The 144,179-nt window shown below is 39.0% G+C and overlaps 4 protein-coding genes and 1 non-coding gene across 7 annotated transcripts in view; all 5 read left to right on the top strand.

The window, feature by feature from the left end:
- Window positions 1-2,039, top strand: part of ghdc (GH3 domain containing) — a 6,259-nt gene extending 4,220 nt beyond the window's left edge. The window contains exons 8-11 of the mRNA XM_040039073.1: window positions 912-983; window positions 1,081-1,214; window positions 1,326-1,414; window positions 1,523-2,039. Of these exons, the coding sequence (XP_039895007.1) occupies window positions 912-983; window positions 1,081-1,214; window positions 1,326-1,414; window positions 1,523-1,744 (517 nt within the window). The 3' untranslated portion in view covers window positions 1,745-2,039. The remainder of the gene's footprint in view (window positions 1-911; window positions 984-1,080; window positions 1,215-1,325; window positions 1,415-1,522) is intronic.
- Window positions 2,040-2,155: 116 nt separating this feature from the next.
- Window positions 2,156-43,153, top strand: LOC120738044 (potassium voltage-gated channel subfamily H member 4-like). Its single transcript, XM_040039072.1, has 16 exons — window positions 2,156-6,320; window positions 16,174-16,407; window positions 18,712-18,843; window positions 19,320-19,453; window positions 28,541-28,781; window positions 30,311-30,468; window positions 30,727-30,928; window positions 31,587-31,781; window positions 32,636-32,835; window positions 33,125-33,374; window positions 33,483-33,697; window positions 36,950-36,988; window positions 38,322-38,704; window positions 39,346-39,440; window positions 41,036-41,112; window positions 41,994-43,153. Exons 1-16 carry the CDS (start codon window positions 6,245-6,247, stop codon window positions 43,029-43,031), a joined length of 3,669 nt encoding a protein of 1,222 aa, XP_039895006.1. The 5' UTR covers window positions 2,156-6,244; the 3' UTR covers window positions 43,032-43,153.
- A 5,776-nt stretch (window positions 43,154-48,929) lies between these two features.
- On the top strand, window positions 48,930-49,001 carry trnaq-uug. The gene has a single exon. It is a non-coding gene; the product is annotated as a tRNA-Gln (tRNA).
- Window positions 49,002-51,501: 2,500 nt separating this feature from the next.
- On the top strand, window positions 51,502-57,733 carry LOC120738046 (ras-related protein Rab-5C-like). 2 transcript variants are annotated; one of them, XM_040039075.1, is made up of 6 exons: window positions 51,502-51,782; window positions 52,626-52,926; window positions 53,712-53,863; window positions 57,051-57,173; window positions 57,278-57,371; window positions 57,544-57,733. In XM_040039075.1, exons 2-6 carry the CDS (start codon window positions 52,755-52,757, stop codon window positions 57,669-57,671), a joined length of 669 nt encoding a protein of 222 aa, XP_039895009.1. In that variant the 5' UTR covers window positions 51,502-51,782; window positions 52,626-52,754; the 3' UTR covers window positions 57,672-57,733. The 2 variants fall into 2 exon arrangements, with proteins under 2 accessions (XP_039895009.1, XP_039895008.1); XM_040039074.1 differs by having other exon boundaries at window positions 51,502-51,811.
- Window positions 57,734-68,871: 11,138 nt separating this feature from the next.
- On the top strand, window positions 68,872-141,921 carry LOC120737874 (zinc finger protein 385B-like). Of its 2 annotated transcripts, XM_040038779.1 has the most exons (9): window positions 68,872-69,029; window positions 100,366-100,641; window positions 130,754-130,908; window positions 133,014-133,121; window positions 137,244-137,427; window positions 140,120-140,491; window positions 140,600-140,808; window positions 140,993-141,091; window positions 141,368-141,921. In XM_040038779.1, the coding sequence occupies exons 1-9, from the start codon at window positions 68,987-68,989 to the stop codon at window positions 141,596-141,598; spliced, it is 1,677 nt and encodes a 558-aa protein (XP_039894713.1). In that variant the 5' UTR covers window positions 68,872-68,986; the 3' UTR covers window positions 141,599-141,921. The 2 variants fall into 2 exon arrangements, with proteins under 2 accessions (XP_039894713.1, XP_039894714.1); XM_040038780.1 differs by lacking the exons at window positions 68,872-69,029; window positions 100,366-100,641 and adding an exon at window positions 101,393-110,702.
- Window positions 141,922-144,179: the final 2,258 nt, after the last annotated feature.

Raw genomic sequence — 144,179 nt, 5'->3', positions numbered from 1 at the left:
CTTTCATGTTGTTCATGCCAAATTCTGATCCTCTCTCCAAATGGTGGAGCAAAAAATGAAACTCTAGGCAACTTTTTCCAATCTTGTCCAAATTTGGTGACCCTATGTGAATAATAGCCTCAGTTTCCTGTTCTTCAGAATCAGATTACTTGTGGGAATAAATGTGGATTACAGTTGCTCCAAGTCGGTAACAGTAACAGACTAAACAATACAGTATGTTACTGTTTTTACAAATTTAAGAAACAGCACTAATATATACAAATCACTCAATTATAAATATCAAGAATTAACAGAGGTGATTCTAAATAAATATCAAGAATATTGCAGAGTATGAGTGGCAGCTGATGTGGTCTTCTGCTGCTGTACCCATCTGCTTCATAGTTCAATGCACTGTGATTATAGAAATGTTCTTCTTGATAATTTGGTTGCAGCAAGTCATTATCTGAGTTTCTGTTGCCTTCCTATAGGCTCAACTCAGTCTGGCCACCCTCCTTTGAGCTCTGACATCAGCAAAGCATTTCTACCAGAGATCTGCCGCTCACTGGATATTTTCTCTTTTCCGTGCCATTCTCTGGAAACCCTAGACGTGATTGTGTGGTGAAATCCCAGCAGACACCAACAACCATGCCACATTTAGTCACTTAGATCAACTTTCTGACCCATTTTAACACCTGGTATGAACTTCAGTGGGTTATCTTGACCATGGCTACATCTCTGTGTGCACCAAGTTTCTGAGTGGCTCATTAGATATTTGTGTTAATGAGCAGTTGAACAGGTGTACTTAACAAAGTTGCTAATGAGTGTAAAATCAGATTTGTCCGGTGGCTCTGTATGACCATCACTGCAATTAAAATGTGATATTACAACTACAACAAACTCTCATATTTACCTGTATATTTCCCTTGTTACAGATATCGCATCGGAGACATTGTAAAAGTTGTTGGATTTCACAACCAGTGTCCCATCGTGGAGTTTCAGTACAGGTACAGCACTGGACAGCAGTACAGTTTTTCTTATGCTGTGTGTGTGTGTATATAAAGCATGACACGATACTTTCTCCTTGCTTCCATGCTCCATTAGACGAGGTCAGATGCTGAATGTTCGAGGAGAGAAAGTGTCAGAAGCGTTGTTCCTCAGTGCTTTGAAGAAGGCCGTCGCTCAGTGGCCAGGAGCTCAGCTGGTTGACTACTGCTGTGCTGAGAGCGGCATCCTGGGTAATATTTGTTCTTGTTTATACCCTTAAATCATAGAAGAAGGTTGAATATGATGCGAAAACTATTGAACCCTTTGCAGCATATTTTATTTTATTTATTGTGGCATTGCAGGAGATACAATTGGTGGCTCAGACCCTCACTACCAGGTGTTCTTAGAGCTGAAAGGTGTGAGGAGGCTTACAGAGGAACAACGACATAAGGTAAGAGAAATCCTAATGAAGGTTCACCAACAGGCAGCATGTTTATAGTCTGTCATTAAATCACTCTACCTTGTCTTTTTGTTTGGTGTTTCCTCTCTTGCTTCACAGCTGGACATTTCTCTCCAGCAGGATTCGGCCGTCTACAAATCCTTCCGTATCAAAGGCAGCATCGGGCCAATGAGAGTGCAGCTGGTGGCAGAGGGAGCGTTTAACAAACTTCGTAAGCAGATGATGGCGTACTCGAGCACCTCACCCAATACGTTCAAAATGCAGCGGGTGCTGCGCAGGAAAGAATATGCTGAATTCCTTCTGGGCAAAACGATTTCCTGAGATCACTTACAGACTGATGATATTGGATGTTTTTTATTTATGACTGACTTAATGAAGTGTGCCTGTGGGAGATGTTAACCACGATGCATTAACTCTGATTTTTAAACAATAAAAATGCACTTTTGACTTTTGACAAAATATCCCAGAAGTCTCATCTGTACAAAACCCCCAATTTAGAAGTTTCCCGAGTATTTCCAGTGGAAATTTTCTGGTGACACCAGCACGAGAAAATCTTTGAGCTGTATTTAAATGTAAGCTTCAGTTGCCATTCCTCAATAAATTTCACTTTACTTTTCTCCAATGTTTTGTTTTTTCTGGGCAGTTAAAGGAAAAGCAAAAGAACATGCTGTTAATATCTTGCATTTTTTAATGGAGTTGCTTAAGCTTTCATTTTATACCATCTGTTACTAAATGTTGCACCATCTAATGATCCCATTTTGTGAAATTACCTGTGATGACTAAAGCAGCATTTGGCAAGATTTAAATCTAGTACGCTACTGTTATGTGGCTGAATTTTGTGTTTTTGGTCCCTTTAGTATTGTTAGACAGCAGTCACAGCATGTCCTGGTGAAGGTAATTATGCTATTTTTAGCTTAGTTAATTATCTGACATCATATGGTTGTTGGTGGAAGTCATGTTTTTTAGGTGGTTCTCTTTCAGATTGTGCAGATTTGGCCAGCTTCTAGTTTCATCTTAGAGTCAAGTGGCTCCATCAGACCAGAAGAGTTGATTACTGGTAAGCATCCTTGGCCTCTAGACTGTAACTGATGATGCTTATGAAATCAAGATAGCCTTCAGTATCTGCCTGCTCGCATTGTTCACCACCTGTACAGCTTATTTCTTCAGTTGCATCATAAACAATAGTGCAATAGGAGTGTCAGGACTTTGTTGTTACCACCAGAGGGAGCTAGTCTAATATTTAAGACATGCAGCATAATGCTATCTCCCACAGGTCCAGCATTTAACTGCTTGTCAGCCTTGACTGAAGCAGTGAATTCTTGTTGATAGCTCTGACTGTGAGGGCTCTCGTCTGAATTAATATCATCTTCTTATAAATAATCAAGGTTTTGGAAAAAAGGGGAGCAGACAAAGAAGACGGAGAAAGCGCATATTTATATGTATGTTGACTAGACTAATCCTCACATCCTTATTTGATTCTGTGAGATTTTCTTGTTGCCATCTTTAGCCTCAAAGAAAGTCTGAGTCTGAATAAGCCCCGGTCTGAGCCGACTGCTTCTCTCCTGCAGGTCGATTCGTTCACAAAGTGGGCTAATATTTTTAGAAACGCCCCATTTCAGCAGAGATTTGACATCGTTCTCGCTTTATTTTGGCTTCATAATGCCTCAACTGTATATACAAGTGTTACATTTTGGCTTAAGAAAGCTGGCAAACAGCACTGCATGGAAGAACTTAAAACAATATGGCACTAGTTTGATTTCAGGCCTTTTTCTTAAGTATCCACCTAAAAAAAAAAAAAAGGTTAGTTTGTTTGTATTTCACAGTTGTGTATATGAACAGCATTATTGGGGTGGTTTCACATTAAAATGTATTTATTGGCAGGTACTTTCATTCTTCCCTTTGCTGTTTATTCATTCCAGATTGCCTTCTATCTCTTCTTGGTTGTTTAGTTAGATGGCTTGTGTCTTCCTCTGCCTGCCGTCCTCATACGCCCAGAGGATTTACAGACACACAAACGCTCAGAGCCCGCGATCACACATCTGTTCTCTCACAAGTTAATTCATTGTAAACAGACAGATTTGAGAAAGGCAGGCTTGACTTCTCAATGGGATGCAGGGGGGAAGTGTGTTGAAGTGAGAGAAGGGATGCTGCGGGATGTGTGAATCGGCCTGGCTGCTGAGTTTATCTGGCATACAATTTAAATCAGGATTAGGGTTGTGGATTTTCATTCAAGTTTAGTAAATTACAGTCAGTTCAGTCAGCAGAATATTCAAGGAATTGATTTTCAGATGTTATTATGTGCATAATTAAGGGGCCAAAGTGAATTTTACAAGCACGCCAGCAGTTCCCTTAAAACTGAGAACTATGGGAAATGTAGTTGGGGATAATATTTCACCTGACCCTGTGTGCGTCACTCTGTCACATTAGACCGAGGAGATGATCGTGAGCATGTTTAATGTATTAGCCTCTTTATTAGTGACAAGCAGCGACGGATGAACTACAAGAAGAAGGGACAATGAGATGTCATTAAAAATAGAAAACAGTGAATGGCTGCCAAGGCTTGAATAGGATCCGAGAGAGGAAACAATCCTCTCTTAAAAGCCTCCAAGCTTCTCTTTTACTTTCACTCTTTTTTTTTCTCCACCTTTTTTGTTTCTCCTCCAAATCCAGCTCACCTCTGCTCCCAGCAATTAACATTTAATGTGTTTGTGGTTTTGTTTAATTATCCCCTAAAATACCCACCTTCGGTGGACGTAACAGCTTTCATCTCTTCTCTGATGTGGCTATTCTCAGAAGTCTGCAGCTGCTTTCAGAAATGTTAGTCAAGATAAAAACAAATGTACTTTTTTTTTTCACTGAGAAGATTAAAAATGCAATTTCTGGTGAGAGGAAACACCCACACTGCTGCTGAATCTGCTAAATCTTTCCAAGATTACCAACCCCCACAAGAAATTTCTATTATATTTCTTTCCTCATCATTTTTGTTTACTTGACTCCCAATCTGCATAGAGACACATTTGATGGATGGAACAGAAAATATGTAGGGAAGATCTCATTCTTTTTATCTTATTTTGCTATATTAGTGGGTATTATTGTGTATGTTGTACGTCTTTTGAGTCACAAAACAGCCATAATAAAACATTCTTGAGGCCTATTGACTTCTAATTGGAATATGGAGGATTGTAGGATTTATTCTAGTTCTTTCTCTTACTTCTTGACAAAACAAAGCAACTGTAGGTTTTCATTCAGCACCTCATACATATACCAGTGATTTAAAATGTACTGATGAATGTGCTAGTTAAGTAAAAATGCTGAAAACCTCCTTCTAAATTAATAACATACCGATCAAAATACAATAATACAGGCTTATAATATTAGCCGCATGACCCCCCAAATAACCCCTAATATTAGGTTTCAGGTTCAACATTTAATATTGATCACATTAATTAATAGCAATGGATCGTCTTTCCCCGATTACTACAATTTTAATGAGATTGATTTTGACAGGATTCTTCGAACACGGAGGGGAGATGATTTATCTTCCCGATGAGAACGTTCACTGTCTAGAGGTATTTCCCCTCGTTGGCTAAGCCGTATTGCTTTCTTGGGTCAAAGTGAGTTAGGTTTGGGGGTTTTGGCATCGCGTTGTCACGAAAAACATCTCCAGGCTTATCCTTTTAATCCGCTCTTAGCGGCTTTTATCCCAGAGTCTTAACTCGCTCATGGATACTCCACAGGGGGTGACAGGGCAAAGGCAACCAGCCTCATTTTTAATAGTCAAGATGGAAATTAACAAAAAAAAAAAAAAAACCCTCTAGGAACGGTGTTTTGAAGCTGTGCCTCCTTTACTCTGCAACTTGGATAAAATAAATAAATAAGAGGACTTTGACAGTCTCCCTTTAGCCAGGCTCCTTTGACAATACAGCACACAGTCCAACAGAATACAAAAGGCTTCGTTAACCGATGTGCAGGTAATCCATCTTTCCTTGCTTTGCAGACATGCCCACAAAAGCCATGTGCTGATAGTACCACTGCTGGGTGTGATGGTGCTGTCAGATGCTCCCAAAGCCTCACCCCTCCCTCTTTCCTCTACCTCTCCCTTTCTTCCCTTACTCTCTTTCTCCCCCCCTCTCTCTCTATACCCCCACCACAGATGAAAACAGGTCCTTACAGAGGATGCCTGTATCTCATTGGCTGATATATCACCGGAGCGGATGGGAGCAGGAGTGAGGGAGAGGGAGAGTAGCGAGGAGGGGAGAACGCTCAAGAAGATGCAACTACTCCCCCACAGCATCCTGACACATCACTGAGCATCACTGAAAAGAGGTGTAGACACATGCTGTTATTTTTCGTCGCACAGATTTGCGGTCCTCTTTTAAATGGAAAGCGCAGCGCACTTGGAGGATAACTTCCTCCACACTGCTGCCGGGATCAGCGCTCCGACTGAAAGGTGCAGACAAGCAACAGCTGGGCTCACTGTTTTGAAGCTCTTCGGATCTCAGAGTCAGTTGCACTTGATCCCTTCTTCAGCTGCTCGTGACCGTGACTCTTAATTTCTCCTTTTCGAGACTGCACCCAAACCTCTGCATTGTTGGAGTGAGCTATTTTAGTCCTCCCAAAGCCACGCTGTTGATTTACTGAGAAGGCATCGCTCGAGGAAGGGTGGCAGCATTTACTGTAAATGTGCATCCCTGCGGCTGGTGCCAGAGAGTCACCCTCAAAGTCTCACGCACCTGCTGAGACTCCCTGGAAGCTACCTGCTGTGCCTTTGGGATGGTGTGACCTCAAGCTAGCAGGTGACCTTCCTAAATCGGGGTCAAGATGCCGGTGATGAAGGGCCTCCTGGCCCCACAGAACACCTTTCTAGACACCATCGCCACACGCTTCGATGGCACACGTAAGTGTCCTGTGAGGCTGAGCTTCTCTGATAAATCCTCACTCAGTGAAAAAAAAAAAAACTGGTGGTTTAGGTTGCTGACTTGGACTTTGCCTCATTTAAATCTATTGTGTGGTCATTTGTCTCCTCTTTTCTTGTCAGTTTTTAAAATACAGCTAATAAACTAAAGTAATGGAAGTTTTGTGGCTGGCATCAAATCAAATACAGACTCCTGTGCTGTGTTTTCACTGTGAGAGACCCCACTGCCTGAATTAAAATTTGTTTCTCTTCATCCTCTGCTTTAAACTTGGGCAGAACTTGGATTCAGCTCTTCTCAGGTCATCACAATCAGTACAAATGTCCTGACTAAAATAGCATCTGCTGCTGGTTCCACTTGAATAAAAAAAAAAAGAAAAAGTTTTCTTGCACTCAACATCTCACATTTGTTTCACACATTTAGCCTCACAGTAGCCGAACAGCCATTAGGCAGCACTGCCATTTTTGCTTAGCTCGTGCCTCTTGTTTTGCACCTTGTGCCCCTCTCAGGGGAGGTTGCGGCTCGTTGTAAATAAATGCCACGGGGACGTCTGTGTTTTGTTTGTTTGTCGATTCAGCCTGTCCTCCCTCGCCTGGTTTCAGCAGCCAGATTGAACGGATGGCTCGCTGTGATTCTTAGAGCTCGGTCTCCGTTCCACTTGGGGAAATATAAACACAGTGAAATGGGAGACATTACCGTGTAAGTGATGTGCAGGGTATGCAATTATAGCTTCAATTTGTGAGCCGGGTATTCTAATGAGATATCTCTCAATTTCTTAAAGCACACTTGCACTCACCCCGTCGGGAATTGTTCTTGTATCTGGGCACTAAAGGAGCTGAAAATACAAAAGTGGAGTTTTGTGAGCCGAGAGGATTCGCACTCAGTCTAGAGATGATGTGACTACTGCACAGTTCAGCTGGAGGGCCAGGAGGTCAGACAGGCCCCTGTGTGCCCTTGAGCTAAACATTTCAATGTTGACAGTAATGTTGAGAAACATTCAGTGCTCTTTAGGGTGTTTCAGGGTGTCATAGGACTCTTCCACATTTACTTGTTGTATTTTGGTCGTACAGCCATTAGATCTGGAGCTGAGCCCACTTCTAAAACTTCAGAATAAAATACAAATGACAGTAAACAGGTGACAAATTAAAGAAAAAATATTGTCTTAGTAGGATGGTGGACCACTGAGTGCCCTCAGATCAACCTCATTGTTCATTAGCTTTAATTCTACAAGTCTTACAGTCTCCCTATAGATTTTTCTCATTTAATAGATATTTCCTTGCTGAGAGTACAACAACTTTGTATTGATTTGACACTTCTTTCTAAGTCAGCAGCCACATACAGCTCATTTTGATCTTAAGTGGGCTGGATCAGTGAAACTTCCCTTTCTGTGAGCGTGAAGAAGTTTAACTACAACTTTAATCCCTGAGATGTATAAAAATAAGAAAAAGAAGTGCAATTTCCACAGCACATCTCTTATTTACTTTAAAATAGTATGAATAGCCATAGGAAAGGACTTTATCAGTAGCCAGAGCTGTGAAACGTATGAAAATACGGTTAAAAGCCCAAACTTTATGCACTTCACATTTTCCAAAGCCGTTCAGTGAACCAGAATGAAGTCTGTGTTGGGCTGAATCTAATCCCCAGGCCTTATTTTTGATCACCCTTCCTCTAAGTGAACCCAAACTACACAAGAGGATACCTCCCATGGGTTAACTAACCCACCAGATGCCCTTGCTGTTAGTTAAGTGTTCAGGTTTTCCTTTAATTTGTCATTTGTTTATATATACTGTAGTGCCGGTTTTGAGTGTGTAACGTTCATTCAGAATAAAAGATAAATCAATAAAAACATGTAGCCATTAGCGAGACGTGCATCTAAATAAATTTTTCCCCCAACTCATTCTCATCCCTGCCATAAGGCTGTGGCTCCTACAGGAGTGGCAGAGTGCCCACTGCTCAAAATAGCTTCCTTCCTGTTGCCCGGGTGACAGGGTCCTGCCACTTGACATGGATGATGCTCGAACACTTTGGACTCGGAGAAAAAGATGGTCGACTAAAGAGAAAACACTTGAACTTGCTTTCTAATTAAGGACTTGTAAGCAGCTGGTCTCTTGTTCCAGAAAAGAGCATCTTAAAACAAGTGGCATTGTGGGTCGTGCACCTGCAGTCTCTCTTCTGTGTCGCCCCCAACTGCCGTCGGTCTGGTGCATGCAGCATTCATTAGAGTGTTTGTTTTTGTGGGTTTCACTTGGATGTTTGAGCTTCACTGGATAGAATTTAGACACAGGGAACCTGCATTCATATTTTCAGGATGGAAGAAAAAAATAGTCTGATTTGTGATACTCCAGTTCGCTTTGCTGGAAAATCAGTATTAGGAGTCCTAAAATATGCCTGGAGAAGATTCTTAATTATTTTTACAAGACTTATTTTAATGTTAAATTACTGCAAATTAATTGTATTAATTAAAAAAATTAAGTCAAGTCAAACTCAAGATTCAGTTAAATTTGAAAATGAATCTTCATGCACAGGAAACATGTAAAAAGTAGCAGGTCTCAGTTTAAATCAGCCAACACATCATCACTAAATGTGCAGTTACACAAAGACAACAGACCATCAATTAAACCTGCTACATCATTTACTAACTGTTCAATATTGAAAATAAAGTCAAAGAAGTTCAATTAGATCACAAAAAAAAAAAATACTCTTCATGAAAACATAACCCTTGGCTTGACTCACCAATTACAGTTTATATTAGCTCATCAGCCACTTCAATAGGTACACGTTGCTAGTTCCAGGTTGGACTCCCTGCTGCTGGAAACCTTGTTTGAATATTTTGGTCCATATTGATGTGGCAGCTGCGCATCCATGATGAGAATCTGACGTTCTACGGCATCCCAAAGGTGCTCATTTGACTGTGATCTGATGACTGTGGAGACCCTCTGAGTACAGTGAACTCATCGTCATGTTCAAGAAGCCAATTAGAGAGTTGTGAGATGGTGCGTTATCCTCTGGAAGAAGAAAGTCAGAAAATGGGTACGCTGTGGTCATAAAGAAATAGACATGGTCAGCATCAATAATCAGGTAGATTGTGGAGTTCAAATTATGCTCAGGTAGTATTAAGGGACCAAACTATGCCAAGAAAATATTCCCCACACCATTACATCACCACTGCCAGCCTGAAACATTGATACAAGGCAGGATGAATCCATGTTTTCATGTCGTTTACGTCAAAGTCTGACCCTACCATCTGAATGCTCCAGCAGAATCAGCACTCATCAGACCAGGCAGTGTTTTTCCAGTCTTATGATCCAGTTTTTGTGACCCTGTGTGAAGTGCAGCCTCAGTTTCCTGTTTTTAGCTGACAGAGGTGGCTACAGGTGTGGTCTTCTGCTGCTACAGCTCATCTGCTTCGAGGTTCATTTAGAGATGCTCTTCTGCATACCCTGGTTACAGCGAGTGGTATTTAAGTTTCTGTTGCCTTCCTATCAGCTCAAACCACTCTGGCCATTCTTCTCATTTCCTTTAGAGAACTACTGCACAATGGATACTTTCTCTTTTTCACACCATTATCTGTAAACCTGTAGAGATGAATTTCTGAACAATTCAAATCAGCCCGTCTTTCACCAGCACCATGTCACATTCAAAGTCACTTAAAAATCCCCTTTCATCCCTATTCTGATGCTCAGTTTAACCTTCAGCAGGTTGTCTTGAACATGTCTGCACAAAATGCTTTGAGTTGCTGCTAATGAATTGGCTGGCTAGATATTTGCCCTAACAAGCAGTTGAACAGTTGTGCTTAATGATGTGACTGATTGTATTATGTATTATTTATGCATTATTTACGCAAGGAAAATTATTTGTAGATTTCTATATGAAACCTGTGCAGTCTTTTACTTTTACAATTTCTATTATGTTAAATAAGTTAATAGTATCACATCATTGTACACTGAACACCAGTTTCTTCTCAAATCTAATATTTTTACAAGCAATATGCAATGCAGTTTAAAACATAAACTGATGACGAGGTAAAAGTTTCTTACAGCAAAAATGGCTAAGTCCATCAGTCTGAGTAAAGAATGTATTTAGATCAGAACCAAAAGAAGCTCCCCTGCTGAGTGAGCAGCCTCGCAGTCAAACATTGTCCAAAAATTTTATTTAATGTGCCACTCCAACTAAGCCCCTGCCTTGACTGCCATATATAATAAGAGCAGCATCTGAGACAGTTATTTCATCATTATGTTCCTGCATGTCCATATAATTATTTCCACTATGCAAAACAAGGCTACGTTGTGCTTTTGTGCATCTGTTTGCTCTGACGGACCAAATAATACATTATCTTAAAAGCCCCAAATCTTACAGTCATTATCTATTGTGCAGCTTCACGTTGAGCATTTTCCGGGTGTTTCAGGGTAATTTCTCCACCGAGAGTTTTTTTTTTGCCGTGTTTATCCTCATAAATATTGATGTGGCTGTGCTTGACCTTAAGAATAACAGTTATTAAAGCGAAAGCAATTTTAAGTTGCTTATAATTTAACGGTTCCTGGTCTGAGACAATTACCCAGCTGAACAGCCCTGCGGTAAGCAAAATGTCAGGGCAGGTTAGGTTGGATAACCTTTGACACACACAGCACAGTATTTGGCTCACAGCAATGTCAGCGTCCATGTTTCCCAAAAGGAGATGTCTCCCTGTGTGTATCTGAGTGCCTGTGCTCAAGGCAACAAAACCACATCACGCTCTTTCAAAAAAAAAAAAAATCTCTTTGTTGGTTTGAATAGTCTTTCTTTTTTTATTATTATTATTTCTGAAGGGCAATTATAAAGGATCAAAGGTCAGGGTGAAGTTACAATTGCAGTTCTGGCTGTAGATTTGTTTTGCACGTCAGCAGTCTGGATGCTCATCGTCAACACTGCCTAAAAACCAGAGTTTCCATTATACTGGTGGCACTGTGCTCTGCCTGTGTGTGTTACAGTATAGATGCCCATCCTTTATACCCAACTCCACCTCCCCGAGCTCTTGTACACGACCTCCCCAGCAGCATTTTTACACTGACAGCAGTACTCACTCTGCAGGGCAGCGTAACCACGGGGCAGCTGCCGGCAAAGATAAGAAGTGGGTTTATTTTCCCCCTAAACACTTTTCTAATAAAAGGCAGCTAAAGAACCAAAGAGGAGCCAGGAAAGAATGTCAGGCTGACGCTCACGGAGCTCATTGTTACCCAGCTGATGAGCGGGTCTTAATAGGCAGCTGCAGAAACCAACACCAAATAGAAGCCAGATAATAGCTGAGACTCTTTTGTGGCTGTATCCTTTGCTGCTCTTTTTGTTTTGTTTTTTAAAAGTCAGTGGTAACAGGTGGCAAAGTTTGATCTGTACATTTGGAATAGGCTCTGCTGTAATTGTTCAGGTTGGTGGTTGAGTCCCCAGGTGGCTTACTCCATGCATGTCGGTGTTTTCAAGCAAGACACCGAAATAAATCTGCTTCTAATGTGCAGGTCTGCACCTTACATTGCAGCTCCGCCTCCATCGGTGTGTGAATTTAGGTGTGAGTGGGTGTGAGGCTTTGTAAAGCACTTTGCACTGTTCTTGATATAAAGGCGCTACGGAGCTCCAGTCTTTTTACCTTTAACGGGAGTTAGATCACGACTGCACAGATACTTTTTTTCTGTCTTTGCGTTTAATTCAAACATCTTTATTAATCGTTGACATCAAAGTGACTGATTTTCCCACGTGCCTCTTTGTCAAACCAGTGACCCTTTCCCCCTGCAAGCCCACTCCTTCTTGTGCTCTCACCCATCTGCCCCAATAAGTAATTACATGCTACTGAGTGGTAATTAGCTTCTGAGGAAGTGGCCAGGCCTCTTGGGCTTCATCAGTCTTTTATGCACAGAAGAACTCTTATATGGACACGAGGCCGGCTGCTTGATGTTAGCAGTAGCATGTAGTGTCATCATGTCAGATTACAGTTGTAGCGAGTCAGCACAGATGTGTAATTAAGGAAGCCGGAGCAGCTGAGCGGCTACTGGAAGCAATATCCCTCAGAGGATTACAGACTAAGAATTGAGGCATTGTCACAGCCACACACACATATGCACACAAACGCATGCACAGACAAAACTGTTTACAGTGCGGTTCATGTGGTTGCTGTATAGCTTAACTTATTAATGAAGAAATAAATATGCGACTGTAGAACTGAAATAAATAAGGTGAAAGGTCTTTATTCAGGAAATAAAATGGTTATCGTTGACCAAAAGCCAGTAGGACTTATAAATAAAAGTTTATGAGACTTGCACATGTTATTCAGCAAGTTAGTCTTTTTCACCTGCAGTAACAAAATAATTTCCCAAATTTAGGATAAATAAAGCATATATTTTCTTAATGAAGGTGACAGCACCTCATTTAAAAATCATTTAAAACATCTTTGACAGCTGTAAATATTTAAAACCTTTTACCACATGACTACTCTTCAGTGGGTTATTTATGATTATTTGACATTTTAAATGACAAGAACGTCATATTTTTATTTTGTTTTGTTTGTTTTTTGCATTTGTGAAATAACTATTTTTTAAATTACAAACAAAACTGGACAATAATGAAGTGGAGGAAAAACTATCCAATAGCATGTATAGTATACAACTACTTAGCAAAGCAGCTTTGAAGCTCTGCACCTCTCAGAGCCTACTTTGATAATAAAATAAAATAATTAGCAGCCTATTAGCTTTATACAGTAAAAGTAAACAAAAAATAGGAAAGTTTCAATTTGATTTTGACAAAAGTCCAGCAGCAGATCAAACATACCAGGAAGCCAGCAGCGTTGGTGGTGAAAGCAAACAAATCTGTCCACACGCTGTTAAATTCTCCATTTTCTTCTGTGTTTTTAATTTTTAAAAATTTTGAAATCCATAACTAGATACTGTATTTTTTTTTGTTCTATATCACTGCATACCACCTTAACTGAGGTTCACAGGGAGTCAGTAGAGATGGGCAAAAGCCACAGGTTCAACACCCCTTATCTCACACCACCAGCAACAACAATTGCTTGACTTAATCATCAATTAGTTAATGAATACAAAAACCTACATGATGACTGAAAGAGTGGAACGTGAAATAAAATGCTAACTCATTTAAAAGTTTTAGTACACTTTAAGAAAACCTTTCCATTTGCCCATCCATGAAACTTTGCATACCTCCAAACACAGCATAAAAGTTTTTCCCTTCATGGCCCGTTGGTTCTAATGTTTCCTTATAAAGTGATTAATGACTACCCCTGCCCTTGACCTATTTAGAGGACCGATTTAGGGATGCTGAGTAGAGATGTACCTATTCTTAGGTAAACATTACATAAACCAGAGATGAATGCGGCTGCTCTCTGACACTTGCTGGCTCACTGAGTTAGAGTGTTAGGAATTTATAGAACATGAAAAAGAGGCCATGTTTCTGTTTTTTTCCAGCTGGATAGGCAATCACATCTTGTTCCGCCATTGTTTCTCGGGTGTTTTTTTTTTTAAGAGAAACCGGGGGGGGAGTTTTTTAGGACGCTTTCTATTCAGAGTTGTGACTTTACCTGCAGAAAAAAAAACTGAATATACAGTATCATAAAAAAATAACGGGTGTGAATCTTTGTTCACAAAGATCTGCAGCAGAATATGGAACAGAAATAGTACAATTTCTCCTTGCTGAACACCATCAAGCCATAGCATAGACTGGCATAAAACTTCCTCTGCCTGCTGATGGATCAGACTAATGCCTGTCTCCTTCTATAATTCCACAGTGACAGTTTAGTTGCTGCTCGCTGCACACCCAAGAAAGGTTGTCACCGCTCAGAAAAGACATCCCCTGTGGACTGCTTTCTGTTCAGCCCGGCCAATTAAAGTGCTAGATTGTGGAAAGTGCAGCAGCAGCTGTTTAATACTCCTTCTTAGACTTTCTCTCTGTGGAATCGTGAGCATACAGAGCAGTCTATCGGTCTGTCTGTCTGTGTGCTGCCTCTTACTCTCTGGGCACAAAATCTGCAGTCTGATGTTTTCAATTTGACAGCAGAGACAAGTCAGTTACTTTGCTGAGGCCTCAATAGTAACTTGTTCAAAGAAATAATGAGCAAATATGCATAAATACTTCCGCGATTATTACAGCAAATTCAGTATAAAGATGAATGACCTTTTCAGTAAAGCAGATTTCAAACCACAAATATTTTTACATACCCTTAAAGTCAAAGTAGTGTCTTTTCTAACATCTGAAGCATCGATTCTATGAGATCCACGCTGTATCTACTGCTTATGAACAACATAATGCAATCTAAAGTAGTAAAGCCATACTTTTTGTGCTGACAGGTTCAGCTACAGTATCTGTTAACGTTTCTAGCTTCAGGCTGTTTATTTTGTCTGCAGAAGTCATTTTCTACCAGACTATGTTTCAATCACCACATTCTGCCTGGAAGCCTGTAGGTGAGGAGTCACAAATCTAGTGTAAGCTGGTGGTTGTTTGACACTCGCTGAGCATTTGTAAGGACACAAAAACTGGAGACTGGTGATTGTTTTCTCTTCTTTGTTGCAAAGTTGTGAAAAGAGACTGGAATATGGGTTTGACTGTGTGTCCTAAAGAGGAAATGAATCAGGAAAACAAAGTAGTAATATCAGCTCAGTGACTGAAAATACCCAGCACTGTAATGCAACACACTAAAAAAAACCTAAGTCATTCTGGTATACACATAACCAAAATGTTTGCCAAACAAATGAGCCTCACTGCAGCAAGGTCACATGCTTGTAGCAAGCGAGGGAACATGTGACATCAAACTCTATCCTGTCATCAAGATTAACATATGTAGATATGCAGAAGAAATGTAGAGCCTTTGAATACTACAGCCATGAGTTACTGGGATAAGATATCAGACCGATCAACGTGCTTTGTGTCTTTATGTCCTGCAGAAATAACTAAACAAGAGCTGTCCGTGGTGCTGAAATGCAACCAAAGCAAAGCTGTTTTGTTGCAGAATTAAACAAGTGCAGAGGCAATAACCACATCATACGATCCACATGTAAACTAAAGCAAATATTCCACCACGTCAATGTCACATTTACATGCTTGGGTTTTCTGCAGCTTTCACTGAAGTACACTGTATTTTCTAATCTGCAGCTCCATAAATGTGGCATCACATCAGTCAAACATAGAACAAACAGGTGAATGAACCTGTTCAGTCAAATTAGACTGAGTCACTCACTCTGGAACCTTATGAGATGAAATTGAAAAGGTGAAATTGAGTGTGGCTTTATACTGGTCATTCTTAAAGCATTTGCTTTCTTTCTCCAGTCATACTTCATATTTATGTTTATATTCCACTGGCACATTTCCATTTTCCTCCATCTCTCTATTATCCACTCGATTTTTAAATTGAAGAGTCAAGACTCTTCTCGGTTCATATCCTCAAATTAGCAGTAAGCCTAAAGCCCAGTGGGAAAATCGGTCACTAACCTTTGTGGTGCTCATAAACCCCAGTCGACTGTTTTACGTCATACTGTCTGCAGTGCATGATGCCAGTTTCTTTCAGTATCATTCAACATTCCTAATAACCACCATCAAAGATCCGAAATGCACTGATGAAGGCTTGGGGAAATTAATTTCAGCTGAAATTGAATCCACACTAAACTCTGATTCATGTTTTCTTTGAAAAGCTTTGACGTAAATTCAAAGAACTAACTGGACTTTGATTCCCTGTGTGAAGAAGAGATAATGTATTAAACACCAGGCTAAACATGATGCATGAAGCTCGGCCTTGCTTGTTACTGACATTCATATCAAAAACCTAACTTCTAATACATCTTTACCTTCTCATGTTCCCCATCACAGACAGTAATTTCCTGCTGGGTAATGCCCAGGGTCACCGTGGGTACCCCATTGTGTACTGCTCAGATGGCTTCTGCGAATTGACGGGCTTTACAAGAACTGAGGTGATGCAGAAGAACTGCAGCTGCCGCTTCCTGTACGGGGCCGACACCAGCGAGCAAGTGGCCCAACAGATGGAGAAGGCTCTGGAGAGCCGAGAAGAGTACCAGGCTGAGGTCCACTTTTACAAGAAGAACGGTGGGTGCATACTGCAGAAGCTGTAGAAATAAAGTAGATCCCAGCTGCTCCAATATTATTAACTACATTATTTTGTTTTGATCAACCAGCAGCCTGATCAAAATGAAAAAAACATTTTTTTCAACATTTTGAAGAGTGCATTTATTTTTAGATGAGAGCTGAATGTTCTGGTTGAATTATGAATGCAGAATTTAAAAGAGCGGTTAAGCAGTGCCCTACGTGCTTTTTAGAGAGTTGGTGTTCCTCAATTTTCATTATAATTAATACAAAACAATAAGATTAGGGCAGAGTAAGAGGTTCTGAGAGGAGTTGTGTACCCTATTTCCACAGCTAAATGCGCTTTCCTAATGCAGGATAAGGTACTGTACGTAGTGTCTTGAATTACCTCCTTCCTTCTAACTTCTGGCTAATCCTTCTGACTCAGAATATGATGTCATGCATTAGGAGAGAACATACAACACTGTTTAAGCCTCCCTGATTGGCACGCAGGATTATACTCATTCGACAGAGGCTCAAACCTGCTTCCTCAGGGTGTGTGAACTGCTTATTATACAATTGGATTGTCAAATCTGGACTTTAACAAAAACACGACTGCTTTTAATCTTTTTATTTCTTATTTTTTTAGAGTAAAGCAAGTAAAAGTAAGGCACTGCTGCTAAAACTGATTTTTAATTCACCACAGTTAATAAAAAGTAGACACCAAAAAAGCAGAAGGCTAGAACAAAGACTGTGAAAGTCAAAAAGGAAAATGCCATTTTAAAGCTAGAATCTCACTTGGCAAATGTTCACGACTGGTAGAGTATATAAAGAAGTCTGTCACCGAAGGAATTCACTACACGTAAACTCCTCTAGTGTGTACAATTTGCAAGCACAAACACTCACAAATGGCTTGCTGCCTGTTGTATTTACACCGACAGGCTTGCACTAAAACACCACCATCTACAATGTTTTCTTCCCCTTTCTTTCCTCCCTGTCTGTGTTTGACACACGAACAAGCACACTAGAGACACTAAAGAAGCTGTGAAACATCTGTTTGGTGGCAGAGCACAATTTCTACAGAGTCTGCTAATGAGCATACTGGTTTCTGGTGGGGTCTTGGATCTGTGCTGTTCCTTCCCTCTCTTACTTGTTATATCCAACCCTCTAACTTTCTCTTTCACTTTGTGTTCTATCCTGCAGATCACTGTCCACAGCTAATTTGGGGCATATTTATAGAAAGGCTATGCCATATGCCAAGGATATGACAAGTAGCCACAGTTCAGCGATGGTGACATGATGTGAAATTGCACAACCTTGGCTTGAGAAACTGATGCCATTAAGGAGATACATTAACAGAGGCGGTGGGGTGCACAAGACCCCACGTGAATTTGATTGCCAATCAGGACCTCTAGACCACAAAGGTTTGGCGTAATTAAATTCAAATCAACCAGAGAATCACCACAAAACAACCAAAAGGATACAAAGGGATCACAAATATAGAAAAAAAAAAACAATGTGATGAGCCATAAAGAGATTTTAAAGAAAGACAGGAAGAATGCACACTTTCCAAAATAAATAAATAAATACCAAGGACACAGTGACTAAATAAGGCCCCAAATACACAGAAAACAATCAGTTGTGAGCCTCACTGAGACTGAAAACAAGTACAAATAGAAAGTCCACAGAGAGTCTAACCACACAAATGCCACAAAGTAAAGACAACCAGCAAAAACAACTCAACTAATCTCAGGGAATACAACATATAAAGAGTATGCCAACACCTTTCAGTTTACCAATGGGACTCAAACTGATATCTGGTCTGGATTAAAGTCATCAAAAGGTGGAAGGAGTCTGGGTCAGCTACACAATAGGCTGTACGACATTAAATCAATAAAGAGAACGAAAACTAAACAAGCAAAGCTTCAATAAACAGGACAACTATCCCCCCAAATGAAATAAATAAATAAAAGGGAAGCAGGGACCCGAGGATGCTGGAGAGTAAAGGAAGGAGAGAGGGTGGAGCAGAACAAAGAAGGAAGCAGGAAAGAGGAATTAAAGACAAACAGCCAAACAAACTCTCCAACTAAATGTTGTACCTCTTCCATCTCTTTTCTCCAGTGGGCACATTGTTTCATAAAGTTTATTTGGAGGTACAAACAGGTTTTTTCTTTAATTAATATGCCATCATATTATTCAAATCCCTTTTTATGCTACACCAGCTTTTCTTTAAAGCTCTACACGGCACAGGATGAGCATTTGTCTCCATTCTCCAAATGAGGTGAAAGGAAAACTATTAATAAATGATCATTTCTGCTTCTGTTGCAGGTGTGGCCTTCTGGTGCCTGTTGGACATTGTGCCCATAAAAAACGAGAAGGGCGAAATGGTTCTCTTTCTCTTCTCATTCAAAGACATCACTGACACCTATGAAAAGGGCCGCCTCAACAGCAAGAAGGAATGTAAGTTGAAAGGTTTGTTTTTAGGGGGGGGGAAACTGCTTTTATTTGCTTACTAAGAGCATGATTTACGAGCGGGTCATGCTCAGGCCCCTAGCTTTCATTTTCTCTGTGTGTTCTTGTTCATCATTGTCACATCCTACACAGCAGTTTTGTATGGGCTGGCAGTTGTTCATTGAACTCAGACAGTTGTTTCCAATTGGGAGTTTGATTCAAGCCGCAATGTGTCTTCAAGTGGAACCTGAACACAGTCTGCCACAAATACCAATGCCAGGGGAAATACGCTCTTGTTTTGGCAACATGAATTTGGATAAGAGTCTTAGGATAGTGGAGCTTGTGTTTTTGTGTCTTAGTTGTGTAACTACACCAGAGAAAAACTTCAGATATTGAGTTGGATGGCACTGTTTTTTTTTTTCTCATATATCACCATCTCACAACAAAGTTTACAGCCTTGCGACTTAACTGACTCTGTGTGACAGTTTCAGAGGACAAGATGCACAGGGGGAAGAGTACTTCTCACTTCAGTGAGGCCAGGAAGCGTGGACACACCATGCTGTACCAGCTGACCAGCCAATTCTCCAGTGGAGGCAAAGGAGAGGTCAACCTGGGTGGAGTGAGTATACCTCTATCACTCATATTTGACTGGATGTGATGGGGGTTTTTTTCTATTTTTCCCTGCATGTCATCTAAAAAGATAAGCAGAAGTTGCTTAGACATGCAGCACCTTCACACCTGAGCTTAAATTATTAATTCTGACATCTAAAACATGAGATTTTAAGAGGACATTATCAGGGAAGTCTTGGTCCAGATTCCAAGAGTGTGGCCTAGCTCTGTTAAAAATTAAACTTATGACTTTGCTATTTTTGGTGCTGTTTTAATCCTACTTTTTTGTATGCAAGCTGTTGTTTGGTGGATTTAAATGGACAAAGAGCAAGGTCAGTGCAACAACTGTGGTTGATTGCAAGATGGCTCTCACTGCTGGTGAGGGGCTATTGGTCATAGATTAAGCAGAATGCATCGTTCTAACAATTTTTTTAAAAACATGCCGACACCTCCCAAACCTTTGGGTTATAGGTTATTATGGCAAAGGCCTGTTCTCATAAATAACCTCTACTCTCAGCTTCAAATAAGGCTGCTCTGTGTAACACTAAAGTATCATACAGAGTCCTGGGAAAGTTATTTTCACATTTATTTAACTACCTAAAGTTGGGTAGCTGACCCTCTAATTCATTTATTAGCAGGTTCTAGCAATGCACAGTCAACTGTATTCTCACCTGTAGTCTTTTTAGTCGCTCACCTGAAAGTTTGTTGTGCGCCCCATCCTCTTCACATCACCAGCAGTTACTTCCACTCATTTTTGCTTCACGTCACCAGATATAATTCACTTTCAAAGGTTTCACGTTGCCACAAATCACTTTCAGTGTCATGATTTTTTTCCCCTTCCTTTTATTTCTCATAATATCAAGTGGACAAAATTATACAATTCTATGTGAATTTATGTTTTTTTGTTTTGTTTTTTAACTTTGGTTTCTTTATTCGAAGTAATCTGTCAGTTGAAAGCAGCATCAGGAAAGGCACTCTATACCTTCTCTGTTCTCCAAAGCATTAAATAAATGAAAAATAGCTACATAACAATTACATAAAGGTTAAGTAATCAACAGAGAATAAGCTTCATACATTTATACAATACTGGAAATAAATAATTAGTTAAAAATAGTCAAAAAATGTCTGCAGGTGGAAAATCTTTAACAGTTTAGTGGTTAGACAGCAAGCTAGCTATTATGTCTAAGATGCTAATAAGCTTAGCAAAAGCCACAACTTTTAATTTTCCTGGTTCCAGTTTGTGTCATACTTTTCACACTTACACTCCACCTACAGTAGCTGCCAGTAGTTTGTAGATTAGTCCATCACTTCCAGGAAAATACAGTTAGCAATATTATCTGCCAACATTAGCCATTAGAAATATGGCGATCACTGACTGGTCACTAGGGCTGTGTGACTAAGGCCTTATTCACTTGATTCTTTCATTGTCACCATGATTGTGACGTACAAAATGTCACTTGACTGAAAAACCTTAATGTGGGTGAGTGCTCACCAAGCTGACCAGCTAAGCTAGGTTAGAAAGCTGCATTCACAAACTATACAGGTGCACTGCACATAGCCACAAATGAAGGCTACGTATTGCACACATTTGTTGAACAACAAGCCATAATATTATCAAGTAATCCATTAAAAATGCTTCAGTATGCTCCAACAGGATCCAGAGTAAGGCCCAGCAGATCGCTGTGGGCTTCAGCTGCCTGTTCACGACACCTGTCAATCAATGTGGCACAGCCTAATTCAGCTGGATAAAAAAATCCCCCCAGTCAGAGTTTGGTTGGCCAGATCCCAGTAAACTAAATGTGGGCCAAACACTGTCTTTCCGTATGACAAAACAGGCCATGTCAACAACAGTGAGAGGCTGAATTCAAATTTTTATATGTAACTTAAAGATAAAAATACAACAAATGATTCATGTTCTCTGATTTTCATTTAGCATGTACATCCCAAATATATTACTTGTCCAATTCTCAGTCTAAACAAATAAGGATTAAAGGATGCTTAAGTTTGCTTCGTTAGCTTAATTTTTGGTGATTTCACAGTGCCTACATCCATTTTTAATTTAAAGCCTATGGAGGCTGCTATACACCAGCATGCATTCACTTAAATTGCAACTAGGCCATTAATGTAATCTATAAATTTAAATAGAATGTAAATGGATTAGAAGAGCAACCTGGCTGATATGTTAATGTAACTAAATAAATTCCCTGTTTTCTGTTTTAGGATAATTTTGGATCATTTGGATATCAAATGTTTTGCCAGGCCTTTGTAGATAGGAATACCACTATTTTGTCTTTTTTTTTTCCGTGTATGTGTGTGTTTCAAGGGCCTTTAGAGACCTTTAGCTGTGGTTATTATTTCTACATAAAAAAGGCTTTTATAGGCTTGAATAAAAAGTCATGCCTCGCTCCATGCTGTGATATTCATGAGAACAAGCTTCTGTTTTGCCCTCAGATCCAAACGGGAGCAGTTTTTCTGACAGAGCGCCATTTTGAGATAATCCCACTCCTTCCCCGCAGAGGTTCGGTTACTGACCGAGTCTGCACTCAAACCTGTCCTTCAAATATGTGTTTGATCACAAGGGACTAAAAGCAATTCAAAACTTTTCAGGGATAAAGGTTTTGGTTTTTTTCGAGTGAACCTGTGAGACATCTGCGTCTGGTTCAGGCAGAAAACATTCAAAATACATTTTTTGAATAAAAAGTGGTGCGTGTTTTTAGAGGATCATTTAGCTGTTAAGTGCCTGAAACCAAAGCACTTGTTAATTTTAGTCCAGAAATTGAGTGGCCCAGTAAAATTTTACAGCTGAATATCATTATTTTTAAAGTGTTTCTGCCATTTTTACATTATGTCGCTCACCTGACACTGAATTTTAAGCTCCCACAGCAGTGACACACGGCCAACCTTTAAAAGAAACGAGAATCTCACACAGGAATGCCCTTTTTTAATTTCACCGCACATAATTTTGCAGGTATATACTGCTCAAATATAAGAAGTTACAGTAAAAGTCAGAATAACTGACTACTGAAAGCTCATTTATATTAGAAAATAAAATAAACTGTTACTAAGAACCCAAGAGACAAGACATTTACTTCATATTGCAGGTAGTAGTGTCGACTTTTAAATAATTATGACCAGTCAGAGTGTGGATAAGACAATGCAAGCACTTTGAAAGGGTCACATTGGTATTTAATTGAGAAATCAAGCATGTTTACACTCAGTTGAAACAGCACCAAAACTGCGGGCTTTAAGAAAAATAGGAAAAAACGAAGTGATAATACTCTGCTGCATGCAGCTGACCCGCATCTTGTTAATACTTCCAAAATCAAAATCTCGACTGCTGCTTTCAAACCTGACCTGCGGGTGCCTTCATTGGAATCGGTGTGCTACACCTCCCTCCATCTGCCAAGCCTCCTGCTGCACTCCTTTTCCACCTACTTACAGATGCCAGTGCTGATACCATACGCGCACTGATCACACACATTTGAAAGTGCACACACATTTCACAAAAACATCCAAACAAAGGAAGAGAGCAACATATGACCATAAAATCAACATTCAGATTCTATGCCAGCTCTCGAGGATGTATTTTTAAGCCATTTCTCAGGGATATTAATACAAAGTCAACACATTTCTGTCTCTCATGTCCTCCCCTTCTCACACATGCACACACTTTTTACAAACCTCCGTTGTTCCCCTACTCCACCTCTACTACATGAATAATCGTTTTAAAGTGTTGAGCAAATTCCCAGAGAGATTAGATTATTCTTTTCCTATGAACACCGAGCCAAGGGCATCTTCGCTAGGGACAAAATAGTTGCAGAGAAACAATCGATAGCTCACGATCTGATATGTAACTCCTATTGCAGCGAAGGGAAGACAGGTGTGTATGAAAAGTAGCACATCAGCAGACCAGTTAATGCAACACGTTTAAAATCCACAGCAAAGCCAAAGACGGAGGCTGAATTTTAGTTTACTTTTTTTAAACTTTTGAGTTAAAATGTGATTTCAGTGCACAATAAAAGCCCACACAAGCCAGTGCTCTTGCCTAATTTATTCGTGACCTCAGGGACTGATAGTTGCATAAAAAGGCAATTTCCAGCAGCATCATATCTTTCTGAGCCAACATGTGATGATGCAGTCTTATAAACGCGGAGGCAACGAGCATGTGTTGATGCAAAGCAGAAACATCTGCTGTTTAGAATAAAAGCGACATTTTATTTCTTTAGGCTATTGTTTTGTGTTTCTCTGACAGCTCATTGGATGGTGTCTGCGCGAGTCTTTCAGTCACTTTTATCTTTCAGACATCACCAGTGTCAAAAACAAAGCAAAAAAGCAGTTTGTAAAGGGATTATTTTCAAAGCAGTAATAATGAAATGCAACAGACAAGATGAAATGTGCCTGCTTGTTTATTTGCATGAGCAGACTTTTTTCATCTCAGCATTGAGTGCATGTTCGGTTAATTTTATTTGGGTTTTGCACAGTTTGGCACATATTGTATTTGTATGTAAGTTTTATTAATTGACTGGCTTCACAAACAGACTTTATAACTACAATTTTGTAGGCACTGGGGTTCATTTTAGAGACCTGTTAATGCACCCGCCTGTACATTTACATAACACTGCTGCACATTAACTATCATTTTAATAAGTGAATGTGCTTCTCTGAATGACAAAATAAACAAATAATAAATTAAGAAGTGATTGGATGGAATATTCTAGATGCTGCTTTCTGTTTTGTTCATGCAGTTATTTTAGTGTTTGGCAATGCTTAATTTTAAAACCCAAGTGCTGTCAAATTTTTTGTTTGTTTCTTTTTTCTTTTTGTACTTTCGTACTTTTTTTTTTTTACGTACATTTGCCTGATGGTAAATGTTAGAAAAATAAATTTAAAAATGGGAGAAAAATATATGAAAAAAACAATACAGAAGATTATTTAATACACTGTACTGTATTTTCTTACAGTCCTGTTTCCTAAATAGCTAAATGTTCTATCTATCTATCTATCTATCTATCTATCTATCTATCTTAAATATATATTTTATATATATGTTTTGGAGGCAGTGTTTTTGGCCTCAGCTACATTTGAATATGTGCTAAAAGGAAAAAATGGAAAAGGTGGGAAACAAAATCCAAAACATAACCACTGATGAGTACAGTGAACTCTACATTTGTGCAGATGTTATGTGAAAATTCAGGCACCATAGCAAAAGTACTTAAGGGCAGTGAATTCACTATAAAAGAAAAAAGTAAAAAAAAAAAATGAAGACACTGAAACCAGTTTTGCTTGACTTGAAAAAGTCAACATAACATAGCCGTGTGAACTACATCGGTTCATTTATATTGAATAAGTGGATCAAATGCACGTCTTACCCCAAACCATCACCCATCCTACTCCCCCTTCTTTTTTAGCTTTAACCACCGTTCTCTGCATTTCTTCTTCCTCTCCAGCTGTCACTCTAACCCATGCTCTAACCTCATCTCGTTTTGGCTTCATCCTGCTGTCTTTCTGCATATACTCCCATTTTCTTCTACTTAAATTGTCTCGCCCTTCTTTGCTAGTGCAGCTTACATACTGAACTTTGCTTTTAAAACTTTTTTTTATGTAATGCTTACATTTTGAGTATGTACACTTAACTCAAACACTTCCATTTTCTGTGAGGTTAGCAGCAGTTTGAAGGGCAATATTCCAGAATGATACAACAGCTGAAATAACAGAAAAATGTGATTTATAATACTAATAAAGTCTAATAATAATAAGATATATTTTTTTGATATTGGCTCCTTTTTCACTAATTTTCAGCCCAGCTCTTGTACTGGACCATTTTCAGAGTAATGTTAACATTTACCTTTAGCTCATTCAAGCATCAAAAAGGCACCGAAACCAAGGGATACACCAGTGTTGTGAGTACAGCTAACAAACAACTTATCAAACAAACAATTTTAAATTGAATTCTTAGGCACTTTATTAGAAAACACATTTAAAAATTTTCATTTTAATTTGTTTAGTCAAATCTATGAAAAGGACCAAATGTAGCACAGGCATAAAACAGTTTTTCTGCTCTATCAAGATTAGCTATTAGCCAAAAGAGTTGGCGTTTTTCAGAATACATGAGGAAACCGGACAAGTGCCAGGACTTCAGTTGATCCATCTACTATTCACTAAGGCTTAATCAAAAAAGCCATTCTTAAGCAAGAGAAATGAGGAGAAAAGACTGAGGTGTGCTAAATTACACTAGAAGTAAACAACAGCTCTTATAGAGTAATGGATCCAAATGTGAAATTCTGGGTTCAAAGGACTTCAGGAAAGTAAAGGAACCATCTTTAATACACAGTGGAGACTCTGTCATGGTTTGGGTCTGCATTTCAGCCAGTGGTGTTGGGGATCTGATGAAATGATGAATGCAAAAAAACCCACATCCCAAACACACTGCCAATGCAGTAAAAGCATAGCTGGATTGAAAAACACACACAGTGGAACACAATCAGTCATGGATTGGCCTCCCCAGAGTTCAGACCTCAATAGCAGTGTGAGATCATCTTGACAGAGAACAGAACAAAAGGTCGCCAGCATCCACAGAAGAGCTTTGAATGTCCTTCAAGAAGCCTGGAGAACTAATCCTGAAGACTACTTAGAGAAATTACAAGAAAGCTTGACTAAGAGAGTTGAGTATGTGTAGAAGAATAACTAATAATAATTCCATGTGTGTTTGCACATTTCACCAAACAAAGTTTAAAGAAATGAGGAGTGGGTCAAGACTTTTGCACAGTCCTGTATTTCTGCGTATGGTACTGTTGATCCTTAAGGCATGTTGATACTTTTCATATTTTGAATGCAGGGCTTACTTATTGTGATATTGATGTTTCTCCTTAAGTAAAGAATCGATATCCTTCCTCCACTGCTTTACTCTGACTATTAATACATTTTCTTTTTTTTCCTCCTTCACTGTCTGTATCTTAGTAGCTGTTAGCTAACAATGGTGTGCTCTGCCTCCACATCAAGCCAGCCATATCTATTTTGACTAGATCTCTATTTGTAGCTCATCGACCTGTCAGGCAAGGATCCGTAGCTTTGCTCAAACACATGTAGACACACTCCAGATCTTTAAATGGGACCACAGCCAGAAAGCCGAAGCAGAGGTGGCAACTTGCTGCTTAAAGAATTGTGATTTTGAAACAGAAAGTTTACAAATCTGTTATATTTGTAGTGTGTAATAAAACTGAAGCACACTGACAAGCAAATCAGACTTGATTTCAGGCAGCTCCACGTCCCAGGGGAGAGATGTTGCCACTTTTCACATAATTGGAAAAATAGTGCCGTCTGGAGCCTCATGAAGTTGTGAAGCAAACACAAAAGCTGACCTGAGCTTTCACATCTTACTTTCTCTCTTTCTTTTTTTACTTATTATTTCTTCTCTACACTCACTCACCGTGAATGTTTATCTCCAGTCTCTTGTTGTTACACAGTTAAGTAGACGACACCTTGATTGCTGATTTTGCCAAGCTGAACATAATATTGCAAAGTGCATTACGCGCAGTTATCCAGGATTTGCACAATAAGTTCAGACTCAATCAGAATGCATAATCTAGACAGTATAATGCCCTGTTGTGACATTTGAATTATGTTTGTGGCCATTTCAACACTAAGTTTGCTATGTAGTAGTTTGTGGTTGAGGGTGAAGGGGGTTGCATATTAAGCCATGTGTATCTCCTAAGCCCAAAGACCGCTGGGAGATGTAGTTGGAACAGTAGCCCCAACGGCTACAGTTTGAGTTAATGATGTGTGAAGACCAGCTGTAGCTGTGTGACATGCACTCCCATGCGTGCCTGCAAGTGCTAGGCTTTTCTTTCCTAATCACTGCGATGTGGCTCGACTCCCTGCATCGAGAACCAAAAGTCTGGTGGGCTTTGCGACCTCTGTGATGTAAGGCAAATGAAAAAAAAGAAAAAAGGAAACAGTCAGGGTTTCGCTGACATTGCTTGAACTGTCATCAGAGTGGACACAGCTGTTGATGATAGAAAAGGATTTAGACAGAGACCAGAAAACCCACTGATAGTGTGATAATACAATCTTTTGCGCAATCTTTTAATACGTGGTTTCTGAGGGAACACTTGGATCATCCTTTTTTTCCTTGGAAACACTGGAGTATGTCATCTCTCTGATGTTTCTCCTTTTTTTTTAAGTAAACGTTGCCTGTTGTCTTCCAATTACTCAAATAGAATCTGTCATTTTCCTCTGAGGTGCCCAGGCAGCATCAGGGCCCAAACACGAAATCTCACATTAAGCCTTAATTAACCAGCTTCTTGTTTTGGGTTCACCTGTTCCCAAAGTGCTCACACTGTTTTTAGATGGGATTACTGCTCATTTATCTCGCCTTTTCTTTCCCCTCTCACCGCTGTCATAGGTAACAGCTTCTCCTCATGTCTCCCAAACACGGTTAAGGCTATTATGTGGCAAGTGCATGGCCCCATTTGGAGAGTTGCAGTCTCATTATGCTTTGAATGGCTTCCCATTTCATCTGCAATACTTTTCACCACTGGATTTTCAAAACGTGAGAAAAGATAACTGCAATGCACGGTCAATCTAGTGGTATGCCGCGTTTTTCTCATAACAACATAACTACCACGACACTTGGATACCTGAGATTTGAAGCATGAATGACATTTGGAAGTGTGAAGCCGAGCCACGTGTGAAATTATAGACACTCACTGTGTTGTTACTGCCCAGACATTGTAGAGGTCTTATCACTGGGTACAGGAGAAGAGATAACCAGCAGCATTACCATATCTGTTTCACTTGAGTTGCCTACCACAGTGAATCATCAGCGGTCAGCGCACAAGAGAGGGTGTTGACATTTATATTGTCTGTTTCTGCTAAATCTTGGCACCGTGGTGTCCATCACAATACTCCACCTCGTGACCATCTGGTTATCCAGTTATTCATTTATGCAGCTCCTCAAGTGCACTTTGTGTGTTTTGGTTATTTATCAAGTAAAGCTTCAAATTCATGAGGCTGTGGTTTCCCTTTATCGTACATGTTTGAAGGAATATTAGAGGTTGTGCTTGAAAGTTTGAAACTTTATTCACCTGTTTGTTTACAGAGCATGATGGACAAACCTGCAATACCGGAGTACAAGGTGGCAGCGGTGCAGAAGTCACGCTTCATCCTGCTCCACTACAGCGTTTCGAAAGCACTGTGGGACTGGCTCATTCTGCTGGCTACCTTCTACGTGGCTGTCACCGTGCCCTACAATGTCAGCTTCACGCCACACGATGACGCCATCACAGCTGCACGCTCCACTATTGTCAGTGACATTGCAGTGGAAATGCTTTTTATTATAGGTAAGTTTTTAAAGACGTAATTGGGAAAGATGATTAGATTAAAAACATATCAATTATGAAACTCTAGAGAGATTCCAGTGTAACAATTTGGTCAATATCTAATGACAGTATTGATTTTTTTTGTCCTTTTTGTTGTTTTGTTATTATTTACTCTCCTTTTCTTCCAGGAAAACAAATAAATATTCTTTATTAAACATAACTAACATGTTTTAAAGGCTTTTAAGTATTCTTAACACTGTTTTTCAACATTTACCCAATGCAAAATTGATGTGACACAACAAATATTGGTCCATAACACTGGTTTGTCAAAATTAGACTTTATCAGTATTCCAAAGATGTCCCCGTATCCCTGCTCAAGATAAAACATGATCACATTTCGGTGTTTTCGAAGCATTTTTCAACATGCTGACATAAGGTTTTACTCCAACATCTATCCATTTGTGCCATCTATGGCACCATGGAAACCAAAACAATCCAAGCAGCCTTTTCTTAGAAATGTCCCCTCTTATTCAGGTTACCTGGGTTTAGGAGTCCCTTCGGGATGTACTTGGTCTCTTTGAGGGACTCTTCTTAGTTCAATAAAGCACCCAAGGGATAAATTAAGGTGGCTGGCTTGCAACACGCTCCTCTGAGCATGGGTTTGGAGTTTATGTCAGATTCCTGATGCCATCAACTTGGCACAAACGGGCATGAGATTGCTTGTTTCTGAAAGCTCATTTACTTAGAGTCTACCCAGTTTCTAGTTAAATGAATAATTAATGAATTCCATATTAAAGCTGAAAGGGGCATGAAAGGGGCTCAATTCGCTCCAGGAACACGGTGTAACGAAACATCTTTTTAATGCTGATGTATTTGTATGTGTTTTTTTAAATTATTTAATTATTTATTGTGTTCCCATAAATGCTAAATATTCAATGAAAAATAAAATGTGCATCCAATGATGAGCTTTCATCTCAACTGAGGTGTTGCTAATTCAAATAGTTTGCATGTTACATGCTTGCCATGTGGTGACATCAAGGTTATATGTTTCTTGCATACAGACCCTGAAATTGTAAAGTAACTATGAAGCATCCCAGATGTTTAATAATTTTCCCACCGTTTCGTTTAGACCTGCCTTAATTCTTTGTGGCATAGATTAAACAAGGAACTTTAGACATTCCTGAAAGATTTCGCTCAACATTGACACGATAGGACCACACAGTTACTGCAGATTTGTTCCACCAGGTAGGTTCTCTGTTGGATTGAGATCTTAGGACTGTGGAGGCCATTTGAGCACATGTTCAAGAAATCAGTTTGTGATGATTCCAGTTTTGAGACATTATTGTATCAGAAGATGGGTAAATTGTGGTCATACGGGGACCGACATGGTCAGCAGCAGTGTTCACGTAGGCTGTGGTGCTTGACTTTTTACCCCTTGAAAGGTTTCTAGTGGCAATCCTTGAAGGTCTTTACGAACTGAGTGTTTTCTGTCATATTTCAGGCCTGCTTATTTGTTTTATTTTTTTTTTTTTATAATTACATATTTTCAGACATCATCATGAACTTTCGCACCACCTATGTGAGCCAGTCAGGCCAGGTGGTGTATGAGCCACGCTCTATTTGCATCCACTATGCCACCACCTGGTTCTTTGTGGATCTGGTGGCTGCCCTGCCCTTTGACCTGCTGTACGCATTCAATATCACAGTGGTGAGTACTACTGGACAATCATATGTCCAGCCTTCTTTTTTATCCCCGCATCCATCTGTGGCTGTCAGCATTACCATTAAACTGATAACTTGCTGTCCTGTTGTTGCAGTTTGGCTGCCTATGTGACAAGTAAACCATATGTACTACATTTCACAAACAATACAAAGTGTTTGAGTGTTGATATTTTGATATTTAGCTTTCTACTCTCTTTCCTTTCTCTCCTTTTCTCTGTCACCTCTCCTCCCATATTTGCCCCAGACCTCCTTAGTCCACCTGCTTAAGACAGTACGCCTCCTGCGCCTCCTTCGTCTGCTCCAGAAGCTTGACCGCTACTCCCAGTACAGCGCCATGGTGCTAACCTTGCTGATGTCTGTGTTTGCCCTGCTGGCTCACTGGATGGCCTGCATCTGGTACATGATTGGACGCAAAGAACTAGAGACCAATGATAATTGGGACATAGGTGAGTCTAGTTGTGGCCTTGCTGAAGTCCGATCTGTTGAATTTTTGGTGTTTCATCTAGCAAGGGCGAGACATTAAGACATTTCACCATTTTCTCAGAACATAAGCGAAGCCTGTTCTGATTTGATTCAGTTTTAATAGGTGTGTAAGTCGGCTGTTTCCTGCAAAAACTGAGTAGGCATTTGTTTTGTCCCTACTATGCTATAAATAGTAATTGCTTACTTATTGGGTGTCTAGCTCTGCTCTGTGGTGAGACAGTACTCCGCTGCTCTAATAAGAACAGCCTGAAACCAGATCAAAAGCTTTTACAAAAAAGTGGCTGGTAGCAAGCAGCACACTGATGTGTCAATGAATGATGCATGCTTTTGTATGTACATTTTGGCTGAAGGGAGGTGAAGTCACAGCTGCTAATTAAGGCTTAGCACTATTTATCCCTGGAGGAGTAGGTCTAATTATAGCCAACATACCTGGCTCCTGACGCTGTTGATCATCTCTTTCTAATACACAGAAAGACACCCACATGCAGGCACAAACATACATTTCTGTATTTCTCTCACATTGCACTCCAATCTTGCCACTATCATCCACATAAAAATAACAAGAGGTTAAACTTCTGGACGTTGCTCTGTCAACGCTACTCTCTAACCTTCTCTTTCAAGGGTGGCTCCATGAGCTGGGCAAACGTCTGGAGACGCCCTACGTTAACAGCACAGTGGGCGGCCCAACAGTGCACAGCTCCTACATCGCTGCCCTCTATTTTACCCTCAGCAGCCTGACCAGTGTGGGCTTTGGCAACGTCTGTGCCAACACCGATGCTGAGAAGATCTTCTCCATCTGCATCATGCTCATCGGCGGTACGTCTGACACCGGGGTACATTCTCCCTCTGGCGTCCTGGCATAACGCTGCTTCTGTTTGGCATGCGAGTACAACAAATTCAGCAGGAATCGAGTTGAATGGCTTGGCTGGCCTTTAAGACACAGCTTGCTGTCGTCTTCATAACCCAGAAACAGCTGAAATGGCAATTATTGGTGCAGCATATCAGAAGATAGATAATAAGTGTTTGTTTTACTGCTTTTCTGATCGGTGATGAAAGCAGAATTGTAACTTGTGGCATCTTTGTGGATCAAAAGTAGATCATGACTGGGCAGTGAGCCATATAATATACACTTTATGAGAAAAAAACAAAGTATTGACCACATGTTTCTATCCTTGAATTCAGTTTTTTCAGTCTCATTGCCACATGTGTATAAACTCAAGCATGTAGTAATGCAGTCTGCCTTTACAAATGTGTGAAAGAATGGGGATCATGGAATATTAGATGTGTAAAAGTCACCAATGCTCTGCAAACCTCTTCATCTGGCATTAATATCAACACAAAACTGTGCATTGGGAGCTTCATTGCATGGGTATCCATGACCAAGAAACTCATGTAGGTATAATCTGTAGGTAACCCTGTGCTTTTATCCACTTAATGTATTTCAATATGTTAAAAAACAAACATTTTATAAAGGATCAATAGACTTAAATCTTTCATTTCTTTGGTTTTTATTTAATATTGTTAACCTTTTTTGTAATCAGGAGGTAAAACTTAAGAATTTAAGAATATCTTCGGGCCCACACTTCAAAATAGGATTGGAAATTGTAATATGTTACATATTTACACATCCCACCTTTATATTTACACCTTTGTTTCTGTCCTTATTACAGCACTGATGCATGCGCTGGTCTTTGGTAATGTTACCGCCATCATCCAGCGTATGTACTCGCGCCGCTCTCTCTACCACACACGTATGAAGGACCTGAAGGACTTTATTCGTGTCCACCGTCTGTCCCAGCAGCTTAAACAGCGCATGCTGGAGTACTTCCAGACCACATGGTCTGTCAACAATGGTATAGATGCCAACGAGGTAGGAGTCCCTTTCTTGTTGCTGTCATGTAATATCTTTGTACATGCTGTTATCTGCCTTCAAGGAACTTCACAGCACTGTTTTCGATGGCAATTGAACAATGAACTCTGCTCTAAAATTCATTGCCAGCCCTTTGAAGCTGTAATTGTTTGTGCACAGCACATGGTTCCTTATACTCCATCAATTGATATCCTATTGAAATTCAAAAGAGGGTGACTGGTGGCAACACAGTCCATTCACTAATTACTTATCAGTGTCACACCTCATTACATCTGTCACAAATCCCCAGCTCCTGCATGACTTCCCTGATGAGCTGCGGGCCGATATCGCCATGCATCTGAATAAGGACATCCTCCAGCTGCCGGTCTTTAAGGGGGCCAGCCGCGGCTGCCTGCGCTCACTCTCTCTTCATATAAAAACCTCATTCTGTGTCCCGGGAGAGTACCTCATCCGTCAGGGTGATGCGCTGCATGCCAACTACTTCGTCTGCTCTGGCTCTCTAGAGGTGCTGAAGGATGGCATGGTGCTGGCTATATTAGGTCTGTATTGTTGTCAGATTGCATTTTTTGCATCATGTTTTTTGTATTTATTTGATATTTTTTGTACTTTAAAGTGTAACAGGGACTTTATCATCTTTTGGATTTTAGGGAAAGGAGACTTGATTGGCTCCGACCTGCCTGGAACAGACCAGGTAATCAAAACCAATGCTGATGTGAAGGCGCTTACCTACTGCGATCTCCAGTACATCAGTGTGCGTGGCCTGAAGGAGGTGCTGGAACTATACCCCGAGTATGGCAGCGTGTTTACCTCCGACATCCACAACAACCTCACCTATAACCTTCGTGAAGGCAGCCAGGACGAGGTACCAAATATACACAACATACTGGTGTTGATTCGGTGCCTTCAAACCTGAAAAACCAGCATGCCTAAATTGGGATGCCATGAAGAATTAAGACATTAATGAAGATAAAAGCAGCTACAAGTTGGAACTAGCAAGTAGCAAATGCTGCCATTGCCAATCCACATGGGTCCATATCTTCAGCTACTATTCTGTAATCGTTTTAACAATCCAAACTTAAGCATTGAACGATTTTAACCTTGGAGAAAAAAGTAATTGGCTTCATTGGATATTTAATTGAACTCTACAAACAAAACTGATTTAGTTTTTCATGTGTGACTGACAAAACTGACAAAGATCTCCAAGGACATCTGCAACCTCCCCCTCTCATGCATTATATTTTTTGCTTCAAGCATTCCTGTTTTTCGAATCTGGCTTTTCTCGTTGGCTTTAATAATTTCTTTTTCTCTTTTTTCTTAGGTTGATTTGTTTAGTTTGGGACGCGATAGGCATCTGTGCTGGTTGTGTTAATTAGCGGATGTCTTTTTGTCAGTCAGGCTCAGGGAAAACAACTTTAATTGTATTAATCAGCACTTCAAAGCAGACTGATTGTGTTTGGTAGACTTGTTCCATGAGGCGACATCAAAGAGCAAAATCCCACCTTTAAGTAACCATTGCATATATTGGTATATATATATATATATATATATATATATATATATATAGCAGAAGTACCTGTGACCTAAGAATGAATGTTTAGTTATGCAGAAACTGTGTTTGTGTTTAAACATAAGTTATGTTTTCTAAATTAGATAGGCTTCTCTGAAGCATGGCTGATCGTGAGTACTAGCACTTCTCTCATGCCATCTGTTCAGGGTTTTTGCTCAAACACAAAGCCAGGGGACAGCCACCCCCCTGCAAGGATGAAGGAATTATTTTGCTACCTGATTTCCAGACCACACACACACACACACTCACAGTTGTACTGGTCTCATCGGCATCCTCACAGTGGTTCTTTTTAAGATGGGAATTCCTCTAGGAAGGGAAGTCCTTTAACTCCTGAGACTAACTTGAGTATTATATACTGACAGCACAGTAATCAGTCAGTCGCAGTGAAACAGTGCCAAAGAAACAGATTGTAGGAATACTTATTACAATATAAGGTATCCACAAGGGACTACTTTATCTTCTGTAAATGGAGAAAAAGCAGAATGCCAGATGGAAAAAGACTTTTCTTTTTCTGTCAATTCTATAATTTAATTTCAGCTTTTGTTGCTGCGCTGTCAGTGAAATTATTTTTAGCAGTTTGGGGAGAAAATGTAACATTTTTTTACTCAGCAAACCAAGCTGAGTGTCTCAGCTGGAGAAACTAAAAACATCAACTGCAAGTCAGATACACTGAAATTGTAATCATCAGCCAATTATGTAAAAAACACTCTATACTGGTATTATTATAAGTTTGCTATTACATAAATCACTCCAAAGCACTCGCTGTGAACCTGCAGCTCTCACTGGCTTTATGGAGGATTACACTGCGTAGTTACTTTAGTTACTTAAAGCTCATCAGTTATTTGTCCAGCCTGGATCTTGCTTCACTTCATAGCAAATGCTGTGCACTCTACCAACTCAACACCCAATGGCAGACTTACTTTCAAAACATTAAGAGTAAAAGTAATGATGTGTCAGAGTTGTCAGGTTTAAGGTCAGGTTGAATGGTTTGTTGTAATTGGGGTCTAGCACCCAGGAGTGTTGCTTATTTCTTAAGGGAGGTGAGCTTTGAAAGATCAGGGATGACTGCGCTGTCCTGGGCAGAGTGGGAAGGTCACTCCACCACCGGGGATCCAGCAGAGTGTCAAAATTTGTTGGGCTATAATGACCGTGTCGCCACAGGGAGGGTTAAGTAGTCTGTAGTCATGGCGTGTGAAGAACAAGCCGGTCGGTCTGAGTTATGGGGATGTGGCTCCCTTTGGAGCCTCAAATTGACAAAAACAGTTTAACAAAGTTGACAAAGATACCCGCTGCTAAGCAGTGATGACAGTATACAAAAATGATATTAGTTATATATATAGCTACCACAGCTTTATTTGCCACCCGAACTTTGAGTTTTTAGCATGACGATTCTAACCTGGAGAGTGCAGCTCGCAGAGACGACTACTATCTCAGATGACCCGCCCACAGACCACATTAACGTCTCTGGAAGTGCATCTTCCACTGTGAGAGCTCATAGACAGCTCTATTTGGGATAACTCTGTTTCAACTTGTTGGACCCAGTAGATCCAGTTTGAGATTTTCTAGACTCTAGAAGTAAAAAGAAAAGCTCTCTACTATGCAAAACCCTCTCTACTTACTTGATAAACAGATACGGTGTGTAATTTTATAAGTCAGTCAGGCATAATTTGCTGCTTCCATCCCTTTTTGTGCAAGATAGCATACTTGTGACTGAAATTCCCAGAATCCCCTGTCCCTGCAAACCTACTTTGCTATGTGGGACACTTGTTGCATTAGTGCTCCTTTAATTGACTTGACATTTAATGTAAGTTGAAACCAATGTTTCTCACTGGCTGGTTAATCATCCCATAGTTAGTTTCCTTATGAGGAGTGTTTGCCCCTGTTTTCAACAGATTCATGCACGTTTTCCCTTCGCCTCCCACATAGCACCACTTTTTTTTTTTTAACCTCAGCATTGTGCTTTAACGAAAGATTCAATTTAATTCACGTCCTCGCTGGTTTCCCTCGTCAAAGTGCATCGCTGGCATGATGTTGCTAGAATGGCAGGCTGTGGCTTGTGCTGTCACATTAGCCATGTTGTCAGAAGCACATTTTTGACACACAAGGGAAGGACTCACGCTACCACAGCTTTATTTGCCACCCAGCTGGTGATTGCTAAGTTGCTAAAAATTTCTAGCCATAGACACACACACATACACACATACATACACACACACACACCAGGGAAAGACAAACTTCCCCTGGAATTCCGGCGCAATCGAGCGTAGAAAGAAGATTGAGCATGTAATTCAGCTCATGTGGCAATGGCTGCATCGCTGGCCAAGTTCATTTAATTAGTGGCACCAGTGGATGAAAGAGAGACTAACAAATTTGAATTTAGACACTTTTGCTACAGAAAAGGAACCAGTGAAATGTATTCATTTTTTGGGATTTCACTGCAACAGTTAATCTAAAATGTTCAGGGTTTGATACACAGGAGGCTGAATGAATAAATTAAGGTATTATGCCTTTCTTTCTTTCTTGTGTCTTTCTTTTTTGTCAACGCAGGGCCTCCGAAGATTTTCAAAGTCACCGAGGCTTCCACACGTGAGTTCAGTGCAAATTCAGTATCCTTCTAGTCAGGTTTCACATTTTCAGATTTCCTTAACATACTGCTGGTATTGAATTTTAATCTACAGCTGGCAGTGCCTTGGAACAGCTGTTGTCATTACGTGTGCTGTGTATTTTTGAGATTTCATCCACCATTTTTTTCTGGAACTTACTGCAATGCTAGTGAGTACTTTGGGGGGACTTGTGTAAGGACTTCCCCTACATGAAAGCAGCTCAGTCTCTCAAGCTGGCACACTAACTGGGTCAATAGCTCCTTTAATGGGAACTCTTATGAGCTACTTTGCTTACTGTGTACTGAACTTATCAGTCTGCTTTATTGCTGTATCATTAAAACACTATTTACAGTGCTCACTTTGTCTGTTTTAAACGGCTGTGTAATACAGTTCTGTTGGCAGAAGCACAGCACATTTCTAACATTAGTAAATTAATGATGGACATACTGTCAGCTGTAAATACATAATTGTCCTCATCGGCAGCTTTAAACCATATTAGATGTTTTAAACTTGACAGATAGTTTGAACAGAACAGTTTTTAAGATATGTTTTAGTTCTTTTTTATTTTTTCATTAAAAAAGATAAAACAAAAAAGTCTTCTTTGGTGTTTGTTATGCATAAATATATAAATAGATAAATATAAGAGCTGAATCTTAAGTCTGGATCTGAATTTATTCTTGCTTTAATTTAAGATGAATTTTCCAAGATATGCACATTTTTATCTATATTACATACAGTAGAAGCTTTTTTCTTCCTCTCACTGAGAAAAAAATAAATTCTTATGGGTCTGAAAAAAGTTTTTTTTTTTCCCCATTCGCAAGTTAAAATTTTTAATTTTTATCTCAAAATCTGGTAATGTGAAATTTCAAGATTTTTGTCAATTTTTAGTTATTTTCTAACACCATCTGTAGCCCAGACCCTGACCCTTACCCTAAACCTACCCCTAAGGTCAAATTATTGACTTGACTTAAAAATAAACATGAAATTTTGACTCACAAGTAGCAGATTTTTTTTTTCCAGTTGCAAAAATAAGCTCCTATAATCTTTCAATAGTTAAGAAGCCTTCGAAAAAGTTCATGGATCCAGATCCAGATGTGACTCAAAGAGTTAACCATTTAACTAAATCAAGACAAATTCCCATTTCAGTTAAAATTATAATGCAAGTCCAAATACACCATCCAAAAGCAAATAGGTCTTCTTACTGATCTTGCTAACAAGCAGAGCTAACTACCATCACTTTACTGTTTTTATCTTACTATTTTGAGAGTGTACAGTTTAGTTGCTAACTCTCCACACTGTACTTTCTTTTTGTGCAGCAATCCAGGCTTCCTTCTATTGTGGAAACCAAGACTGATGACCCTGACGACTCCTTCCACCTGTCACCAGCCACGCGCTCCCGCCGCAACCTCCTGCTGCCCAACTTCACCAGCCCCGTTCGCCGCACCTCCCTGGGGAACCTCCTGGGGGACGAGTTACGGCAGTTCAACGCCCTGCGACGCTGCCGTTCGCCGAACCTTAGCCGTGGCTTCCTAGGACAGAGCTCCCCTCAGCCACCTTCGAAAAAAGAGCACACGACTCCTGCCTCAGCCCCGAGCACGGCATCAACCGCAGCTGAGGGAGAGTCAGGAGCTGAGCAAAAGCCTACAAAGCTGCTCATTCCAACTGTCACTTGTTTTGGGCCACCGGATCTTAGTCCCAGGTAGTCATATTTAATTTCAGGCCTCAGCCAGAACATAAGTAAAAAGGCAAAGGCTAAATTAATGTCATACAATTCCATGCGGTTTAATAATAATATGTACGCAGGAACTATAATACTAACTAAAGTACTTTACGGCTGTTCTATGTGTGTTTTGATGATACATAAGGAGCATAATTTTTTCTTTCTACTTCAAAACAATTTCACACGTATTTCTTGAATGTTTATATAGTCACCTTGATTTTAATACAGTCATAGTATCTCCAAGAGCATCTGAATGAGGCTTTGCAGTAATGGACTGAGCAGAAAGCTGCAGATGGAGTGTATTTGCATTGCATATTTCAACAGATGTTACTGCATTTCATAACCATCACACCTTATACTCCCGATCCCGCTATCTGTATTCATAATGCATCCCTAAGTCACCCAGTAAGTTCTAGGTATGGGTAAGTGCTGGTTCACAGAGCTCAGGTGTCCGCCCCTCCAGACTTGTGCTGCTGTCTTCATGTTCAAACCCACATGGGCATCTGCCAGCAGCAGCTCTCATGGCACATCGCTCGGTCGTCTCTTGGCTCCAGTGATAATTGAAAAAGCTCTACTGTTACATTAACTCCGGTCTCCCTCCTCTTCACCCCTCTCGCCAGGGTTGTAGATGGCATTGAAGACAACGGGAGTACGTTCCATTTCAACGTGGAGCACAGCGGGCCTAATGCCAGCTCAGAGAGCAGCAGCACCCAAGGTAAGTCAAACCACCCACAAGCTGCTAGGGTCACCTGGGTGCCAGATGGCTGGAGGTAAACTCAGGAGTTCAAATAGTGGATACCACGAGGCAGGTCTGCCTGCTTTAGGGGGAATATGAGAGCGCAGCAGAATGAAATGACAGCCAGGTGTCCACAGAGTCAGAGAACATGTTAAAGGACAACTGAGGTCAAAGCAGGGCTCTGGCCATCTGACCTCAATCTCCACGCATGGTTGCTTTCCTCCTAGGATTACTATCAGTTTCAGTTCAGTAGAGATTCAGCTAATTTGCTTATTAAGGGGAGTGCTTTGGTAGCATAGTCTTGCAACTTGCATCTCTTTAGCTCCTCTCTGGCGATCTCCAGTTTCTGTTTTGATTGCAGACAGTTATTCCTGTCTGCCCATCATCATCTGCTTACTTGTGGACACTATGATACTAGACCAAGGTTATATAGAAAGCCAAAGCACTTTCTACAAAGACTGCAAAACCAGGATAAAGTTAAACACTATGTAACACAGTGCAATGTGCAGCTGTATTAGATTGCATAATATAAAGAAATTTCCAAATATGTGTTGCATTATGCACTCCAGCAGAAAAGCAAATTAAACTCTCTATACACCTCACAAAACTGCTGTTACAACTAACACATCCCACCCACCTCAGACAGATAAATTAAAGCATGTACAGTTTGTGAATTTTCTGTATTTGTGTAAAACTATAGCCTAAAATATCATCCTTTTTTCTTGCAAGTCATAAAAGAAGAAAAGAAGGACTAAATTAAATGAAAAATAAATCACTTGGTCTCTTTTTTTTTAGGAAGAATAAGGAAGCGTTAGATACCTGTTGACGGGAAAATGTGAACCACTAAGAATAGTTGGAAATTTGCACGTGAAATTAGAGTGAGGTTCTTTCAGTCAGTAGGATGACAACCATGACTCGGCTCCCCTTTAGTATTTTTTAAAAAGAGATTTAGAGCTCTGTCCTCCGCGGTGTTTCAATCTCAACATGGGAACAACGAGGAGCCACTGGTCAGTCGAGTCGAGATCTTTGTCCGGTGTACAGATAGAGGATGCTCACAAAGAAACCATGGGTAACATCTAAGTAGCTGAAGTCCCTTCTAATAATGATGTTCATGTTTATGAGCCCACCATCAAGAGAACAGTGAACAACAACGGTGTGCATGCAGGACTGTAAGGAAAGAGAACTGTCTGTGTGCACCACAAAGCTGTTTAAAACTATGTTTGTGGATGAAAGAAAAGCTTAAATTTCCTCCAGGTAGATTCCTCATCAAAAGTTACCAAAAGCATTGAATGGCAATGACTCCTGGGAGTCAGAGGGTCACACCAGACACTCAAAGCGAAGGATCACTTATTTTTGTCCATCATAAAAAAATATGTTTCTATTTTGGGGATTTAAGTGAAATTTGGATGACGTTTCATTTATAGAGAAATTTAAACGTACATAGTTACACATGCATGTATAACTTCTATCGGCACATACTGGGGTCATGCAACATAATTTTGCTTTATATTAAAATTGATCAATCCTCCTGGGAGCTAAAACTCCTCCTATTTTTCTTCCCCTCGTTTCCCAAGACACCACACAAAATAATCCTGCTCTGCTCCTGGAGACGGAGGAGGTCAGGCAGAGCATCAGTCAACTCAACCTTCAGGTGAGCTACAGCTCCTTAGCCCAAATTAAAATTGATAGCACCGAGGGTAATGTAGCCCTGAGTGTGAATTCTCACAGATCCAGAGCAGTTTGCTCAGTGCTCTCCTTCTTATTATCATACATTCTGTCTTTGGTAGTGACTGAATATGAAACACAGGAATAATTAAGAAACAAAAATCCATCTTATTTTATGTTGTATGTAAAAAGCAAAAATATAGAATCACAAGCTTCACTTTTTTTGTCACACAGATAAATTTGTAGCATCTCATCTACTATCGGCCTGCTTGGTGTATGTAAAGGGAAAATATAAAGTGAGATGAAGCAGACTTGATGCCGGCCTATACCTCAGTCTCCCCCTGCTCTCTTAATCTGAATGTAAATAGAGCGAAAGCAGGTGCAGCAGGAGTATCCAGATGGGTGCTGTCTGAAGTCAATATTAATTAATCAGCAGGGCACTTCTGCAATGCAGAGGATGGCTGAGAGTGCTGACTCTGCAATTTAAAAAATAGTTGACAACCTCTCTCTACTTGTGGCCCTTTTGGCCCCCATCTGCATTTTGTATATCCTTAGCTTTCTGTCTGCTTTATTCTCTGCTAGGGTCACTTACCTGCTCTTCTTCCTTGATTTCACAAGTGCTTTAGAAGACATCTCTTCAAGAGGGGATTTCAACTTTTTTACAGTCCTCGGAAGGTCATCAGAAAGTTATAGCTGGACATCAGCCCGAGAGTAAACTTTAAAGAGAGAAGCTGATTAATTCATTAATTAAGCAGCGATAGAACCTTATCATTTGTTACCTTAATGTTTCCCTTGAAAATTTACCTACATTGAATATGTTGGAAGTCTTTAAATGTCACATGTAAACTGTAAGTGCTCTCTCCACAGATGGGCACGTTAAACCAGGAAGTCTCTGAGCTCACCAAGAGCCTTCACCACATGATGCACATCCTCCAGGCTCACGTATCTTTTCATCACTACAATGCCTCTTTCCCCTCCCATCCGTGTGGTGTCCAAATGGCGTCCAACTCTCCCAGAGCCTCCAACAGCGGCATGCCTTTTAGTCATAGTTCAGCTTTCCACCTCCATAACGTTCCCGGGAGCCACTATTCCCACCAAAGTGCCCCAGCCGCTGGCCACTGGAGCTGCAGTGGAACTGCTGAAACCCCAACAGAGAGCCACCAGCGGCCTCAGTCCTGTAGTCCGCCTGCTAACCACTGTCCAACACTCTCTCCAAAATCTTCTCCTAAATCTGTCCCGTGTCATAGCTCTGAGAGCATGACTGCACATCTGTGGACCAGCCCATCACTTCTTAGCATCAGCCCAGGCTTCCATGGAGGAAGTCCAGGCCTTCCACCTCATGCTGGACATGAAGACAACAGACCCCTCGGTGCTAGCTCAATTACCATCAGTCAGTCCCAGCCCACTTTGTGCCTGCAGCCTCCCAGTGATAATGATGAATACTCTTGCCCTTTGTCCAGTGTCCCTACAGGAATGTCCACACACAGCCTGCTGGACACATCACCCAGTCATTATGCCAACCTTAATCCTTTAAAAGCCTCAAATGAGGCCATGTGTGTCCTGATGTCCACCCCGCCATCTCACCCTCTGATCCAGGATACCTCAATCTTCCAAATTAAGGATTCAAACTCCTCTCTCCACCCTGTCTCTTCCTCTCCACCCACATTACCATGCCAGCCTTTTGGGAGTTCTGTGGATTCAGGATCATTACAATCTGATGTTATTGAGCCCCATCTCCCACTAGGTGACCCATCTGCGGTGGAGCACACCAGTCTGGAATGCCTACTGGGAAACACAGGCTCTTTGGAAAGCAGGGACAGTGGAAGTGCATCTTCACGAAGGTCCAGCATCGGCGTTCAGACTCAGAGCACAGAGCAGTCGTGGTGCCTGGACCTCACGGATTAATATTTCCACATCTCAGCAGCAGACTGGAACAAAGCAGAACCCAACACGAAATTTCTAACATGCAACTTCTTCATGCAACAGTGTTTTCTGAGACTCTGGCAGAGACTGTCGATGTGTGCTCTGTTTCCCCACCTTTTACTTCCCATGCTCCCTTATTACTCAAACTCCACGCAATTTACACTATTTCTATGCAAAAGCATGTATTTTGTGCTTCATTTTGGCTTTACTGAAGTGTGTCTAAAAAAGAAAAAAGCTCACGACAGTGGGTTCCAGTATATATATTGTATATTTTTTCCAACATCTTCAGAACAACTTGCAGTTGATAATACCTGTTACCTCCTTGCATGGTAAAGTAATTTATTCTTTTTCCTACGGAAAAGGTTTCCAAATTAATGTGTAAGCATTCTACATGACAACCAGTTGATTGTGTACACAGGCGCTGTATTTATGTGCAGACAGGTGAGGATGATTTGCTGTTTTAAGAATACAGAGGAACAAAAATGAAACATGCCTCACTTTGCATGTAGAAAGTAGAGTATGTGCATCACACGGCGTAGATTGTTTATTGTTTTTAATTGAATGTCTTTCTCAGTTCAGCCTTCTGGGTTGTTTTGTGAATATTTGGACAATAAGTATCTAATATTTAAACTCCACCAACCAGTACACAGTACTTACTTATGATTTCAGTTATAATTATGTTAGTATCTCCTTTTAAAGCAGTCTTAAAATGTCAAAATTTCCTATTTTTCCTCACTAAAGCGTTAAATAGAGCAAAACAATGCAAAAGAAAATCTTCCTCAAGCATTTATAATAAACACACCATAGCTGCTCATAATTTAAACATAAATAAAAAGATTTAGCTTCAAAGAAAAAAAATAAAGTGGGTCCCATTAAATATTTAAACTGGTCTTAATTTATGAAATAAAAATGCCTCCGAGGGACAAAAAGATGAATTTATGACACTTATAGAATATTCAGAGTATTCAGGAACTTTTGAATGATTTCTCTCTGGCTGACAAAATAAATATGCAGAAAATGTGCAACTGTGTCCTTTGCTGTTGTATCACACTTACCACTGTTTATGCAAATGATATTTCAGAGACAGAAAACATGTCAGAATAACCAGCATACTGTGTGCTATATATGACTGCTTAGTTGCAATAAGCCATCAGCAGTCAGGAGACCGGCATAAGCTTTGGAAAATTGCTTTGGAATTATTTAAGGAGAAAATGCAGTTACCGGTTATTTGTGTCAAAGCTTGAGAAAAAAGAAAAAGACAGAAACTGGATTATTTTTCACTGAGGCAAAGCTCTGAATTTTCTTGGATTTGGATTACGATGCTTTGCTGTTATTTGACAGGTTATTTGTGGTTTTCAAATCTCATGGTATTGCTTACATATATCAGTATAAAGACTTTTATATGCCAAGAAAAGTCGTGTTTTTGCGTTTTTTCCTAAAACGTTTTCTGTTTAGTTATTAGGTGATTAGTACTGATGCCTGAAAAAGACCAAAACTCACAATTATTAGACATCACTGAATTTGTTTAGTTTACTTTATTATTACTCTGGAAATTTGATGATTGTCTTGTCTGATTATTTCTTAATAATTAAGTTAAATTTGCAACCCCGAGTTTAACAAAATGAGAAACGAGAGGGCTGCAGCAGTTCAGCTTTGAAATAAATGGCTTCATTTTTGATATCTTTGAAGAAAGGATTAAAGAGGAAAAAAGATGTTTTTTAGAAACATGAATGTGTCCACAAGTTGAATAAAATTTCAGACGACCACAGAAGAACACAAAGTCAGCACCGTGCTTTCTTAAAAGAAGAGGATTTGCAGCTGCTCTGCGTCTCATTAGGGCCTTTGAATGCAACGGGTTTTTGGTGAGCGCTGGTTTATCCTCATCCTTACTCGCCACTCAATCTGATTATATAAGTCAATGTACAATAATTGTGTTTTTTTAAAAGAAGCTGTTGATGAAACTTCCCAGACAAGAAAATAAGCAAACAAATGATCTTCTTTGCTGATTGGAACAGAGTAATTCTTCATATCTGCATTTTTATGTAAATTTGGTTCATTATTAACTCATTATTTACACTTTCTAACAGAAGCAAATGTTGTTTAACTGGAAAATCTGTTGGAAAACATCGGAATATGACGCTATTCCTTCAACAGCATATTGTGCATTCCTTGTAAGTTGTGTCAGTGTGTGTTTTCCTAGGACCCACCATGTGGGTGTTTCAGGTGTTCAAGGTAATATTACACTGAGCATGCAAAAGCAATGCAAATATTACACAACAGGTCAGAAGAATTGGTTGATTGCGCTTTATACGTGTCCTCACATCATGTTGTTACTTTGTGCTGCATATGTTGCTTATACAAACAGAACAACTGGTGTGCAAATATATTTGCACGTTCTCTTGATGAGTCAAGTGGTGTAACGGTGTGTTTTTGCAGCATCACAGTCTGATCTTGATATTTCACTCTGTGTTTGTACAAAAACCCACATGAAGTTTTGAGTTAATGATACACTAGATTCGCATCAATTGCACAACAAGACCAAATAAAAAAAGGAGGATGGAAACCAAGCTGTCACACATTTGAGGAATCACTCTCCAGAAGGATCGTTCATCAGGTGGGATGTGTTTGTCTTTCATTGTGTGGATTGTGGTGGAGCTTAAAGAGTTTGATCTTCTCACATTTATTCCCTTTTTTCATGCAGAGATTGGTGCAGTGAGGCGAGGCATCCTGAAGACATGAAGACTGTGATTGTTGCTGTTTTGGTTTTGCTGGTCGTCAGCCAGAGTGAGTTAAGCTGCAGCCTGTTTTATATATGCATCATTTTCCATATCTGTCAATGAGGCACATTTGGGAGACTCTGCTACTGTTCTATTTACTGTTTTTAAATTATTGGCTGTGAAAATGCTTTGCTACAGTGATTAAACCTGATTTATTTCTTTTTTTTTTGCAGCATCACAGTCTGATCTTGATCTTTCTCTCTGTGTTTGTGCAAAGATGAAGTTTTGAGTTAATGATACACTGGATTTGCATCAATTGCACAACAAGACCAAATTAATAAAAAAGGAGGATGGAAACCAAGCTGACACACATTTGAGGAATCACTCTCCAGAAGAATCATTCATCAGGTGGGATGTGTTTGTCTTTCATTGTGTGGATTATGGTGGAGCTTAAAGAGTTTGATCTTCTCACATTTATTTCTTTTTTTTCATACAGAGATTGGTGCAGTGAGGCGAGGCATCCTGAAGACATGAAGACTGTGATTGTTGCTGTTTTGGTTTTGCTGGTCATCAGCCAGAGTGAGTTAAGCTGCAGCCTGTTTAAAAGCTACTTTCTATATCAAACATCTGCCCATGAAACAAGTGAGGCTTGAGAAGCTCTGCAACTGTTCACTTTGAATTAGATATCGTTTTTGGTTTTTTGGGGGGTATTTTTAGATTTTAGAGATAAAATTGCAGCTTCCTGAATGCTCTAGTATCAAACCCAGTTGGTTTCTTTGTTTTTTAGGTGAAGCCCTGAAGTGTTACTGTGGAGGTCTGTGGTACTGCCTAAGCCCTGTGGAGTTCTGCCATGGCTTTAACAATGTCTGCAGCACTGTCTTCCTTCATGCAGAATCTAGTAAGTCAAAACCCTCATTTGGTTTAGTGTGCAGAAAAAAAAGAAAGAAATTAAATCAGTTACAACAAATGATTTCATACCACCATGTTTTCCTTGTTTCCACAGCTCCAAGATATTCCAAAGGTTGCATGAAGTCAAATGTCTGCAGGACAGTGACTCGGCCTGGTGTATTATCTATCCATTGCTGCTCAACTGATCTGTGCAACAGATACTAATGCCTGTAAACATGTTTACTGTCATGTAGTGTGCATTCTGGTGTTCTCATAATAAAGAGCAGTTTATTTTATCTTTGGCTTTTATATCAGTTCTTATTTGTATTATTTTCTATTCTCTAGAGAATTAATTGGGGTTTTTTCTTAAATGACAACATCACTTCATTACATTAATGTTTTTGAACTATTAGTTATTTATTGAACACTAACTAGGTTTGTTATGGCCAATTTAGAAAGGTGCTCATCATGAAATATGGTTTGTCAGTGGTTTGTTAAAGTAATAATTTCTGATTTTACATACAAAAAGCTGTTATAGGAAACTAACCAAAAAACTGAAACACTGAGGACATTAAAATGTGACTTAAAATTGTCAGTCAGTCAAAAGGTTATGCTTTAGCCAGAAACGGGAAGCTATATTTAGATTATTATTAATATCCTTTTGTTATTCATTTATTGGGAAAATGCATCAAAGCGTTGTTACATGGGTGTTAGAAAATTAAATAATCCGCAGCCCTCTGAAAGGCTGGAACGACTAAACAAAGAAAATGATCAAAACAGAAATAAACGACACAAACACAAAGAGACTGTTTACAGATGTTTGTATATATGTTTTTAAATAAATACATACAAAAAAAAACACTGATATAAAAGATCTGATATTTACAGTGCAACATAATGAGTTGGTATGATGTACTGACCCCAATACTATACCTCATGCACAGTATGTTATATTCCTGAATTAGTCTTATGTGTAAGAAGTATGGTAAAAGTAAGGACACGGGTTATATGTTTGTATTTAATTAGCCAACACTAGAGGATTTCATTTGGTTTCATTACTTGACAGAAATTACATTATGAGTTAAGTGGGATAGAATTTGCAAAGAACAGACAAGACCAGATGTAAGCTTGTACTTAATGCTGACTATGAATCATAAAAAGGCAGTATACCTAACAGACAACTTACCAAAAAATCCATTTCACACAAACATAGAATTTGTTCCCATTTCTTTAGTAGAATCTATGAAAAATGTCAAAGTTAATGCAAACTAACTAGAATTTTCCCATCAACAAAGCAAATCCCAAAGAGCTATTAGCTGAAAACGTGACATATCTCAGCACGGTGTCCAGTGTGTCCTTAAAATAGAGGGAAATTGGACAAATAGAGAAGACCGAACAAGTTCCAGGCCTAAAAAATATCTACAGCAGGTGAACAGTATCTGAAGGACATTAAGAAGTAAGAAAAAATCCAGCAGACCTGACACATACATCAGGCCCTTCAGTTGATCCATCTACTGTTTGCTGAGACCTTGTCAGAAATGGTCCCAGTGGATGGTTGGCTGTCAAAAAGCCTTTCTTAACCAAGGCAAACAGGAAGAACAGGTTGAGGTGTGCCACGTTACATAAGAACTGGACTGAAAATCAACAGATCCAAATGAATCCAAATTACAAATTTTTTTGTTCAAATCATCATCACTATGCCCAGAGGAGGTCACGGGAGATGTGTTGTAGTGAGAGTGTCTACAGCAATCTTTAAACCTTTGAAACTCAGTCGAGACTCTGTCATGGTTTGTGGCTGCAATTCAGCCAGTGGTGTTGGGAAGTGTAACACTGTCAGTCATTGATTGAGCTCCCCAGAGTCTGCACCTCAATATTTTTGAAGCAGTTTTGGATCATTTTAACAGAGAAAAGAACAAAAGGCAACCAACATCCAAAGAAGAGCTTTGAATGTCCTTCAAGAAGCCTGGAGAGCTAGACTATTTAAAGAAATTACAAGAACGCTTGCCTAAAAGAGTTCAGAATGTGTTAAAGAATAAAGGTGATCATACCAAATATTGATTTTCAAGCTCGTTAGAATTGTACAAACTCTTAAATTCTGCATTTTAATTTATCTTTTCAGATGTTTCAATAAATCGCTGCACCAAATTCCAATTTTCCAAGAAAACATAAAGTAATGAGGGGTGACGTGACACTGCTTCTGTTTTTCATTTTATATTATGCCAATACTCAGTAAATAAAAGCTCTGTTTTTTTAGTGACACCAGCCTTTGAGAAGTGGTTCCATGGTGTAATGGTTAGCACTCTGGACTTTGAATCCAGTGATCTGAGTTCGAATCTCAGTGGAACCTGCTGTCAAATTAAACTCTTTGTAAATGGATACTGGATTTCCATATATGTCTGCATTTATTTCACATTTTCCTGACAAAACATAAACAAAGAGAAGTGACTTGAGACTTTTGCACAGCTCTGTATGTATGCTAAGACCTTTTGGGTTTATGCTGATTGTCTTGTTACAAAGACTCCATGGGCTTATTTGGCAGTTTTCAACTTTGACAAAATCAAAATCGTGTTTTAAAAGGTTATGTTTTTTTTAAAAATCTCTTCTCAGTTCTACATTAACACTTTATGATTATTTTTAAAACCCTTTTTTGTTATTTTTCAGGGTTTTTTTTTTTATTAGTATTCAAAAGATTTGTTTTTCAGACATTTTTCATCTGTTTGTTTATGTTGTAAAACAGCTTCTCTAGTTGATTTCTTACTGGAAATCTTCAGGGACACACTGATCTGAAAATGTCCCCTATGATTGCACTCTGGTATTTCCAAGATCAATAACAAATCTTCAAACTAAACAATTCTCTGTATTTGACGAGGTTTTATCATGTTCTTTATACCCTGTTACAATTTGCTCACCTATTTATTTATTTATTTGCAGTGTTGGTCCAAATTGGCTGATTGCGCTTTATACGTGTCCTCACATCATGTTGTTACTTTGCGCTGCATATGTTGCTTATACAAACAGAACAATTGGTGTGCAAATATATTTGCACATTCTCTTGATGAGTCAAGTGGTGTCACGGTGTGTTTTTGCAGCATCACAGTCTGATCTTGATATTTCACTCTGCACACTTGCACAACAAGACCAAATAAAAAAGGAGGATAGAAACCCAGCTGTCACACATTTGAGGAATCACTCTCCAGAAGAATCATTCATCAGGTGGGATGTGTTTGTCCTTCAATATGTGGATTATGGTGGATCTTAAAGAGTTTGATCTTCTCACATTTATTCCCTTTTTTCATACAGAGATTGGTGCAGTGAGGCGAGGCATCCTGAAGACATGAAGACTGTGATTGTTGCTGTTTTGGTTTTGCTGGCCATCAGCCAGAGTGAGTTAAGCTGCAGCCTGTTTTATATATGCATCATTTTCCATATCTGTCAATGAGGCACATTTGGGAGACTCTGCTACTGTTCTATTTACTGTATTTAAATTATTGGCTGTGAAAATGCTTTGCTACAGTGATTAAACCTGATTTTTTTTTTTTCCCAGGTGAAGCTCTGAAGTGTTACTGTGGAGGTCTGCGACACTGCCCAAACTCTGTGGAGACCTGCCATGGCTTTAACAATGTCTGCACCAGTGCCATCATTTATGCAGGATCTAGTAAGTCAAAACCCTCATTTGGTTTAGTGTGCAGGAAAAAAAAAGAACAAAATTAAATCAGTTACAACAGATGATTTCATACCACCTTGTTTTCCTTGTTTCCACAGCTCCCAGATATTTCAAAGGTTGCATGAAGTCAAATGACTGCAGGATAATGAATCAGCCCGGTGTATCATCTGCCACTTGCTGCTCAGCTGATCTGTGCAACAGATAAATGGCTATCATACACAATATTTTCCAGCGAATAAATAATCCAATCCCACATATTGTGTAATACAATTTTCACAATAAAATCAACTAATTATACACTTACACTGTTTTATGGCCATCAATAACTGCAAATCCTTTGTTAGTCTGGTGTTCCTTAGAATAGATTACTTCACTTTATTGTAATACAACTATAATTCAGGGGAGAAAAGAAAGAAAAATCAGACAATAACTTACATTTTCTGCAAAACAAAATACGGTTGTAGTGTTGGTCCAAATTGGCTGATTGCGCTTTATACATGTCCTCACATCATGTTGTTACTTTGCGCTGCATATGTTGCTTATACAAACAGAACAATTGGTGTGTTCCAAATCCCTCCGAATGTTATTTGCTTTCCAATTGCACCACCATGTGGCATTTAACCATGTGTTGTTTCTGCATAGAGATGACCTTTGTTACTAAAGAGTCACAGGAAAAATGTTTTTGTTTCTCAAAATGTGAGAAAGGTTTTGGAGTGACTGAGTCAAAGTCTGGACATAAATCCGACTGAAATGATTTGGCATGACTTTAAAGGCCATTCATGCTCAAGAAACCGCCAGTGTAGCTGAATTAAAATAATTCTACAACGCAGAGTTGGCCAAAATTTCTCTACGGAGTTGTGAAAGAATCATTACCAGTTATTGCAAAAGCTTGACTGCAATTTGTGCTGCCAAGGGTGGCACAACCAGTTATTAGGAAAGAAGAAAATACTTCGTTAATTGTGTAAGTATCTCTGAAAATATAAATAGAATTAATGAATCCCTTGGCTACACAAATGTGTCTTTTAAATCGCATAACATCTAATTGTATTTCTAGCTTACTAAACATCCAGAAGGATATAATAATAATAATAATAATATATAATGTCAATTATGTCATGAAAAGTTGGATCAAGTCTTTTTTTTTGGAGTATGAGTTTTTGAATTTAAACCTTTGTTGCAAATTACCCAAGCACTGCGAAATAATCTTCCTCTAAAAGTCATTGCAAGTGTTTCTGTCAATCTTCATTTTAAAAATAGTACAAGACTGAGCTAGCTCCTGCTGACGTTCTGCAATCTCCGTATTTGATTGGCTGTGACATCACATCACATGACAAGCGAATCCAGGAAGTATTTTTGTTACTGAAGGCGGAAGCATATATTCCACAGAAGCTGGAAGTCTTTTAGTGGAACGGGAGAAAACGCTGTTAACGAGAAATAACATCGTTATAAGTCACTCTACACACGGTACAGCGAATCTTGTTTTTTCGTTTTCGGTAAGAAACCCAAAACTTCCTGTTAGCCGATTAGCATTATGAACTGATTTGATCGTCGTTAATACAGACGAGCTTTAGCTTCCGAGCTAACTGTCTGACTGATGGTGTTTTTGTCCGTATAGACGGTCAAAGTTAAACGACTAGCGGGTTCACCCGGTGCTTTTGGACTTGTAACTACAAATACGCACACTTAAATTGTTTGTTAGTGTCCTGTTGACTACAGAAGCATTTCAGCTTGTGAGACAGCATTAAAAACAGAATGGAGCCATTTCTAGGTTGTTTTAGCTTAACTCGTCAGCTGTTACTAACATGCCAGACTAGGTCTTTCAGGCCGATATCGATATCAGTGTTTGAGAGTTCAAGGCTGTATGTGGTGCCCTTTTCCATTTTATCATTTAAGTGTTTTTTTTTTTTTTAACCAAACAACATTTGCTGCTGCTAACAAATAATTTCAGATAACTGTGGCGGAGACCTGCTCAGCTGTACTTTTAGCAGTTAAAAAAGTGAACAGACTGCATGTAGATCTATGGTTATGAACTTCACATGACAGCGACTGATCTGAATCTTTTGTGTCAGTTCGGTATTGTCTGATAGAAGAGCTGACAGGCTTTATAACGTAATTAATAATAACTTATATGATGGATACTGCGTTGTTTCTACGCTATAATCGGGGATAAACAAACGTTAGTCTAGCAGAGGTATGAAAAAACAAGTGTTATCTACAAGCTAACGTAAAAATCAGTCACTTATAGATATGTATTCCTAAAATGTACCCACGAAAAAGGTTCAGTTTATTTTTCTAAAAATGTTTCAGGCTTGCCTGGATCACCGCTGTTTTTGTCGCCCCGGAGTGTGATTTCTGACCTCGCTCACAATCGGTGCGTGGACTTCCAACCCTTCCCAAACTCCAAGTATTTAGTTTGTTTCCTAACAGTCTCTGTCAATGGCTGGACGTGGTGGTGGAGGAGCAAACAGGCCTAATGGTGCTGCAGCAGCAAATAAAATCTGCCAGTTCAAGCTGGTCCTGCTGGGGGAGTCAGCGGTGGGGAAGTCGAGCTTAGTGCTGCGCTTTGTCAAAGGGCAGTTCCACGAATTCCAGGAGAGCACCATTGGAGGTGAGAAACACGTTTCTAAATGAAGGAAACTGATTTTGTTTGGAAGCTGTAGGTGTTTCTCTAGGTAGATTATGTTGCTGTCTGCATGTTAAGTGAATATTGTTTGAAATTTAGGAATCTTAGTGCTGTATCAGGTTTGATAACTCACATGGGTAAATATGCCTTTCATATTCCTCTCAAGTATTCCCAAATGTTAAATGTCATTTAAAAACAAGCATCTGTAAAAGAGCTTTCCTTAAATAACACTGCTGAAATTTGGCAAATGTTTTATCAAAATAAAAGCTGTTCACATAAAGAACATGCATTCACTGGTCAGTATGTTAGGCACATCTTGCTAGTACCAAGTTGGGTCTCGTTTTACCTTCAGAACTGTCTTAGTTCTTCATGGCATAGATTCTACTAGTGCCGAAAACATTACTCTGAAATTTTGGTCCATATTGACATGATAGTATCACACAGGTGATGCATATTTCTCAGCTGCATATGTATGATGCAAACCCCTGTTCAGCCACATCCAGAAGGTGCCCTGTTGAATTCAGATTTGTGACTGTGATGACCATTTAAGTACAGTTCGAGATGATACGAGTCTTGTGATGTGGCGCGTTATCCTACACAGAGGTCATACATCTATAGATGTGGCATTTAGAATTATATAAATTTGTGCCCAAGCTAATCTGAAGTGATGCAATGCCTCCTAACTTATCTTCAGATCAGATGTAAACAGGATAGTCTTCTAGGAAGATTGTTTCATCTATTTATTGTTTACGTTTTCATTCTCTCTGCAGCTGCTTTCCTCACTCAGACTGTCTGCCTTGACGACACCACTGTGAAGTTTGAGATCTGGGACACAGCGGGTCAGGAGCGCTACCACAGCCTGGCTCCAATGTACTACAGAGGGGCTCAAGCAGCCATCGTGGTCTATGACATTACCAACACAGTAGGTTTCACGCACAGGGTAACAGTTACAGTATCTCAGAAAACTGAGTACACCCCTCCAATTTTTGTAAATATTTAGTTATATCTTTTCATGGGACAACACTGAAGATATGACACTTTATGTCATATCTTTATATGATACAATGTACAGCTTATACAACAGTGAAAATTTGCTGTCCCCACTAAATGACTCAACACACAGCCATTATTGCTTAAACCACTGGCAACAAAAGTGAGTACGCCCCTAAGTGAAAATGTCCAAATTGTTCCCAATTAGCAATTTCCATCCCTGGTGTCATGTGACTCATTAGTTTCACAAGGTCTGAGGTGTAAATGGGAAACAGGTTGTTGAATTTGGTGTTATTGTTCTCACACTCTCTCATACTGATCACTGGAAGTTTATTAGGCACCTCATTGTAAAGAACTGTCTGGGGATCTGAAAAAAAGAATTGTTACTCTACATAAAGATGGCTCAGGCTATAAGAATATTGCCAACACCCTGAAACTGAGCTGCAGCACGGTGGCCAAGACCATACATCAGTTTAACAGGACAGGTTCCACTCATAACAAACCTCGCCATGGTTGATCAAAGAAGTTGAGTGCACGTGCTCAACGTCATACCCAGAGGTCTTTTGAAAATAGATGTATGAGTGCTGCCAAAATTGCTGGAGAAGTTGAAGGCATTAAGGCCTGTCAGTGCTTAGACCATACGCCTCACACTGCATCAAATGGATGTCCTCACAGAAGGAAGCTTCTTCTTCTTCTAAAGATAATGCATAAGAAAGTCGGCAAACAGTTTGCGGAAGACAAGCAGACTAAGGACATGGATAAGACCAAGATTAAGTTATTTGGTTCAGATTGTGTCAAGGGTGTGTGGCAGCAACCAGGTGAGGAGTACAAAGACAAGTTTGTCTTGCCTACAGTCAAGCATGGTGGATGGTGGTGGGAGTGTCATTGTTTGGGGCTGTATCAGTGCTGCTGGCACTGAGGAACGCATAATTGAGGGAACCCTGAATGCCAACATGTACTGTGACATACTGAAGCAGAGCATGATCCCCTCCCTTCAGAAACTATCCCACAGGGCAGGATTCCAACATGATAACAAACCCAAACACACCTCCAAAAAGACCACTGCCTTGTTAAATAAACTGAGGGTAAAGCTGCTTGACAGACCTAGCATGTCTCCAGACTTAAACCCTATTGAGCATCTGTGGGGCATCCTCTAATGGAAAGTGGAGGAGCGCAAGGTCTCTAACATCCACCTGCTCCATGATGTCATTATGAAGGAGTGGAAGAGGATTTCCATGGCAACCTGTGAAGCTCTAGTGAACTCCACGCTCAATAGAGTTAAGGCAGTGTTAGTGCCACACAAAATGTTGACACTTTGGGCACAGTTTGGACATTTTCACTTAGGGGTTTACTCATTTTTGTTGCCAGTGGTTTAGGTAATAATGGCAAAAATGTGAGGCGTGTACTCAGTTTCGTGACATACTGTATGATGCTTGCAGATACTGCTTTGTTTAATTCATTTGTTTCATTGTTTTGTTGCTCCCAAAAGTGGAAGAATGCAAAATATGCTGATAATCAGTGATCATTTTTAAAAAATCACTGAAAAAACAGTTACAATTTTTAAGGTGTGTTTTGGCTTTTACTGAAGGATTCAAGATTCTCACTTATTTTTGTTTGGTTTTTTGCAGTTAACCTGTAACTATGATTTAGATACAACCTCAGATAAAGAGCAAAACATGATACATTCATTTAACTAAAACTAAGCCAAAATGAAAAAGCAATGTGTGAAAAACTAAGTATATCCTCACTGTTTCCATAGGAATTAAGAGTGTAAATAGCGGCACTTTAGTTGATCATTAGTAAGTGTGAGCACGTCTGTAAAAGCAGCTGCTTTTCAATTTTCTGGTCTGGAGCATTCGGGTGTGTGTTCACAATGCCAAGGAGGAAAGACATCAGCGATGATTTTAAAGGGTCATAATGTCATTTCCAAACAAATTACATTTATTATTCTCAGTAAAACTAATATTCACATGTGGAAAACATTAAACACAGTTTCTAATCTTCCAGCAAATGCACTGAACAAACCACAAGATGTGTGGAACAATGTCCTTTGAATAGATAAAACCAAAGTGGAGATGCTCGTCCATAATGCACAGCACCACTTTTGTGAAATCCAAACACAGCATATCAGCAGAAACGTCTCACACCAAGTGAGAGCACAGGGGTGGAGGGGTGGTGATTTGGGCTTTTGGTGGCCACAGGAGCTGGACACCTTGCGGTTCTTTATTCAACTATGATCTCATCAGTATACCAAATTATTCTAGAGCAGGGGTCCCCAATCCCAGTCCACGAGGGCCGGTGTCCCTGCAGGTTTTAGGTGTGTCCTTGATCCACCACAGCTGATTTAAATGGATAAATTACCTTCTCAACATGTCTTGAAGTTCTCCAGAGGCCTGGTAATGAACTAATCATGTGATTCAGGTGTGTTGACCCAGGGTGAGATCTAAAACCTGCAGGGACACCGGCCCTCGTGGACTGGGATTGGGGACCCCCGTTCTAGAGTCATATGTGAGGCCATCTGTCTGACAGTTAAAAAATAGCTAAAATTGGGTCATGGAACAGGACAATGATTCCCAGCACAACAGCAGATCTATAATGATGATGTCTGGAAAAAGAAAAGAACTCAGATGCCTCGATGGCCCAGTCAAAGTCAGGACCTCAACCTCATTGAATGTTGTGGTAGGAGCTTAAAAAGCATTGCATATACAAAGCAATATAGACTGGGCCAGAATTCCTCCACAGTGGTGTGAGAGACTGATAACATCATAGAGAAGATGAGGTGTGCTTAATTTTTTTACACACTGCTTCTGCATTTTAGTTAAATAAATAATAACACGGTGTAACATGTTGTGTGTTGTTTCTCACCTGCAGTTGTATGTACCTAATATTTAAGATTATTTTTACATACATGACAGAGGGTGTGCTTTGACTCAGTGTAAGTTAATTTTAAACATATGCGTGTGTGTTCGTGTGTGTTCGTGGGCTTGTGGGCTTTTTGAGGTCACATCAGCTATACTAGTATGAAATTTAAAAAAAGAAAACATGTTTGACCAACATTAAAGATAGCTGTAGTGCTAAATACTTTGGGGAAATGCAAATTAAGTTTGTTGGTTTTTCAGGACACTTTTGATCGTGCGAAAAATTGGGTGAAGGAGCTTCAAAGGCAGGCCAGTCCCAACATAGTGATCGCTCTGGCTGGCAACAAAGCGGACATCGCAAACAAAAGAGCTGTCGAGTTTCAGGTATAAAGATGCATATAGAGGACTTAATATAAGCAAAAAATCTGATATTTAGAGGCTTCATTTGAATTTGTTGATTAACTTTTATATCTAAATCATGTTCTCAGGAGGCACAAGCCTATGCCGATGACAACAGTCTGCTTTTTATGGAGACCTCAGCCAAGACCGCTATGAATGTCAATGAAATTTTCATGGCTATAGGTAAGTAATGCATTTAGTCACATATTCCAGTTGACCAGTTTGGAATCACAAATTAACCTAACATATGTGATAGATTAAAAAAAAAAAACTGTATTGGTTTATTGTCACCTTTTGGTGCTGTTTTGGTGTTTCGTAGCTTTATTTTGAAATATCTGTTCCCCTGTCCCTGTAGCGAAGAAGCTACCGAAGAGCGAGCCCCAGGGTACAGCTGGACAAGGTGGGCGGACAAGGACAGGAGTAGATCTAGAACAAACTAACCCTCAGGGCAGCAGCAGCAGCCGGTGCTGCGGCGGCAACTAAGAAGCAAGAAAAAACGAACTTGGTGAACGAGCCCTGAACATCATTTTAAGGACAGCATGTAGCAAAAAGCCAGAGAGGCAGGAGAGGGCAGAACCACTCGCCACTTCCACACTGAGATTACAGATGAGATTATCTGCATCCCGTTTGATTAAAGGAACTTTTGTAAAGCAAATCATAAGCTAGAGGGAATTCCCAAGATCCCTCACTACTTCTTCTCTGTCTTTCCCTTCTGTGTCTGTCCGCCTCCCTGTTGATCTTTAGCATCTCTCTGATGATCGAATGCTGTTATAAATGAATTTGAAGCATGATGCTGAGGTTGTTGGAATTGTTGGAGTGTGTGTGTGCGTGTGTTTGTGTGTGTGTAGAATATGTATATTTATATATGCACACACGTTTTCTACTCCTGTCATTTGCCTATATTCAGTGGGAAAAAAAGTACCCAAAAATATTAATCCTTAAATTACAAATGGTAGAGCGATTTAATCTTTTTGTCGTAATGCAGCATAAGCACCTGACATTAGCATGTATAAGTTATCTTGATAGTGACAGGTGACATTTTGGAGTTAGCAGTTAGCCCTTGTATAAAATCATCTGACCGTGTCCTGACGTTGTCTCTATATGCAGGTTAGTCGGGTTGGTTGGTTAGTTCACAAGTTAAAGATGGATCTTTTATCTTTGCAAGTTGGCCATCTCTGTGTCCAGAAATTAATATTATCCATTTCTGGAAAGAGGAGATAGAAGACTTTGAAGGTTCTGCTTAACATTTCAGTTTAATGATGTGAGCAGGAAGAGGCAGAACTTGAAGGGTAGATGATTTTATTTAACTTAATGTTGTTAGGCTGCATTAACTGCATTTACACTAACAGATCTAATCAGAGTGCAAGCCAAGCACCTCTAAATGTGCCCTGGATTGTCTGATTACATACCAATCACAGTGCATAAAATTACACCTGCATTCCTTATACTTTCCCATCATTAAATTATCTAGTTGCAGATCACATTGTAATGCCAGGTGTAGAGGTGGCTTTGGTTATTCTTAATAGGGAGTTGGGTGAGACTGTTATAATAAAAGCTCAAGACTTTGCTTGCTGAGGGTGGTCGTGATTTGAGGGGCTACACTTCTGAAGAGGCTGTACCATAAATGCAGTTGTTTTCTTGCATTGTTTTATTGCTAACTGTAACACCGGAGAGTTGCTAGCCTTTTTTTTTTTTTTTTAAAGAAATGTGAAATAACTTGTAAATCTGAAATGAAATAAATAACATACAAGATTCACTTTGTTTTGAGTTGTTTTGGAGTGTACTCCTCCCCCACCCCCAAAATACAGACCGGCCAGTAAGTTGTTGTTTTTTGTTTTTTTTCTCTCAATACTTTGTGCCGTGTGACCTGAATAGCACAAGTGGTTAATAAAATGGATCGATTGTGCTGGAGTTACAGTGAAAAGTATTCGCAGCGCTTCACTTGTTCCACATTTGCCTTAATTTTTGTTACATTCTTATTCCAAAAATGGAATAAATGTATTATTTTATCTCAAAACTCCTACACAAAATATATACCATAATAACAAAGTGGAAAAAAAAGTTTGATTGAGATCCTTGCAAATGTATTAAAAAGAAAGTTGGTTTGACATAGTTTGGAAAGGCCTATACCTGTCTATATGACCTCCCATAGCAGACAGTGGATATCAGAGCACAACCCAAGACATGAAGTCCAAGGAATTGTCGGTAGACCTCCAAGACAGGATTGTATGAAGGAACAGATTCAGTGGGCAAGGGTACAGAAAAACCTGTGCAGCATTGAAGGTTCCAAAGACCACAAATGCCTCCATCATCTGTAAATCGAAGAAGTTTAAAACAAACAGGACTCTTCCTACAGCTGGTCATCTGAGCGACTGAGGTAGAAGGGATCAGGGAGGTGATCAACAACAGAGCTCCAGTGTTGCTCTGTGAAGACAGGAGGACCTTCCAGAAGTACAACCAGTTCTGAAGCACTCCACCAATCAGGCCTGTATGGTAAACCAGTGAGATGAAAGAGTACACCTGGGGTTTGCCAAATGGCAGCTGAAGGACTCTCAGACCATGAGAAACAACATTCTCTGGTCTGTTGAAACAAAGATTGAACTCTTTGACCTGAATCCCAAGCGTCATGTCTGGAAGAAACCAGGCACAGCTCATCCATTGGCCAATACTTTCCCTACAGTGAAGCGGGGTGGTGGAAGCATCATCTTGTGGGATGTTCTTCGCCAGCAGGAAGCGATAGATGAGTCAGAGTTGAGGGAAAGATAAATGCAGCAATGCACAAAGACATCCTTGATGATAACCTGCCACACAGACCGGACCTTGAACTAGGGTGATTGTTCAACTTCCTACATGACACTGACCCTAAGCAAGCAGCCAAGATAACAAAGGAGTGGCTTCGCAACCACTCTGTCAATGTCCTTGAGTGGAGTGGAGTGCCCACTCTGGGTCAGAGACCAGTTACTGACCCAAGTGGAAGAGTTTAAATATCTAGGTCTTGTTCATGAGTGAGGGGAGAAGGGAGGAGGAGATTGACAGACAGATTGGTGCTGCATCTGCAGTGATGCAGATGCTGTACTTGTCCATCGTGGTGAAGAGAGTGCTGAGCGTAAAAGTGAAGCTCTCAATTTACCGGTCAATCTACATCCCTACCCTCACCTATGGTCACGAGCTTTGGGTAGTGACCAAAAGAACGAGATCGCGGATACAAGCAACAGAAAGGAGCTTTCTCAGAAGGCTGGCTGGCCTCTCCCTTAGACATCGGTTGAGGGGTTTGGACAACCGGTAGGGGCTCAGAGTGGAGCTGCTGCTCCTCCACGTCCCAAGTAGCCAGTTGAGAGGGTTTTGGGCATCTGACAAGGATGCCTCCTGGGTGAGGTGTCCTAGCCATGTCCCACCAGGAGGACGCCCTGGGGCAGAGCCAGGACACAGTGGAAGGATTATATTTCTCGACTGGCCTGGGAATGCCTTGGGGTTCCCCCAACAAGCTGGTGCAGGTGGACACGGAGAGGGAGATCTGAGCTTGTCTGCTTAGTCTGCTGCCCCTGTGACCTGGCCCTGGATAGGCAGAAGAAACTGGATTGTTTTTTATTTTTAACAAATTTACAAGAATCTCAAGCAAACTTTTTCTGTTTTGTAATTATGTATTAATAAGTATTGTATGTAGAATTTCAAGGTGAAACATTTATTTAATCCACTTTGGAATAAGGTTTTAAAAAAGCATATGCAGTATACTTTTTCAAAACAAATATAAAAACCTCCTCATGGGCCACATTTTGCAATGCAAAGAGAGTTTTAAAAATGATTAGAAATCTAAAAAATACACCTGTAAAAACTTCACCACAGACATGGCATAGTAAAGATTTCTGAACACTAGATGGCAGCATTGCACTTAAAAAAAGCTAAACTATCTTTAAACAATCAGTCAGAATTAAAGAACTATTGTTAAAATCGATTCAATATTAAAGTAATATTTCTTGCAGAGCTACTAAGTTTACATGAAGGAAAGGATGAACTCTCACCTGCTGTTCACAAGGTGAAGAAATTTGCCATTGTCTGCATTTGTCTGCATATTATACAGTATATATATCGGCCATGCAAAAAGCCATTAATGGCAAAGTCAGGAAAAGTCTGTCCTGCAGAGGAAGGGCACAGTATTGGTCTGCTTTATCTGTGTTCACCTCTTTACTCCACAGCTACTTCAAAGCTTTGGGTTAATGCTGCAGTTCACTTTGTTGTTATGATTTCTGCCCTTTAACAGGGGGTGCCTAGTGCTCTTTGAGGTTTTAAAACTATTAGCAAAATATAGATGCAGTAAATGGAACAAGCAGGTCAGAACATATGACACTATAATATCTGATAAAATACATTTTTTTGTTATTTTTATTTTATCCCAAGAAAGTACTGTCATAGTCTAGAGCCAATATGTACTAAAGCATTGACTGAAATGTTGTGTTCAGTTACTGTCAGCTGAGCACAACACTGATTTTTTGTTTTTGTTTTTTTTAGCTGTAGAGTTTTGATTCTTGAATTCGAAGCTTTTATTTTGATAGGACAGTAGAAAGGAAAATCGGGGGAGAGTGAGGAGGAATGACACACAGGAAATGGTCCAGGACACATTTGAACCAGCCCATTCAGCATTTGGGTTACCTGCTCAATCAAGTGAACAATAGCAGTCTACCAATTCAGCTGTACCATACCAACTTTCTTCATGAAGCACTTTAAAAACAGTTACAGGAGATTAACAAAAAGTGCTGTACACAAAAATCAACAAATACACTGAAAACAATGGTAAGTAAAAGCACCAATAAAAACAACTATAATGGAATAAAAAGAAAAAGGCAACTATAATGCAATAAATGCAAGTCAGAACAATATCTCATGCTGGGTCAAAGGCCAAAGCAGTATAATTGAGTTTTAAAATGACTTTTTTAAATGGACAATGTAGGTGACTGTCTAGCATGCAAAGGTAACTCAGACAGTATTGCAGGGGTAAAGCAGCTCAGAGGTAAGGTGGGGTAAGATCATTTCAGGATTTAAAAACAACAAGTGAAGCCAGAATAGGTGTATAATTATAATAAAATGCGTCCTTTCTCAGGTAAATATTTTGAGGGCACTGGCTAGCAGGTGACTTTGTTGGTTTGTACGCTTGGTAGCTAATTATCTATTATTAAAATATATTTTAATAATTCCTGCCTTTTTTCTGCTGTCACCTTTTCAGTTTTTCTAATTATCTTCTAAATATCCTCCTGTCAGCACAGAAATTGTGACGATGGCATCTTTGTTGTCCTCTCACACAACGTTAAACTACAGCTATGTAAAGAATTGTATTGTAAAGTGTCTTTTTTGTTCCCTGACCTGCTATTGTGGTTTTGATGCCAGTGAGAACCTTACATAAAATGTACTTTCAAGCTCGTGTGCACACACACACACACGCAGTCGTGCACTCGCCTCAGCATTTCTGCCAAAAGCAGGCGTCTGCTCTGTTCACAGTAAATGATTTCTCATTTGTTGAGCTGTCAGTCAAGATGTGTCTGTCAAAAAAGAAACTAATTTCATGCTCGGCCTCTGTGAATCATAATGGCCTGAGAGCCGGGCTGAAATTGACTGTGTTTATAGGAGGAGATTCACAGAATAAAGGAAATGTGCCCTGAAAATAAAATTTCCCCCCCTCGTATCTGTTATGTTTGCACAACAAATGAAAACAGGTAATGTGTCCAAAAAGGTGTGGTTGTCATAACAACATTTTTTGGTAGGTTTTTCCCCCCTTTTTTTTTAAAATAATCAAAAAAAAAAAACAGTGCCCCAAATCTATAGCAGAGCCCAGCTTAAAAAAAATACAGAAAACATTCACTCTGATGGATCCCCTCTATCTCCGTGGACAGAAAGAAATGTCATTAAATACCAAGGGCACGGGGATGTGGTATCTGGACTGCATTCTGTGGTGAGGTTTGAGATTTTAGGTGATAGTGATAGTGCGTGTGATGTGCTACAATAATTGTGTCTTATCTAAAATGGAGCATCTAGCTGTGTTGCCACTGGAAAGGATGCTAGTGAGGAGATGACTTAGGAAAGCACAGAAAATGCCCTATAATAGGGTGATTTTTAAATGATCTTCGTGTTGCATTATTTAACATGCTGAACATTCACATTTTCTCAGTAACACCCATGTATTTTTAGATTACTGCTTTCAAAGTATAAATACAACAATTTCAGTTGGGCATTTGGTTCCTTATCAGCTAGGAGCTGTGTCTCCCCAATGGTTCCCAACCAAAAAGTAAAGTGTAAATGTAAAGTGCCTTATTTCTTTGTATGGCTAAAACAATCAAGATATACAGTGCTATTTTGTGAGTTCAGGCTGGTGGTTTAGATTGATTTTGTTCCATTTGGATAGAAGCAGGTTAGCTGTTTCACCCTGGTTGTAGTCATTATGCTAAGCTTTGCTAATGGCATGCTGGCTGTAGCTTCAGCCAAGGGACGACCTCCAGGGCTGAAAAATGAAGCCAGTGTGGGAGTGAAAAATCTGAAACTTCCTCTAATGGCCACTTCTCTGCTGGAGTAAGTCCTCATAGAGTCCAGTGTTAAAATGCCCAGCATTACAATGTAAAAAATAAGAATAAAATAAAAACAAATCTGGACAGTGTGGAATTTTTATATTACTCAAGCATTCAAATGGGCTTTAAGAGACCTAAATTTATAGTGGTTAGTTCAGGGCGTTTACATGGCACATGGGTAAAAATTTATAATCTAAAACAGCATAAAGCAGGAGTGGGCAATTAACTACCTAAATAAATAAATAAACTGTAAAAATAAATTTACATGCTTTTGAAAATGCATCTCAAACTTCAATGCTAGTATATCTTTGGTGGCTAGCGTGTTGAGCCGCCATTGTGGTTACAAAAAAGGGGGGAAAAAAGAGTCAGTTGGAGTGAACGGAGATGAGGGGACTCTTCCGTTCAATGGTTCTGGCTATGACAAGCAAGAATCAACTTTCCTTTTAAGTTAACAGTAAATTATGACTTGCTAACCAAGCTAGTCCGTAATAGCATTAGCTAACAGCTAATCGATTTTACCTTTTTCTTCAAATATGGTCTTAAATAGGCTACTTAAAAAATAATAATAATAATAATGTTGAAATCAATGGATGACATCACTTATCTAAATTGGATATACATGGTTAAATAGCCTTAATAGTAATTATTTCCTTTTAATAGATCATCCTCACAATTCTCCAGGGATCAGGAGGACAAAGGAAGACGGTATAAAATCATATTGATGCACATATTCTTGGTTCACATTTCTATACCGAGACCTTCAAAACTTCACAACATTGTCTGTGGTGTTTCCATTAACCATGAAATCAACATACTAACTTTTGTATTACTCCAGCAGTGAATATCTTGTCTTCTCTTTTGCACTCCTTCAGTAAATCATCAACATCAAGACTCAAGTGGACTTCAAGGCAGTGTGTACAAGAAAAAACGGTCACAAGTCGCAGCCACATGCAGTCAGAGGGTGGGTAAGATTTGCTCCTCTTACCCAGAATGCACCCTGATCTAATTTTTGATTGGACTCTTTTCTAAAAGGATTTCATCATCTTTCATTCTCAGTTTAAATGCTCCAACCTCTCCCTGAAAATGTTTATGTATGATGTGGGAGAGGAGTGAAGCCATGCCTATTAAATTAGCACTGGGACATACATGTCTTTAATGCCTAGATAGGAGGTTTTCAAAGTAAAAGAAGAAAATACAGTAAGTCAAAGTCAAAGAAATGCTTATAATCAAATGAACTAAATTAATTTCTTCTGATATACATTTTTTTTTTAAAGTAAATATATACTGCATGTGAAGTAGCTTTACACTGAAGCCAAGTTTGAAATGACCAGCTTAAGCCTAAATCTCCAAAATAAATAAATAAATAAATAAATAAAAAGATTAAGATGAGATTTTAAATGAATAGAGCAAAAACCACAAGGGGGAATTGTACATAATAATTCTAAGTTTGGATAATATTGGCTACCCTCCAGCTCAAAGTAAACTCAATACCCACTCTCCTTCCTTTTGTGGGTCATAGTTTTACACACACACCCCAGCACACATTCAAATAGGCCATTAATCTATTTGAAAGCGTAATGGATCCTTTCATACTTTTGTAAGATATCAGCAGTGACGATCTCATAAAAAGTCATTTAAGAAGACTTATGTCTTTTTCATTTGTCTCACATTTGTCACATAAAGTGAAAAACATGAATAGTTATTTTTTAGTTTACATTTATAGCTGGCTTCAGGCCAACAGCTGACATGAATTCATGTTTGAATTCATATTTTCAGTAAGTCACATGCAAAGACAAAAAAAAAAAATCACTTACATCGTTGGAAAAATGATCAAAACGCTACTTGCTGCAGCTGCAGCATTGGATTAATAACTAGACCTGCTGAGTGTCAAATTGAGTCAGAGGGTGGATATTGTTGTCACGCTCAAATACTCCTCACCGCTGAGGGTTACACTGTGAACTGCAGCCTTTATGTGACTCGAGCCTTCACAATGATGCCATTCTTTTCAATCGCATTTTCCCTCCCATCTTTTTTAAACCAACTACTCACATCTGTCAATTCCAATATTTCAATGAGACTTTAAAGTCAAAAGTCAAAGTCGAGTTTTTCTTTTTAAACGCATTGCCATGGTGACCAGGTTCAGCCAAAACATGTGGCTGCGACTTGTGGCCGGTTTTTCTCGGTGATTCTGGACGCAGCAGAATAAAAATGTCCTTTAATGAAGGCACTCAAGATAATGATGGAGCTGAGCACTGGCATTAACTTTGATGCTGGGAGCATGTTGATTGGGCTTGAGCTTCATGGAAATCGAGGACCTGAATATAACTTTCTTGTAATCCAACAGGAGGCTGTGTATTGTTTTCCTTTGTATTTGCACGCAGATATGAAGACACGAGAAGCATGATATCTTACACCCTTGTTTCTGCGTCTATGTGCATCAAGCACATGTGCTTCTTTATTTTTAGAGCGGCTGACTTGCGCTGGGGTCAAGCAGGGTGTCAAAGGACTTCAGTGAGAAGGACATACCTCGAACTCCAAGTATGTTTCCAGCATGCATCCATCACCCTCCAGCTGACAGCTGATCCGAACGCACACAACGAGGACAGCCACAGCGCACGCAGGAATGTGCCTGTGTCACTGTATGCTCAAATTCATCTGCAGGGATCTGCTTTTGAACAAAGCCCAACTATGTTAATGAAAGGGTCTACAGGGGGTAAGATTGGGGGATGATGCCTGATGATAGGCCCTGCTGCACACAGGGGTAGTGATGATTTGACATGTCAGAGGGTTACAAGATTTTCCTTTGACCTCTCAAACATTTAATCTTGTTATAAGTGGCCATTATGTGGAAGCAGGTTTTTTAATAGAAGTGTTTATGGAAATACATTATCGTTGTTTCAAGGCTGTAAAAACACCAGCAGGTGTCTCAGTGTTGCAAAATATGACTTTTCTCTTTTAATTTCATCATACCGAAGCTGCCCTTAGGTAAAATGCACAACATTTAATTGATTTGTCTTTTATGTATGTTGTGCCAAATCACAAAAGCAGTCTTTATGGTAGTTTCTACTGGCATTGGCTTTATACTGTAAGGTAAGAAAACCCCAACAATCAGGAGACCCCATATAAGCAAGCACTTAGCAACTGTGGGAAGGAAAAACTCAATTTTACAGGAAGAAACCCCAGGAGAAACACACTCAGGGAGGTGCAGCCATCTGTTACAACTGGTTGGAGAGTAAGACATACTCATTCATTGCAGCCTTGAACTTTGACCTTCTTTTCTGCTCTACATATAGATGACACAGGATTGAGTATGCTTGGTTGCATGTTACAAATTTCAATGCAATACAATAGGATATGGTCATGTTTTAACATGCTGCTTTTGAGTGCAGTATATTCGGATATGGTAAATATTTTTGTGTATTGAAAGTCCATCTTTCTTTTAAATGTCCTCAATGATGATATAAGATCTTTTATTAATACATTAATTAAAAGAAGCATGACTGCTTTCAGGTTTCATTTTTCATGAGGGAAACCCTCATGGAAATGAAGTTGTCCAGTAAGTACTATTTTGCTGAATGTCTTTATGACACATAAATATCTGCTTTGTATAAAGATTTTTAATGAATTAATTTTTAATTGTTAGAATGTTAGATGTTTTTGACCCCATTCAGCTTTTACCTTGATCACTCCCCAGTTAGCCTTATATCATATGACAGCCCAGCCCAGTTTTGCTGGTCCCCCACTGTTGGATATGTATGGATATTTTTGTATTTTTTTCATAGAAAATTATTTCCTACCCAATTAGACATTTCTGTGGCTTGGTAATATCTATACCGCACATATTTGATTGTTTTTTTAAGGCATTCCCTAGTAATTCTTTTTTATTTATTTATCTTTTTACTCAAGCATTTATTGTATTTCAAGCACTGTCTTGAATGGACTAATGCTGATAGATGCATCTACATGATCCTGATGAAGGCTGCAGGCCAAAATGCACTGGTCAAGCAATAAAGCTATTCCTCTTGCTACAAGTCTTGCTGGAACTTTAACCCCTTTAGATGTTCACTCTTCTCCAAATACTGCATTGGAAGTAGGTGAAATTGTGCCAGAAGCCTTTACTCTGTGAGTGCACTTCTGTTTGACAGTCACACCGGCCTCTGTGAAAATAAAACAAATTAACTTGTAAAAGCAATTTGCAATGCAGAAAATACCACACTAATGAGACATTTCATTAGTTTTATTGTCTGCTGTTATTTCCACTTTTATAGAGCAAAGTCTCTGTCACGATTTAAAAGTTACATTTTTGACTACACACTATGATGTAGGCCACATGTATAAGACTATTGTATTTACATTTTATATATAAAGAAGGTGCTTATTCATGTAAATACAATTAATGAACATAACCAACTATTTCTACTACTCTGATATGATTCATAAATCCAACTAAAAGCTCAGGATATGCCCCCTATAAGCTCTTCTCTCTCAGTACACCATTAATCACAACCACTGGACAGGTTGCCAGACTTCTGTAGGTTAAATAATAAAACAATGCAAATACAGCTGTTGGCCCCAAGTTCTGTTATGTAACTGTATACTGCTATAATGTAAGGGTTGTCTAATTGTCCTATGAAGACACATTAAACATCAAGTGTATAGTGTATTACTATGGTGTACCTTCTCTTATGGTTGTCTGATGTAAGAGTTACAGTTGTGCACATGTATTTGCTGATGTTTATGTTTACATTTGATTTATTCTTGACTTTGTATCTTGTAGGACAACTTGAGGAAAGTTTTTGTTGTGGTTGTGTAAAAAGATGGCTATACTGAGTTTGTTTGAATAAGGCCCTATTAAATAAAATCTGTTATCAGCCAATCAGTTAAGCTAATCAGTCACAGAGTAGAATAAGTAGAAATTTCTGGGGGAAAAAACGCTCTACACTTTCATTGAAATTCTTTGGGTTGCTTCATAAAGTAATAAGAGTAGCCCGCTCTTATTAACATTTTACATTTCAAACAGTCCCGTGCCACTGCTGCTCCAACCCTGTTTTCACGCCAACTGATTTCATTTGGCCCTTTTTTTCTTTTCCCTCACATCCTCGCGCGCAGTGATTCGGTATCTCTGTCGCGCAGGCGGCGGTGCCACAGCGCGCGCGCATTACCCTCGTGGTTTTATCTTTTCTGGACTCGGTCGCGGGACTGAAACGCCTGCTGCTGAGCTCGCGCTGTAATCTGTGACAGCTGGAAATGGACAGTAGCGACGCAGGAGCTGTGCAACCGTCTTACACAGGTAGGAATGTTGTTTAAATGTTGTATTCCGAGGCTGTTTGTGTGTGAACGTCGCTTTGGACACCTGCGGACTGCGCTTTCGTGTCGACTAAATGTTTCTACAGTGTCTTTCTTTTTCGTTTGATAGAAATGCATTTGCTATTTTTTCTATTTAAAATTATAGTAAGTAAGTAAGTAAGTAAGTAAGTAAGTAAGTAGTAGTTAAAACATTCTATATCAATTTAAAAAAACATGGATATTTTATTTCTTTTCCTGGTGGATAAGGGTTCCAGTTTTGTGTTTGGTTTGTCGGTGTGTATGAAAAAGTGCTAGTATTTGACAAAAAAAAAATCATGTTCTAACTTTTAAAATCTGAGTGTTTTGGAGGCACAAATATCACATGTATTAATTGTCGTTGGTTATAGTAGTTGCCTTAGTCATATTTAAGAAGAAATAATATCCTGACACATATCTGGTGGTGTTGATGGAGGTCAGAGGCGTACCTGGGTTTGTGAATGAAGTTATTTAAACCCTGGAGCTCAGGGATTTTTTTTAGGCATTTCGAGTGTCTCAGTGCACATCGCTGAATCCCTGTGTGTGTGTTTCATACTGTAGTTGTGTGTGTGCAGACCCTTAAGGATGTCGGCCACTATTCTGTGGAATAATTTTAACATTAAATGAAGATGTATATGAAAGAAAAAAGAGTCAACCCCATATGCGTCTTTTCTTCCTATGCCCTATACCTATCCTATATTTGGAGCTAACCCAAATATGCTTTCTCTTTTCAAACTTTTTTCTTTTACTACTAGCAGGTGTAGTGCAGGTGGTCCTGGCTCAATCATCTTTGAATAAGACTGAACCCCAAATCTAAAATCTCCATCTGTTAGTATATGTGGAGGGGCCAAAAACGCAAATCACTGTGGATGAAAGGTTCTGGAAAATACATGTGTTGTATTGTTTTCCCAAGATGAAAATTGAATTCGCTGATTACTGGCTGTTTTCTCAATCAGTGGACTCATTTTTTCTTGTGTGAAATACAAAAAAAAAATAGTTTTCAAAATGCCATTTGCTGTTTTTTGTTTTTCATCCAAAACATTATCACCAGTGGCGAATATTCATCTGCAGCTGACACCAAAACAGATGATTTTTTTTTTTTTTTTTTTGAGTACTCCCTGTTAAATTTAGGGTCTAATCAAACGATAAACTTGCTGGCTCTATACTGACACGTGTGTGTGTTCATCGTGTCATTTACTGTGTTGAAACCTCAGCTGTGCTGCTTGAGGTTCACTTCAGTCTTCCTATAGATGTGAGCGTCTCACTCCATCATTACCGTGAGTGCGGCCCTGGCATACTCAGCTGCTGCTCAATTCAAGCAGAGTAGACACACTTAAACACCCAGCACTGGCCACATCATCACGTTCTGCATCCTCTTTCGGTGACCTTGCTCGCCTCCGTCCCCCTCTGCGTCAGCTTCAAACATAAATGGCTCCAAATGACGCTGCATCCCTGCCAAGCTCTGGCAAGGAGATGCTCTTTCCAACTGCATGGAAGCCAGTCATTTTCGCTGTGAACAAAAGGTCCTTGATTCATCAAATCCCACACCTTCTACTGCCCGCTCCCCTGAGTGATGCTGTAATTTTCACTAGCACTCCTCCGGTGTGAGGCTGGTAGAGTTTCTTTTTTTTAAACTTTTTTTTAACACCGAGTGCGATTCTGTTGGGTTCTTAGGTGTGTATACAGCTGGGCCAGACTCGCTCTCTCCAGTCTCAGCATGAAAGCAGTCATTTAGCTAAATTTGTACGTAGGTTAGTTCATCCAGAGACAAACTCAGTGCACATTATGTTAAATATACATGTGGGAAATGGACTGGCAGCAGTTTCTAATGACAAGCAGTACTTACAGTACAGAAAGGCAAAAGGGTAATTGTTATTCGATTTCTTTTAGAAAAGAAGAAAGTCTGAAATTATCATAAGGGTAATTTCAGTAATGAGGAGCAAAGGTAATGAGAAGTTTGGTAAGTTAGCAGCTTTTAAGACAATTCAACATATTATGGTGCAAGGCCTCCCAATGCAAAAGCCATTTGTGGAAGAGGGGAAAAGTGTTTTGCACAATAAATGTGGTAAGCTTGGAGAGAAGAGCTGCTCTTTAATTCACCTTTTGTTTGTCTTATATGATGGTAAACTCAATAATTTGGAGTTTTGGATCTTAATTGCTTAATTGAAATAATAATAAAAAGCTATTAATAAATAATTGAACTCATTATAAGCTAATTTTAACAAAACAACATGTGCAACTAGGGACAAATGCTGCTCTATGAATTTAATAGATGGGGTAAAGATTTTTTAGATTCCCACAGAATCTTCATTTCTTTGGTCTCTACCTGCACTGGCACCTCATCACTAGTGCATGTTTCCCCCTCGCTTCTTCAGGTTCAGATTAGCACCCTGTCTGTATATTCAAACCCAAGAGCATCTACCGAGACACCACATCTCTCACCGTCCTGCACCGTGGAGAAAGGTCACATTCACAGATTGCTACCATTCCAAACATTGGTGATGAAGTTGAGTGACCAGCTTATCTCCCTACCCCCTTCTTTAACTTTTTCTCCTACCTCGGAGCTTTCTCTTCTGTACTTTGGCATTTGGCCGGCGCCATCTGTCTCAGTAAAAACCATCAGCTGTGAAATTGAGAATAATCATGTGGAACGAGATTGGGATGGGAGCAGCTTGAGCTCCAGCCCTTAGCTGTCAATGGACTCATGGCTCCTGCTGATAAAGTCCAACAAAGATTGAACACTCATCCACAAATCATTCTTTGTTGATATGTTGGCAATATTGCTTTTCTTTTTTCTTCCCGTTGGTGTGACAGAAGATTTTTTTAATGCAGGGAGACGCCACTCTTGGGCCTTTAGAGTCAGGGTGGTAAAATGAACAGTGTTTTTCCCTGTGCTGTAAACAGAGATTGATGAGATATCCCATTGGTACTCCTGAATACTATACAGCTGCCATGGGGTGTGGCTTTCCTAATGTGTTTTTATGACTAATGGCTTTGACAGCCAACTGACGGGCAGAGCTCGCTGCCTTTATTTGAAGAGCCTCTGGAGCCTGAGAGTTAAAATGCAAATAAAGTAGGAGAAGACACTAGCATCAACATGAAACAGTTCCTCGTACACTCTAATGAAATGCATTAAAGCATATAAAAATGACTGGTGAGTAGCTACAACAGAGGTACTGTCAGAATACGGTGATGTGTATTTCCACAGTCTGGACTGAGAAACATCAGTCATCACAGAATATTTATAGTATAAAGTATGTAGTATAAAATACATAAAAGAGCTTTTCAGAGAAAAAAAAAAGTTAGGAGTATTGTGTTGATATTATTAACATGTCACCAAACTCCTTGTAAGGATAATGCGGTAAGAATATGACTCATAAAACCTTTTTGTTTTAATTAAATTATTTCAGTGCTTCTGACAATTTTTCCCCAATGAAACTAAATAATTAGGGCGTCAGGTCTATTTAAGAAACAAACATGGTTTCTTATTTTGACAATAAACATTAAGATTAAAAAAAAATCCAAAATAATAACAAACAGACAAAGGTTAAATTGTCAATGCGAGAATTTTAATTTCAAAACATTTCAGCCATAGACAGTATAAATATGGATGACATCATTCACTGATTGTGGAGTGAGCATTCTGAAGCCTCAGCGTTAGCATGTTGACTATTTCAAGTTGTCAGCTATTGCTAACTAGTGTAGCTGGCAGGCTGCGGTCATAACTGACTGCATGGGTGCAATGCAGAGAGGTGTTGTGTGAAGCTGTGTGTCAACTGGAGGACAAGAAGACAGGACTGTTGGTATCAATACTACTGTAAGTCAATACCTAATGAGATAGTATTTTTTTTTTATTGCTACCAATTATTACCAATTGCTATCACAGTAACAAGTTTTTTAGCCTACTCTGTACATTGTCCAAATCTTGTAAAATATTTAAATAAACAAACAGAACCTTATTATTAGTCTAATTAAATAAGTAATTAATAAAAAGTAGGATACAATGTCACCATTACATTATGCTTTTGTTCAGAAGAGGTGCAAATAATGATTGATTTTGTTAATAATCTTTTCAGATTTTCTCAGTAACGCTTAGAAAATTAAAAAAAAATTGAAAAACTATTAATAATAACGAAATTAAACAACTGTTTTTTTTAAAGCAGTTTTTTCTGTGAACTACATCTTAAGGATGTTTATAATTAAAGGGAGTATACATCAAATTGAAAGGTTAGTATTGTAGTAACATCATATAGTTTTTGCTGCTTTTGTTTGGAATTGCTTAAGAAAATTAAAACGGGGAGTACTAATGTGGAGAAAAGCGCTGTATGCAGTCCACATCGCCAAAGCCACAACACTATAGTCTATCAGCTGTGTGGCAGCCATTTTCTGCCCTGGATTTCATTGTTGCAGCGGCTGCTTGTGGTGTTAACACACATTCTCCCTGCAGATGTCCAATAGCAGCATGAAAAAGGACTGCAAATGTTTAAAAAAAACACTTCTGTCTTCATTCGGTGTGACTAATTGCATGGAAAAAAAACCCTCTGTGAAGCATCGGTAATAATTTGAAATGGACTGTCGCCGAAATGACTAACCACAGTTATCGTCAAAACGAAGCTTCCACTAGCAAATTGCAGGTGCAGTCTACACCTTATCACAATAGACTCACAATAGATTGCTCTTCCCAACCCCCAACCCCCCTCCCATCCGAGCCTGCTTTTCCTCAGACCCTCCGAAATGGATTTCTGCTTAAATCTCCCATCAAAGACGTAATGGCTCTTTGGCTGTGTCATTACAAATCAGATGACAGTCTCCTTCACAGACTGGCAGCTTAAACCTGCCTCTGGACTGATAACAGTGATCTTTATTTGGCTGCTCAGAGGTGAAGACAGGGCAGAGCCACCTCCCCGATTGTCGAGCGAACCCCATAACAAATTTCTATCTGGGTGAAAATGCAGTCCTTCAGAGCTTGTACAAAATGTCAAAACAGCCACAAATGATCGATAGAAGGCACATTATGACAACAAGGTGGTCAATACTTTTGTGATAAACTGAAAGCTGTAAAAAGATAAACCCTGTGCTTACGATGAAGTCAAATGGTCGGTTGGTTACATCTTAAATTGTTTGCAGCTCATATAGAGCATTACCACATGTATACTATGGTATGCATTTTCTTGCATGTGGCTGGATCATCTGCTTCCCTGGTGTTTAAAAAAAATTGAATCGCTGTCAGAAACATTCACTGAAAAACAAGGTGCAAACTTTCCTCTTTTTCACATGGAGCAGGCTAGTTTTTAACAAAAATGCCTCCTGTCATCATGTCATGTAATCACATGGCAAGGTGTACACAGAAAGTGTGAATAGTGATTTCTTAGCGTCCCCTCCTTGTTTTTGAAAGCAAACACGCTGCTGCCGCAGTGCTTAAAAAATGTTCTTTGAGCAATTTTGCCTCCACATGCACCTTTTATTTCTATTTAAAAACAGAAACATGTGTTTCTAGACGCAAACGGAGCCAAATGTTAAACCAGCTCAGATGGATAGGAGCTCCTCGAGTCCCCCTTCATCTGGACAGAGGGATGCACAGACATATTAAGGGCTGTGTGGGAAGTTGAATTTTCGCACGGCCCATTACCTCTCCATTCCCCCGTGGCTGCATTGCAGGTACAGATTCAGCACAGCAAGAAGCTGTGTGAAAACGCTTTTCTTTGTGTGTGTGTGTGTGTGTTTTGTGTATATGTGGGTGTTTACGCCCATATGTGTGTGATGACAGAGAAATTATTCTTCATAATGGGCTGAAGGTCATTCACAAGAAAGACTGGTCTCTGTGTTTGAATAATTTTGCACCATTTAATCCATAAAAGGTTACACTTGGTCATGTTGCCGATCGTCACATAAAATTCATCAGGATGTGCCCTTCAGTTGACTTTTTACTAAAACTGTGTGGATTTTGGTTACATTTTATTTATATAATGCTAGATCACAACAAGAGTCAGATTTTTCATTTTCAGTACCGATATTGGTATAGTCCAGTTTTTAGTGTCATGGTTTAATTCAGAGTTAATAATCTGTTGAATTAACAGTAAATGACAAAAATGTATATTTAATCTAACTGCAGCTAGCTGTGTTATGTTGCAGTTGCAGGTTAGACCTGAGATTTGAAGTTTAAGACAGTGTATTGATTGGGTAGTTTTCAGGTTTACTGGAATTGGCTGTGGCTAAGTTGGCCTGTGGCACACAAATCATTCACAAATATTTTGCAGAGCTAATTCCCAAGGTTCCCAAGTTCCTGCCTGAATTGAATGACAACATGAAACAAACCTTGAGTTTATGTGTTGGTGTGTGTCCTTGTGGGGGAGCACATTTGTTGATGAAATACAAATGTTACTGACTACTCCTACGTGCAGAGCAGTGTCGTTGGTTTGTCTTCCTATACTGTAGTTCTCAGAACTAAACCCCAGTTACCAGTGTGGGAAATTGAACTTAAAGAATAAACATGAAATGCATTTTTCTCCTTTTGTGTTTCTTACTTACATCACGTTTTGTGTGTGTGTGTGTCTACGTGTGTGTTTTTGTCACTACACTGTAAGCTGGGATAATTACTAAAGGCACCATCTGACCAAACAGCTTGATTTTAGGTATTGTCATGCCTAAGATTCTCTATAGTTCAGCTCAGAATCGACTACATTTTTGCTGTCATACATTCTCTGCAGTCCCTCTGTGCTGTTTTACTGTGTGTGTGTGTGTGGCAGTGAATGGACAGAGCGAAGACAATGTTAGATGAGCTGACAACAAATCGTTATGTTACTGTAAGTGCAATTAAAGCTGCTGATAGTAGTGAAGCTAGTCCTGGCCAGAGCACTTGGAGCCCTCCTGCTGATAATGTTACAGCTGCACCCCCCCTCTTACATGCACAGGGGGACATGACTTGATCCAACACTCCTCCTGGCATTACAAGGCCAATATTGGTAGGGTAGATGCAAGAGTAAACACTCTGTACAACCTTGTAGCACTCAATCAGACTCAATTTTTATGGTAAATTGAACTGTTTTTTATGGTGCTTTTCTAGTCTTACTAACTACTTAGAGTGCTTTTACAATACAAACCACCTTCACTCATACCAACACATTTATAAAGGCTTTCTCTATCAAGCACAGACACCGTTATGGACCTCTTAGGGGCAAATTATGACTCACTATCTTGCCTAAGGAAACTTGGACATGCGGACTATACGAGTCGGGATCAAACCGTGCTGTATCTCTGAATGTATTTGTATGGAATGACCAAACTAAGCAAAACACAATAAAGAGAAAAAGCAGATAAGGAAAATTGCCACCGTTTTTCTAGCTTTGGCCTGTCCAGATCCTCAACGCAGTCTGCAGATGTGTTTTTAATCTAGTTGGTACATTTATCCTTTCTATAGGAATGCACGAGGACAGCCTCTGCTCTATACAGCCTGACAAAATATAGGCTGTGAATAATCGTGTTAATGAGAAAATGCCCCGGCCTTACAACTCTTGTAGTTGTAGTAGATTCAGTCAGAAAATAAAGCTGATGAAATTTTCTACATTTTTTGCCAAGGAGGTAGCACCTCATCCATTTGAAACATTTTCGGTCTTTGCTGTTTCTCCTGAGATCAAAGGGCTTTTGCTTCTCACCTGACTTGTCATGCAGCTTCTTATACTGAAATAATTTTGCTCTTTGTTCCTCTATTAAATGCCGTGTTATATTCTCTCCAATGGCTATTGCTACTGTGCACAAAAGACCACTCAAGCAGCCAAAATTAAATGGCCGTTAATTGAAAGAGCCATTATGGCATGGCTCTGCTGCTCGGGCTGTCTGGTTTCAACCATGACTGAATCATAGAGAGTTGATAGTGAAGCTCTTGGGCTGTTATGTCTACTAAGTTATGATCATTAGGCTCATGTGACTCAATTTCATGATGATAAATTACTCTTGTTTACAGGTTTTATGGAGTGAATAGTAGAGGTAGAATGCTTTGCACTCTACTGCTCAATCTCATGTGGAGAATTTAGCTCAGGTGACAGATGAATATTTCAGAGTAACAGCTGATGAACATGTTTCATAACGTAAGTGGTCACAGTTACATAGTCAAGGCAATTTTTTGAAAATTATTTGGTTCCAGTGATCAGTTCAGAGTCATTTATGAAAAAAAAATCTGTAATTTAGCTTGAATTATCTTCTATAATTAATAAAGTAGCAACTAATAGGTAACGTGTTGTGTGCTCAGTCTTAACAAATACAACACAAACAGCATACGGGAGCAGGCACAGACTGGATACATTAAACCACCAAAATTACCTGCCTTTTCAGTGACACATATACGCATGGGCAACTTAGCCAAATGAGTAGATTTAAGAGTGTATGCCTGACAATGCAACTGTGTTGGGGGGTTTTCTCACTGACCTTTCTTACATTAATGAAAATAACATCAAGCAAACCTACTCAGTGTGGTCTCCTAGTTAGGACTGAGCAAAAATGCAATGTTTCATAAATACTTCAGCATTATTTCATTGGGTTTTAGAGGTAGGTGAACACTTTTACCTCAACTGGCTTACGCCTCTTAGACTTTTCGTAAACATAATTTTTTAGACCAAACTTGTGAGACTTTTAAAGTTCTATAAAATGAGAAAAGTGAGATCTAATGGTGCAAAGGGTTAAGCCCATAGCTGTCATCTGGAATGATGGCATTACAATCACATGTGAATCCAAAACAGTGACTTGTTCTTAGCTCCTATGTATTCTTTTTGTTTTTCTGTATGGTTTTTCTCACTTTGAGTAGATTTCCCCTACTGAGCTCATCACATTATATGAGCAACATACTAAGCCGCATACAGATAACAACTACAGGAGTTCTCGGCACACAGTTTTTATGCTGATGTTAATGCCAGAGGAGGTGCTGCAATTACTGAGTCAGCAGGGGCAAGGCAAGGCAAGTTTATTTATATAGCACAATTCAACAACAAGGTGATTCAAAGTGCTTTACAGAGACATTAAAAAACAAACACAAATAAAAAGCATGATTTAAAATTGATTAAAAAACAGTAGATAAAATCAGAACAGTAGATAAAATCAGTAGTTAAAATGTAAGTTTTGAAATTTAAGCTTAACACTGTGGATTTGGTGCTTTATTCAAATGCAGCTGAGAATAGGTGAGTCTTCAACCTGGATTTAAATAAACTGAGTGTTTCAGCTGATCTGAGGCTTTCTGGGAGTTTGTTCCAGATATATGGAACATAAAAGCTGAATGCAGCTTCTCCGTGTCTGGTTCTGACTCTGGGAACTGATTAAAAAACCGGATCTAGATGAACTGAGGGATCTGGAAGGTTCATACTGGGTCAGGAGGTCACTGATGTATTTTGGTCCTAAACCATTCAGAGCTTTATAGACCAGCATCAGAACTTTAAAGTCTATCCTCTGACGGACAGGCAGCCAGTGTAAAGACCTCAGAGCTGGACTGATGTGGTCCACTTTTTTGGTCTTAGTGAGGACTCGAGCAGCAGAGTTCTGAATTCACGCACGATGCCCCTCAGAAACTTGGCAGTCTGTAACTTTACGTGGTCTTGCACTTAGCTGTGTTGCTTTGTGTCCTAAACACTTCAGTTCTGTAATAATACCATTTACGATTGATCAGAAATATATTTTTTCCCATGTTGCAACAGTCACACCCTACACTACCACACTCGTATTCAGTGAGCTCTGTAGATCCACTCATTTTTTTTCACTAATGTTTGTAATGACAGACTGCATGGCTAAGTAGCGGGGATCAAAACACCTGAATTCAAATATTAAGAGGTGTGGCCCAATACTTTTTGTCAGCAGGTGAAATCTGCAGATGATATCAGAACATTCAGGGCTAAGCACTGGGGCAGAACTGCCACATTTGTAAATGTAGCTTATTCTAGTAATCATAATCCTCTGGTAAGCACAATTATTGACTTATTCATCAATGAAAGCCATGAATGACATTGTGTTTGCTATATTGTATCAACCTATTAAGAGAATGTGATTAAAACTAGATTTAGCTAGCTGGTTTATTTGTCAGAATGAACAAGTCTAGACGAGTTTCCTAACCAGACAGCATTAATGGGATAACAGGATCATTCAGCGAATCAAACCCATTTTACCTAGGGAGTGCTTCTAATTAAAAGTCAATCCAATTTGGTCTGTCAGGCTTCCAGCATGAGTCAACACAGATAGTAACTTGGAGGATGGATGATTAGAGCAGAAAGGGAACAGTGATCTTATCTGCAGTCATCTGTCAACATTGGACAGTGGGCTCTAGAAATTAAACACCGCTCAATTCCTGCAGTCTGCGTTTAGATTTACATCATCCATTCTAGCCGATGACTCAAGGTATTTAACCTAAAGTTTGGCTGGATAGTTATTTATGCAGGTAGCTATTTTGTTCATTTATTTTGATGGTGGTTATGGATTCGCCAGTCAAATCTGATAAAAGCCACTTGAAAAGTTTGGTCATTTTTACCCTAAAAGAAAGTTTTAAAAAGCAACCAAACACCATCTTTGCTTTGCTGAAATTAGTCTTATAGAATCTCTGATATTACAAATTATTTATATTATAAACTCTAATTTGCTACTTCTGTGCCAACTGCTGCACATTTGATTAGCACTTGGATTTTTTTTTATCCATCTTATTTTATGTTCATTTTTTGTAAGTTATAACATACAGGCTATTTAATAATAGTTTGAATTTACAATATGAGATGATTGTAGAGATAATTCTTTGTCAACCATAAGGGCTAATGTGTGCATTTTAAATATCTCCTGTATATTTTGAATCAGCAGTTGTTACACAGGGGTCTCACGATCGACTCCACTCAGTGTATATTTATCAACTTATGGGCCAGACATGGGCTAGACAAATGAAACGGAAAACCACCCTGAAAACATCTTAGTCATCCTCATTAGTCATCCATACATCCCTCCTCCCACCCTCTGCTATCACTCCACATGGAAAGCATATGTCACTCCTACGAATGGAAGTATTTTATTTGCTTGGCAGGCGATCAGTTAGCATAAACATTTTTTTTTAATGTTTGCTCAAGTTCTAAAAGCACTGAGTGTGTAACTTGGAGCCAAAGATAAAAAGATAGAAATAAGGTGCATGTGTCTATGATTTTTAATGTTCTTAGTCGCAGCTTTGGCCTGCATTACCATTGTTGTGAGAAATGCCTGGAACACAAAGTGAAAACTGTTCAGGGGTCTTTTCCAAATGTAAACTTGTGAAAAGTTAATTTAATTTTGCTCTTCCCCAAGTCGCTTTTTGTTACTTTTAATCCTACACCTCTATCCTAGTTTATTTTCAGAATTTAAAATGTGAAAGTAATAATCCAGCCAGCTTCAACCTACAGATCAAAACACACATTTGGCATGCCAAACCGATTCCTGGAGGAGTTGAGCTAAGTTGGAAATCTAAGTTAAAGGTGAAACGGTTACTTAAAGACTAGATACACTTGTAGGACAGAGTGTTGTAAAGCCTGAAGGCAGATTGAATCTTTGAAGACAGTGTATCAGACACCGAAACCTTTAAATGATTGAAGACAGTTCCTCCTCCTCCATGAAGACTGCACGGGTTATAGAAAAGTGCTTTTAATTTTAGACTCCAAAAACATTTGCTGGAGTCAGAAAAAACAAAAAGGCTACCAGCTGAAACTGGCCACAGACATTTTATTCTCTAAGCCTCCCGAATATCTCCCTTAAATCAGGCAGAACTGCAGGAGCTTGCCATTGGCTGCTGCAAGACTCAGCAACTGGGATCTGTGTATCCAGAGCTTAATAACGAAAGTAAATGATACGTTGAGGAAAAGTGTCGCCCGTCAGTCCTGTTATAAAACATCCACAGCATCTTTAGTCAAGTACAGTACTTATGATACTGATCTCACACATTTCATATAAAATAAGAGCTCATAAAATCTTTTGGATTCACTTGCAGTAAGTAAGCAGTAAGTTTTTGTGTTTTTTATATCGGAGATGCATTCATCTTGGCTGCACTGCTAAGCAAGTTAGCCAAGTGTTATGCAGAAAAAAACACAGTGATGTCGGCATTCCATTAATATCTTCCAACAATTCTTTATAAATTCCCACTTTGTTGGCATCGCGCAGTAGGCGCCCATGGTTAAACATATCTAAAACTGTTAACGAGAATTTAGGTCAAGTCTTGTTTTGAGTGTGAAGGGAAGGAAGAGGCGGATTTACAGTTGACTGCAGGCCAATCCCTTCCAACAGCCCACATCTAACACAGTTGTCCAAACTAATCTATCTCTTTATAATCAGCAGTTCCTCTCCACATTTTACTGGATGCCTCTCAATCTGCCAAAAATAAGCAGTTAAATATATGGTGACATGTTAGTTAGTAAATGTCAACTCGTCAAAATTATTTTAATTTAGCATCAGATTTTAACCTGAAGCATTTTAAAGATTCTTTTTGAGTTCATGCAGTCTTATAAAAGATGCTTATTATTTATTATATCTGGATTTAGTGGTTTGTGTGTAGGAACTGTACCAAGTAGCATCATATTTGGGAAAAAATACATAACAAAAACAAAATAGTTTAACTCTTTAAAGTCGGAACCATGAAACAATTGCAAGAAAAATATTGAAACTTATTGTTTCAAAATGCTGTGTTTATTGAACCTGCAATTAATGTCAATTTGCACTATATTTACTACATCTGGTGTGTTCTTTAAAAATGTATTATGCAAATCATTTTGCTTTTTCAGGTGCAGAAGTCTCAAAAACTGACAAAAAGGGATACAAATATCATCAAATATGACGCATTTGGCTTTAAAGGGTTAAAGGAATATTCTGTATTGTTTCTATTGAGAATAAGAAGAACAATAACATAATCTCACCTGTAATCTTATTGCCCTATACATTAAATGTAATTATGATTAGGTCTGCGTTTAACTTTTTCAGTCAAAACTGAGATATAGAATTTTAATTCTCACACTTTATAAGATAAAAAGGACTTCATGTTTCTTCTGTTCCCTGTCCAAAGTAAAGAGTGTGTTATCAAGTCTTACATCCAGCTCTCTTCATGAAAGCTGTTCCTCTCAGAAACTAAACAACCATAAACAGTATTTTAAAAACACCTCATGAATTGTTTAATTTACTTGGTACATTTTCATCATGATTTGAATGCGGCAACATATTTTTGCATCAAATGTTTTGACTCATTGGATTGTTACCAAGTTCTAATTTTGTACTTAAAAAAAAAAAATCCCTGTTTGCAGTGCGACTGCATTTTCTGTACTCTGCCTTCGTGGTCAGGTCACATTTGCTTTGGTGCCTACAGTAGCCTTGGGGCTCTCCCAGATGGCCCATGACAGATGCCCACAATTGCTGTTGCCCTTGGTTGAAGAGCGGTCCCTCCCCCAGATTAAAAAAAAAAAAAAAAAAAAAAAGTTATTCCTAAATTCCCAAACATCACAGTTTTCCCATTTGGCTTACCCTGCTTTTACTCATGATTTACTTCCCATTATATTCTGTCATTTACTGTCTGCTGCCCTTATTTTTATTTAAATAGCTCTGTTTGTTTGACCTCCCATTTAGGGTTTCACATCTCCTCTCCTCTCCTCTCCTCTCACTGCACCATTCTTTGTCCTTAACTTAATCCCATGTCCTCTGCTGCTTTTTCATAGAATACCTGAATGCATACGAAACATGTCAATGAGATTTTTATATCCATTATTCTTGCTCATGATTATGTATATACCAAAAACATTTTTAACCTTTCATGCAGATGTGGCAATAAATGACCTGATAAATCTCTGCAACAAAGTAATACTAATGCTTTATACATTGGGTTGCATTATATGGTTAAGCTGTAACATTTTGCTTTACATATATATTTCTAGTAAGTTTTTCGTCAGATCCATATACTCAAATGTAGCTCCAAAAGCCGTTAATGGATAAAACAAAATAATACACAAAACAGTGAATACATTTGGGGTCTGAAAGCACCAAAAAGGCAACAATAAAGTAGGAAAATGACTCACAATAGTTTAACACTTTGCCGCTATCAGGAATTTAACTGGTAAAATCATAAAATAAATGTACATCTGCTGGATTACTATTGTTGGGAACAGCATCGCATTTGTTCTCTTATCCATATTTGGCCAGGAACACATCGTCACTCTATCAATTATGTTTCCTGGAAGTATTACTGGTGTTGACATTAACTCTGTCTAAAATCTAAGATGAACAGACTAAAAGGAGAGAGGAATAAAGGAAAAACTCAGTGGTACCCACAGCCGATTCCTCTCCACTGTCTTTTTTTCAATGAACACCTTGATCTGTTTTCCCTTTACAAGCTCAACTTAGCTTAGGCCTCGGTCACACAGGCCTAGACCCAAGTTGGGGACAGCATGGCAACCTGTGGTCACTAGGAATGTGCAAACCCAACCAGTTTTGATGCCTGGAGATGTGCAGTTAGTTGCAAAGATGGTACTACACCAAAACCCTCATTGTCATTGCTTTGTTTGTTAGCAGATTGGCACACTCGCCTGGAGTTTGCATGAAAGATCCTGACTTATCTGCAAACACTTGCCAACTACTGGCTGAGTGTTGACACTTGAAAAGCTGGACAGAAACGTAAAATATTTGCCTTGAAAGTAGAATTTATGCCTTAATGCTGAAACCAACATGCTGAAAAAGGCACAGTTGTTACTTTACTGGTCATTTGGCCAGTGGTTGCCAAGTGGTTGGCAACTGGCCTCATGGCTCGTGCGACTGTGGCCTAAGATAGCTACTGTCATATCTTTATGACACACCCTTTATAACCTGTAGATCTGTTCAAAGGGCAGATCTGCAGATATCTTGTAGGTGATGGAAGAAAGATGTAGAGTCTACATTCAAGTTAATAGTAAATGTATTGAAAGATACAATAAACTTGTGTACTACCTTGAGGACAAAACACTGTAACTGTGAAATATAGTAGGGCACATGGAAAAGAATACATTTTTCTGTGCTAATTGGGTTCTCTGGCCCGTCACAGTTTCTCCGTATTACAGGAAACACATACACTGACTGCCTGGCCATGTACTGGTAAGCACTTCAGTTTGAGACACTCCACCTGTGCGACAGAGATTACATTTTGTCATTCCTGGCTGTGGCCTACCTCAGCAGTATTTGCACAGAGCACAAATGATCTTTGTGTGAATGTGTCAAGGCTGAAGGAAGATTAAGTGCAAGGACGGGGATTTGTTGTAATAGGCATGGGCACTGGGTCCCTCCGATTATGGAAATCTTTAAGAGTTTGTGCCAAGATGTGGATTATATTTACATTGCTTCTGTTTCCCTCCAACAAAGTAAACGTATTTAAGAAAATTGGCAAAATGCTGAAAATTTAAACAATGCAGTATTCAAAAATTATTAACGTTTAAAACAGTTACATTTTTATGATGGATATGTTATAAATCAAATAACCAAAAAGTCAGTAATAACAAACTTCCAAATCTTGTTCTACCATACTGAGAACAGGATCTTTGCTTTCCAGTGAGCTACTTTTCTAAAGTTCACAGGTCACAGAAGGACACCTGCTCGCTCGCACGATTCTTTAGTAAAGTGTTGACATAGTGTCTATGTCACTGCATAGACAGTTGCCCACACCTCATCAATCAAATCCGTCGTGTATGGAAGTTAAAACAGGCAGAAGTGTGATATGATTAGGCTGAGCATGTTGAGTGTCCAGCAGTAGTGTGTTTTTATTTTTCTGGTGGGTAAATAATGCACGATTTAGGTGATTGAGAAGCTAAATTGGCTACAGATGAGGATGTGTGTCGTCCTTCTGACTGAACAAGTAACCAGTAAATGTAGAGATTGATTACATTACCTATTGCATAACTTCTCACATACCCACAACCACAATTTCACTTTGTAATCCAATACTAAAACCATACCAGATTATCTTAATTTAATGGTTTACGGCACAGAAAAAGCTAAGGAAAAAAAAAGACATTTCCAAGCTACTACAGCTATTTCTTTTCTTCTTTTTTTCACAGTTATGCTCTGGAACCTGTATGGTTTGTCTTCAACAGCTCCGTGCAAAAGATCCAAGGGTTTTTTATATCAGCAGCATTTTTACAGAGAATGTGGATACCATTGCTATATCTGCGACTATTGCAGATATTCAATCCACACAGATTTTTTTTAAAGAGAGCTGCAAGATCAAGGATTTGCCACAGCTTGTGAGTTACTTTGAATTAGGAGAGGAGACTGAAAGCCTGACGACTCTACTTTTGTAGGCCTAGTCATTTATGTTCTTTGTAAATCTGAATGCTTTCTAAGAACGAGCAGTGGGCAGCTCCTGTTGTGACGATATAGAAAATGACCTCACAGCTCAGTTGATGTGTGACCCAATAACTATTTCCCTGAAGATTTTGTGGTGTTGATTGTTAGTTTCAAATCTTGTATTTTTGTTTTGTTTTGTTATGTTTTTTTTAAGAAAAGTGCTTAAAATAGGGTATGCTTTGGGGCGACCAATACCATATGGTGTGCAGTGTTACTCAGTCAGATACATATGTAACTCATCCTGTCCAGTTTCAAAATGCCAGAATGGAGATGATAAAAATATTAATCTCGAAGCTTTGAAGCTTTTTTTTTTTATACAAAGTCTCTATCTGTCCTTTATGCCCCAGTTTATCAGTGACTCATTATTTTCACTAACCGTAAACATTTTAGTAAATTTTATGAGTCAGAGTCCACTCAAGGAGAACATTTCAACAGTGGAAAAATAAGTACTGACCCCAGATCTAAACATTTTTTAGTGTTCTCTAGATGCTACTGCACTATACTGGATGATGCGACCGATTCGTAGATTTCAAGAAACAATAGAGTCACACACAAAGGGTTGATTCTGTTCATCTGGACGTAGCGTTTTCAGTGGCAGAAATGTTTTGTCACTCATCTAAATAACCCAAAATGTGATGTCCACATAGGTGGACGCCAGGTCCTAGGAGGTTAATATGCAAATTGTCATGACCATTGATCAACAACCACTGATCAAACCCCATTGATCAAAGACCAATGATCAATGATCAGTGATCACAGAATCACGCCACCAACTCAATACACATTACCAAATATTTATTACGTTATTTTTGTAAGTCTGTATCAGTGGTGTAAAGGGGTGCATTGATGAGTTGGCAAGGGTATGTCAGAAACAAATTATGATAACTAAAAAACAAAAACAAATGGGGATGCTGTGACAAAGAGATGAAGCAAAGGTACGATTTAAATGGCTCTGGAGAACACTGGCCGGTCTTTTGCATTTCCTACAATTTCCTGTATAGACAGGTAACCACAACACAAAGTACACACACACACAGCAAACCCTGCAACAAGGCCTGGGATAAAATTTTGTTGATAAAAATAAATGAAGCACAATTTTCAACATTTTCTGCCCAGCATTACTTCTGTTTGTATAAAATCATGTTTTGTTTTGTTTGTTTTTTTTAAAGGAAAAAGCTCATGTGTTTTAAATTCTCCATGAAGGAATATCTCCTGATCTGTTGGCTTTGTTATTAAACCCGTAACAGTGTGCTATGCTGAGATGAAATTTAATATACTACAGTATGTGGATGATAATGCTTTAAAGTTTATGCATTTTTGTTGTTGACCATCTTATGAATTTAAGATGTGTTAAATCTTAAATTCATAAGATTTAGATAGTTAGTTGGGTTAGTTGAATTGGCCATGTTTTCAAATGCGGTGCAATACTTGGATAAAGAGATGGCATGCCGGGCTGTCTAGTCACTTGGAGCCTCTGAATACATCAGTGAAGGTGACAGCTGATTGGCTCATATCTCTTGGTGGCAGTGTTTCACTGTGAGAAACACTAGACAGACAACTCTGATTACATTTAACACATAACGTGTGTGTGTGTGTGTGTGTGTGTGTGTGTGTGTGTGTGTGTATAATTCTTATCTTGTGGGGACATAAATACATTTATATTTACACTGTGGGGACCCACCTTCCTTGAAGGAAGTCATCATCAATCATTAAGTTTTTGTGCAGACTTGCAACAAAGGTTAGAATAAGGTAAAAGATGCATTTTGGATTGGTTTTTGGTGACCCTTCTGTAAGTCAGTGTAATGTCCTCTAAAATTATGGCTGAGTGCAAGTTTGTGTGTGTCTGTGTGCATGTGTGTGTGCGTGTGTGTGTGTGTGTGTGTGTGTGAGTGAGTGAGTATATCCTCAGATACCAGTGGTCTAATTAAAGAGCTGGCATGTCAGAAACCTGCTCTGCCTCTTTGTTTAACACTGAACCTAATCTCGCACCACAGACAGTAGCATGTGGGCGCATGTGTATATGTGTGTGTGGTCCTTGCTGTGAGGTGTGAACAAGATCGATGCCAAACACGTACATTTGTTGGGAATCTGGCAAAGCCACCTTAGAGAAGCATGTGTTTTTATTTGTTTCTATTTAATTCTCTCTGACTTTATAGTTTGACTACGTCTAATGATGCTGTTATATTCATTAATACTTCATACTTCATAAATACTTACCCATCCATCAGTTTTCTTCCCCTTATCCAATTCAGGGTCATGGAGTGGCTAGCACCTATACCAGCTGTCACAGGGCAACAGACAGTGTAAACGCTGGTCCAGGCTTTATTCCATTACTATTATTTCACACTCTATTGATACCCAGAAAAGTACTTAATGCTATTTTGATATCGCAGCGGAAAATGGTGCTGATAGACTGCTCTCAGTTTCAATCTGGGACTGTGAGGGGGAAAAAATGTCATACTGTTAAACATTGTCTAACATAACAGATGAGCAAGACTGATGGCAGTGTATGCTGCTTAGCTTCTGCACTGACATTATGATTTCATTATTACCTGCTGCCCACTACCTTAATAATAGCATATGGCTAATGTGATTATCAGATAATTGCTAATAGATAAATAACTAATAATAATGTTTGTGCAAGTCAGATTACAACGCTTATGATAACCTTTTTAATACTAAAATGTTGAAACGGGAACTTTACTGACTGCTCATAATTGCTCTTAAGAGTGGAGTGTCAGTCCTTTAGACGCTTGGGCAAGTTTGTTATTCTACTGTTCAGCTGCTAGTGTGGGTGCGCGGCTGTGTTTAGCTGCTAGTGAGGGGAGGGGCTGTGTTCAGCTAAAGCTGGGCATACACTGTGCAATTTTCTTATTCAGCTCCTGCTCAAACTGTACGATTGAATCTCAGGGGTGAGAAGTTCATAGGTCACGATCCAGGGTCTCACACTATACAGGCCTCACAAAATTATTATACTGATAATTTTGTGAGGCCACATCGAGCTTGCCAAAGTTCTACAAGTTGTGCCTCTATCGCTTGTGTCCAGATCACACGCTGCACTTCCATGCTACTCCATCTTTCTACTTCCATTTCTGTTTGCGTGTGCGCTTTGTGAGAGGCTGCGTTGACACCCTCCTGACAGCCGACAGGATTTCAAACAGGTTTGATTTTCTTGCGACCATACGATTGATGATCGGGAGCTGGTCGTGAAGTGTTAATCGCTTCTCGTTACCCCATGTATACTACACGATGCACGACATAGATTAAGGCGAAACTTGGGTCAATCCCCAAAACGGTCGCACAACTGAAAAATCTCCTCGAAATGGGCCAAAAATCGCACAGTGTATGCTTAACAGCTTAACAGAGAGGGGAGGGGCAGTGTACCTGTCTATGTGCAGCAGTACTGTGTGAAGCTGTTGGAGGCAAAGATAGCACTGTTGGTATCAATTCAATTTTAAATAAGTATCCAATATTTTTTTTTATTTTTTATTTTTTTTGTGCAACCTTTATGTTGGACAGGCCGCAGTTCTGTTGCATTAGCATTCACATCTATGGCCAATTTAGAATCACCCATTAACCTAAAATTCATGTCTTTGGACTGTGGGAGAACCATAGCTGAGAACCCACATGCACAGGGAACACATGTGAAGACACAGAAACATAGAAAGGTCCCAGCCAGGATTAGAAACCAAAAAACTTTGAAACATTTGTATATTTTGTTAATAATCAGACTTCACATGCGGTACACTAAAATATTTTGTGTTGCATCAAAATTTTGGGGGAACAACATTGTCAATTACACTTAACCTGAGTCTTAGTAAGTATCTTCCTGTAAAAATAATAAGTTAAATGTTTGATGATGATTTTTGAAGTCAACAGATTTTATTCAGATGATATATACTGTTTAAATCTGTTCTTATAATTTACTGCGTGTCATCTCCTGCCAAGAGTAGGGAAACGGTATGATGAAGTAACCATTTTTCTGTAAGTTAAACTGAAACCAAAATTTGGAAAAATGTAAATTTCGAATTCATATTACAACCAAAATACTACATTTATATTTTTATCCACAGAAAAAAAGTTTATTGCTTCATTTTGGTTGAAGTGCGATAAGAGATCTGTTCCAGTTTTATTACATCATAGTTGTCCCCAGTAGAACATTATATTTTACAGTTTTAATGTTGCGTACAGCAATATGCACGTGCTCATCATCAGTGTCCCAAGTTCCCAGTACCAGCTGAGTCTAAAGGGAAATGTGGAGACTAAAAATATGCATCCTACTAACAGCTCCCACTCACTTACCTAACAGAGTGAATCACTGCATTATATGAGTGGAACATTTGCAAATGACCTTGTCACAGAGATCTGACACATACCACTCATGCTCTGGGATTATGTACGCCAACACAGTTGTGTATGTATGGCATACATACATACATATGGTAAATGGTGTGTACACTGTGCTGGTGTTTCTTTGTGTGCGATGCCCACTGTGTTTTTTCAGTGGTGTGTTTGTGTAACTTCACTGCATTTAAACTTTGAGTCTACCAGGTGAGTCATGTATATCTTTAGACTCCTTTCTTAATAAAGACCTCACTGTCAAGGTTTGTTATATTTTATGATAAATGTATCATTTTATTAACCTTTTTAACTTTTATTCTAATCGCAAACCTTAACTAATTTGTTAGTTGACTTGTAATTGGTTCAGCTTTGACATAAACTGATATACTGACTACAAGTAGTTATAATTTATTAGATCCCTTACTTTACCATCATACTGAGGTCAGTTAGTTCATCCTTCGTCTTCATCTACTTACCATAAACAAAATTTAAAATACCTTCTTTTTTTTTTTAAACTTACTCTCCCTACCTTGGTCTCACATCAGTTGGTTAAGATTAGATTGGGGAATTGGTTTAATATATAAAAATAAATACAAATATTGACTTAGAGGGAGGGGTAATCGAGCTAAAACTACTCGCTTCAGGCAGGTGAACTAAGGGACAATGTAAGTAAAATAAGCAGTTTGAACCATCAGTCATTGAAAGGTACTCTATTAGAATCCTACAATAAATACACAGAGCTGAAAATCAGCATGATAACTTCCCTTTAGTCTGTCTAGACAGTAAGAAAATCCTGGTCCTCAGCATCATGTCCTTTAATGCACCTTTAATGCCCATAGTACAAAGCAATTACCACACAAGGACCACAATACAGTTAACAGTTTCATTCCTCTATTAAACAGTTAGTATTATATAAATGCAATTCTGAAAAGACTGCACTGGTTCCTGAGTTTAGATTTTGAGGTTCAGCTTACAAAAAACAGTTGACAGCTTCCTTCCACAGACTTCAACAGCACTGAATTTAAATACTGATCCCACTATTTTGACTCAGTATCTCAGTTTTCTCTTTACCTTTTGGGACACAAACTGGAACCAGAAGATGGACTTTCAGTGTCAGAGTTGTAAGATGTAAGGGGAAACTGGCTGAAAGTGGTGACCAATCATAAAATGTCCCCATTGTACCAAAGCTGAGGTAATGTTGTTTTGTAATCTGATGTATCCAGATTCAGCACAGTGATCAATAGATTGCATGCCATCAACGGCTCCCCTCTGACTCCAGCTGGATTCTGAGTGTGGGTTACATTTGGTTTCTCACTCCTCGTTCAGAAAGTCCTCTCTAAATCTTTCATCCTCAGTCTCAAAGCTACAGTTTGCTGGAAGGTATGCAAAGATATGGTAGCTCAGTCATCCGTAAGTGTAGCTCACTAGAGCTATCATAGCAAAGTAAAATCACTACATATTTCTTTGAGCAAATAAAAACCAGACCTCTGATAATAGATGTGTCTGTGGTTTGCAAGAATAAATAATTGACAGCCTCACAATGTTGCATTATCCATGCTATTTAAGCATATGTTGCATGAACATTTCTACCAATTTATTTTAATACATTCAACAGGAAAATCCTGCTGCTTTCCAACGCTTTAGTGTTTGTGGTTGCATTTGTTTTTAATTCTTATTTATTTTATTATGACCTCTTGATTCAGTCCAGCTGATACCAATTCCAAACTGGATTCAGATTCATGAAAATCCCATTCCTACCTCCAGCTCTTGGAAAAATTTACTGTGTTGCTCATGCTTTTTCATGTGCTTTTCTGCAGAATGTGGGTTTTTACCAATTTTTTTTTTTGGCCTTTTCAGCACAAATTACAGCATAATTGACCTGCACTTTGTGTGGAAACGGTTCAAAGTCATATTCACACAGGATGAGCATGGTTGCCTAGCGACACAACTGTAATTGTAGTCCCTCTGTTATTCATTTGCTTAATATTTATTCTGAGTGTCAGGACTGAAAAAATATGTCTGATGGTAGAAGTAAGTTATGTGAAAGCTGTGTACTGTAGGCTCTGGAGGCTTCACAGGGTACAGTACACACCCCTGAAAATGATTCTCTCATCAGATATATCGTATGTAGTGATTATTAGAAACATCATATTCCGCCACAGTCCAATTTTTCCATTGCAGGCCAAGTGCTTCGTCTGCTGACGTCTGCTTTTGATGTAATGGAACAGTGACAGGTGCTGCAGTGAGAGAAGGCATCTTGGCATCAGTGTCTGGTTTAATGCCATTTTTAAAGAGCATATGCATGCACCAAAACATCCCATTCACAGCTGCCTTGCGTAAATTAGCTAAAGGCCTTTGTCCTCTCAACACATCTCGGTTAGGTTGCTTATTCCAAGAAGTTTCCTTGATCGCAGACTAAAAAGAGTGCCCAGAAGTTCAGGAGGATTAGCTGCCTGGAGGGGTGTTGCATTTGTTCTGTCTTAATGTTTAAAGGCCAGTCTAAATAGGGGACTTAGTTCCCTGGAAGATATTCCTATGCCACCTTGTAGTTCTATGTGATTATTATAGATTTAGCTGTATATTGACAGATATGTGAAGGATACAGTCGAGGAATAAAAGCATATCACCACATAGCCTTTATAATGTAATAGATATACAGCATAATTGCAGGGAATTAAGTGCAGCTTTATAGAGAGAATAGCCACGCTATACAGTGACCCACTGGGAAAACGCGCTGTTATAACCCACATGCTGATGATGAACTCTTTTTAAAAAAAATTAAACATTAGTCAAAATGAAAAATTGTTCTCTGCAAGCTAACTGAAAAGCCCTCATTTGTCAGAGCTCAGTAATAAACATGTTCACCCCTGGTGTGAAACAACGGCACATCAAGGCAGACAGCACATCATACAGACAGAGAGAGCAGCTTGAGGGAAACAGGCTTAACAGGTTGCCAGTTTTATAGCAGTCTGTCAGCTCGGGATCCACCTGGCCGGAGTTTGTGCAAATGCTGCTGTTAGCTTTTAGGCTCTGTGTAACACCCCACAAAGCCCCTTTAACCTTTCAGAAGCACTGATACTAAACTGCCTGTAATTTCAAAGCAAACACTTGGCCTTCTTTTAGAGATGGAAATAATGTTTTAAACTTCTCAGGCTCTCAGACTCAGTTACCTTAAAGCCTTAATATCCCACATAGATCCCATCTTTATCAAGAAAACAGCAGGTCGTTTCCCATAAAAAATAAGTTAAATATACTAAAATTGTGTCTTACGTATACTTTTAGCACTCTTTTGGATTTGTCACAAATAAGAGCTTCAAGCAGGGACTTGTAAAGAGCCATTTACATGTCAGGTTGAAATGAATGATCCCTCGTTTATGTAGGCACCCATGTGGAGAACATTACATTGCAGCTACAAGTGAGTCCCTTGATGGAGTAGTTTATGAACCTGACAGGTCATTTCCATGCAGCTGTCTCAGGCCATAAAACAAAGACACTAAGCATGAGTGTTAGACAAAGGGATGCAGGGGAACTATTTTTTATATGTGGTCTATTGATTGAGTGGTGACAGAAGTCATTAGGTGGAATTCTTTAACAACAGTCAGGCATGACAGCAATGTAGTATTTAATATTTGAGATTATGTTTTTAATCCTTTATTTAAATAAGTTAGCCAAGCAAAGTTGTTCCTGATGGCCACATCAAGTCAGGGTCAAACGAATAAAACATTCATCCATTAATATTCTTAACTGCTTATTCAGGATGCAGTTGTTGTGGTCAGAGGTCTATATACACCCATGTGTCACCCATTGTCCTGTTGAAACACCCAGCTGTGTCCAAGTTTTAACCATTTAGCTTTTAGGTAAATGTGAAGAATGTAGTGGTAGTCCTCCTCCATTATTCCATCAGATTTGTGCAGTGTACCAGTGTCATTGGCAGCAAAACAGCCTCAGAGCATGATGGTACCACCACCATGATTGACAACTGGCACACTCTTCTCAGGTTTGAAAGCCTCAGCATTACTCATTCAAACATACCTCATCCCATTGTGGCAACAGCATCTCAATGTTTGTCTCGTCTGACCATAAAACCTTTATCCAAAAGGTATTTGGCTTGTCCATGTGGGCAGCTGCAAATTTCGGTTGAGCTTGAAGGTGTTGATTTTGGAGCAGAGGCTTTTTTTATTGGTCAGCATCCTTTTGGACCATGGCAAAGTATAACTCATTTTACTGTGAACAGTAATGCTGGTGTTCCAGCAGTTTCCAGTTTATGACCATCTTGAGCTTTGGTGGTTCCTGGATTGTTTCTGAACATCCTAACCACGTTCCCCTCATCTGAGGGTGACAGTTTGTGTCCTCTTTCATAGCTTAGCAAAATGGTACCACATCCAAATAACTTGTACTTTCATAACATTATTTGAACAGATGTTTAGAAATAGCCCATTAAGCTTCTGGAATGACTTTGCCAAAGCCCTCACCTCAGCCCTTTTGAAATCTCTGGACTATTGGTCCTTGCCAGAAAACCAGCCGATTTAAATGAACTTGTGACAAGAAGAGTGGTCAAATATTCAGCTATAATTGTGCCAGAAAGTTGATGGTGTCTACCAAGAAGGGGACATGTAACCAAATATTAGTTTGGATGTATATATGTGAGCCTGTATATGTTTGTGGATCTGAAAAAAATGAAGACACAGATGGTGAAGCAGGTGATGAATGATAAATGGAAAAACAACTCTCAGTATTGAGAAAGCTAAAATTAGCTAAAAATCAGGAGAATACAGGCTAAGAGAAAATACAATAGCCTGGGTTACCAACAGTTACTTCATTTATTTCCCTCTTTCAGAGTATTGGTTCACAAAAAATGAAGGCCCCTTTTTTTTTAACCTCAGGGACATTTGAGGTCCTAATAACTTCAAACTGCAGCTTGCAGCTATTTAGCATCAACTTAAGAGTATAAAATGGCTTTTATGATCAGCCACGACATTAAAACCACTGACAGGTGAGATGGATAACGTTGAACATCTCATTATAATGCAGTGTTCCCGCCAAAGAGGATGGCGCTCCCTTCTATGCGTCAAAAAGTACTTGGGAGTAGTTCAGGGAACAAAGTGCACAAACCACTGACCTGACCTCCAAACTTCCCAGACTCCAACCTGACCAAGCAGCCATGAGATCTGACCCCACATTTCACAGAGACCACTGGAAACCCTCTGGACCTGCTGCCAATATCCTGGTGCCAGACACCACAGGACACCCCCAGAGGTCCTCTATCCACGCCCTGGCAGGTCCGATAGCCGTTTTATTATTTCGTTTTTAATGGTGTGGCTGATCGGTGTGTATTCTTGGCTTCTATTAAATCCTCATCCTGGAACAACAACCAAGCAAGCTGATGAGTGCTGGTATGTAAAGAGCTGTTGGGGGAGATAGTTTACACTGCTAAAAGGATAACAGATACTATGATCATAGATAAAAGGACTAGGTTTCGGGTGCTTAAACTCCTCTCAGGGTACAGTGATACTCTAAGATGATGCTATTGGCTCCCTGGGACTTATCAGTAGCTTCTAGAGTACTACCGGAAAGTCAGCTCCAAGTGTCCAAGTGCTTAAAAATATTTTAAGAAGCCTAATAAATATGGCTATTTATTGCTATGCCAGAATGGGAAAGAAATTTCTTTATGATTTCTATTTATAATGTTACGTTGACTTTTATCATCACACCTCCCACTCATTTAAATCTGTTCTTAAATCACAGGGTCTCAGCCATAGTGTGGATTTTTAAGTAAATGTCAACATAACTTAGATTATATGTATTATGTCTATTAGAAACTATGTAGTGGAGTTTCGCTAAATCATATCATAGCACATCATAAATGTCTTTTATTCTTTTTAGAGTAAATATTATGGAAAGTGATGTGATGCAATGTTGTTTAGTGCTCTGACATTAATTAATGTTGTAATGTCATAGAAATGTATGCAACAATCGTATCCCTGTTGGAGGGAAGCTATTCTGTTTTCTATGCTAAGACCAACTATTACAGTCTTTATTAATTCACTAATCAGATAAGAATTTGTAAAAGTAGTCTGCTGAGTTTGTAAACTTTCTATAAAATAGGTTTTAAATCAGTTGTCCCAATTGTTTGTTCTTTCATGAATCATAAAGGACTTAGAGTGAGTGAAAGGTGATTCAATTATAGAATGAATCATTTATACATGATGTTCTAATAATAGCTACCACATGTATCTAATCAGGCCCACAGGTGTAACAACTCTATGACAGAACCTGAGGCAGATATTTCGGGTTTACCATCTAAGATTCTCTCTTTGTCTCTCTGTAACACAGAGACAAGTGGAACAGATAATATCATATAACAATAATCAATACCAATATAATCATCCCAGCTTTTGACCAGAACTACAGACAATAACTGCAGTCAGAGGTTGGGGGAAGAGACATATTTATTTGACCTTATGCTATAAACACTCATTTTCATCTTTAGCTAGCATAACTACCACAAGCCCAAAACAGATTAATCCTTGTTAAAGGAGCCCACTAAGCACAGGTGCTCACAGATTGACTGGATGAAACTGTATATAAAAAAAAAACAAAAAAAACCCCAACCACACTGTTGAATGAACAATTTACAGAATTCTTCATCTACAGTAACACTCATTTCCAACTGACCAGCTTCTAGATGTGTCACATACACATATATATGGTAGTAGTCATATTTACAGTATAGAAGCTGTAACAGTGTTTCAGTACTTTACAAAAACATGCACATACTATTACTACTACAGAACGTCATCTTTCGTGCACTCGGCAAAGTCACTGTCCTTTCTCTCCTTGCTATGTTTGCTAAAAACTAATTTAAGATGCTCATTCACCGATACTCTCTGATAAACTGTTGCACTGTTGACCGTCAGAAAGTACAAGTAATGTATGGAAACATGCCTTTTTCAATCACAACTTTCCAAGAGGTGCCTTTTCTTGCACCAATTTTTGCACTTAACACTCAGTTCATAAGGAAAATAAAGCTGGACTTCTAGGATTTAATGTAACACATCAGATGTACATTCCGTATGAGGGGTCATCTGATGCTCTGGGATTTTGTCCCAACTGTCCCATTCCAAGTTACATCTTTGATGGGGCTTAACCACATTGCCAGAAATTAGTATTTTATGGTAAATAGCAGCTCAAAGTTTTTATGTTGGGTTGCCACTTTCAGCTGCAGGTGCCACAGCTTGTGCTGTGGAGCACTGGTCACTTCAGCCATTTGGTCCCCAGCAGAAGACTGGGCTGTTTGTAGCTGCCATCTCTGGTGCCAGACAGGCAGAGCAGCCCAAACTCAAGTGCCAGCAGGAACCAGCAGCTGCTGGCCGGCAGGCAACCTGTTCAAAGTTGTTTGTTTTAATGGGGCTGTTGGTGCTAAGTCCAGCTGACCACATCAAGTTGAGTAAGAGGAACTGCTAATGTAGTTCCAGGGTCCTGGAGGGTAAAAACACAGACTAGTGGCATCAGTGTACACTATTAGACATTAGCAAACATGAGCATCTGAGCCATGCTTGACTTGGAATAAATATGTGTCAGTACTTTAAACCAGCAGTTTGAATAGCATTCCCATTCAGCTTTTTGGTAAATGACCCTCTAGGGGACTGTAATTTATGAATCTTTTGTATGACCTTTTGTATATATTAGGAAGGAGTATGAAAAATGTTAGAGTTCACTTTAAATGTTGTTTGTTTTTAGACAACTCTTTTATCATTACTGACACTAAGTGTACCATTGTAAATGTGCTGTGGTTAGCTCAGCAGCCTAAAGAAGTAGCAAAGTGACTTCTGGCGCTTGCGTTTTGCTTTTAATTCCTGTATTTGACAAAACAAAACCATTAAAGTGACTTAGCTGGTGCAGCCCTCCCCCGGACTGACCGCGTCAATTGTCGTCATGTCAGTACTGACTTTCAAGGTGAAACAAACATCTGAGCGCTTATCCAGCAGCACTCAGAACAGTAGAGACATATTGTACCTCAGACAGGCAGAGAACAGCAACTATGTACCTGAGGTTAGGTGAAAGCAAACAAGTACTACATCATGACATTTTTAAAGTGATGCATTTAGTGTTATAAACAAATAGAAATTTAAAAAAGCTGAATAATTAAATAAAATCTATATGTGTATCTATATATGTAATATGAGTTTCCATTTTATAAATCACTTTTTGGGGGGAAGAGTCATTCTAGTGTCTCACTTTGCACAGTTCAATTTTAGTCCCCACCTAAATTTCTGGATCTAAAATTAAAGGACTGAAAGTGGGAAATTTAAATATTTGGCTGTGCCAATTATGCAGGGTGGGTTTTTTTTAGTTTTTAGTTTTTTTTCCCCAGAACAAGCTTTTTTTCTTTGTTTATCTTTATGTCCATTATTTGCATCTCTGTATTTTATGGCTTTTTAGCCCATCAAGCAGCAGCAGGAGGTCTGACTGGCCTGCTGCTTTTTGGCAGGAGTCTGGTCCTGTCAGCACACTGGTGAATTATTATTCAAACTGCTCTAAAATGCTATGAAGGGGTTGTTCTCAGTCCCTCTGTTTTAATTTATGCACATACCTTTTTCAATTTGAAATGTCCTTCTGTCTTTTGCAGGCGAGTAAAGTAAAACCAGAGTAAAACACCATTACTGGACAATTCAGCAAAGCCAGGACTTATTTTGAAATACATAGTTTAACACTTAAAATATGAAACCAGCAAGAATAAGAATAATCATTATCATGTTTTCTTTTGCATGAATTTTTTTTGTTCTTTATTATTAAAAATATTACCTCTGTATTGTTTATGCTATGATCTTTTTTTTTTTTTTTTTTGAAGTAATCCAAGTGCTGTGGTTAGTTGAGCTCAAAGAAGTAGTAAACTGACTTCTGGTGCTTTTACTTTCCTTTTAATTCCTGTATTGGTAAATAAAATGCCCTTACAGTGAGTTAGCTGGTGCATCCTCTGATGACTCTTATTTTAATTACTCCTATTGTCGTCATATCAGTGCTGACTTTCAAGGTGAAAACGAGCACTTATCCAGCAGCACTTAGAGCAGAATAGTTCATCATTTTTATTAAAAAATAATCTTTGTTTAGTTTATATTCATATGTTATGCTCTCTTTTTTTGGAATAACTTAAGTCCTTCACCAGATTTGCAGAGTTGGGAGGTATACACTTAACCTAATGCAAAGTGCTGCTGCTGTATAAACAAAAGCAAAACAATTGTTTGGCTACGTTATAGTCACTGTAAGTAGATACTGTATCATATAAGCAGACATTAAGAAGAAAGGAAGCATTTCTCTGATTAATTTCTCCATTACATCACCAGCAGACAAGAGCAGATAGATTTATTGTATAGTTTTTTTTATATATATATGTATGTCCTTCATCAACCCTATGACGAATAGGGCTGTTTCCGATTACCACGTCAGTTAGGATGAAAATTTCCCTCAGAAGTCTAAATCAAGCTTCAGACTGACTTCAGAGGGTCAGAGTGTTTGGAACAGTTTTGCATAACAAACTGTGTAAAATATACATATAAATGCATATTTTGTTGTGGGAGGGAGAAATAAAACACTTTAACAGCCTGGCCAGAAATCACACAGCATTCCTGTTCTACATGTTCCCTTTTTTTAAAATCAGTCTGTACGTGCCGTTTAGCGATTGTAATGGCACTGAGTGTAACGCTTTCTATGTTTTAATCGTGTTTTGAGACACTTTATTCTAGTCACCGTCTTCACCAGTTACTCATGTGCCAGCCCGTTGTCACACTTTTATTCAAATAATTGCGGTGATGGGCTGCAGCTTTGAAGTCCGTGTTGCTGGTTGGAAACTGATGACTTCCACTCAACGCATTTCCATTCCACTTTCATGTTGTCAAGTTGAATTTTTAGTGGGGCAGCTACCATTTTTATTGCAAATGGTAGCTGCCTTGGGGGGTGGGGTAGATTCAGGCAAGGCAGCGGATAAAATGCCTGACATCACGAGGGCTTAATTGATGCCATTAACATATGAACAGAGGCAAAACAAAGAATTCACTCAGGCTTTGGGTGACATTTCCACATTCATAGCATGGCTTGTGTTTAGCTGCAGCTTGATTTATGCTGTCAGTCTGTCATAATCGCTAAGCCATTACAGGTATTAGGGCTGCGTGCTCTCACAAAGCAGCATGTCGCTTTGTGTTTCCCCTGGGAATCTGCTTTTATTATCTGATAAATAGAGCGGTGTTGGAACAAGATACTTATCTACGGAGTGTTTTGAGTCCTTTAATGCGATGTCAAAGATTTTTAACACATGCATCTGTTCATATTGACAAATTGTACAAAGGATGTAGATAAGTCCAAGTGAAAAGTGTCCTTTGTAAGCTGGAAAAATCTCTTTGTGCATTTAAGAATCAACCAGTACAATAGCAGTGCACATAAAATTGCATAAAACTGAAAAAGATCACTAGTCATCTCCTCTGATGAAGTCACGCTGCTCTGTTGCCCCCCTGTGGAGGCTTGTACAACATACACATAAAAAGAAAAATATTTAAGCATTTCACATTCAGACAATTGGTTCTAATTTATATAAGTCATTACCTCTTTTGATTAATTACCTCAAATCTTTATTCTATCGCCAGATATGAAGCGTCCAAAAACCAGTGACTGGATGGAGAGCAGCCCTCCTCCGAAGAGCCAGGAGGGACAGGAGGAGGAAGAAGACGAAGAAGACGAAGAAGAGAGGAGGATGGGGGCTGGGCTCAAGGCCAAACGGGAGCGGCGACAGGGCAGCGGCAGTGCCACTGTGTGTCAGGTGTGCAACATACAGCTGAACTCCAGTGCCCAGGCACAGATCCACTACAGAGGGAAGACTCATCAGAGAAGACTCCGCCGACTGGCAAAAGCTGTCAGTGCAGGTAGGAAAGATTCAAGACTCAAAGAAAACACTGACATGTCCTTTTTGAGGCCATTACAGAATATCTAAATTTCACATTTGAAAAGCAAATATCTACCCAGCTCGGTATTTGAATGGTAAATTGTAAGGGCCCAGCCTTTTCAGTTTAAAAGTTAGCTCAGACTTTTATACATCAGCATTTCAGTGTTTAGCTTCAAAAATGGGCTCATGCAGCTCACACAGGTTGTCTCCACAGCAATAGACCACAACAGAGATTCTAACTTTGTCATAGCAGGAAAGCCACAGGTTCGGCTAATGAAATGAATGATGACTTTATTACATTTAATGGTCCCAGCAAGCCATGCCAGTGAGACATCATGCAGAAAACCACAGCCCTGGAACTGGAGCACCTAAATAGGACAGAGCCATCAACAGTTTCAGTTACACTTGAGGTTGTTTTTTTTTTTTTTTCAATGACAGGTTGAAATGTGCTTTATTTTTTTTTTTTTTTTTTTTAAAAAGGGTAATTTCACAATTGTGAGAAAGTGACTGAAAATTTTGATTAAAGAGGATAATAATGGATTGCATTTATATAGCACTTTTCGAGAACCTCAAAGCGCTGTACAATTCCACTATTTATTCACTCTCACATTCACACACTGGTGGAGGCAAGCTGCAGTTGTAGCCACAGCTGCCCTGGGGCAGACTGACAGAAGCAAGGCTGCCATATCGCACCATCGGCACCTCTGGCCAACACCAGTAGGTGAAGTGTCTTGCCCAAGGACACAACGACCGAGGCTGTCCAAGCTGGGGCTCGAACCGGCAACCTTCCGATTGCAAGACGAACTGCCAACTCTTGAGCCACGCTCGCCCTTAGCGCCCTTAGGATTAGCATGTAGACGCTGCAAAACTATGAAAAACTGAGTGAAAATCTCATATCTTCCACCTGCACGACAAACTCTTTTAAATTTATTACACTTTAATCACCAACTGTTAAACAAAAACAGTAAAGAAAATCATTTTTTAATCAATTTTTACTGCAAGGCTGTTGTATTTCCAGTGATTATTTTCTTTCAATCAGATCTCCCAGTGTAGTGCGTCTGGCTAACAGAAAAGAAGACACGGCTTAGTTTCTGAGTCTTATGCATTGTTTTTCTTTGACAAGTATCTGCTAACACGATACTGTTGCATCTCCTGGCATAATACGTTTGATATAGTTTTCTTTCTTTTGCAGTTCATTGCTAATTATGAGGTTTCGAGCTACTCTGATGTTCAGCATCTTTTCCATAAAAGTTGCTCTGTTTGGTGCTTTGTGGTTAATGTTCACATCTGCAAACCATGAGGTGCTTTGCGTTGAGAAATATATTTATTATTCCAGTGGCGGTCCCCACCATTTCCAAGTATTTTCTCCACACCTGTTTTGATGAAGGGCCATTAATCACCTTCACTCACCAACACCTGTGTCACTCTGCTGCGCTGACCAGCTTGATCAATCAGTACTCGGCCTCTAATGAACAACTGGCCAATAAAATGACGCTTTTATATGTTGATTTATGAGACTCGTTCTGGCTGGTGGCATGTCACACACATTTAACTGTACCAGTCTAATACAGAATATTAAATTTAAAAAAAATTATATCCATTGTTCCATCAGAACGGTATTGACTTTTTCTATATCAGATAATAGCCTCTGCAGGTCATCATTCATACTTAAGAGTGTGTGACTGATCCAGTGCAAAAGGTGATTATGAAACATTTCTTGGCCTCTTCTATTTTCTGTAGTTTCTTTTTCTTTACTTTCCAGTGTCCAGAAACAAACTTTTATTTCCTGATTCACTCAGGAATCAGTTAAACCTCCAACTTGGTTGCCTAACAGCCTCTGACGTGACTTGTATGATAAGGACTTGGGACAAGTGCCTTTCCTCAGTGTTTGTCTTCTGCTCCCAGAGTTGACCAACACTGTGTAATATTAGCTTAAAAACTGAGTGCACTAATCATTATTGTCAACAAATGACTGGTTCAGAACACACAGGCTGCACATAAGGACAATAAACAATGAAATGTTGTGACTTTAGGTATATCTTTTTCGGGGACAACTGCAGCAAGAACATAAACTAAGGTTAGCCAGGTTGCTGCTAAGCTAGGTATCAAGCATCTTATCTAGCAATTTTCATTACTAGCAAAGTCAGTTTTATTAAAGGCCCCAGCCTCACAGACCTAGAGACTGGTTAGTGATCATCCGTAAAAGTGTTTATTCCAGGACTGGCCTGCAAATCATTTTTGGAAGTTGCTGGGTGATATTGGTCACAAAAAGGTGCTAAGCTAAAAACCTTGCAGTTGTTTGCTATGTTTTCTGATGGAAAAAACACTTGCAAACAACTCACAAGGTGGCAGTGAAAGTGTGAAGAGTACGATGCAAACCAGCAACAGAGACTGCCAACTTTCAAAGTAAAAGTTGCAACTTTGAAAAAGTTGGGCATGTTGGTTACAATGGGAAGGCACAACTTTTACTGTGAAGACCAATATTTCCCATTTCCAGTTTATGTGGCACTTTTTCCAGACAACCAGAGCTTGCCAGGATATCGCCAGTCATAGTATGCATTTGTGACCGAGGCCTAAAAAAGCCCAACTGTCCAAGCAGCTATCAGGGGGAAATGGACTTAATGTCAGCAGGGCGTTCAGTTCATTAAATTATCGTTGTTGGGGGTTTTTTTGGATTCAGATCTGATTCTGAGCTCTCTTTCTTCTGACTAATGTTGCCTAATGCTCACCCTCCTGCTAACACTGAAGAACTGCAACTCAATTCATTCATTCAACATCATCTTACTTGCTACGGTTTAACTACACAACGTGTATCTGGTGAAGTGGTTGCTTTGTTGGATTATCAAACAGGGATGTCTGTCTGGCCAAAACTTATGAAGGATTCAAATTTGGCCCAGTGGATAGTTTTGCACAGTGTAGAATTTTTGGGATTTGCAGATTAAAGATACATTTAACTTTGATATTGTTTACTATGACAGATGATGACTGCTGAGTCATTATTGGTAAATGTTTTGTGCTTTTCCTGTAAAGATAAATAAACTATTTTAAAACGAGAACAAGAGGCTTGTTTGCGGTGCACTATTAGATGTGGTTTGTCGTTTTGTCACAACCATCTCATCCACTAATTGATGGATAAGATGAGAGTCACTCATCAGTCCCTCCGGGTAGAGGCCCTCTCGATTTTTCACAAGGGGCACAGGCTGATTTCACACCTGCCATGTTTGAACAACTTAAATGAACCCCACAGCATCTGACCTCATTTTGTTTGAGCTGCTGTGAATTGAGCAGTAAACAGCGAACAGTTTCTCCACCTAAAATTATTTATGAAACTGTTTATTTAGGACAAATCTGCAGGATCTTTTAATGGTTTAAGTTCAACTTAAAACATTAAAAGATCCTGCAGATTAAAATATATAGCAATTAATGTGTTCCATTGCCAATTTTCCCTCAGATAATTGATATCGTATGGTCAATAAAATGTCTGAAAACAATTTAAAAATGCAATCTGTATTCAAAAGGCAACGTCTCCAACTGCTTTGCAATGTCCAGTGAACCAAGTTATATTTAATGTATCCTCAGAAGACAAGGAAAAGCAAAAATGTTTGTATTTAAAATGCTACAAGCAAAACATATGAACAATAACGAACACAAAAAATCCATCATAAGAATAGTTGATATTCTGTGGATGAAACAACTGATCATTGGAGTTTTACTATAAAATAAATGTGGCACATGCACAATCCCTTAAAAATAATAGCAAAAAAGAATAGTGAAAAATTAGTGAACCAATAAAAATTCAACCCCATAAAGGGATTTGTATGATCTCTCTCACACACCTGTGTCAGGAAGCCATTCTCTCTGTTGCCTTTCCCGCAGAAAAGAGGAGAAAAAGAGGACGGTCTGAGTCAATTAAGGTGACTGTTACTATAATTCGGTCTGCACTGCAATGAAACCAACCTAATAATACCCGTTCCCTTCCCGCAGCTGAACTGTCTTTGCCTTTATTTAGCTTCATGAAGCGATTTGCTCAAATGAAAAGAGATTTTAATCGGGTGTTTCTCACTGGGGGCCGTTTGAAAAGGGAACAGAGCAAAGCACTTTCCACTTGCTACACTCCACACTGAACTACAGGACAACAGTGGACTCGTTTCAATTCAAGGTTATCGTTTTAGGATTTCCGATATAACGTGTGTGCTGGTGAGATATAAGTCCCTTCAGACAAGCTCATTATGTTAATCTGACAGCAATTTACATGTCGGCCTCAAGCAAAAATATGCACAATGGTCAGTTTGAGACGTTGTGACAGTCTTACCAGGTCAGGTTAAATGTGAAAGAAGAGAAAACTGTGGGCATCTTGTGCTATTAGTTATTACTTCTTATGCATCATATCTGTTAAATACACCAACAAAACTGAGGAAAGGCGCTGCAGAGCATTGATCTTGTTATATCAGATCTGTCTGTCCCCCCACCACGATGTTGCCATAAAGGACTAAGGACGTTCGGTTTCTGTTTGCATATTTTCAAGCCAGCTGTGGGGACGAATCAGCAAAGGTTCCCCAAAACACTTTAAATGCAGCATGTGAATCCTGACTTTACAGGGATTGTGCACTGTTGGATATTTAAAGAAAAAAAAATGCAGCATAGACAGAACATCCTGAAATTGAATAGAAAATTGATTTGTACATTTAAGATGTGGAAGGAAGCATTTCTGCTACAAAGGTTTGTCTGTGTTTAGAGGTAAATGGTACAAAACAGCGTTTATACTGCTCTTTAAAATTTCGACATGAATTATTCTGCTTTATTGCTTTCACACACAGCTCACAGAGTTTGGTGCTTGATCACTTTGGTTGTTCAAAAAGTTTCTCTCATTTTCTCCCCACTGTCATTTTTTGTCATTTTATCTTTGTTGAGAAAAACAAGAATAAAAGAATTCAAACTATGTTCAGTTTATCTGCCTCATGTTTATAGTTGCAGATGGAGGCAGGAATGGTCAGGTACAGACCAAAACAACCACACTGAGACCCTTTGACTTTGTTTATGATGACAACTTGATTTAACCCTGATCTGAATCAACTATGTGGTGTTTCTGGAATATTGTAGCGTACCAAACTGTAGCCACTAGCAGCTGTTAGGAGTAAACGCTCCATCTTATCCACTAGACTGGAGCACAGCACCTTCTTCTTGTATTTACTTTTGTTGTCCCACCTCTGAGACATGATTTACAATGATGCATTTTGGTTCTGCTGTTTGGAGTTTTCTCTGTTAAAAGAAACCAAACCACAGGAAGAAGCTACAAGTTTACAATATCAACAACTGATTTGGGCTGGATTAAATGAACTCTAGTCCTGAAAACAAACCCAAAACAAACCCTAAGTCAGAAATCTAAAAGAAAAACACATAAAAAATGTATGTGCACTGGCTCATATATTACCTGTATATAAATGTCACTTCTGTGTGTAAGCTAAATTGCACCTTTTGCTAAAAAGTTACTGTTTCAAACTGTACATGGATTTCTAGTCTAATTTATTAAAAATCTTTTCAAGTATATGTGTTTAAAGCAAAGAAAAATGATTTTCAGAGTTTTTCAGAGACGTGACCTCCAACATTTCCTGCACCGTTTATAACAATTTAGCCAGTGAAAGGAAAGATGAAGCTTTTTGTCTTCCATGAGCAAAATTTCCCCTCACTAATGGAAAATCTCTAATTTTCTCAGACGGGGCTCCACTGGGGATTGACTTGGCTTAATGCTTTTCTGAAGGTTGAATTATTCCTGTTATTGTATACCAACATATGTTAGAGACACCGTCACAATAAATACAGGGAGTATCGTCTACATTTACTACACACAGTCTGCTGAAACAAGCTTTATCACCTGCAGTTTTTCACGGTTTGACCTCATTTCTTACAAAAGAGGCTGCTGAGCAAATGCAGCCATTTTTTTCAGATGTCACTTGATCTGTCATAAGCTACTATTCGCCACGCCGTGAAAGCCTGGACAGGCAGCAGGGGAGGGGGGCATTTTGGCTTGGTTTTTGACTCGGTGTCTGGCAGATGAAGCATCACAACCCTCAGGGACTGATAGTGTTAGAGGAGACACCTGTTTTACAGTATTCCCAATAGCTTTGAGGATCCAAACCCGAATAAAACAAGTGAGTAGTTTCCTGTTTGATATTCTAGATGGTAGTAGATTGGTGTGTTTGCGAATGCATGAGTCATTTTTCTGCATGTGTTGAATAGTCAGTGAATATATCTGAATAAATGAAATTCAATATAAGGCATGCTGAATTTGTGTTATTTGAACAACTGTCACTATTTCAGATAGCTTGGATTGATAAATAAATATAAGCTAGTAATTAAATGGTATTATAGAAATTACAACCTGTGTATGTGGTGAGCTTTGATGTTTTGTAAACCTTTTGTTTCTCTCTCCTGCTTCCCCCAAACCCTTTCCAAGTCTATGATTTCCATAAGTAACGTGGCATGTCAGTCACACACACTGAGACCATAAATAGAGGCATGCACAGCCAATGTTCAGTAGGTCCATGGCGAGCTGAAAGCATAATGCGCGTAGCCGACATACGATCATTGTGCTCGAGGCCGTCTCCCTGCACTTTCATTTGAATGCTGCAGCCTGAAATCAAGTGTAAAACTGTCAGGATTTGTCAGTGTTGTGCTTCCACGCCGCACTTATTTGAGTGGACAAGGAGCCAGCAAGGAGCACACGGGGCAGATACAAGCTCTGTGTGTGTGGTTGTAATACTCATGTTGTGGGGACATAGATCTGTTCACACACTCACATTGTGATGACCCAGAGACAAAAAGCAGGACATCGTAATGTTTTCATTAACCTGAAGACTGAAGATTTGATTCAAGGCTAGATATAGTTTTGGGTAGACAGGTAGTGGTTATGGTCAGGTTTAGAGTAAGTCTATAGGACATGAATGCAAGCCACTGAGGTGATGGAAGTGTGTGTGTGTGTGTGTGTGTGTTAACACTTGTGTAACACTGGAGGCCACAGTTTCAGGCTAGGGACTGTGAGAATAATCGTGTTTATCTGAAGTGATTGTGGTGACTGCTGAATGAATAACAATGCAGTGTGTACAAGCCATTGTGTTGCTTCTGCAAACATTCAGTGGAGTCAGATTTTCACTGAAACGACGCCCCTCTGTCCAACTTAAATCACTCAGCGGCCAAACTTAAGGCTAATGCATACTCTCTAAAGAGGGATTAATATTTAAAATCACAGTAAAACATCCCAGCAACATGGATAGTTCTTACAGCCTATTGAAAGCTGTTATAGGTACCTAGAGTGGGATGGAATTTGCAGTGCCATATTCAAAGGTGCTGTTACAAGTATTATTTCATTTATTGCTGCAGAGGTACTATATAGGTTGGTGTAGTAAAAGTTGCAATATTATTAAGAGATGTAATGAAAGAAAAGGCACTTGAGGACAAGTTCAAGTAGAGACAGGACGTATTATGCAGACATAAACAGACTTTAGAAGTGTGAAATAGAATAGGAGATAAAAATAAGCTCAGCTAGACGAAAGGCAGATTTAACCGGAGAACGAAAACTACTATTCACCAGTGTCGACAGTGGTAACGCCAAGATTGGGCTGTGGCTGATACAGCGCAACTCAAAAGAACCATTTGAGGTAAATATAGCATAGAAAGCATATAAAGTGCTTCATTCAAGCTATAAGAATCGCAGCGGAGCATGACAGAGCAGCGCTGGATTCAGCTCTGCTCTACAGTGTGTCAATAGAGTAATCATCAGAAGATTAGGCAGGAAAATTAGCCAGCTATTCGTTGAGCAATAATCTATCCCACCTGCTCATTAAAATAAACACTGAATCTCAAATAGTTTAAATCAGCGCTGAGTGGGGAAAGAGCTGCACCATCAATATGCTAAGTGAGCATCTCGACTTCTCAAGCAGAGTTTTAAGTCGTTTTGGAAAACTGGGGTGTTTTTTGTAATGGATCAAAATATGCAAATGAATTATACCTTTGCATAATTATATTGAAATACAGTACATTTGCATGGCTACAATTTATTATCCCTCATATCGTCATTTACCCCGTCTCAATTTTCTGAAGAAATTTGCATTAACTCATGCTTAATTTTTTTCCGTCTTTCAAATTAATAACTTTATTTGTAAAGCAGTTAAACATGGCTTTGCTCAGTTCGCCAGGGTGTTCGCTGCAATAGTATTTGTTATGGTAAGTCAAACGAAGTAGCATGTGGTGGCTAATGTTAGCAAATGTTGTCGATTATAGATGAGATTAGATTTTTAGATTTGGCTGCGGAGCTGTTTGTGTAGTGTTGTGAAGCAGCGTCCTGTCACACACACAAGTGCAGGGATGTCAACTCATACAGCCTACCTTTATCTTAAGTGTGACCAACCAACTCCCCTTTCTGTCAGTGTAAAAAAAATAACTTTACATTTACTCCATGAGATATTTTAATGTAAGAAAAGAAGTGTCATTTCAGCAGGACGTCACAGTTTTTGTACATTATAAAAACAAAATGCTGCTGTAGTAAATTAAAGAAACCCGTCAGCATGACTCTTTGGGCTCAAGTTGTAAGAAATAAATGTGTAAAATTACAGAAAAAGCTCTGGCTTGTGGTTATTATAAAACCGAACATTTTTGTTAATTCACAGAAACCTCCCTTTTTTCTTTTGCTCTGAAATTAATGTAAAAATTTGTAAATACTGTAAACTCTAATAAATTTCGATCTATTCAACAGTGAAAATAAAACGACAGCAACTTTTCTGTCATCACTTAATTACATTGGTTTAGTATGAGTGGCTATGGGGGAGGTCTGTATCATTAGGAAAAGCTGCAAACTTGTTCAAATGCAGTTGAAAGTCCAAAGTATATGCTGTCCTTCATATTTTTCAAAGGAGTCCAACGGCCCAGATTGGTGTTTTTGCTGGGTCGATTTTGGTCCTCAGGCCTTATGTTTGACAACCCTGCTCTAGCGCAACGTTATAGTATCAGATGCAGTAGATACATGTGTAAAAGCTGATTAAGAACACTTAAAAAAAAAAAAAAAGTAGAAAATTGTAACACAAGGTGGTTTGAATGCTTCTGAAGCATGTTTGAGCTGAGCTCGGCTGTTTAATTATGATTGTGATCATATCAGTCATGCCTTAGTAGCGGTGAAAAAATAATGAGTTTGTGCTGCGTGAGTGACTCTGTGTTTAATTGAATCCTCTCCACGTACAACCTCTTGGAAATGTAAAGCTAGAGTGAAGGACTAATTTACTCTGATAAACCGGACTGCACTCTGCACATAAACACTGTATCATCTGGATATGGATGCACATTTTTAAAATATTTTACCCACAATGGTAACTTACGAACAACATAGCAGGGCTGCATTTTAAGCAGACTGAAAAGGACCAATGATAAATGACGCCTATTGTTGTCAAGTAATGCCAGGAAGGAAACTGCCTTTGAGTGCCCTTAAGGGAGCATGCAGGTGTGAACCTTGAATAGAAAACGCTGCTGAGAAGAAGAAGAAGAAGCAAGGAAAGGGGGGAGATGTGGGAAGTTCATGTTGTTAACAGCCAGTCCTCTCCCAGCTCCCCCATCTCTCTCTCTCTCCCCTCTTTCGCTCTCCCTTACATACTCATACTGGTAGAAGAATACACACTTGCTCTTCAGACACTCTCAGCCTCCTTTCTTTCTCCTCCGCTCCTCAATCTGCCTCACTTCTGTCTCTCCTTTCGTCTCATAAAGGGCAGCGCGATCAGCAGAGCATGACACTTTTAATTGAAGCACACATGTGCCGTGCTTTCGCTGCGGCACTTTGGATCATAGCCAAGACGTGTCACTGACTGCGAAAGGATCGTCACAATCAAAGTGGAGAGAAGAAAGATACAGTAAAGAGACGGAGAAAATTATCTGCGACTTTGTTGGTTGTTTTTTTGGACAACTTCTGTGATGGGAGATCAGCCAGCAGGAGAAGCCTGAATCAAGAGCAGAAGAAAGTGGCAAACAGAGGAAGCTTAAAACACGTGGAGATGCTGTTAGGTAAGGCTGTTACTTTTAAGATTCGTGCCAATACTGCTAATTTGTGGGAAAGTAACTGAGGACTTATCTTTTTTCTTTTTTCTTTTTTTTTAATGTGATGTTTTTTGTGCCTTCATTTGCCTAAATGCATGCGAGCGCTCTGCTGTCAATGTGTGTTTTACAACAATGACTTCACATCACAGCTCAAGGGCAGGCTCGGTCTCCTGCCTACCATCTGCCCTCATTCAGTTCCTCTGCATCCAAAATGAGTCCCCGGCCTGTTTGTTTTCATAATTGACCCCTTTTGATGGAGCCAAGTGTGGAGTTCAGACCAATACAAACCTGCCGTTCCCAGATGTGTCAAGTCATTTTAAAGCCACACAAGAACATTGCTGATATCACGGTGCAGATTGCTGGCAATTATGTCTTTGCGTCCCCAGGGAAATATGCCCAGATTAGCTTGCATAATTGGAGCCTGTTAAAGATAAAGGCAGTGTGGGGATTTTTAGTCATTTGTGTTTGGGGTTTTTGTTTTTTGTTTAGATAAGGCATCAAATTTATTGCATTTAAAGTATTTGAATTCAGGATCTGTTTGGTGCGATGTTAAAGTCCATCTGATTTACCATCTGATTTTTAAGTAGGCAGAGGAACTTACCTTCTCACGTTTTACTTGACCTGTTAATAAATGAGTTTATTTTTTTTAATCTACCTTAGAGCTTATTATTTCAGTTAAAACCAAATTGATTTGCAAGTCTGTCTGCGACACGAGGCTCACTCATTCGTGGGTTTCCCCGCAGCACAGAATGCCAACACAGTCCTTCACAAACTGTTTATTTTAACGCACACACTTGCAACACATTCACAGAGCTGCCGCTTTACAAGCCCAGCTCTGCACAAGCTTTCTTAGCAGTCCCCTTTCTCCATGCCAAATTCTCCGTTTGCCGTGTTGTGCACTCCTGTTACTGTCCCCCCACACCCCAGCATTCTGCTAAAATAAAGAGAGAGGAAGTGATTAACCCATGCACAACAGGTGCACCATTCACCCCAATTGACAATGCCCCCTGAGCCATCAGCTCCACCTCTTCCATCTGTACCCCTTACTACTTTTCTCTTGGTTATTTCTGGGCAGTTTGAGGTAGTTTACACTATATTCTCACAAGTAACATAACTCATTTCCTGCTTTTTGTGTTTATAATAGCTTTCTTATCAGGATGAGACATAATTCTTTAGCCAGTAGAATTACCAGGAAGGCTACGTTTAAAATTATGTGTATCCACGTATTTTGGAATTTCTGCAGCTTATGGATACACACAACTCCGTGGATGAAAATGCAGAGCATGTCTATGTGGCTGCTTTAGGCTCTTTCGCCTTTAAACAGCAGATTAAGGAGATCAAAGGGAAACAGCTGAAGAGACGATAACTATGAGAGTTTTGCCTGGTGGCCATACTGCATCTGTTCTTGCCTCTCCACCACTTGTCAAAAGCTCAGATTTGAGCTTGCAGTGACATCCTGTATGTGTAAATCTGATCTCTGTGCACCATTACATCAGTCTGATACAAAATCCTAGAATAAAATTTTCGAATTTTTCTCAGCTTTCAATTTTCTGATTATTACTTTTCTCTGAGAGTAGTAGAATATATATAGAATATAAAATAATCATTTTATCATTGCAATAAGAACTTGTGTAATAAATATACAAATGCAATGAGTAAAATTTTTTTTAACTTTTTACCTTTTTAAATAAAGAGGATTGTACTGATACATCCAGCAAGCATCACCCTGACCATCGTTATGATTTTAGAGGATCCAACATCCGACTGATACAATCTCATGTTTAAAACCTTCATGGAAAAAATAACATAGTGTGAGCTCAATAGCTAATATGTACAATTCAATATTTGGTTATTTAGTGCGCATCATATCATAAATGCTAAACTGAACAATATTTTCACACATTCAGATTTTATTGATATCCCTTAGGCAGGATTGACATACTCTATATGGACAGACGTACTAGGCCACTTACAGATTACAACTACAGGAACTGTTAAGTCCAGGCGCACAATTTTATGCTGATGTAAATACCAGAGTGGGTTTTCTGTGGTTTCTAAACAATAGTTTAGTCTAAATACCATTTAGACCTGATTGTGGAATATCTAAGAGGGAAGAAATTTCATGATCTCACTTGTTGCAGCTGTGGCATCTATTACAGTACCGCACTCAACTTCGGTGAGATCTTTACAGAAGTGTTTACAAAGGCAGATTTCATGGCTAGCTTCTTCATTTTATACAACTGTGGTAATGTGGCTGAAAACACCTGAATTAAATGGGTAAGTTATGACCTATATAGTCTACTTATGGTATCACCCTGCAACAATCCAGTGCATGACACAATGGTCCTTGTGTCATACCATATAATGCAGTTGTTCACATACTTCTTATAGTAGAAAACATAAGACAATCAACTAATGAGCTACTCAGGTCATGCAATAAAAAGGCTGATAAATCTTTGGTAGAATTAGGGGTGCACATTGCACATACCAGTTTATATTATTGCACTGCCAGAAAGTAGTCCTGTGACAGTGAAACTATTGTATTATTAGGTTTGTCCCCTACATAAAGTGTTGGAACACAATAATCAAAGTGAGAAAAGAGTCCCTGTGGTGTTTAGTCTGCACCTGAGAGCAATGACTGTTTTGCTGCATGTGCTGAAAAGTTTCTTGAGCATCTTCCCATTAGACTCACCTCCACCAGCTCCCAAAACAGAACTTGGGATCCTAATCAGTTTAAGTCTGGGGTTTGCTGCCTTTACCCTGCTGATGCAACACAAAAAGACCACGCTCACAACCCCACTGTGTCACATGCTGTTGAAGGACCTTTATCAGTAAATGGAGTCGATTCTGCTTCTTTTTGAATCAGTGTCTGTCTCCAAGTACGTCTCCTCCCAGCTTAACTTTATACAGCCAACAATTGCTGTGTCTTCACAGAATTACTGCAAATATAACAACTGTGATCATTCCTTGATGCTCGACACACACACAGTGAAAAGGAAGGGCGTTAAAGCAGGCCCCTGCGGTGCTGCTCACTGTGCTGTCAGAAGGGCACCTCTGCAGCCAGACGTACTGTGCTCTACCCTCAAGGAAATTTGGAATCAAGGCTAAAAGTATAGCACCCACCTTCATGTCTGAGCTTTATAAGAAGTCAGATGGTATTTGAAGTATTGTAGAAGTTGCAAAATTTGACACTCGCAGTATTGCCTGCCACACGTGTTTGTTTTTAATGTACTCTTAATTTGATCTGTTATTGTATATTTTACACATGTTGGTATGGGATATTGTATTTGTTTTAAATGTTATATACTTATGTGGCATGTGTATTTTGACTTTTGTCGCCATGATGCCAGGTCTTTCTTGGAAATGAGATTTTTAATCTCAATGAGATTTTTTTACCTGGATAAATAAAGGACTAATAAATTCAGATGGTGAATGATGCTCAGCCATAGCCTTGTAGTCATAGAGGGTGGAGAGATTCTTTAATTCTTTAAGCCCGGTTAGTTCTGATATTTTATTATCTCAATTAAAATGGTTAAATATGTTTATTAATAAAGTTTTTTTTTATGTGTAGAGTAGTTTGGCTACAAGCTACCATAATGCAAATTAGACTGCTCTACGTCTGCACAGCTAAAGAAGTTTCTCACTTCACTTTTCCTTTTAATCACTGGAACAGAGAAATTCCCATTCATGCAAATTAAGCGTGATTTTACGACGCATCATATTAGCTACGAGACATTAATCTGTGTTCTGTGTGGGTGGCGAGATTCAAAATAAGCTAGTCAGTGTTTCTTTATGTTACAGGAAAAAGTTTCTCAGTATGTTTGCAAAGCTCGGCGTTCATGAGTCAGTTTAAAGGGATCATTAATTTTCCTGTTGGGGGACATATTCAGAATCCAGCAGTGATAACGACCTATTATTATAATCGAAGGGTAATGAGTATGGAACAGTAAGGTTTTAACTGCAGTATAGATTGTCTTAGAGAACAAATTTAATTAGTCTACTGTACTGACTTGATACCTTTTGCCATTGAGAGCATTTTAATTTGCTGTAGCTGATTCACAGCAATATTTGAAGCACTGTTTAGAGCATAAACAGCTTGATTTTTATATTTTGATTTCTTTGATTTTACTTTTATGTGTGTGAAAAAACTCTGCCAAATCATATGTAGCAGATGAAAGCAGTTTTAGACATGGTCAGGATGGTGTGCTGAAGTTCAAACTGGCATAATTTGGCATGGTTGTGGGTGCCACACAGGCTGGTTTGAGTGTCTCAGTATCTGTTGATCTACTGGGATGTCCCTACACAAACGTCTCTCAGGCACAGAGGCTGCTCTAAGATAAAATGTCCATTGAGCTGTGGTTCTCTGGGTAAAAATGCCTTGTCAGAGGACAATGGCCAGACTACTTGAGCTGATAAAAGGGCAGCCTTAACTTGAAGAACCACTCGTTACAACCCAGGTGTACAGAAGAGCATCTCTGAATGCACAACACGTTGAACGTTGAGGCAGATGAGCTACAGCAACAGAAGAAGAGCACATCTGTGCCACTCCTGTCTGCTGAGAACAGTAAACCGAGGCTATAATTCACATGGGCTCACCAAAATTGGAAAGTAGAAGATTTGAGAAACACTGCCTTGTCTGAGTGTTGACTTCTGTTGCGTTATTCAGATGGTAGTGTCACAATTGGGCATTAACAAGAAAGGATTTGATCCTTCCTGCTTTGTATCAACAGTTCAGGGTGGTGGTGTTGTGATGATGTGGAGGATATTTTCTTTAGGGCACCTGTCACTATTCTTCTTTGTTTTCTTTTGCCTGACCTTGTTTGAGTCAGTTAAATTTGGTTCAAGAGGAATACAGTGTAGTATTCATCCTAATGTTTTCAGGGTTAAATTGGAATCTGTGTGTTACACAGAATAAAAAAAATGCGTTCTGCTTTAGTAACAGTGCATGCGTGTTATTTTGCATGTGGTCACACTGGATCTGTTTTTCTGTTGTTACTAAAGAATCTTGCCACGTAAATGTGGCAGGTTGTCTAAATCTGTGTCAACTTCTGCATGCGTGTACATTTCATGTTTTGGAGGGGCAAAGCATGAAATGGACACGGTGGATCGGCGTGTTTATTACACGCTTTGTCGTGATACTGGGTTAGCTAAATCACAGGCTGGTGCAGTAAAAAAAACAAAACTGGCACGCATCACAGTGACTGACAGCCCCAATCAGTCATTGTGGTTTGCTGACAGTGTGAGTTTGATTAGCCAGACTTGTAATGATTGCAGGAGTGCAGACACTCACATGTTCACTTGTGAAAGCATTGCACTGTTTCCTTCACCAAATCTAATGTAAATCAAAAGATTAGCAATTAAAACTTTATATTAAGTCTTGTGAGAACCTTTAAGTATAGTTCTTGATTCTTGGAGCATTCAGTCTCCCAGACCTATTGTACAGTTGTTGTAAAAGGCATGTTGTGAGGTTGAATGATGGCTGATTTTAAATTGTAGGTCTCTCTCTAGATATATAATTTTGTAACTGATCACATCAGTAAAATGTGAGTGAGACACTTTATGTTTGAATGATTATCTATGAGGGCTGATTAATGTTAATTTGATAGGCTATATGTACAAATCTGTATTAAGCATCTTGATAATGGCACAATTATTATAGATGCATTGGGGAAAAGCATTTAAATGATGATGAATTACACATTAATTTCCTCCTTCATATCATATTGGACTTTTAGCTGTACATGAAGAAGCTTAGGGTGACTCACATCCTGCATCATCAGGAGGGCAATTTTTTCCAGATGTATCCTGGGAATGGAGCTGCATGCCAAGACCAACTACATTAAGGCATTTTAATGGCTTAGGCACATGCCACGGATTTCTGTCATATTCTGGATTTGCCAAAAAGTCATGCACCCTCAGGATATCTGCTTCTGCAACCAGGCTGTGAGAAGGGGACGTGTGCGACACACATCACAGGACTCCTGAAGGCCTTCTACTGCATTACATCACCTGCTGCGTGACTCCTGTGATTCAAGTAAAATCATATTTTTTAATTTTTTCAAATAATTACCTTCAGATTAAAAGTGACATTTAAATCCCTTAGTGTGTGTGTGTGTGTGTGTGTGTGTGTGTGTGTGTCATCAAAAATAGCATGAGTGACGCAGGAACTGTTTTCTAACTGTCGGCTACCAATACATCAGAGAGGCTTGAGAGTGATTAATCGTGTTCTTTTGATTTGAGCCTATTCTTGTGTAATCTAAGGAACATTTTTTTATTGCTGTCAGCTTTATTGAAAATTCATTGGAACCGATTACTGCTTACCTACGTAATTTCTATTGGAACTACACCAACTACAGAGTACTGGTTACTGCCTGTCTTCAGACAGTCAACAGACAAAACATGACAGCGATTCCTGGGTTTTCCATTTTATTTTTATCTGCATTTATTGGGTTATATTTAAATAGAAGTATTTACAAAATGTGGATTTTTTTTTTTTTTTTTTTGTGAAAAATGAGTGAAATTTAATGAGTTCTACATTTTGGTTATACTGCCCCTATAAACAGAAACAGGTTATCTGAGGGTCTCTGGTACTGTCTGACATGACATAATTGGTAGTGTAACAGCTGGGCCTACTCCAAACAAGGACCCATGGGTTGGTGAATAAACATATAACTAATTGGTGAAGGGGAACAGGTGTGAAAGGCACCACAGGTGAAACTGATCAGGCAGTAAGCAGTTAACAAGAGAAACCTCCAAAGCAAGTAAAACTAACAACAATCGACAAGAGCCAAAGATTACAAAATTTATCAGGAATTAACCAAAACAAAACAGCAATCCAGTAATTATGTTTGTTTTGTTTTGTTCCTTTAGCCAGTTTTAGTTTCCCTTTATTTGACACGATAGTATAGAGCAGGGGTGGGACATCAGTGTTCCCTACTGATCGTTTATTGGCATGCAACACTAAGTTGAACTCAGTTCTGCTCAATATTCATTTTATCTATTTATAAACTGCTACTGGTAAGAACTGACATTTCTATTTTGTCCAATTTCAGCCCGGCCTTTCCAAGCATGCATTTAGCATTTAGCTTGAACAAATCACTGTCATACACGCTTTCATTCAGCGCATCGCAGCCAACTCCTCCATAATCTCAAACTCTTTTGCTATCCCACTTAAAGAGATTAGTAACTGGGGTGTGTCATGCACATCACAGCTTTCATCCAGGGACATATCCCCAAATTCTTCTTTTCTTTCAGGGCAGAGTCCAGCAAGCACCGTTTGATAAACTCCTGATCAGAGAAATGCTTACTGTTTTTTGTGATTTTTGTGGGAAATAAAAAATCTGGTCTTTACTGTGTTTTACTGTGTCTTGGATGTGTAAAGCTTGAAAAAGTCTTTGTTTTTTTGCACCGTTGTTAGCAAAGATTCAGATGTCCCACTCTGCATCAGTCAAATTCTTGTGTTACTCTGCGTGTTTAGTTTCATAAAAGCGATTCAAATTGTAATCCTTAAATGCAGCATTCTGCTCTTTAAAAACTATGCGCACCACTTTACCTGTGACCAGTAAATGAATGAAATTTGTGATTTCCCATTGACGCACAGGCCAGTTGTGAACAACCAATGGGCTACTTTGGCTCCAAGTCTGTTATAGAGAGTAGACATGCACCAGGAGCAGGGGCAAGGTGGACACACCAGAAATGGTCTCAGTGGGGCTCAAACTGAGGCCCCCCTGCCGTAACCATAGCGGTCCCCAATCCCTGGTCCACGGACCCATGTCGCTCCGTGAGTCGTTTGGTACCGGGCTGCGAGAGTTGAGGCTCAGGTGTGAAATTTTTGGTTTTCAGGGTTTTTATCGTTAACTCTGTTTCCCTGGGTCTTTTCCCATGTTGTAGTTGTGTGTCTTATTTTGAAAGAAATATTTAAGCGTTACCATAGCGACCAGAGAGCATTAAGGGGCAGAGAGGAGGATGTTACTCTTAATGTTGTTGGTGCATTTCAGGAGGACGCTGCTAATAAAGTTACACAATTACACAGTGAATTCGCGTTTATTATTATATTTACAAAATACCACTGTTTTTGTCTTGGTTGTATCATTTTATTTTTTGTATTTATCCACGACACCTTAAAGGCCTGTCAGTGAAAATATTGTTTGACATTAAACCGGTCTGTGGCGCAAAAAAGGTTGGGGACCGCTGCCGTAGCCTTTTGGTTTCCTACTCCTGTTTTTGCTCAGGCCGTGTGCTGGTGCTATTGGTCTACATTCATGTTTACGTGGGTGGTATGTTCACATGCACCTGATTTGTTTTATTTATTTATTTTTTTCCCCAGCAGAACATTGGGTTATTTACTTCACCAAACGATGGGTCTAATTTTGTTGCTGATTTGCATAATTTGATATTTGTTGTAGCTTGAAAATATTAATGAAATTCTGAATGCAATATTTACAATTTAAGGCCTTTTTTAAATTTAATTTGTGGTGGATATTCATGCTCCAACAAGGACAATTGATTAGTGGTACTGTATCACAGCTGTTTGGTTTTCATTTACTGGCAAAGTCTGGTATTCTGCCAAATCAAGAAATGCAGACAGTCGGTCTCAGAGTTATCCAGCACTCTGAAGCTAAATAATAATGCACTCTGTTTTCTTCTCTGTTGTCCGTGACTCTTGAGGACATTTGCATTAATACACCTTCCGTGCCCTCAACACAGCAGTTGGTATTATGTGGTTATGCCTTTGTCTGAGACCTACATAAACTCTAAGGAAAGATATTTTAATTATTTTTAAACTACTGCTTGGGTGTGAAACTAGAACAACCTTTTCTACCACCCACTGGCTACTGCTCATGTCTGGTTGCTGTCTGAAGACATTTTCTGTTCGTCTGTCAAACAGTTTGTCTGTTATTGGGTTTTTTTAAACACTTCATTTAAAGATACAGCACACATGAGCGCACAGTAGCAAGTGAACACACATACACACACACTCCAGGCATTTTGTCAGCAAAATGGATTAACGTTTTGGTATTTTGCTGAAATGCTGACAGGAATGAAAATATTGTGTCTCCAGTTCTGACAACGTGCCTTGGAAATCAAGCAGTGAAATGCAAAACCTGCTAAAATATGCAGCTGCCAGGAGACATGACATTGCCCACAAAAAAAGGTTGACTGCAAATTAAGATACTCTCTATCTGAATTCATGTAATAAACTGGTACAATTTGTGCATGATTAGGTCAACTGCAGTGAAATGTAGTGGAAAAAAAAAAGCATCACATTGTTTTGAAGCATCAAGTTGAGCTGAGAAGCAGCCATGCAACCTTCATAGGGATAGGCCGCAACTCCCCTTCATAGATATCCTATTAATGAAGTCGGGTACAACATAAAAGGAGGGGCTGGATTAGAGACTGGTAGCAAAGCTGTCTGCAAGTCAAAGCAGTATGAATAGTGGACCCCAAATGAGAGTCATCCACCCATTCACACACCACCAGTAGGCAACGGGTGAAGTGTCTTGCCCAAGGACACAACAACTGAGACTGTCGGAGCCGGGGCTCGAACCAGCAACTTGCTGATTACAAGATGAACTGCCAGCTCTTGAGCCACGATCGTCCCATGCTTATATTTTTTACCTCAGCCACTGTGCATGTGTGTTATTTAGTGTTACTGAGCTGCAGCCCAGGAGGTAGAGCAGGTCATCTACTGTTCAGAAGGTTGCCGATTCAATCCCTGGTTCCTCTAGTCTTTATACCAAAGTATCAATAGGCACGATACTGAATCATAGATTCCCCCCTGATGTGAATGTTGGATACAAAAAGTGCTTGTATGAATGGGTGCTTTGAGAGCTCAAAGAGAGTAGAAAAGTGCTAAGAACCAGTCCATTTATTCACTGGACCTGAGCTAGATAAATTTCAGTAAAAATCATAAAATGGTGGCTTTGTAAAAGTTTTGGCAGGTAGTTTTCACATTCTCTCATTTTTCAGCTGTTCTTATGTGTAGCATTACATATGGATCTTTTGCAAAGTGGTAAAATACTACAGAAGTACTGTAAATGTGTATTTTGAGCATTTGTTTTTAGCTTTCACGTAAGCAGATTTGCTCTCTTGTTTTTGTGTTTTGGGAAGGCTAAAGAAAATACATCAACCTTTACATTGCCAACTGAAGAAAGCCAAAAGACTGTTTTAGTTGCAGGGACTCATTTTCTGTGACAGTTAACTTTGCAGCATTGTTGTAAACCTATTTCCTCTTAATTAAAATAAACAGCAAAACCATAAAAAATATTACAATAGATCTGTAATAAATTCAGCTGCCGTCTTTAATGCAACATTGATGAAGATCTCTCGAAGTTAGATTGTCCTCTCTGAAGCCACTAAGGCACCAGCCTTCAGACTCACTCCATCAGGCAGACACCCACATTTACTGCAGCTCAGAGAGGAGCATCGAGATAGAAAGCTGCTAATTACTAAGTTCATGAGGCGGATAAAGCTGCGCGCAGGCTTTAAATATCAATAAGTATGTGCTACACATTTGCTAACTGCTGTTCAGCTGGTCTGATTGGACGGAAGCTTATCTCAATTCAAGCAGATGGTGGCAGTTTATTTGATAATGATGTGCAGAATGCATTGTAAAGGGCAGAGGGTCAGTGAAGGAAACAAAACACACTGAGCAGCCCTGATAGTGCAATCATGTTAATTTCCCTGTAGATTAGCTTTATCTCCTGGTGCCTGTTTATCTTTTGTGGTTATTTTGTAGAATACATCATTTAAACAAAGTCTGTGACGTAAAGATAGCAATTCAAATAATCTGTCACCAAAAATCAAACCCGTAATAGTCAAAATAATACCCACAATTCACCAGAGACCCTGATTAGTTATATGTTGCTGTAGTATTAACATTATACCAAATAAGATGCAAAAAGTCTCAGGAAGTGAATCAGCTTCTGTTAAGTTGTCTGATGAAATTTGCTTGCTGGTTTGCTGCTTTGTGGATTAAAAGGTTAAAAAGGTTATGGAGACATTCTTTTTCTTTTTTCTTTTCCACATGCGGATTTTACATGCTGTTGAAGCTTCCACAACGGTATCCTGTGATTTTCCTTTGACCAGAGGACACTAGTCCCGAATTTCACCTTGAACAAATTCAATAAGAGTTTACGGACCCTGGGGTGAAAATGGGCCCACAGTGGTTTAGCTGAAAGTAGGACAGATTACCACGGGGAGCCTGATCTGGGTTGGATGGTGCCCTGCAGGTAGAAACTCACATGAAGCCGCTGGCTCTGCCAGCTGCGTCTGTATGACTTTAAATAGACGTTGACAGCCAGCAGGAGAACTTGCCTGTTGGCTGCCAGTTGTGGCCTAAATGTACTTTGTCACAATAAAGATGATTTATTTAAAAACCACACAGAGCATGGCGGGGGCAGTATTTCAAGCCATCATGGAAATTAGGCCTTCACTTTCCACTTTTTGTTTCCAGCGGCGAGAGCTTAACGGAGCTGTCAATGGCAGTCCTAATGGATGCTAATTCATCCTCCAGAGCTCATCATAAATACCGAGCTCTCTGCCCGTTGTGTAAGCAACGAATGGCATCATCATTACTGCAAAAGCGCAGTGCACTAACCACTTCTGTTTTATGACTCAGAAAAGCTGTGTGCTTCGTGCCACTATGGACTGGAAAACATACCATTCAATTTTCATTATTTGACAATATGTTTTGCAGGCTTGCAGCAAACCTATCAACAGAGGATACTTTTTTTTTTTTTTTTGCCTTTTTAGCTACACATTCCTAATCCTGCCTTTTTGATTAAACTAATGTAATGACAGAGTTAACTCAAAGATTAATGTTAAGTATAGGAAATGTCTGTGATTTTAAGATCCCACCATATAGAATATGAAGCACAGCTGTGACTGTAATGTTTGATTATATGTATAAAAGGGGCCATAGTGACATAGTTAATTATGCTCAAAGATTTTGTGTTACACAGGAGATGGTGGTCACCATAAAGGTGTTTTAAGTACATTCATTTAAATTTAATATGTTTGCAAATGCTCAGGTTATGGTGTCAAACACTCTGCATAACAACGTACAAAGTGTTTTAAAATGCTTAATGTCCTAAATAATAAAATTTGATATTATTTTAAATTATTAACTGAAGCACATTAAGTAGTGCGCCTGTCATCCTGCTCAACAGTGTGTTAAAATTTAACTCGGGTAATTCAGATTTATGATGTGGCGAGGTACCGATGTCTGGAACAGGTATTTGGAAAAAAATGAGGAAACGTGTAAATTGCAGGAGAGATCAGGCCAAAAGACACAGATGTATCAATTTAAAACAGACAAATAACAGATGTGCAGCAGAAACTCACTCATTGTCCCAGTTCAGAAAGTGGACCTGAACGCAGAATATGAGTCAGAAATGTGTAGCCATTTTTTTCTTGTTTATTTTTTTTAAGAGAATAAAGATGAGATAAAATTTCAAGCTCACCTTTTAAAAAAAAAAAATTCTCTGTGTTTTTTTTCTGTTTACAGACACAACTATGTTAATATGGATGATGTGTTAGGAACAAAAAGATGACAGAAATAAAAATTATCATCCCACAGCGGGCTGAATTCAAAGACACCCCAAAAACCATAGTGAAAAAATGATGTGCAAGGCTACGCACAATGGTACTTAATAGTTTGTATGGCCCCCACGTGTTTGTATGTATGCCTGAAAAGTCTGAGATGCAACCTGATGGTGTTGGACAAAGCGAAACATAAAGTCCCAGAGGTGGATTTAGGTGGATTTAGGTCAGGCGAGCGTGGGACACACTGCACCAGGGAAAGGTTTGACAATGGGCCCAAGAATTTCATACCAATTCCTAATGGCAGCCAGGGTGCTGTTGTTTAGCCTGTAGAGGTCAGTCCATGCTACCTGTAGTGACACTGACCCTAGCTAAATGCATAACTAGTGAAAAAACAACAATTTCTTTTCAAAAATGTAGGTGTTTTGGAAACTGGAAGTGCAAAGCAAAAGATGGATCTATCTGAGAAACTAAGTGAGACTGCACTCTCATATGGTAGTGAATTCTAGGAAGCCCCACTCTAAATCTCAGTTTTCCTCCATTTTGGCTCTAATTGGGGTCATAATTAACAAAAATAACATTGTGTTTTATTCAATAATCTATAACTCTATAATTTGTAAAAACTAGCAACTGAGATCTTAAATTCAAACGTAGATTAAAAGAGCAGTGGGTTAATTTTCCTATAGACTTAGGTAGTTGGCCCTACTCTTCAAACAAAAAAGACTATTCCACTACTAGGATAGGACATACAAAGAATAAAGCTACACAAAGAAAGTGTTTACCACAAGAAGACACAAAATGATCCAGCAGACACAAACACCGAGGGGAAAATGGACAAAGGAAACACAAAGAAAATAGGAGGGAGGAGATCTTACAATAATAAGAATAAGAATGAGAACAACAACAAATTCCTGAAAACCACGGCAATGCTCAGTTCAAAAATATCTCCAATTGAATTTTCAGATAAATGAAGGGATTGAGTGAGATTTTCAGAGCTAAGAAAAATGGCTATTCTGTTTAGCTTTTAAAATGTTTACATTTTTGAGATGCATAGTACTTGATAATTGTTTAAACACCACAGCTGCATACTGTAAACTACATTTATCCAACTTAGAAATAATAAAGATCACCAAGAAAGCCAATCTGATTCATCGTGACCCCATTAATTTAAGGGGTGAAGATGACTTTAAGCTCATACCTGCAAGTTGACGTCAGGACAGTTCAAGTTTATTAACAGGGACCAAATTTTCAGCAGTTTATTCCAGTTTTCATACCTCTTTAGATTCAGCTCACAACAATGACTCTGGTCTCCCTAACCAAATCAGATGAAAACAGTCTACAAGCCTCCATAATCCATTAAATGTAGTTTGAGAGTGGTAAAACAAAGAAATCTGTGCTTTTTGAATTAAATGTTGCTAAATTAGGAAACAGCCCTAATTCAGCCGTTAATGTCACAAACCATTAATGGCACGCAGAGAAGGGATGTGTTTTTTTTGGTGTCAGGAATGAGAGCGTGCCTGCACTCCACCATGTTTGTTCAGAGTGAACACAGAGAGTCTGGCTCAGACAGATAATCCCAGGAAATGCGTTTGCCATGAAAAGAGCAAAAGAAGCCTTTCCTCTGATGCTTTTACTGTGATTCGCCGCTATGGAAGTCTCTCACCCCCTCCCCCCTTTTCCTCCACTCTTCATGAAAAGATGCCATTTCCCCCCCCTCTGTGATTGCTGTGATATTGAGTCACCCAGAGACTAATCTTGGAAATAATAGAGATTAAGCTTTTCCTCGTTTTTTTTCTTACCGTGCTGTAATTTCTTCAGCTCATAATCTTTTATCCTGTCTCAGTATGGGTTGGTTGGCTGCTGTGACCTACACTTTTAGCTTTCCTGCATAGAAAAAGAATGTGAATGCTGATTAGCGAGCAGGGATTGGTTCATTTCGAAAGGTGGATTTACATTTATAGTATCAAGAAAGGAGTGAACAATACTTGTGTCAGTGTTGAGCTTTGAATTTCTCCACATGCTGCAGTGTATGTGTGCACAAGGCTATAGGAGTGAGGCCCTTCATTTAAGGATTTAATTTGGGGAAAGGAGAAATGCATACCAAGATGCTGCCCGACTCCCAAGAACAATGCTGGGCTGTTTGATGCAACAACTGCTGCTGTCATTAGATGATATGCACTCACCCAAGAAGCATTTTAACTAACCACAATGATAGGAAAAGGGTTCAAATGAGGGAAAATGTTCTTTTGAGTGTTGCAAATGAAGCAAGTTAGTTATCAAATTTGACCGAAATGTTCTAGTAACACTCGAAAAGCTGCGAAGAGCAATATCGTCACTTTATTTCACTCCATTCATGTGTAAATACAAAGATGGCTCATTTGTTTTCTGCCTTGCATGTTCCCGATGCTCTTGGCCAATAAGATGCCAATCCTCTATGGTCCTCTTTATGCCTAGAATTGCGAAAGCATGAGGAAAATACACAGGGGAAGCTCATAAAGCTTGTCTGCATACATGCTGCTGATCAGCTTTCATTTGAATGAATTCAATTTTTACTCAGTATATCCATGATCAAGTTTAAGAGTATATTTCCCTTACTCATAGGTGTGATAAAATAATTTAATCATGTGTTGGCGTGGGCAAAATTTTTTGGTTTATGTAAAATCTTTTGAAAGCGTTCCTGTGGTGTTTGTCCAGGCAGACAGTACCACCCTCTTCCATTCTGTCAAACAATTCAATTTAATTTAGTTTTATTTATATAGGACCAAATCAGTCATCTCAAGATTTATTTGGAGATGTTGTGAAGGGTTTTCCAATATTGTCTGCAAGCTCCACCCCCAGTATGTCACTGGCCTTTTGTTGAGTTTGTCAAGTCTGTTGATGTCTGCTGCCCCAGCACACCACAGCATAGAAATACTGGCCACCAGAGACTCCTGCGGATCCTCAGGAGCTGGCAGATTATTAAGTATCTCGGCAGCCTCAGAAAGAGACCCCTATGCCCCTGCTTGTACAGGGCTTCTGTTTTTTTGTATGAAGTCCAGTTTATTGCCCATGTGAACACTGAGGTATTTGTAATCCTCTACTGTCTCCACACAGACCCCATGAATGGAAATAGGTGTCACTGGTGTTCTGGTCCACCTCATCCTCACAACCAGTTCCTTTGTCTCTTTCAGGTTAAGCTCCAGATTGTTACGTTGTGTGAGGAGAACAAGGTCATCAGTGCAATAACTGCACATCTTAAAATCTGTTAATAAGTTGTATGTTCCTCAGACCAGAAATGCAGGCTTTGGGGTTGATCTCGAGTCTGGCTACCTGGTTTATGTAAAACACAGAGCTGATAGGGTTTTAAAAAAATGCTGTTTAGATATCAAAAGACTTATTCTGTATCAAGTATGGGATATATGAATATTAATAGCATATTAGTGCCAATGTAAACATAGTCACTGGTAATGATGCTTTAACTGTGTTTATTAGAAATGTTTCATAAACTAAATTCTTCTCTGCCCAACCTAATTACACAGTAATTGAGTTCACGAGTTTAGGGTTGTAATTTTAAAGTTACGGCGTTTTATTTCTTAACGCTTACAGAGCCATGCTGGTTAACACATTCCCATTATGACCAGATGAAACAATGTGAACATGGCATTCGTTTGTTTTGTCCAGTCTGCCAGAGTGAATCTTTTGAGATGCTCTCTGGACGTAAATGAGATGGGTAATTTTGAAACAGACAGGTCCCGTCAAAAGCACGTTCTTCTTGTCGGCAGATGTTGTACAGATTCTCACAGCTGATGGCAGTTTCTAGCTTGTTCAGCACCAAACGCAGTTAATTAAACGTCTCGCCCTGATGTGTTTTGTGAATATATGCATAGGAGATTAATAAGATCAATTACAGATTTGTGTAGGAGAGGGAATCGTTGTCCCCAAAAGTCATACTGACAGGGAGATTAAGCACATCAGTCTACTGGAGGGGGGGGAAAGGGTCTGTCCTCTGCCTGTGATTGCCTGTTACTGTTCTTCTTTCGCTCTCTCATTTGTTGCTACTTTGTCATTCACTCTCAATACGGTGTTAATTCAGTTCAAATCACTTTATTGACACCAGTGACACAAACAGTCCTGGTGGAGCATGTAAATGAATTTGGAATTAGAAAACAAAAGTGTGTGTTTTATGCATGCATGATATTCAGGGAGATTAGCACATTAAAAACACAGGATCAAGTAAATAGTGACAATCAGCTCTAATCACTCCTTATTTCAAATTCTAATTCCAACAAATACCTGGCGCAGTGGAGTGGCTGCAAAGCATCAAATAAACAGAGGGTGTGGTTGGTGGTCGTTGTCAAATAGTATGTTCGTTTGTTGGCTTATTGTTGATTTTTTATTTTTTTTATTTATTGCTAATTCAGTGCTAATTTGTGCTGCACCTCTATATTTGTCTCAACACGTGGAGTCATTTGGTAGCCAAGACTTGCTATTCTCTGCATCTTTACTGAGTTTATTGTGTTCACTTCTCTTTATGTTTATCAGTTTCAGTTTGTTTAGTTGTGTTTCTGTCCAGCTCGATATTGCATAAGCATCTGAGTACCTCAGTAGCTGCTGATAAGATGTGGGAATTTAATCTTTAAGCAATGTGGTTATCATTTTCATTTCAACTTCATCCAGGCGGGGTCCACCCTTGACAGGTCGCCATTGTGTTACATGGCTAACACAGAGAAACCATTCACATTCACACCTGTGGGCAATTTTCAGATTAATCATCAATTAATCTAACTGTGTGTCTTTGGACGGTGGAAGTTAGAGTAACTGGCCAGATGGTGGATTCAAACCCAGGATATTTATGCTGTAAGGCGACAGTGCTGCCCCATTTTTAATTTTATTTGTTATTATGATAATAATTTCAGTTTGATGCTTCAAGAGGGGAAAAAAGTTGAGATTTTCTCAACTTTAAGGCAAATAATTGAAGCAACTACCAATGAGAATGAAGGACAATATTGATTGACATGTGATGGGGCAGTAAATACATTAGTGTTATTTAATGAGCCATACAACTCTTCACTAGCAGCCAAGCAGCATGTGATGACTGGATTGCCTTCTGTGTGAACGCAGTTTATCAAATGGGTACAAATATGCACATCATTTCATGCTCTGCTAAGATCATGAACAAAGACAGTGTTCGCATTGTCACTGTGAGCAGCTGACTTTTTAATTTGATAGGTGGTACCTGCACTACATGACACACCAACATAAGCAAGAATTATTGTCATTATTGGAGTATTGTTGCATTGTTGCAACACCCGCCAGCCATCGAAATTTGCAAACAAATATTCTGATAGTTTTGTTTGGTTTGTTTTGGGGACTGGAAACTTTGTGGTTTCTGTGATCTGTTTGAAGTCTGAGTTTGAGTGAACAGTCATGTTTGAGCTGGCTTTGGCTGAAAAAGGTAAAAAGTCTGTATGGTGAGCAAAACAGAGATTGCCAAATTGACATGATCTGAGAACGATTTAGTTGAGATTGCGCGGTCTCTAACTAGGCACCGATTATCCAGCGCACAAAAGATTTCCATGAAGTCTTAATATGTTTTTACATTTGCAGATCCTGTTGTGTGCAGCACTAGCTGGCCCATTTTATCATGCTTCTGTTACTGTCCAGTCTTCATAGAAACTACTGCTTCCACAATACCACAGAACAAGTACAGTGCATTATTAGAATTATAGTATCATCTTGGGCCTCAAGGATTGGTTCATGAGGCCTCCCTGCAGCATGCAGTGTATGTGCAAGCATGAACTTTACTCTTTCACGTGTTTATAGCCTTCATTACTTTCCTATAAAGTATCTAATTATGTCCAAACAAATTCTGGCAGGTTTCTTTACTTTAACATTTTCACAGTAAGAAGAAAGTGCCCCGAGGCTTTTGCAGTGGCAGGCAATGATAAAATAAGACAGGCTGTGGTGTCCACTGCTTCTTTATTTTCTGCCGTCTTCATTAAACACTCGGGCACCTGTGCAGGACAATAAATCACTCCCTAAACTCTCTTTACATGCCTACTAAAAGCTTTCCTTCTGCAGTATTGGTCATATCATTTCTTTTCACATATCATTCTCCAGTTTGTTTCTCTTTCCAGTCTCCCCTTTGGTTTCTCTGCTCTTCTCAAATACTTTAGAAAATAGGACCAGATTAGTAAAAGCATGCTAATGCTCAAGGACTCTCAAACCGCCTCATCCCCAGAGATAAATCCTGAAATTTAGACTTAAAAGAAGCAGAAAATTGAGGAAAATTGCCTTCTGGTTGCTAAGCTTTTACTGAAATATAACATCATTAAACTCCAACATTATGATTGCATCTATTTAGAGAAAATGTTTAGGTGTTTATGAATAAGAAATTTTAAGGAAGTTTGTTTTGGCGTTATGTCACAACAGTCACTTACATTACATTTTATATAATTGCCATTTATTTAATTCCTTTCTTCAGATTCTCTGTCATTCAAAAAGTAATGCTTAATATGTGTTATCATCATGTGCTGGAGATAAGCCTAATGTACATTATATTTTACTTTATCTTCTCTAAATCCATAATTAGTCATTTCTCTTCTCTCCTCAGTCGTGCAGGTTGATCATTTTCAGTCCTACACAGGCAAAGCTCTCCTTTTTTCTTACGCTATATATAAAAATATTGTGTTTTTAATTTTGCCTTTTTTAAACCTCTTTGTCAATAAGATGGTTTATTTTCATCACAGGGTAAAGTTTCTGTAACAAAGTTCTGAAGCCAGTTTTATATTACATTCTAATATTTTACACACAACCTTTTTAGCCGAACAACCTCCGGACTTTCCATACACAGCCACGACAAACGATCTGTAATCACCATGCTTATGTAAGAAACTGTGGCTTTTAATGCGAACACACTAATGTTACTCTGGGGCTAGACAAAGGTCACTGCCATGTTGCTCTTTAAAGAATGTGCAGTCTTAAAGCATTTAGGCCAACTACAGTTAAGTGTGTTGAGACAAGAGGTCACGTGGAAGGAGATTTTAAAGCAGAAAGTGCTGGTGAAATTCCAGTGAGATGTAAAGTAATGTATGCATAAGATAGAAAAATGGTGAACATGTACATCAAACCTCATTACGATTCTTTTTCTCTGTATGTTGACTGAGCTGTTTGCTTGTTCAGACAAAGAACCGAGACAATCACAGATACTAAAGGGCAAAGACATTTGTCAGGATAAACTATAGACTTGTAAAGCAGGAAAAGGCCACACAAAGCATTTCATCATTTGTCCCCCACTATTACTAAAGTCATTAAAACTTTACCGAGTGAATCATTCACTGTGGATAAGCGTCTCAGTCTCAGATATGTGCTAAAATCACTCTTTATCCTAGTTTGTGTAGAACGATGTGCAGCTTTGGGGGCCTAAAATGAAAAAGGCTGAAATAGAAATTTGTGTCTTTTCAGAATTTATTCTGATTTAATCATCCCTGCTTTAGGAGCACTATCCCAGAACCAAGTCCACCCTCTCTTGGGCTCCCTGCCCATGCCAGGTCGATCCCTTCAGCAGCACACTCATGCCCAGCTGGAGCACTTCTTGCCGCTCAGGGTCAACGGCTCCTCGCCGCTTAGCCTCTTCCCCAATTTTAACACGGTAAGAACCCATTCTGCTTTTCTCTCTTACATGTATCACATACTGCAACTTTGGCTCCTTGACCATTTACATCTTTAGGTTTATCATTTACCATGCATTTGTTATAGAAACAGTCATTAGTCACAGTTTGCACATTATATTTTATGATGTTGTAGACAGTGCTGGACATATGCTTATTTGCCTTCTTGCCAAAAGTTGCCTGTACACCACCACAGTGGATTTGAAATCACTATGTGATTGAAGTGCAAGCTTTAAGCTTTAGCTCAACGAGGTTAACAAAAAAAAACTGAAATCATTTTCAGGAATCGACTCACAAACTAATATTTAAATATAAAGATTATTTTGAATATTTAAATGATAATCCCCGCAGTTAATGACTGCATGAAGTCTAGAACCCCTGGACATCATCAAAGGCTTTTCTCTTCTCATCACTGCAAGTTTCTACAAGGTGCAAGTTAATTTTGATTTTATATAACCGAAATAATCATTTTCACAACTGTGCGGGCTCTTTTAGAGAATTTTGGAATAAGTCTAATCCGACCAGTCCTCTGCACCTTGCTGTAAACCCTCTGTATTTCCATTCTTGCATTTTTGCTGTCTTCTGTGGTCTTTCTGATTTTGGTTCTTCAGCCTAATGATGATGATGGCCTCCCTTATTTACACTGATATCAATTTGAGCCTTATATTAAAAATGACTATTTAAAGCTATAAAATACAAATTCAGTACTTTGAATCAACTTCAGATATTGTGTTTGTTTTATTTGTTACTAAATAACAAGGGGACAGGCCTCACCTGAGTATGAAGCTGCTTGCTGGGCAATTGTAAGATTATTTTTAAGGTTCTGAAAATGTTGGACTATTTATAAAAAGTTAATGCTAAATTTTTGTAAAAACCCTTTGAAATAAAGGTGAGAGTCTGCACTTCAGCCACACTGAAATCATGTGTACAGAAGCACTACAGAAAATGTTTTTTCTTTTTTGGATCTAACTTTAGGTGGATTTAATATCTTTGCTGTAAATAACAAATAAAAGGGATGAACTTTTATGTAATTATTCACAAGAAAGTGAAAAAGTGTATTTTTTCTAAAAGGTCTGAATATAACTTTTATACTTTAAGTAAAAGTCTGCAAAAATTTAGAAACTCAGGACAGCCACTTGTGATGTCAGCATACAGGAAAAAAGCACCAAAATTAAGATGAACAAATACATTTGGATGATTTTTTATTTACCATGTTATCATTTTCTATGTGAAATACTTAACATTTTTTAACAGTTTAAATAGTTATGTGAAAGCTCATGTCATCATCAGGTCAAATCATCAAACATAACTCAGAATTCTAACTGAATTTTACTTGAGCTTCACAGCCACGTTATACTTTATTTTTAACTACTTGCAATCATAAACATACATGAGAAATTCCAAATATAAAACCTCTGTCTGGCACATAAAACACGTGTTTTTTGGGGGCAGCTTTTATAGTCACAGCTTAAACCTGTAATGAGGAAAGTCTGAGGAAAGTGCTAAATGTATCAGGCTGGTGGGAGGCTGGATAAATATTCATCTCTGACAACTAAAGCTAAAAATATGGCTGGAATATCACAGCTTTACTGTGGGGATTAAAAACATGCTTATATTCAGCTCGTATTTAGAAAAATATACACAGTTTGCTGCCTTTACATAATTTACACAGAATGTTAAAAACAGACTTACAGCTCTTTCTTGCAGAAATCTACGTTTATCACACGCGGCACAGTAATTTTTTCAATCACAGGAGGACGCTAAGCAAAAATCTACAACCTTATTTAATCAAAGTAATCAGCAAAATCAGCACTGATTCATAATTAATCTGAAATACGGAGGTAGAAATGTGGGTAGTTATTTTGTACATCTGTGCAGATTTAAATCCTTGTTAAAGGAACACATTTTAACAACAAATAAATATGCTCCATTTTGCAAATAAGATCATTAGGAATGCCACCTTTTCAAGGAAATATGCAAAAACATATTTATTTATATTTAATTATTGCACATACAAAACAAAATCTCAGGTCCTGGATTATAAAATTCAATAATTTGGTGTATATGTGTATGTTTCACCTTATAGATGGACCCAGTGCAGAAGGCAGTGATCAACCACACTTTTGGCATGACTCCACCCAAGAAAAAACCCATCATCTCCTGTAACATCTGCCACCTGCGCTTCAACTCTACTGTAAGTGCTGTAACTCTACTTTTCCTCGATGTCACAAAGGAAAGTTTGTTAGCGTCTAGAATGCAACCTTAAAATAACCTGAAATCATCTCTCGTGCACCACAAGAAGATAGAAAAATCACCTCTGACCACATAGCTGGAGGTTTTTTTAGCCATTAAAGATAGTAAATCATATAATTTTTTGCAGCACGAAAATACATTTATGCCCATAGCTTTTCCAAACACTCCTCTGAAGTTCTTCTTTTTACCATTTTTTGCAGTCAACACAACATCTACATATTTTCAAATAATGTAATATTTTTTGCATCCCAAAAATGATCTTATTGCTGGCTATCTGTCTTATCACTCTGCTTGTTACATTTCTATCCTCTCTATTTTCAAATCACAGGCCACTTTAAAGGAAACCAGTCCGCTAGTTCTATTGCCTTTTATTCCTTATCACATTTTATTCATATTCATTTGACTCCAATGCCTATGGAGTTCATTTATACATATTTGCATTTATATTGTTAAGCGGTAACAGGGAGAATGACAATGACTCTGCTTTTTTGTGAAACTTTAAAGAAGCAGGACACTGGTCCAGGCTGATTATCCTACTACTCTTGCTTCCTAATCTCCTTTTTCTGTCTCTGCTCTTTACTTTTGGGTGCACAGTGATGGAGTCTGTTTTCTAGCTAACAGGCGCTCTCCTCCCTTTGTGTTACCTGCAGCTGTGCTGAGAGTGCTGGTTGACCCAGGAGTTGGATGCCAGGTTGCAGGCAGGTACCGGATCCCAACAGGGGGCAGAACAGTCCAGCAGGAATTTGCACTTCACAATTAAAGAGAAAGTCCAGAATAGCTGTGTAGCACTTTTTATGCTCATTGTTTGTGTAGTGCATAAAAAAGTTACAGCTGAATAATTTTTCGCAGTTTTACATCCTACTTTTCATGCTGGACACACAGCTTCAACTTGCCATCGGAAAATGGGATTTAGCCACACCCAGTTATGCTGGTTAAAATATTATTTTTACTTGCAGTTGAATTTCTATTGTTTTACTGATTAGATGTTGCAGTAAATTGATAACATCTGCTAAGCTTTGTAGCTTTTCATTACCTGTGCACGTCTTAGCATCTTTTAGCTGATTGTTTTGGTTTTCTAGCATTTTGGATTGCTCTTAACAGTTTCATATTGTTTTTTTCATACAATAACCTTTTTTAGTTAACAAAGAGGCTTAAAGGTCAAGATCTGCAACTAGCTTGTGGACATGGCGGTGTATTCAAATGCTAGAGAGCTTTCTCAGGAGTTGGTGGAGAGAATTCAGTGTCTTATGGTTCCTATGTCCTTCTTTTGCACACATTTCATGGTAAGGTCTTGCTAGTAGAGTGGCTTTTTAGCACTAATGAGGATGTGAATGTATCCCTAATGGGAAGCTCAAGCAGTTTGTCCAGTATGAAGTCAAATAAGGATGACTGTGAAGGTAAAACCTTCGTGGGATTGGTGTAAAAATTCCAGATTATTCCTTTAAAGCTGCTGAACTCACTAAAAAGCATGAAGGTCTGACAGATCAGCAGATCATATATGATATGACCTAATTTTTCTGCTCCGTAGACAGTTGCTTGTTGTGTGTGAAGAGCATCACTGATGTGACAAATGCATAAAGCAGCTTGAATGAAGGTCATCGGTCTCCTTCAGGTGTCTGTAACTGAAGATCTTGGTCTTGCAGTCCTGGGATTCTTATTCCATGCGTTTTTCTTTCAACGATGCTATGGTGGAACATGGTGAACTCATACTACACTGGCATGCCAGATAGTATGGCAGTATGCAGATGACAGCAGAGTCGTCCGCCTGACTCAGTGGAAAATCACGCTGAATGGTTGGTGTGCACTGACATTCAACGTAGCCAAAGGGCTTGTATACCCTTTGCTCAGCCCTCCATTCCCAACCACACACTTTGACCCATGGTGCCACCCTTTCTGTTTGTGTAGGAGTCCAAGCTTTATGCAAAGTGTTGACAGGGAGACCTCTACCCCACCACTCTATGCACAATCTGTGCTCACCTAAAGATCATGTCTGCGCACTATGAATTTGAATGTGCATTAGCAAGGGATGTACAGTGTGTGCCTTGAAACTGGTATGGATAATTTGAGCAATTACAAATTATCTAACAGCCTTGTGTGAAGCCAGATACTTGAAGTCTTGTCTCACTGATTCTCCGTTCTTTAGGAAGTGCACTCGTGTCTTTCATATACAGAAAGGCACTGGGGTTGCAAAAAAATATGTGCTCTTAAAGGATAAGTGTGGTTATGTCATCATATTTTTCTTATTGTTATATAAGTGAAAAGAACAAAACCATTAAAGGTTATTTAACTCCAATATCTCAGCACTGACCCATGCAGTTTCATTCTGTCCTTTTTAGAAAAGGTTACTTAAACAGCTTTTATTTTATAGAGTCTATTTTTATTTGTTGTATTAGGTATATTGTATTTAAAACACATGGTATGCATACATAAAGAGAGAAAAAAGGATTTTATGTCTCATACTATCATTTACTCATCTAAATGCCAACTTTTAGTTTATTCTTATGCAGTATAATTATAAGAATTAAGTATGAATCATGTAACTATTATGCTGCATGAGGAAAATGGCAAATGCAGACATTTAACCTGTTGAAAGCCTACTAGAAGTAACCCTTGAAGCTCTTCTCTGAACTGAGAGGTTTCTGTCATATTTCAGGCCTGCTTAAGGAACAAAATGACTCCATTTGCATCAGAAGTTAGTGAGGGTGGTCCCTGCCTATGCAGCTACCCTTGGAAAAACCCTAGAAACTATTCTAACTGTGGTCAAACCATGTCTTTATTGATATATACTCAAGTGTCAACACATGGGAAAAGGGGAGGTCGTCAAATGTCATCTTTATCGGGGAAAGAGGTAATAATTAAATCACATAATTATTCCGTTCATTTTCTTCCACTTATTCAATTCAAGGTTGTTGGCTGAGGGGATGAAGGGGTGAGCCTGTCCCACCTGTCATGTGACCAAAGGCAGGTACACCCTGGACAGGTCCCTAGTCTATCAAAGGGCTAAATTAAATTACACGTTTTTAATTTGACATGTCAAGAAAAGTATCGGCTGTCACCAACTTATCCTTTGAGTACTGCTTGTTCTGTATTCATGATGTTTTGGATTGTTTGGTTAAGTTGCTGAAGCAATATTTTGCCAACTAATCTTTGGTAATTTACCATCATATATATATTTCACAATCTATGTAAATGACTCACAGTTATATTCATAAATAAATAAAATCGAACGAAGTTTCTTTTGTCTCTATTCAAAAAAATAAAGTTTGCAAATCAGTCGTCATGGAGATGGCTTGGTTATAAAAGATGTCATGTAAATATTCAGCAGGACACCTATATAAGATTTATTGTATTTATTAATGAAATAATTAGCAAAATTGGTTTTTTTCCCTTTTATTTTGTTTCTTAAAGATAATTCTTGTATATTAAATACTAAAATTTAATGTTGTTTGGACGTACAAGTTTTTTTATCCTGCTTCGGCTGTTTTCACTGTTGGTATACTCTGACATGAAGCTGGAAGCGGATCTTCTTCCGTAGAGCTTTGTCTACAGATATCCAGAGTCATATGGGGATCACACGTATCTGCATGTGTCTGCTGTCTCGTTGCCACAAATGTGTTTTCTCTTACAGAGGGAGGCACAGAGGTCATTTTGTGTCACAGTGTAACGGACACGGGCCATTTTGTGTCAGAACGAATCAGTGGAAAGATGAGCCAGTGAGCTCAGAGGATGCTCATGAGATGCCATTAGTCCAACTGATGCTCATTTGTGCATCATCATGACAATGATGATTATCAAAATGGTGATGTGATTCTCCCTCAGAGTCAAATGCTTAAACGCATATTTTTTCCCCTAAATTTATAAGAGCATGTGAAGTCGAAGCAGTGGAACAGATGGAACTATTACAGTTTACTGATTTCGTGCTGTCCTTCACTAATTTAATCAGTCATTCTGTGCATATACTCTACGCTGACTTTCCCCTTTGCTTGTTTTGCCCTTGTGTGCACATTCCTCTGTGTGTGTGTGTGTGTTTGCGCGCGCCTCTGTGTGTATGTGTGATTGCTAGACCCAGGCAGAGGCCCACTACAAAGGTCACAAGCATGCTCGCAAGCTAAAGGCCTTGGAGACCCAGAGGAATCGGCAGAAGAACGGACAGAGTCAATCAATATCAAGCAAAGACAGAGATAGGGACAAGGGCGTGATGGGAGGAGTAACTGGGCCAACAGACTCGCAATCGAAAGACAAAACAGGTATACATTTTTCTTTTCTAAAGCCAGTCCTCTTGCCACGCTCTGAGTAATTAGATGTAATTGGGGAGACGTAAGCACCAAGGCTTGGTAGCTGCCACTCAGCTGGTTAATTACCAGCTATTACCTGTCCTACTATCATTGGATCCGTCAGACAGGTAATTACTCCCATCAAGCTAAGACATTCGGCAAGATGAGGAGCCTTAAAGCACCTCAGCAGAGATTCCATCTACAGAGAGATGTGGTAGTGTTACTGTCAGATTTTTATTCAACAGTGATACGAGTCCCACATCCAAGTTCCTTATTCCTGTTATTTAATGAGGTGTTGTCACTTTGGACATGTCAAACAGTGTAGAAAATTATGGAAAATCGGTCAGAAGTACGGGTAATATTTGCCCACGAGTATTCTTTTCAAAATCAAACAATGGTCTGGATGTAGCCAGCAGTGGTGGCTAATGGATGTAGCAAAGAATAGCATAGCAGGGTTTCATTTCTTTCCAGCTGCTTTTTTTTTTTTTTTTTTTTAAGATTTACTGCATAGATGGTAGAATTGAAATGTGTCTTTTAGAAAATAGGTTTTTTTGTTTTGTTTTTCATATTTTTGCACTGAAAATGGGTTCTGATCTGATTAATTAATTTATTTGTGCTTCAGTAGAGCTTGGAGTTCTTCAATGAGAAGGCCAGCAGAAATCATTACCAATTGATCTTTTTTTCCCCCTGTTAATTTTTCACTTATTTCTTCAATGAAATCCACAGACCACAAATCCCCAGAAAAAATATGGGGACATTAGTGCTTACCATTACTGACCCATGTCCTTTCCATACTGTTAACTTTATAGCTATTGGCTGTATAGTTGCATTAACAGCAAAGACTAATGACTTTGCTATTTGCTTTTTTACTTCTTTCTAGTCATTAGTCACTCAACTTCTCATTCTTCCTGACTAAAAACTCACCATCTTTTTTTCTCTCCTCTGTCGGTTTTCCTTTTCATTACTGATCCTCTCTCTTCCATTTTCTTCCAGCGCCTATCAATTTCCCTCTAACCACATAATGATAAGCTTGTTACATTCGGTGGTTGCCATGGTTGTTGATTGATGGTGACAGAGGGAGCTTCGGCAGAGAGAGCGAACGAATGACAGCGAGACGCAGGGACAAAGGAAGAATGATTGAGATGGCAGGGGGAAAAAGCAGAAAAGATATGAAAATTAAAGAGAGATGAGTGTAATATAAGTATAATAGCAGGATTATATGAAAGGATGAGAACAAAGAAAAAGTTGCACAGGGAGGTCAGGGCCTGGTTCTTTTCTAAAGAAATAACTTAAGTCAAGAAAATGCATTATTCATACTTTGACTGTGAAGAAATCATGTTTCATGTAAATCAAATAATTCTGTAAGTTTAAAAATTACACTCGGTGTGGCCATAAATGCATAAATAAATTTACAAAAACATCTAAAATGTATTTGAAATTTAAAAACAGTGAGTCTAAGCATGAAACCCTCATGAAAATGGGATTTTAGTGATACCTTTACAGACTGGTCTCAGTCTGTAGCTTAATCTGCTGCATTTAGTCCCTTATATTACAATAAAAATATATCTTAGCATTTGCATTCTTTGTAATTAGTGGTAATATACTCTATTTTTCATACCCCCAGAAAAAGTCTGGACTTTCTGTTAATTGTCTGTTTAAAATCAGATTAACATTCAATTAACATTGGATCAAGTTTAATTTAACATTACAGTATGTGTTATCTTATAATTATTTTGCTACTTCTATGTAAAATTGATGGTCATAATGAGAAACCAACAGAGACGAGAGAGTAATCACCTGCCCCTGCGTGATAGCAGTGCAGCTCTTTGAAACATTTTGACTTCGGGCATCAAAAAGGGGATTGACCCCTCATTTATCCTTTCGGCATCTCAGTTTACAGCTTTATGGACTCTATAGGAAAGTATTAGTGCCAAACAACAAAAGATGTGCTGCAGAGAAGAACTTACATTTTCCTCTATAAAATACATTATGCTTGCGGTCTAAACCAGTATTATTTTCATTTGCATGCAACCTTGAGGCCTTTGGGAACCATTATGTGATGCTTTCGCTGATAGGAACTTGAATATAAGAATCAGTGCCAGTATTTCTGGTTTTTCATGTTTGTATACTGAATTTTGGGGTGTACAAAATCCACTGTAGTCCTACAGCAGTTTGCTGGATAATTGCAGAACTCACATTTGTATTCTCATAACAAGATCAGTGGTTGTCACCTGGCAGTTTGGCCCAAATATTAATTTTAATAATGTGACATAAGTCAGGGAATTGTATTTAGTCAAAATGCTACTGTACTTCCATTTGCATCATTAATGCATAATGAAGGGGTGAATCTACATAATAATATTCACCCCTTTGCCGTTCTTAACTTCCCCTTCAGTCACCTTGTCGTGGTACCTTGACTGCTCTCAACGGATTGTTTTTGCCACATTAGGCAGCTGTAGCCTCGTAATTAATGACTCTCCACTGGAAAGCAAATTAGATTCTAGTATTTCCTTAAAAATGCTAGTTTGGTCAGTATACCCATGATGAAAGGTTTTCTTCTTATGTTTATGTTCATTTTGTATAACCTGTGCAGCACTTTGGTGAACTAAAGTTGTTTAAAATGTGCTATAAAAATAAGCCTTGACACGACTTGATGTGTTAACAGGCCCAGTCACGTCATCCACTTCTGCACAGCAGCAAATGGAAATCAGCAAAGGGAGCTCACTGGCTGCCACTCCCTCTTCACAAACTTCATCCACGGACTGTTCGTTGCTAGCCTCTCCTCACCTATCCCCCCATGTTTCCCCGGGCTCTCAGTCTTCTGACCTTCCGTCAAACGTTCCACATGTGGAAGGGTGCAGCTCGGCCACCAGTTCAGCACCACAGTCTGAGCCTCAGAGAAGCTCCACAGGAGGCGAGGAGGAAACAGTGAAGGTGGAAGAGGTTAAAGAGTCCAAGAGCAACAAAAAACATCTCCACTGCCCTACATGCAAAGTGACGGTCAATTCTAGCTCCCAGCTGGAGGCTCATTGTAGCGGTAGGTAGTTCATCTCTTTGTTTTTTGCCCTTTCAATCTTTTTATTCTTTATTAATAATATTATTTAACATTCTGTTCTTCCGGTCTGATTGGTACTGATTGAATCAGGCTCTAAGCACAAGCAGATGCTGGACGGTCAGAATACCAGCCAGCCACAACGTAGGGTCAAGATGACATCATCATCCAGACCCGCCTGTCGAATTAAGCAGCGAATGGGCAGCAAAGCCAGACCAGCAAGACCAGTTGGTGTAAACAATCAGCCTTTTCACTGTGAACTGTGCCAAGTGTCTGTCAACTCAGAGTCACAGCTGAAACAGGTACGAATGCTTATCCTACTATTTTACTTTGCTAATTTTACTGCTGCATAAACCACCTGTCAATGTACAAATGCTAAAAATGCAGGATGACTACTCTTTATACTCTACAAGGTAACTCTTTGGGAGTTTGTGTGAGCTGTCTTGACAAAATGACTTTATTCTTTCCTTTCTGTCCTTTTTTTAGCACATGAACAGCAGGAGACACAAAGAGCGTTTGGCTGGGAAGCCTGTCAAGGCGAAGTTCACCCCCTATAATAAACTACAGCCCAGTGCTGTCTTAGCGGTGAGAATTTCTCTCTCACACAGACACATACAGACACACACACATTTGTCCACTTTTATTTTTGTCTAAATCACAGATGGCCATTCAAGATCACTTACAGCACAAACAAAACATACACAAACTTGTCAGATGCAAATTAAGTGGTGTCCCTTGCACCTGTCAGCATTTTTTGCAACAATACTGACATGTGCATTTAACTCTGAGCATCACTGTGTGTAAGTACAGCTTTACAGATGCTTGTTCAGGCTGAACACTTTTTCTTGTCTTTGATTTCAGACTAAACTGGCCCTACAGAAGCAGCTATCCAAGGCCCTGCCACCGGGCTTCCTGACCAGCCCCCTTAATCCAGCTGCCCTGTGCACCATGGCGTCTGGACCATTGGCACTACGGCTGCCACCGGGCCCTACAGCCATAATCCAGGGTCCCCTGATCAGCCCCACGCTCTTCAGGCCTGCCCCAGGACCGCTGAGGGCCACACATGCTCCTATTATCTTCTCTCCTTACTAGCAGGGAGCATGATGCTGAAGGACCAACAGCAGAGCTGACCTAACCTAGCCAAAACTGGGAGAAAAGATTAAACTGGTCTTCTGAGAACAAATCACAGCCCCCTCTGAGTGACAAGGAAACTACACAGAGAGAGTGGGGACAACATATTATGTCAAGTTTGGCAAGTCATAAGAGCAAAAGGCACAATCCCCTGGTGTGGATTGAGATTTTGGCGCTGACTGACCAGCGTCTCATACTTAAAAATGGAAGGACCATTGCTCAGCTGTCTCCTGTCAGCAAACTGTTGAGTGCATGTTCCCTGGGGTCTGGACCCCTCTGGAAGCCATAAGAATAAGCATCCTCTAGTTTTATTTATAAAATGATAAGAAACTAATACACTAGGGTGTTTAAGTGTTACACAGTGTTTGTTGCCAAAAAAATTCTTTAATTTTGGGAAGTTGTACTCTGGGAGAAGAAGAAAAACACTTTATCTTTGCTTAAGTTTTCATAACTAAATCTGAAACTCCCAGGAAAACTGTTGATTTCCATATGCCAACATATGACAAAAAAAGTGCAGATCTGTAACTTGTCAGGCTGAGACGACGACAATGACGACAACGAATCCTGACAAATGTTACAATTTTACAGCCATCAACGAATACAAAATGCCTTTTTTTATAATTTATTTGATACTGAAGGTTGTAAGAGTGTTGTGGTTGAAAGCATTTTACATGGAAAGTGTGCACTACTACCATCCATGTCTTACCATTATACATCAGAGCAAAGGATCAAGGGAATGTTTCTTTAATTTAAACTCTGTTCTGGCCATACTAGAAGAATAAATCTTCATAACACTGACAAATACCAATAGTTTAAAAGTTCTAAACCAGTTAACCACCATCCTTTGAATATACACATAAGTGTTACAAGTGTTTGACACGTCAGTCTTTACTGTGCGACCCTCAATCATAGATTGGCTCCCTAAATTGGACCTCGGTAATCAAAAACTCTGATGACAGGAGCCACTATGATGCATGTTTTTTAGGAGAATTTTAGATGGCTTCATAGGCATTAACACTTTAAGTCCCCAGAATTACGGAGAGCAGGTATAAGCACTATTTAAACATAAATGGTTTAAAACACACTATAATGTAGTTGTATTTAGATATAAGAGTGTTTTGTTTTAACAATAGCGCAGTGTATTTGTAATAATCAAAAATCAAAATTAGAAATCTTGATAAATACAATCCATTGAACAACACACTCCTTATATCTAGCAACTTATCTAATGTTTTTTTTATGCTGCCTTAGAAAAGCTAAAGAAGGGGACTTCAAGTATTTCCAGTGAATTAACAAACTGTAACAGCTTGATGCTGTTAATGTGCAATATGAACAAATGGATGGATGTGTGTTATTCATCATATCAAAAGGCTTTATCCACAAGTTTTTAAAGTGTCTTTAACATTATATTATAATTATTATTTATAGAGTGTATTTAAAAAAAAGAAAAACAGTGTCCTCTCATTATAGAAATCTCTATCCTACATGGCTGTGCTGAATCACCCTAAGCAATATGTATTTTTAAGTGTCACCCAGTACAATTAATGACTAGTGTAACTGTGCATCAATTGCAATAATGTAAATTATTATGTGGTAAAAAAAAATGTTGATACTGTATTCTATATGAACTTATAAATAGCCCTGGTTTTTAAACCGTTGTTCTTGTGTTTTCTTTACAGGCAAACAAGTGTCTTTTTCTTCTTTTTATAATTTCATAGTGGATACATGTCATAAAATAACACAGTCGATTGATACAAAACGGGGTTCAGAATTATTGTATTTATAATTAAATAAAATGAATGCGTCATATGACATGAGTCTACGGGTTGTAGAAGAAATTACACATGTGGTGAATTATTGACCACTGAGGATTTGAAATATTTTTACCAGATTAAAGTCGCAGCTGATCTGTTCCTTGTGCCTGTATTTTAATAGCTTAGTGCCCTCTAGTGGTAGGCAAAAAAGTATAAAATAGTGTAACCTAAGAGTACACAGATGTTGGTACCTTTTTTTGACATAGAGATTGGTTTAAAAAAGATTATAAAGAACTGTGGCTATCGGGATTTTTATAATGATGGCATATAATATTTAGAAACGACATCTAATTACTGGTGCAATAAAGTATTTACAGTCATTCTTGTTACCTAGACCTTATAGTCTGGAATAAATGCTATTGTTTGCATATTGAGCACTTTCATAAGCAGATTTATAAGATAGGAAAATCCATATCCACACGTACAGTTGTGGGTTATTTTATCTGGAAAAGTCTGCATGCTCCCGGGTGAACACAAAGAAATAAATTAATAAGTAAAATACAAGTGAAGGTATATAGATGATTTGAAGGTTTAAAGCTAACAGCATCATATTACTGGTTAATTTCTTTTTCTTTTCTTTTCTTTTTTTTTACTTTTGGTAACATAAAAAGACGATTTTACTTTTAGTATTGCCAAAAAATAACCTACATTTAGACACATTGATATGTATGAATGTTTTTTCGGCACTTCCTAGGAATATTAACGAGCCCACTCCTGGAAAGTGTGTA

Source organism: Simochromis diagramma, unplaced genomic scaffold (assembly GCF_900408965.1).
Source record: "Simochromis diagramma unplaced genomic scaffold, fSimDia1.1 OVJJ01000402.1, whole genome shotgun sequence".
NCBI classification, from domain to species: domain Eukaryota; kingdom Metazoa; phylum Chordata; class Actinopteri; order Cichliformes; family Cichlidae; genus Simochromis; species Simochromis diagramma.
Note: the sequence above shows the minus strand (reverse complement) of the source record. Positions and strands in the feature narration are given on the sequence as shown.

Bases quoted from the DNA above. Each gene is read 5' to 3' on its own strand.
- LOC120738044 (XM_040039072.1), top strand. From the start codon at position 6,245: ATGCCGGTGATGAAGGGCCTCCTGGCCCCACAGAACACCTTTCTAGAC. The intron at 33,698-36,949 runs GTACCAAATATA...TTGTCAACGCAG, and splicing joins GTGAAGGCAGCCAGGACGAG to GGCCTCCGAAGATTTTCAAA. The intron at 36,989-38,321 runs GTGAGTTCAGTG...CTTTTTGTGCAG, and splicing joins AGTCACCGAGGCTTCCACAC to CAATCCAGGCTTCCTTCTAT.
- LOC120738046 (XM_040039075.1), top strand. From the start codon at position 52,755: ATGGCTGGACGTGGTGGTGGAGGAGCAAACAGGCCTAATGGTGCTGCA. The intron at 52,927-53,711 runs GTGAGAAACACG...TTCTCTCTGCAG, and splicing joins CCAGGAGAGCACCATTGGAG to CTGCTTTCCTCACTCAGACT. The intron at 53,864-57,050 runs GTAGGTTTCACG...TTGGTTTTTCAG, and splicing joins TCTATGACATTACCAACACA to GACACTTTTGATCGTGCGAA.
- LOC120737874 (XM_040038779.1), top strand. From the start codon at position 68,987: ATGGACAGTAGCGACGCAGGAGCTGTGCAACCGTCTTACACAG. The intron at 100,642-130,753 runs GTAGGAAAGATT...TCCCTGCTTTAG, and splicing joins GGCAAAAGCTGTCAGTGCAG to GAGCACTATCCCAGAACCAA. The intron at 137,428-140,119 runs GTATACATTTTT...ATGTGTTAACAG, and splicing joins GCAATCGAAAGACAAAACAG to GCCCAGTCACGTCATCCACT.